The sequence below is a fragment of the Anarhichas minor genome, unplaced genomic scaffold (genome assembly GCF_050575085.1).
Source record: "Anarhichas minor isolate MPS153535 unplaced genomic scaffold, ASM5057508v1 ptg000030l, whole genome shotgun sequence".
Lineage (NCBI taxonomy): Eukaryota > Metazoa > Chordata > Actinopteri > Perciformes > Anarhichadidae > Anarhichas > Anarhichas minor.
The window spans coordinates 9,067,964-9,185,061 of record NW_027466476.1 but is presented as its reverse complement, the minus strand read 5'-3'; the positions used below and the strand labels follow the sequence as shown (position 1 = coordinate 9,185,061).

At 40.7% G+C, this 117,098-nt stretch overlaps 4 protein-coding genes across 6 annotated transcripts; 3 read left to right on the top strand and 1 right to left on the bottom strand.

The window, feature by feature from the left end:
- Positions 1 to 2,793: 2,793 nt before the first annotated feature.
- Positions 2,794 to 12,175, top strand: vsig10 (V-set and immunoglobulin domain containing 10). Its single transcript, XM_076104807.1, has 9 exons — positions 2,794 to 3,035; positions 3,144 to 3,455; positions 4,308 to 4,613; positions 6,630 to 6,923; positions 9,272 to 9,556; positions 9,821 to 9,934; positions 10,143 to 10,155; positions 10,980 to 11,122; positions 11,219 to 12,175. Exons 1-9 carry the CDS (start codon positions 2,984 to 2,986, stop codon positions 11,311 to 11,313), a joined length of 1,614 nt encoding a protein of 537 aa, XP_075960922.1. The 5' UTR covers positions 2,794 to 2,983; the 3' UTR covers positions 11,314 to 12,175.
- A 768-nt stretch (positions 12,176 to 12,943) lies between these two features.
- Positions 12,944 to 19,047, top strand: wsb2 (WD repeat and SOCS box containing 2). Its single transcript, XM_076104574.1, has 9 exons — positions 12,944 to 13,164; positions 13,269 to 13,437; positions 14,713 to 14,915; positions 15,001 to 15,132; positions 16,402 to 16,502; positions 17,443 to 17,639; positions 17,789 to 17,878; positions 17,987 to 18,103; positions 18,429 to 19,047. The coding sequence occupies exons 1-9, from the start codon at positions 13,122 to 13,124 to the stop codon at positions 18,646 to 18,648; spliced, it is 1,272 nt and encodes a 423-aa protein (XP_075960689.1). The 5' UTR covers positions 12,944 to 13,121; the 3' UTR covers positions 18,649 to 19,047.
- Positions 19,012 to 23,633, bottom strand: rfc5 (replication factor C (activator 1) 5). Its single transcript, XM_076104573.1, has 11 exons — positions 23,496 to 23,633; positions 22,810 to 22,874; positions 22,421 to 22,557; positions 22,248 to 22,327; positions 22,084 to 22,157; positions 21,495 to 21,654; positions 20,921 to 21,002; positions 20,603 to 20,732; positions 20,207 to 20,284; positions 19,716 to 19,770; positions 19,012 to 19,608 (listed from the first exon to the last, which is right to left on the bottom strand). Exons 1-11 carry the CDS (start codon positions 23,540 to 23,542, stop codon positions 19,509 to 19,511), a joined length of 1,008 nt encoding a protein of 335 aa, XP_075960688.1. The 5' UTR covers positions 23,543 to 23,633; the 3' UTR covers positions 19,012 to 19,508.
- A 1,006-nt stretch (positions 23,634 to 24,639) lies between these two features.
- ksr2 (kinase suppressor of ras 2) lies at positions 24,640 to 107,612 on the top strand. 3 transcript variants are annotated; one of them, XM_076104545.1, is made up of 21 exons: positions 24,640 to 25,649; positions 38,763 to 38,903; positions 39,310 to 39,460; positions 47,861 to 47,896; positions 48,790 to 49,291; positions 68,888 to 69,060; positions 79,389 to 79,458; positions 80,678 to 80,761; positions 81,123 to 81,208; positions 82,320 to 82,340; positions 82,626 to 82,732; positions 84,764 to 84,932; positions 85,567 to 85,608; positions 86,926 to 86,995; positions 93,473 to 93,521; positions 94,478 to 94,839; positions 98,649 to 98,745; positions 98,834 to 98,967; positions 99,912 to 100,046; positions 102,574 to 102,703; positions 103,864 to 107,612. In XM_076104545.1, exons 1-21 carry the CDS (start codon positions 25,476 to 25,478, stop codon positions 104,008 to 104,010), a joined length of 2,880 nt encoding a protein of 959 aa, XP_075960660.1. In that variant the 5' UTR covers positions 24,640 to 25,475; the 3' UTR covers positions 104,011 to 107,612. The 3 variants fall into 3 exon arrangements, with proteins under 3 accessions (XP_075960660.1, XP_075960659.1, XP_075960661.1); XM_076104544.1 differs by having other exon boundaries at positions 82,623 to 82,732; XM_076104546.1 differs by lacking the exon at positions 47,861 to 47,896 and having other exon boundaries at positions 82,623 to 82,732.
- Positions 107,613 to 117,098: the final 9,486 nt, after the last annotated feature.

The window sequence follows — 117,098 nt, the reverse complement described above, 5'->3', positions numbered from 1 at the left end:
CACCCACGTGTATTGTGGTTTGGTGAAATTCCCGTCAATCATATTACAGCTCGTCCCTCCTCCAGCTCACATGCTCCACTGACACACTTTCTGTTTCCAGACATCCCATTTATAGGGGCCGAGCAGGGAGGCACACCACGCACACACACACGTACAAAGTTACGCAACGTGAGTGATGAAGGACATGGTACCTTGAGTTTAAGCTGCCGAATTTGGTATCTATTTTATAATTTGTATCTGACATGGACCTACGTGTCTGAAACAACGTTAAATTGTTATGTTTTGCATATAATCCACACTGTAAACGGTGTCATTTTGCTTTTGACAGAAACCATTTGCACTGAATGGTGCACATTATGTTTTCTGCTAGTTTTATTACAGATGTCCACCAGTAAAATAAGCAACTCAGTCATTTTACTGTTAGTTTAAACTCCTTGGTCACTTTGTTAGGTACTATATAATATAATACAATCCACTACAACAGCTCTACCAGGTATGAATGTTTAGTTTTTGTTAAAAACTTTCAGAGAGGTGTTGATTCAACTACGTGTTTATTATTGACGTTGACGTTTGCAGTGCTGTACATGCATGCATCTATGCATGAAGCCATTCATGCACACATCGACACACACTTACGGAGTCAAACACATATTCACTGCCCAAAAATCTGCAGTAACTCCCTGGTTTTAAACCACTGCCTTCCTCAAGGGCAAACACAGCAGGTAGCCTGAGACCTAATTAGCAAGTTAGCCTTTGGTTGACTGAGTAAAGACTCCATCCAAGAGAAATATGTGCTCAGTTCACGACATTGTGCTGTGATGAAGAGGAAAATGTGTGCAGCAGTGAACAGTAGGAGGGGGCACTGTGTTGACAAATGGCTGCTACATACAGCGGCTTCTGATTAAACAGTATCCGAGGAGGTGTTCATAATACAAAGAGGCAGTGGACTGTAATCGAAAGAGATTCCACCAAAAGTACTTGAACTTATTCACCGGGGTCAGTTTGGTTGTTTTCAAATCACTGGCCCAGTAATTTGTCTTGAAGGCAAAACAACTCAGGAGTGAGATGTAAAATCGTTTAGACACAAAGCGTGAGCTGAATAACTACAGGGGAAATAAGTTTTCAAAAAAACTGGAACTATAAATCACTGAATGAGGCTGATAGTCGTTCTTCAGTAACAATGACTTTCAAAACAAATTTTCAATTAGCTATGCTCTAAACCCAACCTGAAGTCGGCTATTTTAAATTTTGTGTGAATTTCTCCTGTTTTTTTTTGCCATTTCCAGGCCCTGTACTTTAACTAACTTCTAGAGAATTAATCAGATCAACTTGAAATTTGGTCAGTACAATCTAAAGACCTTAGTGATTAAAAACGATCAAAAGCTTGAGGTTTCATGGAACGGCGTGGACGTGGCGGCCATTTTTACATGCTCGCCAACATATATTAAGCTGTTGTAACTCAACTGTAATTTGACAAAGATGACCCAAACTTGACTTGCTTGATAAGAGTCAAGACTTTAGAACTTCTGCATGCCAATATTAACTCATAGTCAAAGCGCCACCTACTGGTAACCGTGGCCGTACATATGCAGGATTCTATAAGTATTGCTTTGCAAACACTGAACTTATTAGAAGGGTTCGTGGGCACACCACCAGAAAAAAATACTGCTCTGATCTAAATATGTGCAAAGTGAGATGTTTGGAGAGCAAAAATTGGATAACAATAGTTTTTAAATCGCTCTTGTACCTGGAGTTTTCATTAATAGCATGAATTGTTTTTGTTCGTTTTGGAGCCACGTCGTAATGTAAAGTACCGTCAAGTTTGTGAAATAAAATCAAACTGAACCCAGCCTGATTCAGACGATAGATTATACAACATGGGCTCACCTCTTAGCTTAAACTTATTCCTCTTTAAAAAGATGTTTTTTTCCCCACATAGAACGACACATTCTGCCATTTCTCCTCAACTCTTCCCGCTTTGAGTCACTCAGCAGTGATTGTCAGAGCTGCACAAACAAACAAACTTTGACAATTTGTTATGTTACAAACACTGAAGCACATTCTCACACATTTGTTTTTTTGTCGCTCTTTACAGGCTGACAGTTATGATTGTATTCAGAGCTACACTCAAAACATTCAAGGCTTAAGACCTGGCCTCTACAATCCTTTTGGCCAATACTGCAGCTCATTTATTGGTGGCAGACAAATATCTATTAAACACATTATTAGCAGCCGGCAAGAAAGCTGTAACACAAAAATAGTTACAGACCGAACCTCCGGCAAAGACTGAATATTAGTCAAAGTGTGGACAGAATGACTTTTTTCACTAAATCTACGTGTTGATAAATTCCTGCAATGCTGGAGAAAATGGACTGTTTGTGTGCACCTCATGAGATGATCAGCTACTGAGTGAACTGGCATGTATTTCTATCAGCATAACATTTGTATGAATGCATAGACTGTTGTTTCTGATATGTTTTGTTTTATTTCTATGCTTCTTTAAAAAAGTATATAAAAAAAAAACCTAATATAGATGTTTTTCATCAACTGTTGCCAAGCTCAAGAATGGAGCCAAGGCACCTTAATATATCTGTCAAATAAAGGTTGTATACATGTGAGGAAAATAATAACAACACCACCGCTTTGGGAATTATAAATATCCTTGCAGTGTACTTTAACCTGTCCCAATGCAGCGTCATATAGCGTTACTGTCTCTTTAACAAGGTGAGGTCAGGGTGTGGTTTATTCCTGCCAAAGTTTCCGGATTAGCATGCTCTTGTAAACAAAACGGAGAGACTGAAGTCACGTCATGTCAGACTGGTCACCTCGGTAGTGTGTGCGCTGTGGTTTATAATGGGCGGACTGGTGTGGATGCGTGTTACAGACGGGCTCACACAGGTGGAGCAGGTGGACTAGTCGGACAGGTTTGGACTGGAAGCCCTTTTTTTTTTTTGAAGGCGATGTCGCCTTTAGGACAGTTATCATGAAGATATTGACAACTGCAGCGTTTCTACACCTTTGTTTGTGCGCCACAGGTGAGTTTTGATCGTGGGGCGCGCGCGCAGCCAGGTAACACAGGTGAGTCTGTAAATCCTGCTCACGTTCTATGTCACCCCCCCCCCCCCTCTTCTTGTCTGTCAAAGCGGCAGTTTCGGATAGTGGCTCCACCGAAACGGCCCTGGTGGCAGCACCGGGGGACATCGCTACACTTCCGTGTTACACCGTCGGTAACGTAACACCGACTCTCACGTCGTGGGTGAAAAATGGACGAGAGGTCATGAGAAGTGACGCCTCTTCCCCGAGCCCTTCGCCCGCAGGACAGCGGCTCGTGGTGACGAATGACGGCAGTCTGCAAATCAGGAGTGTGATGCCCGAGGACGAGGGCACCTACCTGTGCAGCTCCACGCTGCCGGGAAACAACACCTTTCACGCACGTGTCTCGCTGCAAGTAACCAGTAAGTGGTTAATATGTCCAGTCATGAGACCAGTATGATGATCCGAGTTCATCCAAGCAGCTTTATTTTAGTGAACACAAACTTATTCTTCAACATAGCGCACATGGACCCAGGTGGCCACTGGGATGAATGATAGTGTGACACATACATTCTCATTATCAACAAACACATCATTTCTAGAGCTGAAATCATTTAACGATTAACGAGTCAAATATTTGTATAATAAAATATTAGTTTATCATGTTTATCAAAAAAAAAAGACAAACATTACCCAGTAGTGGGATACACAGTACATTTACTCAAGTGTTGTAGAGTTTTGAGGTTTACGCACATTTGAGTATTTCCATGTTACTTTATACTACTCTACTGCATTTACTTTACCATATTTACGTTGCAGATTTAGATTATTAATACAAAATATAGATTATATGTATGCATGTATGTATGTATGTATATATATGTGTGTAATACATGCGCTGCCCTTTTCATTGCAGCACTTCTTCAATTGAATTAATTCACTACCTTTTTATAAAACATTTGCAAAACCGCTCATGTTTTACAACTGTGTTACTTTGCTCTGCCGTCATGAAAAGTGTGCATCACATCACAGGTTTGTCATCAGATCACTCATCAACTCAGGCCAAAAACTCCCCACAACACATTTTTAAACTCATGTCCAGGTATGGATATTGGTAGTAAAGATTTTCAAAAAAATGTTGTCACAAACATGACAATGTACTTATCACATAATGATACAGTTTTTCAAGCAATAACAAAGTTAATCTATTTTTTTACCCTAAAAAGTATCATTACTTAAACACTGTCGTAAAGCACTGCTTGTTCTCCTTTCAGGTGGTCCAGGAAATCTATCCGTGTCCATCGGTCCAGCGACTGCTCTGTCCAACGGGACGCTCATCGTCTCCCGGGGTTCGAGCGTCTCCTTTAACTGCTCCGGCTCCTCCCACCCGTCCCAGCAGCTCACCTGGGCCTTCAGAGGAGATTCGTCCAGCAACGAGTCGCTGGCTTCCACCTCCGGATCCTGGCTGGACTTCAGGATAGAAGACGTTCAGCCCAGCGCTCAGGGGGTGTACAGCTGCAGGGCCCACAACCCCGACTCTGATCAGGCAGTCAATAAGAGCACACAGCTGCTAGTATACTGTAAGTACCATCAGCAGAATACCCACAGTGCCCTTCTCCGACAAAAAGGTCTGATGTTGAAAAGTGTTATTTTTATGGTTATTTGGGCTGCACTTTAGAGAGAGAACTGGAGATTGCAAGAGTCGGCAACATTTAGTTTTAAATGTTTCAATACTGGTGACCATTCAAAAGCGGGAGAAGAAATATTATTGGTGAAAATGAACATTCTGGCGATTGTGTTATTTCATTAATTATGTGACCTACACTAATTGTTTGAATTATGCACTTTAAATGATCTTGCGGCAGCTATCTCTAAAGACAAAAGTCAAGATTGAGTAAAGCCAACGCGAAAACAGAGCAAGACCTCAAAAACAAAGAAGCAATTGATTACAGTCTTGCAGGTTTACAGTAATTTAAATAACTTTGTCGAGACGTTTCCACTTTGACATCAAAGGGTCTGTTTCCTTCTGGTCATTGTCAGAAAAGTCTCATTTAATCCCCTTTGATTCAACAAAACAACTTCCTGTTTTATAGGCACTGTAATGTATTCATATTCATGTCTCCAAGTTCTCAAAGAGTTCACGGAGTGTAAATGCATAATCTGTTCATAGAAGCTTGTGGTCTAACTTTCAACTTATAACAAACTAGTGCACAACGTACGAGTGTACATTAAATACACATAACGGGTAAGCAACAGAAATGTCTAGACAGGCAGCTGAGTCATTATCAAAAACCAACCAAAGTCCAAAACACGTTTGAGATACAGTCAAATGTTGGTAGACTGACACAGTAATTCACCCCGATGTTGCAATAATTTATGAAATTTAATAGACTTCCTGAATTCTCAACAATCACAACATTTCCTGTTTTTTTTTTGCTGACTTCCTAGAATCCCTCACAGACAAATTTTTCTACAGGCAAGGCGAGCTCCAACCATTTCTTCCTGCATTTACTCGTTCATGTATCAGCCTGTTTATAAAAGAATTTATGGTTTCCTTGTAATTTAGCTGAACATGCAAGAGTGTGTCTATAGGCAAGAACACATTACAACATCCTCTATTTGGAGAATAAAGTTTCCAATAATAAAGGCTTAGTGAATCAATATTTACTTAGCTCTAAATTGAGAAGACGGTCAAGGAAATTCCTCTAGAAATCAATAACTTGTTAAGAACTCAAGACTACTAATTAAGCTCAAATAACTCAGAATGTTCCTCTAATTATTACAAAGTTCTTTCCAGGAAATGTATGAGGACACTATGAACCTTCATAACTTTTTTGTGTAGAATTGTTCTAATGCAGAAGTGAAGTGTTTTACAGTAAGAACAGCCTCTGAGTGAGGCGATCGTTGTTACCACGGTTTTGCACTCGGCGGCTCGCAGTCTTGGAAAGGCCGGAGTGAGTGAAGGGGGTATTCAGTGGGTTGTGACCTGCAACCACACCGCTAGATGCCACCGAATCCGACACACTGTCCCTTTTAAGAAAGGTATAGAGCAAAGGTATCGCCTCAATGAATACAAACCTAACTAATTATTTAAGGAAACGTTGGGAAAAAGAGATAAAAAGTTAAACGATTCAATGAGAACGAGTTTCCCCCCCCTCCTAAGCAGAAATGTAATATAACTGGACCCAGTATGCTTGCTGGAGAGAGTGTGGATCAGCACTGGTGGACAATTCCCACATGTTTTGGTCTTGTCCATATATTCAGCCTTTCTGGGAGAAGGTGGGACGTTTAGTGTCAGGGAATATGGGGTGTCTACCCCTTGAAGATCTTCTGCAAGTAAAATATACACTGTTAATTGCTGTACCTGCATCACAGAAAAGACAATGGTACCCGGGCTTATTACATTCAGAAAACAGACACTGCTTATACCATTTTTCCTTCTGTATCCTTTGTTTAAATACTAAAGCGTGAGTGCATCTAAATCCCAGAGTAATAAATGCAAATGCAACTCTGGTGGACCTAGTTGAGCTGGATATTTAAGCTGCTTTCTGTAGTTGTTGTCAGTCTCCTCACGGATTTGTTTCTGTCCTGACTAGATGTCCCAGACAGACACCCTGAGTGTCTGTGGGCACCGGCACAGGACCCCTCCCACTTCCAGTTCAACTGCACCTGGTTTGGAGCGTATCCCGCCCCGACGCTACGCTGGGGGGACGACGACCGGGGTGACCAAGGAGCCCGCCCGATCGGAAGCATTTATGCATTGGACACGACGGAGAGCCTCTCGGTGACGCTGAACCGCTCAATGGTGACGGACGGGCAGCCGCTAAGGTGCACGGCCCAGCACCGAGAGCTCGCTCCGGGAATAGAGAAGTCGTGTTCGTTTACCCTCAGTAAGCAATCCTGAGATGTGCAACCGCTGAATCTTTTATGTGCTTTCCGCTTAGGAGTCACACAGACGCTCTTCAGTGGGATTGTTGACGATGTTTACTTGTACTCAGTATTCATAGCATTGACCTTAATTTGATTTAAAGGGCCGCTTCATTCAAATACCAAAAAAAAAACCATATTTTGCAATTATCACCAGTCAAATATAGTTTGGGATTTATTTGTCCGGGTTCTGAGTGATCTGTCTCTGAGGTTTGTGCCTCCACACCAGCACAATTTAGGAGAACATCATTTAGTTTTTGGTGCACACATTATTGTCTGTATTTCTGAATGTGGGTATGTCATTCGCATATCTCGGAAACAGACGATCTGATTTAGGCTTTTAAAAAAAACGATCTCAAAGCTTCAAAGCAGATGCCGGTGTTATAATCTGTCTGCACAGATATCGTACAAGATTTACACCAAAAGTAAGAAACATTATGAGTCATTCATACAACGTAGCAGTCCATCATTCTTTGATACTTGCTGTCATTTGCTGTCGTTTTTAGCTAAATGTCTCCCAACAAGTTGATTGGTTACTCAGATCACCTGTTGTGCAGGGTGTGAGGACCAACTCCTAATTAAAGATTGAGAGCAGCTTGGTGCGTTTATCCTCTTGACCAATCGGAGTGTGACGCCGCCTTTTCTTTAGGGCTTAAGAGAAGTGGCGCGCTGCACACTCGGGCCGTTCTGATGCTTCCTTGATGTAACAAAGACTTCAACCAGGAACTCTGGTCTTTAGGCCCTTTTGAGACGACTTTGCTGCCTTTACTTTTCTGATTGAGGGTGATTTTGGGCTTTCGCAAACCTAGCTGGTGTGAATATTGGATAAGACCTGCATCAGGGCAGACCTTTGTGCTATCCGTGCAAGAGTTCAGGCTTGCCTAACGCCTGCAGGCTTTATTTTGTAGGAATGTTTATTGGCAAGAATGTGGCGATACGATGCGTGTCATGATACAGGGGTTGCGATTCAATATATTGGATTACTGAATGCAAGAGGGTGGTTTGTCATTTTTAATTTAGGAAAACTCATAGTATAAAGAACACGCCACCATATGCATGAACTCTGTCGGAGAAAATGTTAGCAGAGTGCTTTTACACGGCTTCCTGTCTGTTTCCATTGTTACGTTGGAGTGGAAGAATCCAGTATCAAGCTTTCTGGGGTTTAAACTCAACATGAAAGTCCTGAACAAATCTTTGCATGTAAACTATTGATTAAAGATCAATAGTGTTTTTTGAGAATCGATACAGTATCACAAAGCATAATATTGTGATATTCAAGTGTATTTGTACATATTTTCTCATTATCAAAGAGGCATTTGTTTATTATTGAAGAGGCATTGAAACAGAATCAGCTTCATTGGCCATGTATGCATGCACATATAAGGAATATGATTTGATATTTTTGCATCTCCCTTAATATACTCCCACAGAAATAACAAGGACAACAAAGCTGGACAGATAAAAGAATAGACAGGATTGTTACATAATTGGTGAACAAATGGGTGTAAATAGAAATATATATATATATATATATATAGCCCCAATGACCAACATTAGAAACATATTATTCACTTATTATATTTGAAGAAGCATTTTTTCATTATAAGAAGGCTTTTGTTATTGTAAAGGCCCCTTTGGGATTTGTTTCTCCCAGTAAATATTTCTGTACTGTGTGGTTGGAAGGCTGATTTTCCCAATCAGCTGAAATCTGGGGACTCAGTGCCGCCACAATGGATACATACTCCACCTTCCCCCGTAGGTGACAAGCCCTTCCTGTCATAAACTCCACTCACCATATTTACCCTCTGCTCAGTTTCTCCTATGAAGCAAAACACTGAGTATAAACACTCTCCAATACTCTTCCACTCTGCTTACTGAATAAACGTCAGTGTAACATCGTTGAGATTAAAGCGTTTATCAGCTCCTTGTTTAGTTATTATAGTTCATTATTTTAATTTTGTCATAATTAGTTCATGTACTGCTGCGGATACAAACACAGTTGGTAGCACGCCCATGAGGACACAGTGATGCACACAGGACATGTGGTCGGTCAGTGAGTCACTCAGTGGGGTAAGGGTTATCATCACAGGACGGGATTGCACAAACAATGAGATGATGCAAAAGTATGTGCAGGTTATAAATTATGCAATAGCTTATCTTGAGTTTTGTGATGTTTTGAAAGCTTTGAAGACGAGGTGTGTCCTCGTCAACTAGAATTATTGAAGGGTTTGAGTCCTGCTAAACCCGTATAGGACTCAGAGACTCTTATTCCGGACAAATCATCAGTTCAATGTTTGTCCCTCTCTCCCAGGATCTCCGTACCCTGAAGGGGAGCCGCTGGTCACTGCGCTGGAGGCGACCAGCGTCACTCTAACGTGCACAGAGGACGTGTCCCTCCCGCCTGCGAACACCACTTGGAGAAAAGGGCTCCAGCAGGAGGACATTGTTCCCGGATCGAAGTACGTGCTGTCTGAGGATGGCCCCGCCCTCAAGCTGAAAATACTCAACATCAGCAAGGACGACGAGGGTGTCTACTTCTGCCGCAGCGAGAACCTACTCGCCGTCCGCGAGCTGGAAGTCTACCTCACTGTGAAGAGTGAGTGTGGGCAGCATCATGATCAATAATGTGCTTTTTAGTTTGTAAATTTGTAACTAACGACAGCTTTTAGGTCAAAGGGGATGGCGAGTGACACACAATGAGTTGGCCAAGTTCTCAGCACATATGAATGGAGCAGATAGTTAAACAATAAGCCAGTCGCTGCAGGTGTCGACTCCACCTCTGGAATGCTGCTAAACCTGCTGCTCCTCCTTCTTTCTGCTTCACGATCCTCTCTCCCGTCGTCTCGTTTTGTCCCGACAGCCTCGTCTGCGTACACGGGAGCGATCCTCGGAGTCTTTATCGCTGCACTGATCGTGGGATGTGCCGCAATCGTAGCTAAAACCTTTTACTTCAACCAGCACCGAATTTGCCTGGGTAACTTTTTGTCTTATTTTTGCAACATAAGCACGGAAGTCTCAAATGCATGCAAACAAATGTCTCTGCTCCACTGAATTTATGTTGTATTGAATCTTTGCACAGATTAAAATCTCATCCACTACATCTGTAATGTTGTACATGAGAACACAAGTATGAATCATAACAATCCACTTATACTAATTTCTGTTCATATTTTTGTTTTTAGGTGATGGCTTTGGGTGAGTATCTCACATTGACTTATCTAATACAGCACTGCATGCTTATTTCACTCACCCAAACATGAAAGGGATTAAAAACAGCTGTAATGTAATCTGGGTTTCATGTTGATTGTCTTGTTTGTTATATACAGTATATGTACATTTTGTATTGATAGTTGGCATCAATCAGTTATTTACAGATGTCTTTCATGTACACGTTATATATATATATATATATATATATATATATATATATTTTTTTAGATGATGCCTATTTTAGGTATACTCGTATAGAACAAGGAGAGAAAATTAGAAAAGCTATATATAACTAGGTAGTGATCTACTCTCTACGGTACACATGTTACATATGTAACCCGTTTTTTCCCAGGTTGTTATATTTTTAATTCTTTCATTTCTAATATTTGCAGAGCAGATTTGGGGAGGAATTTGAAACCATAGCTGTTCATAGCTAGCTTTATTCTTCTCCACAGCTGCCGACAACTGTAGCATAGTGTGACTGTATCACGTGCATGGGCGCCCTTGTGCACGAGGTACCAACAAAACAGGGACAACGCTCTAAAAACGTTGCTACATGGTGCTACTAGTGATCAAAAAGTCCAGAGGGTACTTTAAGATTTGCTCACTTTTCCCGTGTGAATGCACAACATTCTCAAAACATTCCTAAACCTCCTCGGAGTTCAGATACAAAAACCACTCCTGGTATGCGTTCACCAGCATAGATCTGATGATGTGAAGCCGTGTAAAAGAGTCTCAGGTATTCACTGTCTTTTAGTTCCCGACCTGCAGATGCACTCAAACGTCGTAGTAATATTTCTGCTCTTTAGGCACAGGGAGGAGGACAGAGGAGACGTGATGAGTCTGGTGGAGTCAGACGACGAGCAGATCTTTCAGGATGCCGTTCCCCGGCTGCCCCCGTTGACCAACGGACACCAGACGACGCTCGTCCAGATACATCGGATCCCATTGAGTATGACCTCATCGTGCCAGTTGACGTTGATGTCGTGGTTCGTTAAGGAAGAGTTTTGTAATGTAAAAATGTCCTTGTGTGTTTTTTTTGTTTTAGCTGATCATGAGGACGCAGAGACAGCTGGCACACGCCCACAACAGCAGGACGATACTGTACAGACAGAGGAGCCGGTGGATCTTGTAACATTTTAGCTTTCGGGTGTTTTTATTTCGTTGAGTTGCATTTACTCCCAATGAACAATGTGAACTGAATTGGTGGAAGACGCATGTAGAGAAAAGGAAATCATCTCTTCTTATTCCTTATTTTTTAAAACAGGGTTTTGAGTTTTTGTAAGCTTATTTCTATGATTTGTTTGTACAGCATTGTGAATGTGTTGCTCTGATGTTGAGATTTGTGCAGTAAATGAAGCTGTTTGAAACAGAACGTGATGTGACACTACCTAGTACTTACTCCCATACATCCCCACCCTGTGTTGTACTTATACACATATCATTTTAGAGATGAACTATGACGATCCGCGTCTAGAATGCAACTCTAGACTGGAAACATTTTTAAAATGTGGTGGAGTGAGGTTGTCGGTCTTTGCGTAGGATGTAGTTGAGGTTGAAATCAGCCGAAACTAAGTTTTCTCACCTTCCCGAAAATCCAGCCAAGTCGACATGAGATCTGGAGCAATAGTGAGCGTGAAATGTTGTTGTTTTTACTCAGTATATGAGTATCGGTACTGTAACAATATTTTGAGATGATTTTGTTCTTTGTAAATATTTTAACTACGATCTTAAAGGGGAATCACGGATAATCTGCATATGAAAATGTAGTCAGTCGTACACTCAGCTAGCACAGAATAAGTTTGCAGTCTGTAACCTCTTGAGTTGCAAATGTTCCTTTAAACTTCCCCTTTTTTAAATAAATGGAGCTGAAATAATTGAACAAATAATAAATGACTTGATCTACAGAAAAATATTCAGCAATGGTTAATCGCAGCCTGAACATGTTTTGAAGTGACAACACTTAATTCAAAGTAGATAATTATTCTTTAAGTCAAACATTCAAAGCCTGTACGTTACATTAGTACATATCTTCTAAAGTGAAATATGGCTGATTATTATTATATGTATTCATATTTCCATGTATTCATATAAATATAAGGCAATGCTCGTTTCTTTGAATAGTATATTTAATACACAGACATGTATTTTCATAATGCATTAAAACATTGAGCGGGTATTACACATTGCAATGCAAATTAAAAGGACAAGCATTTTTAAATGAATAAAAACAACAAATACACAAAAGATCAAGATGTAAGTTAAAAGTGTGACATAACAATGGCTTATGGTATAATATAAACCTTTTTAAATGTGGATTTAAAGGACATACTTTGACATGAACCCTTTAAATAAATATATTTTACATTTTGAATTGTTAAAATGGTAGTATGCCGCCTTTGTTATTAGTTCGACATGCATGATTACACCCCTTTGACTTGGTTTTGGTTTTCAAAGAGTTGGGACATGAAGTTAAAATTATATTGTGATAAATATATAAAGTATATTTTGGGGAATTATTTCACGCATTTTTCCTTGTGGTTGAGTCCAACATTTTGATACAAGAATATTGGGATCTTGGCTACTACTGAGCTGACGCATCGTGTTTTAATAATGACATCACCACATGACAGTTGAAATCATGGGATTGTTATCACTCACTATAATTGAATAAGGGGGCGTGGCTTTGAGTTTACGTAATACAAGAACGACGTGACTACGTAGGGCAACATTCCAGCCAATGGGCAGCCTGCGGAGTGACTCAGACACAAACCGGAAATCAGCTGAAGCGTCTTGTTTTTCCACTTGCACATTTTTCACATCGCTAAAGCGCGACCCAGACGAGGACGCAACAGACACCGTCCTGCCTTCATTTAAATGGCCGGCTGGAGTCACACAACAGAGACGACGCATTCAGAAAGTTAAAGCGGAGGATGTGAAGAGAAGAAACGATGTGCTCCACGGGAACCAACGCGGAGCTGCAACAAGAGACACGTAAGTCACGTATTTGTTGTAACCAGTAACCAGGCAGCGGCGGTTGGAGGACGAGTCTGGTCAGCCGTCGCATTTATTTATGTTGCCCCTCCGTCCTCTTCCAGCCTCCGACCCGGCTCTGGTGCTCGAGCTGAAGACCAGGCGTCCTCCGTCCTTGGAGGGCCGGGCGGGATGTGAGACCTGGAGCGTGGACTTCTCCCCGGACGGAGCCTGGTTCGCCTGGTCCATGGGACACGGGATCGTGTGGGTGGTCGCCTGGCCTCTCGACTCCGAGTAAGGTTTATTTAACCTGTGCGTTTAATCCACGCCTGATGCATTCAGGTGTCGCTCGTACATTCGAGTTTGCGTTAAAAATTATACTTATGGTGGCTGTTTATCCGTGTGAAAAATCAAGCCACATAATGCATCTGTTAATACCTGTTATTAGACCCAATCACAACTGAAATAAAAGAGTGAAAATACAACCATGTAATTAGACATTTTGCTTTGCCACAATGACTCACAAATAAACAAAACATTGTGCAACATATAGTCAAAGCCCATGAGTCAATTTAGTAATAAGGTGTCTATTCACCCAGACCGAAACAACATGAATAACCGCCATGTTTGTCTTCAATGTCAGAAACTTGGTGATGAAAAGTGGCATTATGAAATGAAATGGTATGTAAGGGAAAAATGACATTTTAAAATAAAAACTGCTGGAATCACATAAAAATAAATATACAACAATAAACTGCTAGTGAAAAGAAGCAGGATTAAAAATAGCATTTCATTACGATGTGCAGAGTTTTTATTGGATTACTTCACAGTTTTATAGCTCAATTAAATATTTAGTGATTTAATTATTCATATATTAATAATTTAAAGTGTCTTATTTATTAATTAATATAGAAGCCTTTGGGACTCAACGTAATATGCTTTGCACTTTGTACACCTTATGTAATACATCTACATTTAGGTACCAAATATTGAAACAATCCCATAAAACTCTTTTTAAATTCAACAAAACATGTGAATCTGCTCCATATTCAATGTATTCAATACTTACTTAAATTAGTAGTTAAAAGTAAGATAAAAAAATGTGATCAAAGAATAAGTGAGCGAGCCTCAGAATCAGTGCCAACTTCAGACACTGAACAATTTCCAATACATAAACAAATAGTATGGAGGTAGCAGAAGCAATATAAAGCAAATCAAATGACTGTAAGCTCCTTTTCTTTTTCCATTGAAATTTAAATGCTGGAACAAAGTCTGTAAGAAAATACCGGTATTAACGATAAGTGGGATATTTAAAAATGAGATATTGATGTATTAATAATGCATATGTTAAGCCAGCGCCTCTTAAATCATTTCATATTCACAATTATGATTACGGATTCTCTCTGCCTCCCGACTCTCGTACTGTGAGTGTAATTAATTTGACAAAAATTAGATTAAACGCACAATACACAAAGTAAAAGATGAATTTGACTTGATTTTTATGGTTTATTACATTTTCTATAGATATCTTTATGGTACGTGCTTACTTGATGCACCTCTCACCCACAGAGACAGTCAGAATGGAGAGACCGACCGAGAAGACAAGAGCTTCAGTTGTGGTCATCCAGTGTGGGGCCTCGCCTTCGGGCCCAGACCCCCAAAACCAGCTGCAGCGGCCCGGCCACCCAAACCATCATCAAAAGGAAACAACAGCCTGCTCCTGGCCACAGGCTTGGAGAACGGGGTGATCAAAATCTGGAACGTGTTAACCGGTGAGAGCCTGATTTCTGCTGATGGAGACGTCCCCGTTGCTGTTGCCAGCTGATCTTTAAAACGCTTCTTGTTGTGTGTTTTCAGGTGATGCTGTATTTGACCTCCACGGCCACGAAGGCGTCGTGAGGGACCTGGTCTTCCCTCAGAACGGGACGCTCACACTCATATCGACTTCTCGGGACAAGACTTTGAGGATTTGGGACCTGGCTCAGAAAGGTGTGTGTGTGTGTGTGTGTGTGTGTGTGTGTGTGTGTGTGTGTGTGTGTGTGTGTGTGTGTGTGTGTGTGTGTGTGTGTGTGTGTGTGTGTGTGTGTGTGTGTGTGTGTGTGTGTGTGTGTGTGTGTGTGTGTGTGTGTGTGTGTGTGTGTGTGTGTGTGTGTGTGTGTGTGTGTGTGTGTGTGTGTGTGTGTACTCCAGACTCCTCAACCACTAAATCCTACAACTGTTTCAGTAATGTTTCTTGTGCTAACTCAATTCTGTGTGGTGTTCACAAACAGTCCTTATTGATACGACTCTTGAGTGTTTACTTATCAAAATGCAACCATACTGTTTAATTTGTGAGGAAGTGGTTGTTTACATTCAGGGTGGATGTTATTGAATTGCATAATGAAACTGTCCTGTTTACTTTATTTTTTGTTCGTTAAACTTGTTTGCACGTTCAGCCCATTAACTACCAGCTGTACAGTACGTTACTGTAGAGCATCTAAAGCATATCCGATGTTTTAATATTGACACCGAGCCTTTCAGGCAGCCAATGGTTTCATTTAATATCAACGAGGTACGAGAATCAGCCCACTGAGGTTGCTAATCCACCTCAAAACACATTTATTATTATTCATTTTTTTTGTCAAAGTAACATCATCTCTCCTTGTTGGTGTGTTCAAACACATAAAGGGAAACCCAACGTTGACATTTGAGACTTGACATTTAGCTTCTGTAACGATCTTTCCAGCTCAAATCTTATGTATCGAATGTCACATTGTGCATCAAGGCTTCACTGACGGCAACTGATGAAACTGTCAAATGTCGGAGCATCCTTGAACGCACCCCGGTCAAACATTAATGCCATTAAAGGCTCACTGTGGGGGGGTTACCCAACAGCTTTCAAGGCTCTGCAAATAGTATGATACTGTGATGATATTGACTGAAACCAGTGGCTGCCATTAATGTTGGAAAGCAGTCTGAAGGCTCATGTTATGCATTCATAAACCGTGGGTAATGAGCATTAGGGGTGTGCAATCATCATGTTCCTGCCCTGTGTATTTGTCACTTCGCCCCTGAGGTTCGTCACCGTGCCGTCTGAATAAACCTCCTGTTTGAATGTACGAGGTCAAAGCCAACAAATGTTTGTGTTCACACGTACAAGTCGCATTCTCCGCCGCTCCAGGAGCTGATTATGTGAACGTTTTTATTTTGTATCCAGCGATGATTTTTTGCATTGTGTCTCGTTCGGTTCAGTTAGGCTTTGGTTTCTGTCTGTTGCAGGTAAAAAGGTGCAGGTGCTCTCGGGCCATAAAGACTGGATCAGCTGCTGCTGCGTGTCCTCAGACTGCAGCATGATTGCGTCTGTCGGCAGATTTGACCGAGTGAGTTTTGTCATTGTAAAAGTATGTTGTTTCATATTCAAGGCAAAGCCAGACATTACAACACACAACCACACAAATGTGCGTGACTGTAGATCCCGAAGGCTGTCTGCCATCTTCCTGACAACACAAAGCTCCTTTTTATCAAACCGTTTCCACCTCCATTCTACTACAGGAACCAGAACTGTGCAAAGGGGGCCGATATTTTTCTGTTGCACAACTTTGTGTTTTCGTCAGACGAGAGGTGACATTCTTTGAATATAATCCTGCAATGATTAACTGAAGGGACGGTGTTTTTCTCTTCAACTCTTCCTCCTCGGGGGTTTCCTTGCTGATCTTTCACCTTTACAAATAGTTGTGAAGAATTTCAACTTTCACACGCCTGTTTTCACTGATCATTGTGGCAGCATTTCCTTTTTTAATGGCTTCTCATTTTACTTGCATTAACTTCTTTTAAATAGTGTTTTTGACAGCCACGTCACTGACGTCCGGATGGGTTTAACTAAGTCGCATCTATCATTTAAGACATTTCTGTCCAGTGCAGAGCTTTGGCTCAGTCTGTGGCTCCCCACTATGTAGTAAGTTCAGCTTAGCTTTGCTTCTTTGTTCTCTTTGTGTGGAGACATTTGGAGCACCGGGGAGCACTTCCCACTCCTGTCAAACTGCTAATTTGACACCTTCTCATTTGCAAAGACAAAGCAGCCCGCTTAACATTGTGTATTAGCGGACTTTAAGATCACATTTACACTGTAAACTGTGTTGCTGCGTGCTCCAGCCTGTCCTGTTGACATTCAGTCAGTACATTGTTGAGATCCAAATCACTAGATTTTCTGGCGTTGCAATAACTGCCAGAATTAGCCCTCGTTAAGCCCTCGTTGTTCCACATTAAAAGCAGTCCTTGCAGCAAGGCATGAAGACTCCTTGTGTGATTTCACTTCATCAGATGGTGTGTCTGTGGAGTCTGCGGTCTTATACGTTCATCAGGAACCTGGCTGGAGGGATCCGCAAGACCTTGTACCTCCTGTCTTCCTGTGACTTCTCTCCCGACGGGGCGCTGCTCGCCACCGCGGCCTTCAGTGGCTCCAGCTGGTGGATCGACCTCTGGGACCCGTACACCGCACAGAAACTGGCCACTCTGGTGTAAGTTTACACTCAGTTTTTATGCTCTAAATGTACTTTAAACTAATATATCCTGAACCGTGGTGAAAAATGCATCTCGGATCGCGTGAAAACAGTAAATAGCATCTCTAGTCTTGTCAGTAAAACTCCAACCTAACTTTTCTCCACAGCGACTATTTTGAAGATTACGGGCAAAACCAAATCTCAGCAGTACAGTTCTCTCCCAACGGGTTGCACTTGGCGATGGTGACCGACGACAGGTGAGTCTGTTATCAGCTCCCGTCTCATACATCTTTAACATAATGTCGTCATCTAAACGTTTCCCGCACTGGACAAAATGATTTCAGACAGATGTGTTGCGTTCACAGAGCTCTCCGGATCTGGGAGCTGGGGCAGAAAGGGATGGAGATGCAGACGAAGGTGGACCGAGACTCTAATGGACTCTGCTGCAAATACCATCCACAGGGGGGAGTGGTCGCCACAGGGTAACAAAAAAAATACTCATACTAATAAAATTTGAATATGAAACTCTCACTGCTTGTGGACCTAGAAGGTGGCTTTAGAAATATTGCAGCTTGTGGACGCTGAATTCGGGATTCAGAAAAGCCAGCCATTCGTATGCTCCAAACTCAAATGATTTAGCCTAAACATAATCTCAAAAGTTAACATTTTACACCTACAATCTTCAGCGTAAGCGAGTCGTCCTCTTCTACTTTGCATGTTTTCCTAAGTTGCGGTGCATTAAGCCGTCTTTGACCCTACATGACTGACGCTAACCACCCCCCCCCCCCCCCTCCCCTCCTGTCACAGAACCAGAGACGGCCACGTGAGGTTCTGGAAGGCGCCCAGGACGGTGCCCAGCCTGTGCCACCTGTGCCGATCCATCCTGCGCCACTCGGTCTCCACGCACCAGATGGAGCCGCTGCCCCTCCCCAAGAGGATCCTCCAGTACCTCACCTACAGAGACATCCCCCTCAAGACCTGCCTCAAGACCTGCTGCTCCTCAGACGAAGAGGACTGGGAGGGTTAAATAGGAACATTAACACAATGCAACAACTGACATTTACAGCGAGTGATTGTCACGCGTAATCATTTTTTTAAAATTGAATCCTTTTGTTTGCTGATTGAGATGTTTTCACAGCTCAGGATGCAGCTCTTAACATAATCTATAGATGCAGCATTCCTACATTAAGGATTCCATTTATTGCACTAAGATTGTAAGATGATGCACATCATGTTCACATGCTTATTTGACTTGAATATCACAATTTTATACTATTAATTTATTGTGTAAATATAATATAAATAATTTCTAATTCCTGTGTTTATCATAAAACGGCACATACTACTGTAACTACTGCACATGTTAATATACGATAACAAAAGCTTGACATATAGGAAATACTTTTATTAAACAGATTCAAACACACGTTTTTTGTTTTTGTAACATTATGGCATGTTTGACACATTTCTTTGATATCTTTTACGTCATCGTGGATTGGTGACAGTAAGTTGATCCTCCACTGGTGACTATTAACAGTTTTCCAAGTCCACATTTTAAGTGACCAAATTATCTTTTTCTAATACTAGTTACAAACGACTGCCTCCCGCTGCCCTCAGTTAGTATGCAGATGTGAGTGACTCGGACAGCCGCGAGCGTCCGGTTCTCTTCGCTGTGCATCAGCACTGGTGGGCAATCGTGCAGCGGACACTTCTGGGCATCGGGTTTCTTTCTAAATAAGCTCAACTCAACTGATTTCAACAATTTCTCATCATTCAAAATTGTAATGATGATAGTCGCAAAGGAATTTGAGGGAGAAGTTTCTCTTCCTCGTTGGTTCGCATTCAAGAGAGACAGAACTTTGTTGTGGCGTGCAGCGGTTAGTGTATCTAGGAGGCCTCGCTGACCACCATGTCTCTGACCGCCTGGAACGCTGCAACCATGGAGCTCAGCTGGATCTTCTCATTGGTTCCTGAGGCGAGCCGGTGTCTGAGGAGACGACACACGATAAGTCCAAAAGCAGCACTTCACTACGATATTACAGTGTGACCGTTTCATATTAGTTTACGAGAGGAAGCACAAGTGATCTCACGTACTCTATGTCAGACAACTTGATGAGCAGACCAATCCGAATAGCCGGAGGAAAGTCCACTGGAAAAGAAGAAAATAATCCAGATACTTGTCAAACACTTAACTTCTGAAAGACTTCCAAGTCCAACAGACCGTGTGCCAATAACAAAGCAAACAGGTTCATCATTCAATCAAAATGGAAGAACTGGAGGTTCTTCTACTAGACATTGTAAAGTCATGAGACAGTCAACATGTAACCACACACACACACCTTTAAATTCGTCATCATGCACGGGCCCTTGCATACAAAAAAAAAAAAACAAAAAAAAAAACTTGCAACCACTGAAGCTAAAAGAGCTTAAAAACATCTAAATGGAGAGATTTTAAACACTTGAATCGTCCTCAGGGTGCGGTGGGATTTAACCCCCAGTAATTGCTCTTATATGCAAAACTCATTCAAACACAGCTTCCTGGTTTTAAACTAAATATGACCTTTTTCTCTTGGGTGAAAACTCACCTCTGTGTATGAGCAGATGAACCTCAGTGAGGATGTCGTTCAGGGCCAAACCTTTCAACGTCTTCAGCTGAAGGATTTCTGTGCATGAGGTGTTAAAGAGTTGCAGCAACACAAATGATTTAGCCAATGAAAACATGTGGCACGGGTAATATTTGTCGATGTGTTGCTGCAATTATCAGCCTAAGTTATCAACTGGTAGATGTAATTATTTAGCTACAGCTAGCTTCTATCAAGTGTTATCCGTGGCAAGAAAGAAACATTGAATTTGCAGAAACTTCGAGATGTTTAGCTTGTGCTGAATTGTACAGAATGATACTGAACGCACTGGTAGACATTTCACCAGTTAGGGAACATAAATATAGATGATTGAACAGAGTGACGTGTCCTGAAGGATACGCTTGTACGCTGTGGTGAAGTCTTTGTTGAGGGACCAGTCGAGGATGTTGGCGATATCTGAGCGGAGGGGGTGACCTGTGCAGGTGTACACCGTGTCCTCCGTCACCTTCCCGTACGCCATGTTGGTGCTCTGAGATCACACGGTTGGAATACAGACGGCACATTTTACTCTTCTACAATGATTAAATATTAAAAAGCAAGTGTAAAAAGTTGTTTTTAAACTGTTTTAAAACAATATCAATGAAAACACTGAACCTTTACGTAAAAAGCGACACAACACGGTGAAGCACAATGATCAGGATGAGCTTCTGGTCGTACCTGCAGAATGTTGAGCGATCTTCTCATGTCGCCTGATGATAAGGTCACAATGGCCTTCATTCCTCCTGGGTTTATGTCAATACTGCCACAAAAACATTCAGTCAACACTGAGATCAACAAAGCTTCATCCATCTATTCTAAATAAATGTAGCATTTTGAAACAAACAAACATTATTGCCAGTGTCATTGATTGTTTTTCTTCAATTTCTTGCTGATGGTACAAATTCAACATTTTAATTTTCATCATCAGTCACAGCAAGAAAACTATGTTTGGGGAAATCTGTGCTTCTTTTGGTTTTGTCCTCTCTGTGCTGTAAAATAACGACACGTTTCCTGTGAAACCCAAACCAGCAGCATGAGAACAACACATGGTGACAATAGTTTTGGATAAAGTTTTACCCGTTTTCTGTGAATAACACATATCAGAATGAGTGCCAATAGGATCAAGTAAACAAAAAAACCAAAATACACAGCACAGCACCTTCTAATCTCTTCTACCTCAGATTGTTTTAACAGTAGATGGAGAAGAAACATTCTCTCTCACACACACACACACACACACACACACACTCACCTCTCCTGCTGGACAACATACTCCAGCCGAGGGATCATCTGGTCCGGGGACAGCGGGCCGAAGCGAAATCTGGTGCATCGAGACTGCAGAGCGGGGATGATCTTGGACAGGTAGTTGCCGATCAGACAGAACCGAGTGTTTTCTGTGTACTTCTCAATCACTGAGAGAGAGAGAGAGAGAGAGAGAGAGACAGAGACAGAGAGAGACAGAGAGCAGCAGAAACACAAGTTAGAAATCAATGTAACTACGAAAAGGGGAAAAATACAAAGTTGTATCTAAGAACTCAAAATGAAAAATATATAACTTGATTCTCTGAACTCTTGCTGAGAACAGCCACACCTTCCTATATGTTCCTGTTATTTTACTTCACCAACAAACTACATATGTCTGTAAATGATTATGTAAAAATGGTAAAAAGTGTTCCAGGTTAACAGTTAAAAACCAAATCTTTCGATAGGTTTTGCTCTTCAGGGTGAATGTCAGCGTGTACAAGCAGATATGCTGTAATTCACCAGTGGGCAAATTGTGTGGCTGCTCAGTGAGCCGTGCGGCTCACAGCGGGCACCGCCCGGCCGAACAGATGGCTCACCTCGCCGCAATGCATTCTGGGCATCCTGGGTCATGGCATCGGCCTCGTCCAGTATCACCAACTTGAAGCCCTTCCTGGAGGACAAGAGCGACGGGCGAAAAGGCGGCCGTTCAAATAATTGCCCGTAAAGTTATGGAGTAAACATAGATTTTCTTTTGTCTTACTTGAAGATGGTCCGGGTGCTGGCAAAACTCAGAACGGGACCTCGCACCACATCGATACCTCTGTCGTCTGATGCGTTTAGCTGCAAATCAAAACAAGTCATCAAATCAAAGAGCCACGTGGTGTTGTCGCTAAACTACCGGAGACCAAACAGACCAGAAAACGTTCAGTATACCTCCAACACCATGGAGTTGAACTCCTTCTCCTTGTACAGCTGCTTGGCACAGGCGAGGATGGTGGAGGTTTTGCCGGTTCCAGGGGGGCCATAGAACAAGAGATGGGGAAGCTTGTCCTCACTGATAAACTTCTGGACTGAAGAGATGCACAACAGTTTTAAAAACAAGGAAACAGTCTGAAAATGACCTTTTGAATAGAATTATTCATTTAAAACACAAGGAGACAACGAAGACAAGAGCCAGCAACACTGACCGTTATCCCCGCACGGAGAATAGTACAGTAATTATCCTACAACTGTGTATTCAATATGTATGTACTACTAAGGGTTACTGAAGATCTATAATAATGAGGAATATATATATATATTCTTTCAGTCCTCATACTTACGAGTGCTCAGAATATCTTTGTGTGAGATCAGATCATCAAGTTTCTGTGGTCGGTACTTTTCAACCCTGGAATACGGAGAAGAAAGACATCTTCCATCAATAATGTTATCAATAATAAATACGTCCAATTACTAAATGTTACTGTAAGAATAGCACAAGTTTAAGTAACTTGTTAACGCACTTGTTAACCCCAAAATGTCTCGTTGTACTGGTATAAATTACAAAACGAACCTCATGAAGGATTAGTCCTTTTAAACCAGATTACTTATATGTTTGGGTATATATATATGCTATACGTTTTGACTAGAGCTATCAAATGCTTGGGTACCATTCTTTAATTCGGCATCTATATATATCTGCAATATGCATGCAGAGAAATATTAAATACGTGTTGTTTATAACAGTTTCTCAGCAGACACTGCGACACTTGCTAGTTGGTTGAAGTGACAACGCTGGATGCACTGACTAGCTATTATTTATGCAGAGTTAAAAAGAAGCTCACGTGTCTTAAGATGCAGCTAATAGTTGTTTTACACGTATGAGTAATGTAACGTTATTATCTAGAAGTAAAGCGTTAGTACGGCGAGCTGCTCTCTGGAATCCATAACGTTGGTAGGTAAAGTTAGGTTAGCTAGCTAGCAGTTGCTAATTCAACCTGTTGTTGATAAACAACAACGTTCCACTCACCACGGTAGGTTCATGGCCTGTAACGGCACTCTGCTCGTAGAAGCCATGTCCCGCAGACTTGTGTGGATTTAGCTCAAAGCTGGGTTAAATACTTTCAGAGTTTTTGGCACTTCCACTTTGGCGCGCTCCACGACAAAAACGTGCGTCATACGTCACGGCGTACAACCAATCGGATCGCTTTGCCAGCTCCTATGGGCGGGGTCTCGGTGACAACACGAATGCCCACTGTCCAACAGAAAGATACTAACATGTCACACATCTCTAGTTTTAAAGAAGCGTATACAATATTTCTGGTCCACTATGTAAATACATTTGGGGAACATATTGGAAAAAAATTGATATGATTGTTAAAATTAAAATGATTGAACCGAGACTCAGCTTGATGTGCTGTTTGTTTTGTATTTATTTTTCTCTCTAGCAGATAGTTGCGCATTGCTGTGTAGAGTTCAAACATCCCAGAGAGCAAATTGGCAGAACCATAAGGATTATTTAAAGTCCTGTTATAAGATGATACTGTTGTGATCCGTTAGTTATCATGACAAATGATCCAACAATAAAAACACTTTGTCGTACGAAACAACATTTTCAACCTTTCTTTTAAACAGGTAAACTCATTGAGATCAAGATTTGTTTTGCAAGAGAGACCTGAGAATACAATAAGAACAGAGATACACAACAAAACACAACCAGTCACACACAACAACAGAAACAGTCACACAAATATCTAAAAAGGTAGACAATGAATGGTTAAAATGCATCCAAATATGATAAGACTTTCAAATTTAGCATATGTTATCAATAAATTAAAGATGAAAAGTTACATAAAATCACTGTAAAAGTCACGAGGACAAAAAAGCGGATAAACTCATGCTTGTTATAGAAATAGTATCCCAATACCCGTACTACCATACTATTTAGTATGCCAGAATGGATTAACGTACCAACATAATGTCACATGCAGTATACCAAAAATACCAGGATGTTAGTTGCAGTATGCAAGCCAGCATACTTTGTCTGGCTGTTCTGACCCACCATCCTTCCTTCAATCTGCTGTGGATAAGTGAGCAAACAGGTAAAAGTTCAAATGTGAAATTATGATAAAGTATGTCTAAATTGAGTGCATATACTGCAAGCTACAGTACACACTTTGTAAGGGCAGCTGCAGGATGTACTAAAAGTAAAAAGTATGCGATTTGGAAGGCAGTGTTTGTGTAGACTATACATGTAACATCTAAGTGCGATTATCCTAAAAAAGTGTTTTAATTTCTGCTCCTCCAACAGGCCCTGAGACCGGCTGAAGCAGCGCGAGCCCACCGCACTTGCACCGCTGATCTCGCGAGAGCGGCCCCTCACGGCGGTGCCTGGGCAATGCGATGCCGTTGCTGTTGCTGTGGGTTTGATTGACAGGAAACATGTCGGTGTGGTGGAAGCGAACCGGGATGCAGCTGCTGCCAAGGGAGACAGGGAGTACCTGCATCCAATCCTCACATCAGCACCTTTAAAACCACCAGGCTTCCCCCCCACCCCCCACCACCACCACCACCACCACCCCCGATACGTCTGCTTATGATGCGCTGAACTGCTTCTCTTTTTTTTTTTTTTTTGTTCTTCTTCTAAACAGCCATTTGAAACGAAGGGGGCACCCAATGGATGCTGTGGCAAACCGTGTAGTCCCGCTCGGTATTTCCGTACTGTGTTTGATTTAGCCTCCAACCACAGAGACACCTTGATGAAACAGCAGGAACTACGAGGATTTGTTGTTGCAATGGAGTCGACTCTCTCACGGCTCAAACCCCGTCTGTAAACCTGCAACATCTTTTTTTTTTTCATGGCGTTTCGCAGGTTGCTCTGTTCAGTGGGCTTCTCCACGTTTCTTTTCTGAAATTTTTTTTGTTGTTGTTTTTTTTTGTTATTTTAAATTTTAATTCATTTTTTTTTTTAAGTGCAAAGGGGGAAATAACGACCACTGCTCGCAAAACTATGAACGAGGAGATGACAAAAAGCGAGGAGCAGCATCTTAGTTTGCAGAAAGCCTTGCAGCAGTGCGAGTTGGTGCAAAATATGATAGACATAAGCATTTCTAGTTTGGAGGGTTTACGGACCAAATGTGCCACATCCAACGACTTGACACAAAAAGAGATACGAACGCTGGAGGTAAGCACCATTTGAGCGGAATGACTGAATTTCTGCTGTGCATCTTCATCTAAAATCAATACGGGGGGGCTGTCACCGTCTGCTATGTATTTCTAGGCCACTGTGCATTTTCTCTCTCTCTCTCCAGTACCTTTTCAACACTGCTTTTTTTCTGCTTTTGTCGGTGTTGCCAATTGCATAAATGTGCAAAAAAAGATTTCCGCTAAAGCCTATGCTGCTATCTGTCTTGTGCAGTGCAATAAATCAGGAGGCTACGGGGCTGCAGTGGGCTGTTAGAGACTTGCGCATTCTGCAGGTGGCGGGGAGAGAAGGTGGCTCTTCTCCATCAGAATAATATCTGAGGCAGCCGAGGCCTATAGGCAGCCCGTGTTTACAATCCATTACCAATGCCAGCCTGCGCATCTGTCCTCGCGGGCGCATCCAGGCCCTGCTGTTACGCAAAGGCGGAGCGGATTGCTGAAATTGTTACAAAATATCGTTATCCGCTTTAATTGGCCCGTGGGGTCTTCCATTGCGTTACGTAATGGCCATATAATATGCCGGTGTTGTGCTCGAGAGACCAGACCGTCCGTTTTTTTTTTAGACCACTTAAACCAGTCGAATCCCCCCCCCCCCCCCCCCCACTCACACACACACACACACACACACACACACACCTCACCAGTGAGAGGCTGCTACGGGACATAACAAAAAAAATGCAATAAAGTGCGATAAGGTCACAGAAAACTCACCACTGAGCACTGCAGACAGAGCACAGCGTTAAGGGCCTGTACCAATGTTATGGTGATGCCTCGGGAGATTTAAACAAATACCATTAAGTGCGATAAGGTCGCCATAAACTCAGCACCGAGTTGTCTGTGTACCGTCAACACACTGTAGGCTCCAAGAGGGAATATAATTGAGATATAGCATGACAAAAAAAGTCACTTGTGAGAGCCACACACACTAAGCCCAACCCCACAGGAGTATGAGGCTATGTTATACAATATATAAGCATATATATTGGCCTATTCAATGCTGTGCTGGAGCCATTACGTGAAGTTTGTAAGTGTTGCTCAGGCGGAGGACAGGAATCCAACAGGAGAGGGGACTAACATTAAGTACAGATATGTGGCCAGCAATGAGCAGGCTACAGTGTGAAGATAAATGCTCACTATATGTTCCCTGAATGGCTTGCAAAGCATTGTGGGTACTGGATTATTTCTCGTGAGCGTGACAGAAATATTATTTTATGTTGCAACATATTGTTATTAGCTTCTTCGTGGATGGATTTTTCTTGAACTAAGGTTGGTTATGATTTGAACTTTTTGTGGCTATGGTTGTTACTTTACCATCTTTTTTTTGGATGAATCCTGAGCCATCTATATATTAAAAGTAAAGATATACCGGGATAATATATAAGTACACATTTGCAATCTTAAATCGTCAATTGTTTAATTTATTTTGCAATATTGTGAAAAGTTATATAAACATCAAAAATACATGTTTTTTGTTAATGTGCACACTGATGGTGCACATCAGAAGTTCTATTAACATACTGGCCTTTAAAAAAAGTGATGTCAATATCTCAAGTACTTGTTCATTTGCAGTGACAGTTAAAGGGTCCTTGCAGAGCCTTTGACCACCGTTGGTGCTGTAGAGTGCATTGTTTGTAGGCAGTATTGTTTGTATCACTTGTTGTACTGACATGCGCCCCGAGTCTGAGTGATTGATGTGAAACACAGAGAAGAAGAAGAATCAACTGTTTATATTTAATTGGATGCAGGAAACATAATGCACAGAGGGTATTGTAGTATTTGTTATAAACCATAATACTGGAACATCTGGCTTCACTTTGTACACACATACTGTTCTTCAGAGTGGACAACGAACTTTTCTTGAACACGTTCATTCCAAATGAATTCCCATTTCATGAACTTGTTGGAACAAAGTTTTGTCACTGCAAAACATTTCCCACGCCATCAATAGTTAACAACGTGGTGGTTGTTTTTGGACGCGGTTAATATGCTAATCGTGTTTCCATTGAGTTACACTAGCAATTTGCTAAGTGAACTCAAGTTATGTATATTACCGAAAGCTGGAAATCGGAGCCGACATGTATGACAGGTTTAATGGATCATGCGGCAAAGCATATCGACAGCATATCCAGATTAATGCAATTATTGTTTTACAGCTGTATTTACAGTTTTTTTTAGTCACTTGAGGGCAGAATTATTCCACCACACAAAATGTTGACTCTTTACTCAACTAACAGACTCGGAGGCACATTAGCATTCATCTGTTTTGTTTGAAGTCATGTTTTTGGCCTTTCGATGAATATAAAGTCCAATACTCACTTTCCCGTCGCTCCGTTTTTTGCTCTCCATCAGCTAAATATCAGATATCTGTCTCTTTAGCGCCGTTACATTCACCAGCTGGTTTGCTGTGTCGTCTCTCTGTTGTTTGGTGCTGGGTACAGTGGGTTTATAAGTGCTGTTCTACTCAAAACAGATGCGTTCTGCAGCTGGAAACAGCGTTGATGAGAACAGAACATGTGAACTGCGGTTTTTAATTAATTTTGCCAAATTTCACATCTCCAGTATACCTCCTACAATTCAAGGATCATTTATTGTCATTATGCAACATAGGGATGCACAACAAAATGCAGTTGCAGCCCATTTTCAACACTAGAAAAACTTCAGGAGGAAAATATATACATCAGTAACACAAACAATTCTCTGGGCAGATTACATGGCCGGCATTTTAACATTACAAATTTGACATCAGGACCCTATGGTCCAGTATCACCACTCTACCTCTAAGTATAGTGAGTCCCAGGACTATTAATGTCTCAACTTATGTCCCATTCATGATCGATCTCTCCCTCCATTTCTAACTGCATAGGAACCCAGGATCCTGTGATGGTTTAGACATTTGTTGCTGATGTCCGAAAGCTTTAAATGAAGCAGTAACAGCGATTTATGTAACAGAAACTTCCCTTGTTCACCTGCAACCACAAGTTGTAGCTCCGTGTTGAAGTTTTGGATTAATACTGATCTGACCATGCTGTACTGTAGCACTCTTTACAATTAACTTAAGAAAGAAATAATGCGCAAATTGCTTTATATGCCACTAGGACATCAGGTCATATGTACAAAGTGTGTGCCCACCGGTCAAAATAATAGAAACAGCAACATGAATTCAGGTCAGAGTGAGATATTTTGGTATAGGCACGTACTGGTGTGGGCTGTGATTCTTCTGTTGGAACATTCCCCTTGTAAAAATAACATTTTATCAATACCTGGGCACAAGTGCAGCATACGTAATATGGCTTGGGCTACTCGCTCTGGATGGAACTGCATATCAGCTTCATGTATTCTTTTATTTAGTGGGATTTTCCCCACTAAACTGAATTATGAACAACAGAAAAGCAACTCTGATTAGAAATGAATGAGAACAAAGGAAGACACGCTCAACAGTTAATTAACGAGTGCAACAAAGGAGTGACTCCTGAGAGCCGTCTAACCTTCCTCAAATCCTCTGAGTTTGAGAGCGTTCAGGTCGTCAGTCCTCTTATTGCCCTTAACGAGAAATGAGTTGTCCACCCGGGGTTTATGATGAGGACCACGATGACGTCAGACACACGCAAAGCCTTCCCCGTTAACCGGCCCCTGATCACCATCGAGTGCCGTGTGTAAGGGGAGATTATTCTACGACATCGCTGTTTTCCATCTCTATTGTTGACCTAAGGACCCAGATTGTGATCTGATGAAGTGTTGATACTGGTTCCCATTAAGACGATTATGCATTTGCCGGCAGTATCCTTTGGATACACTGGAAAGATCCACGTGCATGATGCCTTTTTTTTTTTTTTTGTTAGGCTTTTAAAGAGACGCAGACATGATGGAACATGTCATGTGATCCAATTATGTAATTCGTGTAACAGAAAAGAGGGCAGGTCAAAACAAGTGTTGTTATTCATTTATATTCAAGTATACGTGACAGGGTTTATAATGTTTATTTAAGTAGCATAGGCTGTTGTTTTTTGCTTCAAAGGTGGAAAACATGGTATTTTTGTTTACTGCAGCTCAGAGGGTTAAAGGGTTGATTGTGCTTGAAGCAAACTAGGTCGTACAAAGTGTTGTCCGACCACGTCTGAAGGCACAAGTGTGTACACCTGTGGCCACGCTCGAAGGGTTGATGAAAAGTCCACCTTTGAAGTCTTCTCTTGTCTGTATTAAACTGCACGATGTCCTGACGTCGTGCAAAAGGGGAATGATGTGCGTGAACTCTCAGAAAGTCTCTCCTTTAAGGCACACAAAAGGAAACGCTACCTTTCTTTCACACCTGTGGCCAATTGAGAGCATGATTGTCACATTTCTTGCCTCTTCTTCTTTTAAGTTGACATGGCAAAAATGCTAGCAGACAGTTGCTAATTTACACGTCCAGGAGTTACGGGAGCAACATTATCATTCATTTGGAGAGTCGTCTTTCTGGCCACTTTGCATGTGTAAGTCCAATATTCACATCTACGTTTAGTTCTGTTTTTCGACTGTTAAATTCTGCACTGTGTTCACCAGCTCTGCAGTTTGGAGCTGAGCAAGTATTGTACACATGGGTCATAGAGCTTTTTTCACTGAAAACAGCTGCCTGCTGTGGCTGAATTTCACCAAATATGTATTACAAAACAATTGTAGTACAATATGTTTCTGCTTTGATTTGGTTTATTTGTCTGACAATCACCTGTGCAGAACAAGTGTGTTCTCTTGCCATTGCACTTTGCCTGAGTATGCCAGAACTTCACAGTAGCAATTAGATCATGAAAAACATTTATTTAATGTGTTTTTGGCCACTTCAAGATTATGAATATGCTTTTAATTCGTGCATTGACTTAACACGTTTCTTTTCATTGCTCCTTTTTAACATACAAACCAGTTTGGTGGCTAAATTATGAATTTCTACAGTATGCTGCAGCTTGATACATATACATGTGTACATTTTAAGCTACATGGCGTTTAGTTGTGCCTTTATTGGGGATGAAGTTGAAGTCACAAATTGCACCAGCCTTTGCTGAAATACCTTTTGTTATGCTCTTGAATCAGCTTGAATGATTTGTGCTTGACTGTAGTTTATCAGAACAGATAAAGCTGGTGTGCAAGTTAAAGTCTGCTGTACATTCTTTAAGTGTTTCAGCTTCTCTGGATTAACTGGGAGTGTAGCATTTGAGAAGAGGTCAATTTAGCTTGTGTGAAATTGGAATAACACTACACTTTAAACTTAAAGAAGCGCTCCATCATTTTAGGAAATATGCTGGTTTTCAGCATCTATGTTAGCCAGAGTTACAGTGCCCGTATACTCCCACCTCCTTCTTTTATTTGTTTTTATTTTATTGTTTTAAATTTAATGAAATTTTTAATCAATTTTGTCCACTTAACTTTCCTTACCTTGGTAAATTTGCGGCCGTTTACTTTTTAACATATTTTTCTATCTGCACTATAATGATACTGTTACTTTATTTCGTTTGAGGTGCGACATAGATAGCTAGATCCAACCTTGTCCGACCGATGTCCATGCAGTTTAAGAATAGCTTTGTCTTTTAGTTCAGAAAGCATTGATTGTTTTTCTAACTTGATGGTGTAAAAAATACAAGCAGCATTATCACAGGGATTCTGCTTCAGTGCGTGCAAGGTTCAGAGACAGAAGGTAAAAATAGTAAAGTGTTAAAAACAGGGAGACTTTTCAGCTTGTGGCTTGCTATTGTTAGCCTGCTAGCCCTTGCAGCTTACGCTTGTGCACCTGCCCACAGTACAGTATGTTTAGTCCCTTCTGGTTTTCAGCAAGGGAGTAAAGTTTGCCTTGCCAAATCTGCTCTGACTGGAGTTTTGGGATGGCGATGCCGCTTGGTGGATGGTGTTACACCTTCGATCAGGGGCATTAAGATCACATTACCCGAAGGCTTCTGGCCACATTGTCCTCACTGAGCCGGGCTTCTTTAGTGCTCAGTGTAAACAGAACTTTTTCTTCAACAACACATTTTAAGTATATACACTATAAAGATTAGAAAATCCCCTTTTCTCTTTCCTCTCCCTTAACTACTATAGTACAATTCTACATGTTTAGTCAAGTAACGCCCTAATAGCACTTGAGATTGTATTTCTTGAGAACGGAGGAGACAGATAATTCACATTCAACTTGAAGAATATAATCAGTTGTCCACCTCCTGTGGAGCTGGCTGCAGTGCTCCAGGTCAACCTCTATTTTAGGTTTAGAAAGAGTCATTTTGGTGTCAGGTGAACTGTGTTACATCAGAGTTGCTTGCTTGCTGAATGTAAAATAGAAAGACAACTGGGCTAGAAGTGTTTTTTTAGAATGGTTAAAAAAATTAATTCTATGAACATGTGGCGGGCCTAATTAAATAGGTTTTGTGGGCCAGATCTAGTCCCTGGGCCAGTGGGTCGAGACCCCTTAACAACACTACGAGTCTCGAGTTACACTAGACTTAGATTGTGAAATAGGGAGACACATTTAGATGATAATAGATGTATTGATTGAAAAGTCTCTTCAAAAGTTTCTTTCTGTTCTGCTCTCTCCCTCTTTCTCTCTATCACGCTCATCCTCCTTCTTTCCTTTGCGTTAAATCAGCACCAGTTACTTTATGCTTTGTAATGCTATGCTGTTGCATTTATGCCATAATCCTGTAAACATTAAAGTAAAGTAAAAATGCCAAGACACATTTACTTATGTGTGAATTATGAGACAATGGGCAAAGACATGCAGAAGGCCCCACTGCCAAGACACACAGATTTATAGTTGTTTAGTTGGTTGCCTCCTTTGGTGGTTGTTTTGTGTCTCTTTGTAGTTGTTTTGTGTCTCTTTGTGGTTGTTTTGTGTGTCATTGTGGTTGTTTTGAGTCTCTTTGTAGTTGTTTTGAGTGTCTTTGTAGTGATGTTGTATCCCCCTATAGTCATTTTGTGTGTCTTTGAAGTTGATTTGAGTCTCCTTGTAGTGACGTTGTATCCTCCTATAGTCATTTTGTGTCTCTGTGTGGTTGTTTTGAGTCTCTTTGTAGTGACGTTGTATCCTCCTATAGTCATTTTGTGTGTATTTGTGGTTGTTTTGCCCTTTTTCATAGTAGTTGTTTTGTGTGGTCATGCTCTGTGTGTTCATGTTGTGTCTTTGGTTGTTTTGCTGCTTTTTGTAGTCAGTGAGTCTATGTAGTCAGTTTGAATGTCTTTGTAGTTTTTCTGTGTCTCTTTGTAGTCACGTTGTCTGTTTGTATTTGTTTTGTATCTTCTTGTAATTGTTTTGCTCTTTTTTGTGTGTGGTTGTTTTGTCCCTTTTTTCTGGTCTTGTTGCATCTATTTGTAGTCGTCTTGTGTCTCTTTGTAGTCATTTTGAGTGTCTTTGTAGTTTCTTTGTTTGTCTTTGTCATAATGTGTAATTTTGTGGTTGTTTTGCCTCTCTTCATAGAGGCCGTGAGGCTCTGTAGTAGGTCTCTTTGCGTGTCTTTGCACTTGTTTTATGTCTCTGTGTGGTCATTGTGAGCCTCTTCTTGGTTGCTATATGTATCGTTGAATTACATTTTGTTTGTGAAGGTCAGAGGGCCCCTGACAGTTTAGTAAGAATATGATGTACAATAAGAAGTCGACACATTTAGCCAGGGTAATGTGTGTTTCTCTGTAGGTGTTGACTGGGCAGTCACCTTATTGGGCAGAGCGTTAGTGGGCAGCAGCTGTAGGGTTTTCTGCATTCAGAGGTGACTTGCGAGTCCCTCCTCCACTAGTTTCTACTTTGGTATGCACTGATGTAGGCCAGCACCGTCTAATTTCTAGCAGTCAGTTTGTAGGCGTATGTTTGGAATGGGGCCATCCAAATGTATCATCCTTAAGTCTTCAAGCGTCACGTCACCCACTGTGGGCCTGGACGTTTTTCTACCATCATTTTCAATTCTTTCTGCGTTTCACTATAAACATACCTGCAGTGAATTCTGCCTGACATGTCAACACAAGTAAAATATCTCCTCTTCGACATATTCATTCTTCATGTTGCAATGTCACTGAAAAGATGTCAATGAAATTTGTATAAATATATCTGATGTATTTTGCAGCTATCTCATTTTTTTCATAATTTAATCGATGGCATAAGCTCCCAGGTCACAAAGGAAAAAATGTTTACAAGGTGACAGTGTTGGATGTTTTGAAAAAGGCTATTTAAGAGTTGTGAGTAAGCGAGATATATTCAGATCCTTTTTTCAAGTAAAAGTGCTACAGTGTAGAAATAGTCGAGTAAAAGTATTAAAGTATTATCTGCAAAATGAACCACATTGTTAAAAGTAGAAGTACTCATAATTAAGAAAAAAGGCAGTAGTGGGCGTCATATTATTACATATTATATTATTACTGATACATTAATGTGCAAGTAGCATTTTACTATTGCAGATGGCCACGATGGAGCTAAATGCTACTTACTGCTTACAGTTTGGTAGTTTAATCTACAACAAACAAAAGATTTGTGTGAAATCTGTAATGTAACTGTCAAAACAATAGAGAGAAAAAGTGTTTCCCCTGAAATGAAGTGGAGTAGAAGTATAAAGTTGTATAAATCATAAATACGGGAAATACTGCAAAGTACAAGTACCTCAAAATTGCTAAAACAGCTAACGTTAGCCTGACTCTCTCCAATTTTCAAAAATACACTCACAAACGTCTCTATAGCTGAGTCATTAACTCTTTGCATCTCATTTATTAAATATGTAGACAAACAGAAAAAATGGCAATGGCAATTTTCTTTTTTTTTTTAAGGGGAGCTTTGTGCTTTATGTCTTGGGGAGAAAACAGTTAAGGTGAAGCACCTAAACACTGCTAGTGCTGGAGATGCCTCACAGAAGTGCTGGGCAAATGCATGAACTGTTTGTACAGCGTGTAACCCCCCCCCATAAAACCACCACACGTTCTTGTATTTTCGTTTGTGTGCAAGTTAAACAAGCGAGATACAACATGTTAACTAGACAAGTGCTTTTATTCTACCAAACATTACATCAGTGTTAGTTGCATACTCGCTTGACTGAGATCTGAGTTCTCTTTTTCTAGTTGTTAATGTATTTATTTAAGATCTATTGAGAATATTACGTCACATTTAGTCTTTAATAACTTGTATATTATGTAGAAAGAACTTCAAACTTGCTAACTTTATAATAACACTAAATTAATCTTGATTATATATCAAGTGAGCTGTTATTGTCTCTGCGCCACAACATCAGGACAAGTTCTTCTGCATTTATTATTACGTGTGTTAAAAGATGTGACCTCATGAACCCAGGCACGTCCCTCCAAGCACACTGTCATTACCTCTTTATTTATTACGAGCAAGCACAGATTCACTGCCAGGTCACTGCACTGTCCTCCTCTCTAAAATGTAATTACCAAGAAATAACACTTCAATTAGCAATGCATTTAAAAATATATATGTTATTTGGGGGTGTTATTGCCTTCATTGGACAGATGAAGAGTAGATGAAGCGTAGTGGCCGACTGGAAATTGGGAGAGAGAGAGGTATGTCATGCAAAGGTCCCACGGTTAGAATTGAACTGAGGACGTGTGGTTTCGGTCCCATTTGGTTCGTTCAACACAAGTCTCTGTGTTTTGTAGGGCTGTCCTGAACACCATTTTTGGGGCTTCGAAGCTTCAGAGAGAAATATTCAACAATATTCGAAGCTTTGGCAGGGAGGGTTCGCTTGGCTATATGTTACAGAATTTGCGTTTCTAAAAAGTATATCTCTCTCACACATATCTTATCGTGTGCAAGCTTACACACACACACACACACACACACACACACACACACACACACACACACACACACACACACACAGAGAACCTTCTCTTTAAAGCATCTGTCGCCTCTCACCCTTCACTCTGTCAGTCAGTGAGAGAAAGATTGTCTGTAGATTGTGTTGGAGTAATAAACCTCGGTAAGCCTGTGCATTAAAACGACGGGTGGGAGGGGGGACGACAGCGACAACACAAGCTGTCAAACTGTCTTCAATCTTGCGGCCATTATGTACTTTTTGTACTAGACTTTGTTATTATTGTCTAACAAGAGATGAGGATAAAACTCAGAGGACTTAAAGGATTTTCCTTTTTATTGAAACAAAAACGGCTTCAAAATGTGCAATAATCACTTCAAATAAATTACATTGAGAGCACGTAAAACCGAATTTGCTCACCTTAAGGCCTTTAAACACTTAAACAATAAATGGAATGTAGCCTATGTCAGCATAAGACATAAAAGAGCTGGCTTTCAGTCTATTGATCTCCTCCACTGCATTTCAGTACCCGGGACAGTGCTGAAGCAACACACACACACACACACACACAATACACACACACACTCTACACACACTCTCTACACACACAACACACACACTCTCTACACCAACACACACACTCTCTACACACTCTACACACACACTCTCTACACACAACACGCACACTCTCTACACACAACACACACTCTCTACACACAACACACACACACACTCTCTACACACACAACACACACTCTCTGCACACAACACACACACTCTCTACACACAACACACACACTCTCTACACACACAACACACACACTCTCTACACACACAACACACACTCTCTGCACACAACACACACACTCTCTACACACAACACACACACTCTCTACACACACAACACACACACTCTCTACACACACAACACACACTCTCTGCACACAACACACACACTCTCTACACACAACACACACACTCTCTACACACAACACACACACTCTCTACACCAACACACACACTCTCTACACACTCTACACACACACTCTCTACACACAACACGCACACTCTCTACACACAACACACACTCTCTACACACAACACACACACACACTCTCTACACACACAACACACACTCTCTGCACACAACACACACACTCTCTACACACAACACACACACTCTCTACACACACAACACACACACTCTCTACACACACAACACACACTCTCTGCACACAACACACACACTCTCTACACACAACACACACACTCTCTACACACAACACACACACTCTCTACACACAACACACACACTCTCTACACACAGCACACACACTCTCTGCACACAACACACACACTCTCTACACACAACACACACACTCTCTACACACAACACACACACTCTCTACACACAACACACACTCTCTACACACACAACACACACTCTCTGCACACAACACACACACTCTCTACACACAACACACACACTCTCTACACACAACACACACACTCTCTACACACAACACACGGCGCTAATTGTGATTATTTGGGTAAAGCATATACTGAAAAAAAACAACAGAAAAAAACGGTGGAAGCGTTGAAGCGTTTGGGTCCGTCTTGGTGTTTTGTAATCTCTCCTTCACCACAGCTGCTCACCATCTTGTTATCTGAGTAGAGACACACTCTCTCTGACCTTTTTAGCAAATGACATGTGACTAAAATGTTTACATGACGGCATAATTTAACGGTTGAGTAACTCAAATGCGTCACCAGGGATTTGGTTTCACTGATAATCTCCTCCACAGGATGCAATGTTATGATAATCAGGTTAATCATTTGTGTGCATTGAAGTGGGCTCATGAAACCTAAAGGGGATGCAATTTTGGAATCACAAAATGTATCAAAGTGTGAATCATTTCCTGAAATCCATAATAGTTTAGTTTGTCGGGGACACAGTGTTTACGCTCTGACAACTTGGGTTCAGAAGCATATAAGATATTTATTATGGTTGCATAAATCATGAAACGGTCAGAGGTCAGGTCAGTACAAGTGAGCCACAGAATATTGCTGCCAAAGACGATGGGATTCAGTGTATTTGTGTATACTTATGGCTGCAGGGGATGAAAAGGTCTGTCTATGGTTTCTCAACTTACATACTGCTAGAATGTTTACTTTTATTTAACCATTTAAGTCCCATCTCAAGCTGAAACTTCTTTTGCAAGAGCAACCACGCCATTATGTCAGTATGAAAGGTTGTATGTATGTAAAAATGATGTTTTAACACCTCAACGTCTCTTACTGATCTCACCAGGAACAGATTTCTGTGTGAACCATTTTCTTCCAAAATTTTAATCGACATCAAATCTGTTGCCACAGTTTAACTCTATCCTACATTTTTAACAGAATCAAGCTTTAAAATGCAACAAAAATAGTCAAAACATCAGTGTTTTTTTGTTTTAATTGTATTTTGTATCAATGTAGTTGAACCCCAAAATGTCCAGTTGCTGGTTTGAAATCTATCGAGATGAGGCTCCACCAAAACACCTGATTCTGTTACAGAAAATGTGTTTTCCCTGTAGAACAGCAGTTGGTTGCATCCATACACTTTAATATAAGTCTATATGAGCTCACCAGGTACAACCACAGCTTTCAACCACTAGCCACTGAGCAGCTCTACTGGAGTGGACACGTGTTGAGTAATCTTAGTGGTGGTTGAGGGAACAGAGAGTGTTGCTCTGGTTATTCAGCCTGTTCATGGATTTCAGTGACTTGGCAGTAAACACTGTGCATTTCTGACTGAAATGAAGTGAAAAAAATGAATTATTGAGATTATTAATAGTGAACACATGTGATATCAGTATTTAAATAATTTTCTTCTCCAGAACAGTCAGCTATTCTTGCCTTGATGTAACAGGATGCAATAGCATTTAATACCTTACAGCGACTTTGTTCTTATTGGCTTTCTATTCTTTGTCGGTCTTGTTTGTGATTAAAACAGGTCAGCTCTTCAGGACAGGCCCAGTCTCTGATTGAGAACATATTTCATGTTTTAGTGCTAAAAAATGAATCAAGTCAGTTTACTTTTCAAATGATATTCAACTTTGCTAATTAAAGGTGTTTTCATGTTTGCATTTCCCTGGTTTGCACCAGATTTTTCTCTGTTTCTTTATGTTCTACAGTACATGCAGTTGTATTTTAGACAAACTATCAGAAATCATTAATTATTTTACGTGGAAAGATGAAAATGGGACAAAAGGGTTCATCGGCATTACAGAAAGTGTAATGTACTTGCAGCCCTCCCTCACTGTGTCTGTCCCTCTTGTTCTCAGGGGAAGTTGGTGAAGTACTTCAGCCGCCAGCTGTCCTGCAAGTGCAAAGTGGCCTTAGAGGAGCGCAGCGTCGAGCTGGAGGACTTCCCTCGCCTCGGCCACTGGTTCCGCATCGTCAACCTGAGGAAGGAGGTCACACAGGTAATATGTCCTGTTTTAAAGAGACGCTCATCTTCTCTCCCAAAATTACAATGTGAGAATGTAAGAGGATGTCGCTCAAATCAAAACCCGGGTATCTTATGTACAGATCAGCGCTGTCGGAAAAAACACCCCCTAAAGATCTGATGCCTTTGAATCATTTTCATAATCATCAAACCATCCGGTGACTGCTTCTGTCTTTTATGGAATTATCTGCATTTGTTATGTAATTGTTCCATTAATGATCTATTAATGCTTCAATTTCCAGGCATTTTTGCTCAATTGACAGATGTCCTTGGCCATTACAGTCAGCCATGATGTTTGAAGCTTGTTTGGTTAATATGAGAGCGTAACAATGTGTGTTGTATCTTATGTCACGTGTTTGCTTATGTGTGTGTGTGTTTTGCAGGAGATGAGCCCAGGCGAGGTGACCCTGGAGGGCCTGCTGGAGAAGAGCGAGGAGCAGGTGTGTGAGCTGCTGCAGAAGTTTGGTGCCAACGAAGAGGAGTGCGCCCGACTCAACGCCTCCCTCTCCTGCCTCGGAAAGGCCCACCAGCTCGGTAAGGGTCCACCCGACATACACAGAGATGAGCTCACACATCCATAGAAACACCAGCCTTTAAATGTCCTGAAAGGAAAGTACGAGCGTCCTTTAGAGTTATCACTATTTACCACTACTACGTGTAAAAGTACATTCCTTATTCATTTAAAATGGTGTTTAGCACAGTAAAGGCTAAACCAGGTAAAACAACAAATGAAACCTAAAGGTGCATAAAATAATATTTCAATTTTGTAAACGTATGTACGATAGGAGCATTAGGAGACATCTGTTCATATAACACTAATGTCACATCACAAACATAGTATATACTACCACATTATACACATGTAATATAGAGTTCAGATTGTGTTTGTGTCAATGATGCAGGTATTGAAAAAGAAAGCTTTGTTAAGACTATTATCCACACATCTACATAATGAACTACATGTAATGGTTGCAGTTTATTATGTCATGACACAAAGAAACAAGGTTTATTAGTGATCTGTGATGTTACTTTTGAATTCTTCAAAACATATATATTTATTTATGATGTTTTTGTTTATGGACTGTGAAATCAATACTAAAATTGACAGCAGTCATCAACTGTAGTTTGATGCATGTTGTGCATTTGTTAACATAAAGGTAAGAATTCATAGGATTTAACAAAAAAGCTCATTTCTGATTTCAGTCAGAAAGCTTTGCTTTATTTAACCCGGCATTCATACAGTTTAAAACCATTACCAACTGTTTGATTGTCATATGTTAGTCAGTCCTAGAGGTGAATGCTCAGTACTGTTCATGTATCTGTAGGTGGCACTGTTGTCTTCATATGTTCAGTCACAGTAGTTCAGCCCTGCTCTTTATTCTCAACAATCTGTAAATTAAACTGAATCACTTGTGTGCCAGACGGTTCATGTTTTTATCAGAAATCAGACGCCACCTGTTTAGAGCAACAGCTTTCATGGTGTCGATAAATACCTGCTACGTTATTATGAATCATCATTACAGCAATCATTGGTGGCAATTCAAAAGATTAGTGGGGTTTGTACATCAAATTCCTGCGTCACAGTCATGTGACCGTGTGAAATAATCAGTAATGGACTTATGTCAAGGAGGAACCCATGCGCCTGCATGGAAAAGTCAGCAAACAGTTTAAGCTTCTGTCTTTAATGAGTCAAACTGTTGAAGATGAAGCAAAAAGTCGTATGTCTGATGTTTTTTTTTTGCTCTTTTGTACGGTGGCCCTGAGAGTTCAACATTCTGCAAATTAGAAAAAAATGCAAATAGACGTGTGTTTTGCAGGAGATGAGCCCAGGCTCCAGCGTATGAAGAAACATGAAGACACACAGCAATTAGAAAAAATACAAATACAAATACAGAAGCTCACAACACAATGGAAGAGGACACTACAAAGTGCTGCACACGGCTGGGACACACTTGTTGTTGCCATAATTTGTGGTTTATGAGATTATTGATGTGGACTGTCGGTCAATGTGTTCGCATTATTCAGATATTATAGCTTGATAATTAACAAAAAGGCGGATGCTACGTTAACAGCAGATCAATTATCTGCAATAATATCTGAATCGTGCAATCACAATGCAATCACAATAAGCAAACATATTTTTTATTTAAGATCTATTCCAACATCTCGGATGGATAGCCGTCTTCAATAACTTCATGATCCACAAACCTCAACAACAAGCGTTGAATGTCGCAGCAGTGTGCACCACATGAATCCACTTACATTCAACCTGAGCAGAGCTCTAATCAGCCAGGCTCAGTGGAAACACCTGTATATGTTGTGGCTTTTACAAGACAGTGTGGGCTTGCTCAGGCATTTGCTGTGATGCCACAAGTGCATTTCTTTTGTTTCGTGGTTGCACACCAGGTGGCGTTACAGGCCGCACTTTGTTTTCAGTCTGGGCTTTTGCAATGATACAAATGAGCCAGAAGGGGGCAGTAGAACATCACCACAACTGGGCTGTTAGCTTTAAAAACAACCTTTTGTAAACCCGTTTGATAACATATCTGTTTCTCCTCCACACACACACACACGCACACACACACACACACACACACACACTGTTCTCTCACAATGAATAATTAACCAAATTAATGATGAGTAGTTTTTCTTCAATGTGCCCTTAACAAAACTGTATTTATTAAAAGAGTGTTTTATTAGAGGAGGTTTAACTTGGCTGTTCTTCAAAGCATTTTTTTTGTTGAAAAAGGATTCAGGCATTCAGACGAACAGTCTTTTAAAGCTCAGCCCTAAAAAACAGGCTCTTTGTGATTCAGCAGGTACCCACCCAGCTGGCCTCTCCAAATATTCACACCTCTCTGCTGCTCATTTTCTGGAGTTGCTCGCCACCTGTGTGCTTCTCTTACTTCCTCCCTTTCTGTCTCATCGGCATGAGTGGGGATGGAGGCGGTTGTTGTTGTGCAGAAAGGCGGACAGCCAGGCAGGCGTCCTCTGGCAGAGTCCGTCAGGGGGTCCCAGCCGCCCATGCCTCAGCCCAGCTGGGTTCAGACCAGTCAGGCCTCATGGCGTCTCTGGAGACCAGCTCTCTTTTTGCCTTCACTGTCTAGGACTTTGGCTATATTCACACTTTGTTTCTCCCCAGTTTCCTCTTGCACCTGATTCCGAATCAGAATGAGGGGGAAATAATCCAGTTTGGAAATAGCAATAACTAAATCTTATGTCATTTATCTGATCTGGACCTTCATAACCTGATGCTCCACAGCCTCCCTCACATTTAGTGGCATAAAGTGGCTATGACCAGCCTGCCTACTACAACTATAGCACAACCAGCTTACAGAAGATATTTGTCCAGCTGCTAACTGTCTTCTTCTTAAGGCACCAACCCGATGCCCTCTCGTCTCACTACAATCCTGAAATAGAGAAACACTGTATGAACGAGTTATCGGCAGCTCTTTCCTGTAGAATTTGTAGGAACATTGTTTCCTACTTTTTTAACAGGTCTGTCATCTTATTCTTTAGCCCTGCCCTTTAACAGACTGACATTTTAAAATGTTTCTTAGCATCTACGCGTCATTTCTAGCAGTTACAGCTAGTATAGCTGAGCATGAAGGTTCATTCTTGATCTGGGAAACAGTAGCGCGGCAGAAACAAAAGATCTTAACTCATTGGTGGTCAAAAATGATCTGTTGGGAATGGCCTTCTTGATCCATCTCTGGCCTTTCTGACTGGTTTTCAATTTGAATGTAGTGTTCTCAGACAGCTTGTCTGTTCCCTGTGATTATCCAGGCGCTGTCCGTGGTCCTTACCGTTGACCTGTAAAGTGTTTCTTACAGCATGACATATCCTACTCCAGTTTTCCTCACAGGGGAGTTGCTGTCTTTAAGTTGCAACAACAACGATCCTAAGGTGTTAAAGCGCTGACTCCTTGTGACTTGAAGACTCTGGTCTCACCAGGATGTGTCTGGGGCTCCCTGTTGGTTTAGCAGTGTCCGTTCTGGTCTTAAGAAGAACCAAAACTGGTCACAGCATCGACTAGGACTGTCGCTTGTTGAATGATTCCTCGCCAAAATGCTCACATTACTTTTTAGATTTGTTGTCATGACTATCGATACAGCACAGCTATAGTTTTATATCCTGTATGGACAAAACCGTGAAGGTCTGGGCTGTTTTTGTATTTCTCTGCGTTTGTTTAATTTCGTCACCGTCTACTTCTCTTTCCTCTCCTTCTCCTGTCTTTATTTTATTTTATTGTTCGTCCTTTTATTCGCTCATTGCCTCAACTGTACCCCCCTCCCTCACTCCGCTCTCCCAATCTCTGGCTCTCCAAAGTCAGGGGTCTGGCCACAAAGAGCCACTAATGGGCTCTCTAAAAAGGGGGCTGGCTAGAGATGTGTGAATGCACCACGGCGCCACCGCCACCACACGGAGCGGTGCGAGGCACTTTCAGCCGAGAGAAATACATGCTGTGTGGCAGCGTTCTTCATATTCTGACCCAGATGGAGCTCCGAGAGGGAGATATGTCATCGGCGTGTGTGTGCACGTGTATATTTATGTATATGCGAGACTAAAAGGCATGCATGTATTTTTAAAGGTTACACCGCCACATGAGAGCGTTTAGTACCTATACACTGCTTAGCAAAAAGCAGAGGATGTTCTTACATCTTGAGTCTTTTTAAAGAGTTATATTTTTCTATTAAAAATCTGGAGGTTGTTGCAAAAGATATATTCCACCATCATGAATAAGAAGAGCACAGAAGAGGATTTACAGATTTATGCCACATGTTTTTTAGTTTTTATTCCAAAGAAAATATGTTGATCCAGTTTATGAGTCATCAGGAATTATGTTAAAATTGGCAGACATGGACATTCATATACGTTACAGTCTTGGCAGTTATATACATCACATAAGCGGAGCAAAAGAGAACACAACGAGTGAATGTATGTTGCTCGGTGGTGTAATGGTGGAGGAAGGAAACTAATGCGAGTTAATAGAATTTTTCACTACAGGCTCTTGGGATTGCAGTCCACGAGTCGCGATGAGGATGAGTCATACGATTCAGAGGCAGCCGGTCGGTCCTTTGTGCTGCAATATACACACATTATCCAGCCCGCCCCTGTAGACAAGTCCACACACACACACACACATACACACACACACACACACACACACACACACACTTTCATATGGACAATTTCTTGAATATGAGTTCAGGCTTGATCAGGCTAATAGTGTTGATCTTTGCTTAGCACGACAGGTCTCCTCGGTGCCTTAGCTTTAGTAATCTTTGATAGCAAAAAGGAATGTCCCCGTGCCCTTCTGACAGCTTTACATGCGTACAAACACCTAATTGGCTTCAAATGCCATCATCAGGAATAGGAGACGAAGAAAGGCAGAGGAGAGGGAGGCACAGAATATGAGAGAGAGAGCAGATCGGGGGAGAGGGAAGGGAAGTGAAGGAGGCATGTGGGGGAGAAAGGACGCGGAATAACATGAGAGAAAATTAGGTTGAGAAAAAGAGGCAGTGACGACAGGAGGTGAAGAAGAAACGTTGTCATGTCGAGAAGAAAAGAGCAGATGCACCAGGGAAGGAAAACAACCAGGAGAAGCATTGACCGAACCCCCAACACCCATCTTCCTGAACACCCCTGGGTGGTCCTTCTTGGCCGTTTACTAATTAGCAGATTCTAACGTAGAGTCCCACTGATTACACTGCAAGAACGTCCTTAACCCTCAACTTAAAAGAGTCGAGATTAAAAAGGGACGCTGCAACTATTGAACGCAAAAGAATCCTGTTTACTCTGGCAGTAAGATAAAACCAGCTAGTGTCCTGGTGGCATTTCACTGCCATTTAGCCCAAAGAAGCAACACCTCTAGAGGTAATTAGTCCAATTATGAGGCTGATATCTGCCTTTCTCAGAGCCTCACCGCGCATTTAAAGATTGTGTCATTAATGATGTCGCTTTTGTGCCATTTGCATTAATCACCGCAGAGGAGAAGCTTAACGCGTCAGGTGCATTGTTTGGTTTCGACAGTTGATGCGGAGATGCAGGCTTTTCAGGCGAAAGGAGAGAACGGAGGATTGATTATGATGTGACTCCAAAATTACCTCTGAAGTTATGCAAAAATGCAAACAGCATTTGCTAATACCAGTGTTGTGGTACTCTGGGTCTCGAGAAGAGAGATCCACCGATGCCAATACTTAAAGAGAGATTGACGATCGAAACTGTTGGGTCGGCCATCGGTCACATTTACACACCTGTGCCGCTGCAGCTCGACAGTATTACGTCGGCACACGGCGGCACAGACGGTAGCGTCAGGTGGTGACATTTGGTTGCTCGCTCAAAGCGTCAGCATTTGTTGTAAAGTACGAATTGGAATTAGTTATAATATTAGTTCAATATTAGAGAAAAGTAGCAATAAAGTAAAAGAAAAGTAATGATGTAATGTGAATTCAGCAGCAATAGATAAACCTAAATGTATTAAAGAGTTCTATCGAAGCCCTGCATGGAAAATAACTTCTAAAACTTGCTTTTTAACAAGCACGAGCCCCACAAATTAACTTAAAGAGAACTTGAGATCACGTGAAACAAGAAGATTCACAAGTCAAGTCTTGTTACTATTTCACTGGAGCGGTTGCTAAGATACTAGTGCAGTTGATGAATTGATTCATTACTTGAAGCAACAGTTTCACGAGTGTGATTAAAGTTCATTGCTTCCCTCGCAGAGAAATTTAACTTGGGTTTCAGCTTGATACGAGCCATCAAAAGGCATTTTGAAAGCGTGGCATGCAGGAAGATAATTACCAAAGGGAAGCTTCATCATTTAAATCAAAGGTTATTGGTCGACGTTTTTCATGAACTATCTTGCTAATTCTGAAATTGGACAGTACAAATTGGCAACTCGTGTGTCGGGTGTTAAGACGCTCTAGACTGGACTAAAAGCAACCAGCTTTTCTCTTGCCTCTCATCTGTATTTTGGAATCTTGGTGGTTTGAACCCTTCAATGGCCGTCGTTCACGCGGGGTCAAGCCGAACTTTTACATTTCTGAGTAGCTTGTTGTGGTTTTACTCCTGCTAATAAAGGAGGCTTGATTGAGCATCCCTCTCGTTCTTTCTTTACATACGTGGACGATCTTGTGGGCCCTCTCGTCCCTTCTGCATCTCGATGTCTCCCTGAAGGGGTTTTCAGGGTTGAGATGGCGGCCTCTTAATGCGGGTTCAGGCTCAAGTGTGAGCTCGGTCCTCAGGCAGCCACACCGAGAGCAGAGCGGCAGCGACGGCTTCACTCGAGAGACCCTGCTGACTAATATCCATAGGCTTGAATTACAGTTGTCAACAAGGAGCATACATTCCAGAGACTAATCCTTGTAAATGTGATATGTGTTTCTGGAGCATCAGTCAATGTAAAATATAGTAATGTGGCTACTTTTCTTCAAACGTAACCTCTCAAGTTTTGTATTTCACATTATAGAGGATCGATGTCTATGTCTTGAAAACCTGCAGGTTTCCATGACATCCGGAGAGACAACACAATGTTCACTGATTAGAAAAATATACTTCAGCCAGAGAGCAGAAATATCATAGTCTTATTTTTAAACATTGGTTTTATAGTGTTCTGTTTGGGTTACTTTTTTCCACATCCCTTCACAGGTGTTTGCTCCTGTTTGGTGGAGGTGTCGTATGTAAAACTACAGAGCCACAAATTAGGAGTTGCTGCTGATTTTTGGCCTAAACTGACTGTTACAAATATTTGTTCTAAAGAAACCCACATTGGTTTGTTGGACGCCCTGTGTCTATTTCTGTAGCTCGCTTTGAAAGCTCGCAATGGACGAGTAACGGCTGATTTGTGAAGCTGAAATGAGGAGTTATCTCCACGATACCTCCTCATTTCACCCCGAAGACCTAAATACGGTGCCAGCTGACTGGAGTTCTCTGCCATCATTGCGGTTGTTGTTAAATTATTCCTTGTTCAGTTTGACCCAACTTTACATTTAATTTACAGTGAATGAAAGTGACTCCTGTCAGTGTGTGCCAGGCACTTTTACCTCAGAACAACGGATGTCCAAAGTCCTCCCACTTTGCTATTCTATTCAAGAAGACAACACGGGACATAACCTTTTCTTTTAAGGTCCTCTGAGAATCAGTCAAAGAACTACATTCATCTGCTGCAGTATTAACAATTATTACACCCTGCCAGCCGCAGGACATTGACTACACCACTGTTAATACAAAATATTTCAGTAGCGCTAAACATAACGCTAAACATAACCTTTGGTGAATGAAAACTTGCATAATCTTTTTTTGGGGAGGTTTAAATAAGAATTTTTAAAGTGTATTTATAATAAAAAAAAAAAACGAGATCCTTGAAAGTCCCTGCATTTTATGTCCCTTGTGTCTTTGCAGTCGTCTCTTCCTCACAGCTCGTCGTTCCTCGCGGCCTCTTCTTCATAACATTACAGAATAGGAAAGGCCGCTGGCTTTTTCCCCCAGTTGATCAACTCCACCGGGACCTTTTATGGGAGATATTTCCCGTGCTTCATTTGATGTTGCTGGTGTTGATATTGTGTTTGAAGTTCGTGTTTTTGATGCTCATAGTTCCTCAGAGACATTAAGATAATGACGCAAAAAAAAAAAGAAAAAAAAAAAAGTGAAGTGTTGTTGACAGAAATTTGCATTGAAAATGTGACTTGGCAATAGCAGTTTTTGAAGATGGTGAGGTAAATGTTGCCCAGAGTCATGTATGAGATGCTGCGTCTGCCGAGATGTACCCAAGGATCAATTCTACCAACATTATGTTTTGTTTTGCTGAACAGCCTCGTGGCTATACATACATAACTGCAGATGGAAAGACAAGTAGGATGCTGCAGACTTTTTCAGCTGTGTGTCTGCCATATCAATAAACACATTCTTATTTTTTTTTGTCTCTTTCTGAAGAACAACTTGAGGAGGATAAATTGCACAGTAATGGAGGTAAAGTATTGTCATCGGAGTTCAAAAACACTCATTTTGGCTGCTCACCTTCAATTATTTTGCATCTGCTGCTCTCTTCTGTCTCATTCAACAGAAAGTTTAGTTTGGGTAGAAGTCGGCTTGTGTTATGACTCATGCAGCTTTGACCTGTTCTGTTTTGGTGCAGTCCTCCATTTTTCTCGTTCTCTTTGCTCCATCCATTCATGCTTAATCTGCTCCACATCAACATATTTGAACACCACTGCGCTACGTGTTCCCATCAGATAACAGCGGCGTTAATCTTCATTACCTAAATTGAGCATATTTGCTGGTTGTGACTACCCGCCGCTGCTCTTACTGCTGCAATCAAGAAGTAGAGCTAATGGATGTTTTAGTATCAAGTGCATGACAAGAACCACTTTAGTTTAACACGAGACACCATATTACACAAAGGTGTTCCCCCAAATTATGAAATAATAACATATTTTCTCACTCACCAAAGTGGTATTCAGACTTTGAGACGTTATCCAATGAGATATCTACACTGGTGATACTAATTCAACAGCAACATTTTTACTTCATAAGAACAAGGTTTCAATAGTTTTCATAGGGACTAATTCTTCAGTATAAAGTAGTTCCAATGAAAGTTATGAGGTTAATGGAAAAGCTGTGATCAGCATGAACAAAAATCCATTTACCTCCATTTCATAGGTTTAAAGGTAGAAGGCTTACAGAGATGTATCTCAAAGCCCGGGCAGTTTCAACCAAAACTATATGCAAACTAAATTACAGATAAGCAAGGACTATGTTTATATTTATTTGTAATTGGTGTGAACATGTATTTTAAACAGTTTATCACAACCAGGTGTTCTGTTGCTGTTCAATCATTCTCTATCTCTGTGCTCTTCCAACAGGGAGCCAGGCGAAGCAGGACTGGTCCATCCAGTGGCCCACCTCTGAATCAGGCAAAGAAAACACTCCGGTGTGCCAGCCAGAGGTCAGTCAGTGGATCCAGTACCAGCTCTCCCAGAGCCCCAAAGTCCAGTCCAAGTACAACCAGCACATGTGCCACAGCCCCCAGGCCCTGGCTCCCCCTTTATATGCCGATCGACTGACCGTCGACAGCCCAGCCACAGGGCTCTTCCCTCCCTTGGACTTTGGTCATCGCTCCCTGCCCCCGTCGCCCCGCCAGAGACATTTTGGCCACACACCTCCTCGGACTCCCTTGGTGGTCAACACCATGACCCCACCTGGCACTCCCCCAATGAGGCGAAGGAACAAAGTGAAGGCCCCGGGCACGCCTCCTCCGCCGAGCCGCAAGCTCATCCATCTGCTGCCGGGCTTCACCGCACTGCACCGCAGCAAATCCCACGAGTTCCAGCTGGGGAACCGCTTGGATGACGCACAGACACCAAAGTAAGTGATAACCTCTGGATTTTTAATGACAAACAGGTTTATTAATGCAGGAAGGAGAAGTAGACAAAAACATATGTTGTATTCCGATGTTATTATATGCTTATAAGATGAAAAACACAAAATAATGTACATATATATATATGGTGAAAAAAAACAGTCAAGCCTGTACGTCCGTCGCTACTGAAACTCCACACTTCTATGGTCTCCTAAAGAACCACATCATGGTTTCATTGACATCATTTATCAGCTTTGTGTTATAGATCAGTCTGATCTTATAAAGTCTTGTGGAGAGCGAGGGCATTGATCGCACGTTAAGCGAGCGCTCTACCATTTCAAGTCCCCAGTGAACAGTCCTACATTGCACCGCAGCAAAAGTTGAGTAGTTGTTTGGTTTTTACGATAACACGCTGGGTGGTCACCTTAAAAACCAGACGCCAAAGAGGAGGTGGCTGACTGGTTAAGGTGGTGATGGACTCTCACATGTACTGAGACAAAACCTGATGAGTCCAATGACTCACAGTAACACAAAAATGCTGCCTTTTTCCTTTCAATCTCACTTTTCCAGCAGTTTTTCTTTGCATAATCCCCAAATAGAAATGTGCGTTGTTTACACATTTGTAAAGATATTAAATCATATTTCACGTCTTGCTATTTGAAAATGAATTGATTTTAAACAGCATACCTAGCGTTAGAGACAATAATAATCAAGGGAGGAAGTATGCGGATCCTTTACTTGAGTAAAAACTACTCAAATACGAGTAAAAGTCCTGCATTGAAGATGCCACTAAAGTATGTAAATATTATTAGCCAGTGTGTCAAAAGTAAAAGTACTAAAAGTTTAGAAAATGTGTTTGTGATTGGAAGGAAAATGATGCGGAAGCATCAACAAAATGATGCCAAATATTCTTGTAATTTAGGACTGAGGCAGCTTGGTTTTTATTGCACGCATTTGTTTGTTGAAATTATCTTGTTTATAAAGTTTCATGGAGACAATATTTAGAGTTGCTGTCGGTCAGTCAATTTCGGCAGATGGCCTGCCTGAAGCGAACATTGAGAGATTCAGTCCTCTCTCTCTCGCTCATCTGTACAAGTTCTCACGACGTAATTCCATCTGATCCATGTAGCACAGAAAGGAGGTTAGGGCCCCACCTTCCCTTTCAGTAGTTCTCGAGCATAATCTTCCACCAGAGCCCAATCAGATTAATTCCTGCATGGGAGGACATCATTGCCCATAAAGAACCAACGGCCTGTCGGTGGAGATAAGGGGCCCCGGGCTGAGTTCCTGATCGGCCATGCCTGTGTCTGGTGCTATGCTGATCAGATTTGGCCACAAACAGGGTCCACCACTGCGAGGTAATCAGGAACCAGAGTCCGCCTCAGGAGAGCTGCACTCATTTTGATAATGCCATTAGATGACAGTGCCCTATCACTGCTACACTTGGTAAGTTAATATTTGGGAGTCGTCCCCTGCTTTCACGATGGCCATCTGGGTTATAGTTGGTGTGTGCTTGGTTACATCCACACATGTCCATGCACGCCGGTGTGTGCATCTGTATCTGCACAGTGAGGGGTGGATCATAGCTGCGGTGAATAGGCTCAAACGGCATTAGAGAATTGATTACCGGTCCCTGAGCGCTGATAGACTGCAGGCTGTAAGTTGAGCCCCTGTAATCAATGGCCTGTGTGTGCCTGGAAATGTTGCAACTCATTGAGACGGGGCAGATCTGCTGGCTTCTCTGATAGCCAAGTACCTCTCGTAATACATCATAATTGGTTGGAGGATGGTGCTGGCAAGCATCAAGTTGGTGGTTCAGTTCTGGCGTGAGGCTCTCATCCTTGTTTGCTTCTTATCTGCATGCGCGAGGGAATTGGCTTCGTTGCAAAGTTGGTGTCTGCTTTTTCCTTGATGCAAGAGTACATACCTGGAGTTAGAAGACTGAAAGTTCGTAACATACTATATTTTCTTAAATCATGCATTGAGATTGAGATAATAGGTAAAAACGATTTATCGCCCAGCTCTACTTCCACAGATTAAAAACAAAATGCAAAAATTTCACAACAGCAAACCAAACCCTGAATAAAATATCTAAAATATTATAGAAAAGGCTAGTTTAATGCTGCTTTTCTGTGATTCCTGATCCCTTCCATACTACCTGTATTTCCCCCGATTACCAAGCTCACGGTTTTAATCAGCTCTCAGTGCTCCTTAGGTCTTTATTTCCTCTTGCTTAATTAACCAGGGATTACCCTCTGACCCCAAGAGACATTTCTCTCCCTTTGTCTTAATGAGCTGCATAATACAGCACAAAGACTATGTCGCTGAATGTGCAAGAATGCCCAGTAACTATGTTGAAGAGAAACTGAGGTTTGGTTTTGGCACTGACAGATGAGTGACATTTTATTTTATGAAATGTAATAATTGCCCATTGTCCTTTTGCTTTGGAAACATTCAACTAATTACATTACATTTAAAAAAAAATAAATATCAACTTATAAAAGATGACTTAATTGCTGTTCCACACGTTATACATGGACATATGAACGTTAGTTAATTGTACTCGCTTTGCTGGAGCATTTTCTCCTTTTGGTATGCTATAGTCACAACAATCTGAAAACTGGAGAAATTACACTAGTAACTCTAGAAAACATATTTTGTAAGGTTGGCTACGTTCTGCTTTGTCACTAAAGTTGCCTTCAAGTGCTTTCAGGGCATCCGGCCTTTCCAATGAGTAATAACCTTCATATTAATGTTTATTCGTCTTCAGCCGCACAAGATGTTTTTCAGATACTGTACCTGATTGTCTCAGCAATCATGATTTGAAAATTGTTTCCAGACGCTTCTATTGTAAAAACTCAGCAAACACTCCGATATACCTGTGCAGACCTTCATCTTCTCCCTCATGGCTTTGTTCTTCTTGGTTTAATGGGCTTTTCTGTGAGATAATGTGTTTCCCTTTCAGCCTGCAGAAAACCGCAGGCTGGTTTCTATCGCCCGTAGGAATAATGAGCAAATTGCCTCCTTACCAAATGTGCTCAGTAATATCTATAATTCCAAGAAAACCTCACCCTGAGATGAAACCACCGCCAATTCTGCAAGTTGTAATGCATAAGAAAGCAAACTTTCACCTGTGTGCGGGAATTGTTAATCTTCTTTCTCATCACCTGTCAAGTGCAAGTCCAAATATATTCAGTTGTGTTTCAGCCCTGGTTTGGTCCTCCGTCTACTGACGAAGATATTTGGGTCTGTTTGGCTCACTACAGTAGACTCGATATGGTAATTCTCGGTTGACCCTCGTTTTCTAAGGCAGCACAGAGCTGTAGAGTGAGACGTTGATTCTCGGGAGGATTAGCAGCACTTGCTCCACATTTTCCTTCAAAGATGTTGCTTTATGGAGCTTTAAACTTTACCCAGGAAGAAGAATTTAAGAAGAGGGATACATGTTTGATTATATACTGTATGCCCATCACAGTTTCTCCTCTCTTTGTCTATAGCCAAGTTTCCATTCAATTGTCAAGCAAACTTTTGAAATTTTGCAAAAAAAAGACTCGACTGGTTTGGAATGAATGAACTCGGTGTTAGTTTTGTCAGGAGTTAGCGCTATAGGCTGCTCATGGCTGTAAACCGCCAGTAAACAGAGTAGAAGAAGTAGAGGTTGCAAACTGAAAACAAAACAAGTCGACTTGGCCATCGAACCATCTACATGAGAAAAATGGAGGGAGGCCGTCAGGAATTTGTTTGCATTGGGTTTTAATTGTTCTGTCACGTTAGCTAGTATCGGCCATATTTCATGGTGTCCGGAGGCAAAGACCAGCATTTTTCATGCTTCTATCAGAGGAAGGCAGCAATAGCGGGAACAGCGGATCAGTGGAAGTTAAATGTTCGTGGCAAAGGCGTTTCCATAATCCACATCGCGCATCAACTATTATCTGATAAATGCAAAAACCATCTCAAGCCAAATTTGTTATCAAATGTTTCCATTTCCCTTCAACTTTGTAAAAAATATCCTGATTTGCTTAATAGTCCTTTAATTGACAGCAACTGAACTAGATAGATACTGAGCAGATTCTTCTTGTTCCTGTGGTAATGACTCAGGCTCTTGATAGGCCAAATTTAAAAAATCACATTTAAATACTGATTTACTTTGTGTTTTGTACAATGAAGCCATTAAGTGCCTTCTCTTTTTGTCGTGGGAGTAGAAGTTTCTCTATTAGGAATCCCAGGCTGCAAACGGTGCAAACAGTGCAGACCTCAAACACTCAATAAGCAAATTAAACCAAAATGAAAACCATAGATTCTTAACGTTTTAGAGTCTCATGCCAGAAGCCCTTTATGTGAACCTAACTATTTGTTTGGTTCATTTGCGTCTGTGTCTAAAATGTGAGCTAACCTCATAGATACAAGATTGAAGATGTTGACATTTGATAGCCAGATGTTCCTCATGCTTGAAAAGGCCAACACAATGAAATGAACATCGATCACAGCAAAAACGTGTTAACAATGTCAATGATTTCTCAAATTCTGATGAAGTCACAATAAGAGGGAAGTTGTAGCTCAGTGGGTAGAGGTTTGACCAGTAGATTGGTGTCTAAACACAAAGGGTCATACACCCATGAATTTGACACATCCTAAGCATGTAGCAGAAGTCAAATTTCATGAAGTTCTATTTTTTACATAAAGAAATAAAGTATTTTTTTTTCAATAATAGATTCTTACCCAAAAAGTACGCAATAGAAATGGACATTTTTTATTTAAATTTCCTCCAAAGGATACAAAAAGAAGATTTGCTTTTGGATCTACATGATTTCAAATACAACCCATGATCTTTAAACTAACTAATCTTAACAAAAAGGATCATTTATTTGGAGTTAGTCGCCAAGCTAGAGATGCTAATTCATTTTTTTGGGACCGATAGTCAATACCCTCATTAATCGATCATTAACTGTTAACTGACAAGATAGGTGCCCTTCATGCAGGGGTGCTGTGGTGCCTAACAAGCAGCAGAGCTGCAACGATTACCTGATGCACAAACGGCTTAAATACATCAGATTTGTGATGTTGGGCTAAACAAATTGAATTGAAAATTAAATGTATCACCAGCTGCATTGTATATCCAAAACAGAGTCCCCAGTTTACCCGTCTGGGAGAGTTAGAAGCCACGACTTTGCATTCATCGTTTTGGACACATGCAGCCACTTTCCCAGTAAGTGTCCACCGCATCATTTAGTTTAGCTGTGAGGCCGCCAGAGTCTTGTAAGCCGGGCATATTAATCGTTCAAAATTCTTATTGTCTGTCGACGGTTTCTTATTTACATCCCAAAACACAAAATCACAATGTCCTGGTCATCGGTCCAAAGAAAACAGGTACTTTCTCTCAACACATCCATCTTGGAAACGTGTTTTCCCAGATGGTATTTGCCACAGATGGTATTAAAGAGCACACATGTATGGGATCAATACAGTGCCAATATTGCTGTTAGTTTTGGTGTGATGACTGTCTGCCGGCGCACCGTGAAAATGTCATCAAATCAATGTCAACCCAACGTGACATGATTGATTACCTCCAGTATGAAATCTATTTTGAAATCCTAGGAAATACACTAAAGTTTAGCTCACTGGATGTTTCTGATTTAGTTTCTTCAAAACCTCCTTGTTCTGTTCATGTTTCTTAAAGAGACAGAACATTTTCTCTGTTAATACATTTTGATTAACGTCTTCTCAGTTGGGTGAGAATGGCTTAATGACGCCATCGTTTCCCCACGTTTGCTAATTGGACTTTGAAATGGGAGAATCAATTTCTGCAATCAATGCATTTCTACCCATCCCACTTAGCACCTGCAAACACTTAATCGCATACACAATGTACAGACTCACACAATCAGCAAATCAATCAAGCCAATAGTGCCGTTTTATGATCCTACAAATCATACTTTAATCTCTGTAGGTACCTTTTGTGCATTCCTGTTTGCGTTTCCACGACATATAGAAAGTAGTAAAGATTAGACAAAGAAATGTAGCCCAAAATGATTTGCACATAAAAACAGTGGGAAAAAATGAAAATAAACACACTTTAGATAAAACGAAATCATTTAGAATGAAATAAAAATAATAATAGGTTAAAAAATAAGAAAATTCTGGGTTTTGGGACTGTGTAGAAAAATGTTGATTATAATCGGAATCGGCAGGTCAGACTTGTAAAAAATCTGAAACGGACAAGAAAATTGCAATCAATGCGTCTCTAAAACATAGCGAACTAGCCGCTCGCCGATCTCCCAGCTGGAGTTGTGTGCGAGTGTCGCCTGCAGGCGTACGTTACTTCAGCGTTCCTATTGGCCGGTGTAAATGCAGATCAAAAACAAAAACCTTGAAGGTATCTATTCTCGTAGGAGCTCCCCAGTGGGCAATTCCCCTCAGGGAGTCCCTAGAACGGTTTGGTCCAAAAAAACACGCCTATTATTACCTTCTGAAACGCGTTAAACAATATCTAACGACGTAGAAGTGTGTGCGGGTGGAATGTTTCTTTGAGACCTGTGATAGCTATTGTAACATGTTGATAGTTTAACTTAGGAAACACAAGTGCGCTGGATACCCAGCACCACTTAAACTTTAATTTTAAGCCAGGAGTGCAACAATAATTTTATTTAGCTTATTATGCAGCCTTTCCATCGCATCCTTCCGTCTCTCTCTGTGCCCTTTTCAAAGCGGAGAGGCTCTTTGGGATGGAGTGTCAATTAATGAACCTCGTTGTCTATGTTAATGAGTAACATGCGTGCGTGGAAAAGGCCAAGTGAGTTTTCATTCTGTCACAGTCCCACTCGGCACGTCACACCAAGATCATTTTTGGAAGGTGGGCGTGTTTGTTTTTCGACGCCCTCATGCCTTGCCTCCCCTTCCCTTCCCCCCCGCCCCGTCAGTGGAAGCGGTAATATCATATAGTTAATGCCACCTTATGAGACTTTCACAGCTTTTTGAATGTTAAGCACTTTCCTATTGAATTGGATGTTTGCTAATAAATCACATGGCGCCGGGGGTTGGCATGATTCACCCTCTGCTTCTCTCAGGGTAATTCTACCATGCAAACCTCAGGGGATGCAAATTTGCATCCATTCCATGACTAATTTAGCTGTTTGCTTTCACTGAGCTGGTGTACAAAATCATATATTTCTCTCCCCTTTTCCTTTCCCCTTTCTCTCTCTGTTTCCTTTTCTTTCTGTCCTCTCCCCTCTCATTATGCGTCTCTTTTGAGAACCTGTCAATGTGTTATTTCACCGTCATCCATAACATCTACCAATTCCCACAGAAAATACTTTTTCTTTTGAGGGGGTCTAGTTTTCTCAGTGGTGCGAAGAAAGGGTTGTGACAGTGTTGACTGAGATCAAGGGTTGAATATCACTGAGAGAGAATGGAAGCTATGAGGTGTTAGATACTTAAAGAGAAAATCTGTGATCTAAATGTAAAAAGAAATCGGTGAACCCTTGCACAGGACCTTACTTTCAAATAGATTTTCAGGCGTTTTAATACAAGGACAAATAACAGTAGACCCGCAACTAAATATCGACATTAACGTTTTCTTATCTGATGCTGTTAAAGGTTAGTTTACATCAGCAACAGTAAAATATATCTATATTTTCAATTATGACGTAACCAGAACTACACAAAAGCTGTTCTTTTTCATTTAGAAGTCAAACTCAAATTCATGCATTTAAAATAAAAAAAAATTGGTTTGGTAAGAGATGAAAATGAAGCACGTAAGCACTACGTATTAATGAGATATAACATTTAGAAGAAGGCAAACAACACCACAAGGTGAAGCAAGCCCATTGTTTTCTAGATCAGGATATCTCAGAGTGACTTATTGTGGTTATTTATTGGTCACGACAAAAAAATGAACTCTCGACCTTATTAAAATGGTTTGGAGAACAAATGACAATGGCCCTCAGCAGGAATAAAAACATGAATTACCACTCTATCCACTGACGAAGCCCTGTGATATGGTATAGCTATAGAACAAGATATTAAGTGGAGCTTTAGTTGGGATTCCAAGGTCAAGAATGAACTTTGATGCTAAACTTTTAAGCCAACATGGACAAGAAGTCCTAAAAGTGCTTTAGAGTTGCGACGTGAGAGGAAGTACAGTATCTCAGGTGCCTTTGGTTCAGGATGTTAAAGTTCCATTCACTTCCTCCAGGTGACTCCTGGTTGGAGCTCTTCTTTGGCTTGGACGTGCATGAAAACTCTTCCAGGCGAATTATCACAACAAAAGATTAAAAAAAATAGTTTTTAAAGTCCTCAGGTACAAGTCTGTGTGCACCAAAACTCATCGTAGTTAGTGACATCGTTAACTTCTCTGACCTGACTCTTCTCCATAGCAATGGCAGCCACGGCTCATGGGTGTTGTCGTACTTAGAGCCGTTCACCACACCGAAACAGGATTCCTTAAACAAAGTTAAATTAATCAGAACTGGTGGTCATCAGATAAATCTATAGGCTTGTTACATTATCCAGTTAAGTCTCTTTGTCAATTGGTTGTTAATTGTTGTTAATTGATATTAAGTTACAGTGGCTGTATTGTTATTCACCCTTGAGGCCATTTTGTGCAGCTTTTTTTTGTGTGCAGCTAGCTGTTTAGGAAGATGACATCTAAACTCTGATTGGTCAACTGTTTCTCCAACCGGCTGAAACTACTGCCGTCAATGGGCACCACCACACAAGGCAGATTTCAGTTGCTCAACAAATCTGGGATGTGGGCGATGGTTCAGAGGTCTGGAAACAGGCTAATCTGGTATCATCGACTGCAGCTTGATACACCTGTGCACGAGAACGGGGATTCAACTGTTGGCTGTAGCTGCGCTTGAGCTGTCCAATATGGGATTGGACAGACATCTGACAACCTATCAGACACAAGCATTTACTGCATCTGTAGGATAATTATATTTAAAAGTCTGTGTTTTGGTTTGTTTTTCTTATGGTTGTCCTCACAAAACCCCAAAAGGGTCCACGGCTCCATTACTACAAAGGCTCCAGAGCACAAAAAATAAGAAAAATGTCACAGTTAAATGCAGGAACTCCATGACTCAACCCAGTCGACTAAAATGACTCCTTATTGTCGCAGAGCTTTGTTTCGATCTGTATTCTGACGACACGTTTATTGCGTTTCATTCAGAAAAAAACAAAAACTCATGAGCGTTCTCTGGAAATTCAGCCGGCGTCAAATTTATGCCGCTGCTCCCCAGACGATCCGCCGAGATACAGATCTGCCTCCGCCCGGGACACACACGTCGTCACATTAGCCGGGCGATCTCTGACCCCGGAGGATTATTGGTCCCACATGCTCTGCTGCGTGGGACATTCACTGCGTAGATAGGCTACGAAGCCGTGTACGTCACAGCAGTAAGATAATATATGTGTGTGAGAGAGGAAGCTTGCGGCTTCAGTGGTGCCTAATGGGGGAATGTGAGTGTGTATCTTCTTTTCTCTGCGGACAAAGGCTCATCCATGTTAATCAGGGTTTTGGCCCCTTTGCCATTAATGACAAGTCAGGTGAAAGGGGATGTCAATACCAGGCCCTTAACAGCCAGGCGCTACCCAACCCACCCTCCCCTCCATCCATCCACCCATCTATCGGACTTAATGAGTGCTCTTCCCGAGCTCCATCGGCGGCCCAGAAATTGGAGTCATGATTATGAATTTATATGAGTGTTTAGGAGTGGCGGTTAGCCCAACTGCCACTGTTGCTGGTGGAGGAGGGATTTATTAGGTTGATGGTTTTTCTGTGGAAATTTGTGAACAAGTGGGAGCTGGGTGGATTTGAGTGGGTGATTAGAAATGATGCTTAAAAGTTGCGTTATTCTTATCTAAGAAAAAGAAAGAAAGAAAGGATCTGTGAGAAATAACCCAGCTTTACGCGGGGAGATTTATAGTATTTACACTGTGCTCAAAGTATTTAGTTCATTTTATGGAAAATTTTGTTTTGCTTTCTGATTAAATTATATGGATCGTAAGTTTCCCAGCACGATCATTAAAGTTTCATCTCAATCCGTCTCATGGGAAGATCAAACACTAAATCTGAAGTGTGAGATGATGTCAAACGTCGCTCTGACAGAGACCAAGCAAACTAAAAACCGGCTACATCTACTGCTGGCATAGAGTACGGCTGTTTCATTGTCCAACAACCATAAACAGAGTTATTACCGTCGTTCATCATTCAGGCCATCAAGTGGAGGCTTTCATCTCAGTGTTTCTCTCTGATGTTAAAGTCAAGACGGATAATATCTGCTCCCGGTTCCATATTGTCCCTGACCCCCCTCCTTCCTTTTAGGCACTCTGTCATTTACTGCTCTGCCTGTGCTTCAAAACTACCACTTAACCCGCACGACTGTGGGCCAGATAGCTGTTGTCGCTTCCAATGCTGTAGCTTTAATATTTGGATTAGAGAGTTTAAGGTTTGAGCTATGGTTTAATTTAGACCGAATCAAAGAATTAAACTCTTATTGAATTGGATGCTGGGGAAAATACACAGAGACTTGCTGGTGTGCAGGTGACCGATAAGAGAAGGACGCTGGAACATTATAAAACCCTCAAGACCGATGATTGCGTCCATAAAAAAATGAAATGTATAATATTTTTGTACAAAAAGATGTGTAACTATTACAACATTGGGTTTGAAGGATATATCCAGGATGTCAAACTTATTCAGGAGTGAAAACAGGTTAAAAAGATGAAGACAGACGCCAAATCCTACTTAGTCTATCTATTCTTAATTTTTCATATCCCATTGTTAAGCATGCAATGCAGACCTGTGTATACTGCTTCTGACAGTGAGAGGAATTACAAAAACACTGTCGACATGTGCTTTTTGTATGCTAACCGGCTAGTCTCACACAGCCAGCACCTCTTCACAGCTCATCAAATGTATTCTTAAATTTCCAAATTGGTGTTATTTGGATAAACTGATCAATTATTGGGAATCTAAACTGAAAAAATATGAAATCTATTTTTAAGGCTTAAAAAAAGTGTTATTTTTTGGCATATAAAGGATGATAAAAGGATGATTTAGCTTGCCCTGAAGACGAAACTGATCATGTGGTTAAACAAACTGTCAGAGATGCTTATTTGATCGCCCGACATGAACTGTTTCATGCAGATGGCTGTACTGCCTCGGGCTCTGCTGTTACAAAAACTCTCAAAAGAACAAACAGTTGCCATTATAATTACACATAATTTAACTTTAATTCACATGCTGGACATAACTCGCCAGACAATTCACTATGTGACTTTAAAGTAAGAAGGAAATCTGCCAACAATATCAATTTTGGTTCTGCGCGTAATAACAAAGGATCTTGGAACACCTGTCATCCCAGACAATGCAGCGGCAAATGAGGCACACTTAGTCAGAGCCGTGCCATTTAATGTTCAAAAGGCAATTTTTGAATCCAGTCCATCGGTGGAAAACAACCAAAAGTTGGATGCCAAGAATATTTCATCACTAATCTGCAGAGATTTTTCTTGATTGGCAGATTTCATCTCTGAAGAATTGTTGTGTCGTAACGCTGAGCCAAGCTATCAGTTAAATACAGTGTGATTTATGGAGCCACAGAATGTCTCTCGACACGAGTAATTATCACCAGGTGGTGGAGACGGCTGATGTAGAGCACAGGTGATGGCAGGAAACAATGGTGCCCTGAGGAAATTATCCTAGACTGAAGAGTTTCAAGAATCAGTATTCTCGAGCTGTTTTGGATCACACTCTCTGCTGCTCAAACCTGAAAACAAAATTAGTTTCAGAGAAAGTTTTGCGGACATCCGTGTTGTAGTCCTCGAGATCGGTCTTGGGTCTCGAGACTGGTCTCAAGACCACTTTTCTATTGGTCTCGTCTTGGAATCAACTGCATTTTTACTCAGTCTCGTCTCCGTCTCAGACAAAGAGGACTCTGGATTGTATGTCCGGTCATGACGGGAACTACGGGGATTTATTTGTCAGATTTATTTGTTAACATCATTACTGTCATCGCTCATAAAAAACAAAGGAATATTCTTGCATATAGAATTCACCTCTGCAATACCTTTTGATTATTGCCTCTATACATTTCTCATGGTACACTTATACAAACACACTTACAGTATAGTATGTATGGCTTAATAAAAGAGGTGAAGGAAGAGGAATCTTAATTTGTTTTCTCTGGATCTTTCAGATTGATTTAAAGAGTGCCTATGGTTTGCGATTAGTTACTTTGATTGATCGATGATTATTTTGCCCTAGTGTTTCATTAAAAAAACACAACTCCTTGGTCATGTACAATGTTCTTTTGCTACACATTGGGGATGCATCTATGCATCAAATGAAAATGTGTTTGTCGTTTTGCCGTCTCTGGCAGATTTGTGTCCGTTTTAAAATGACAATTGCACGATTGCAGGTTTAAAAACAAATGTAACGGACAGAAATATCTCCCGTCTGTTTTCTATAAGTCTTGTGATGGTTCAGTGTAGCTTTGAGATAGCTTTTTTCAGAGCTGCCGGCTACATTGATCCGTTACAAAATGGAGAGAAGACAGAGGGAAGGTATTTCTGTCCGTTACGTTTAAAAATAAATAAATTAGAACCTGAAGGTTGCCTCTGGACTTTTCTCTGGACGTTTCCACAGCGCATGTCATGCATCATAACATAGACCCCTCGTGGATGACCATATTCCTAACCAACTATTTTTATAATCAATTTGAATTGATTAGTTGTTGCAGCTGTGCCATGCAGTGGGACTTCGCTCTGGTCCTGGTCTTGACTCGGTCTTGCCCTGCCTGGCCCTCAGTCATGTCTTGGTTTTGGTTTAGTCTGTCTTGAATACAATACAAAAAAAAAGTAATCTTATCTCATAGATTCACAATAAAAAAAACAGCAATCGATTACTGACCAAATCCCATCTGACTGACGAGCAGAGATTCTTTCTTCTATCTCCATGACAACACCTCTCTCCCTTGTCTCCACTTCTGCTCCCTGTACTTTCTCACCCGGGGATTTGGTTCCATTTCATAGTTGAAACAGTGGAGCTAAGTACTGTACATCCCTCAAAAGGGCAGCATGGGTGTTGTAGCGTCATATAGAAGAAAATGTGCCTGTATTTTAGATTAAATTACACTTTGTTGTCCTCTGAAATGCATCTTGCAGCAACGTCATTGACGTACAAGAGTAAAAACATCAAAGTACTGCATATAATTCTACTATCAGCCGTTGTTATGCGATGCCGAATATGCTGTGTCTGATGTTGCCAGTTTTAGAACAGTTTCCAGGCAAACTGCACAGTATACGGGTTACTGAAAACACATCTTCTCACTTAACTGTTTGGCAGAATAAATGAGTTCTGCGACCTGTTTAGATGTCTAACTTGTGAAACTCTAATCTTCTATAAGATCACAAAAACCTGATGATCCTTAAACAGAACATGAGAGAAATCTGAGTGTATGCTACAAGCTGGCCGACTTTCTTTTGGTGTACGCATTTTGAAACTTGAGTCGAGTGTCTGAGACCAGTAGTCTTTCGGGCATACTGTCAACAAAGGTTGTGGGTCAAATGCTTGACTCAAGTTTAAAAAAATAAATACACCAAAAGAATGCTGCCTCTAGCTAGGTTGCAAATTAAGTTTAAATTTGTAGCACCCAAATGAATGCAGAGATGGAGGGCGATGGTGTTTTTTTTTTTTAGCATCTCATGCTTATTCACAGAGCAGCATGTTAAGTACCGACTGTCTACAGAGTCCTTACTTTGACCCCGATGAATACACATTTGCATTTTGCTGAAAACCATTGTTGTTATTCTATTATTCTCTGATGCTTCACAGTGGAAGCTATAATGTCTTGGTCGGTGGCAGTGTGAAAGTTTCATGTGGTGTTAACTCTTTTTAATAATTGATTATTCAGACAATTTACTTTTCAATTACTCAATTAATTGTTTAGTTTCCTATAGAATGGAAACACATTTTATGCCCATAAATACATTACCATACCTTTGCTCATGTCTTCATATGGCAACACCATTAAGGAATAAAACTATTTTAATCAGACAGGCTGTGCCGACACACATCCCCGAGAAGCTACTGAGAAGACAACATGTCACAGTCCGCCTTCCTGTCAACTTGTCGCCCGTCTGCCTCTGCTCCCCGGTCCCAAACCACCGGTCTCGCTTCTCATCTGGTCATCTGCTTCCCCCACCCCCTCTTTCTCCGTCTCATTTTCTATCTCCCACACAGGCTTGCCCCCTTTTTCAATCCTTTGTTTCACTCTTTTTTTCCACCTAGGGTGTCTTGCTGTCTCTTAAGCATCATTCTCAGCTTTACAACACACACACACACACACACACACACACACACACACACACACACACACACACACACACACACACACACACACACACACACACACGATTCCCATCCCTTCTGAGAGTGCTGTGCCACCCCTGGCCTCTGAAAGCGCACTGACACCCGCTCATATCCCAGTGGGAGACGCTGACAGTTAAAGAGGAGATAACAAGAGATGTAAGGAGGGAAAGCAAGTTTTTTTTTTTTTTTTTTTTAGAAACGCCCCCTCTATGTGTCCATGAAACATGTGTGATGGTGTTGATTTAGGATGACCTGGATGATCTGTTGGTTCGGTGGTTGTGACTTTTCAACACCTGTGTGTCGCTCCTCTGACAAACAAAGATAAGCTTTGGAGTAGGCCAGTGCTTGAAGTGGAAAAAAATAATTGCCATTACTCCCATTATACACATGTCAGCGTGTGTATGGGCCGGTATCAGCAATCTCTTGCTACTTATTCTTATTTATTTATTATATTTTTCAGCATGTTATACTTTGTTAGTTGTGATTTTATTGTTATATTATAATTGGGCCATGCATCTTCTATAGTAGACCTATAATACTCCCAATAGTAGTCCAATTTTACCCATAGTGTTAATACTTAAAGTGCTTCCTGTGTTATTTGTGTACAGTATTGCTCGAATATATCATAGATTGCCGATAGCCTGGAATCAACAGCAGCCAACCAGACAGGCAGGTATACATGCAGAGCTGAGGGCTCTCCGTTCATGTTTTAGGTTCAATTATTACAATAGATATCGCCACAAAAGCTGAAAGACACACCTTGCTATAGTTAAATAATTATTTTAATTTACAAATATCACAGCCTTCTTCTGAACATTTAATTCTTCTTTCAATGTTTACACTTGTGAAATCATACTCTTTTAATCAAAATAATGCATTAATAGCAAAGAGTATTGTTTTGATTGCTGCACTCGACTGTGCAATTACAATAAATTCCCTTTAGATTAAGTTTAGCTTTGATTTAACTACACTGCCTCAGGAAATACAAATAAAAAGTCCACCCAGGGTAGCAGACTGCCAGCTTTTATTCAACTCAGACTCGACACCGCAGACTTCTGAAAGCAAGACAACCGACATGCGTTGGATGAAACTGCTCAAAGGGCTCACATTCATTCTCTGGTGTAATGATTATTCTAGTCACCTTTATTCCATTTTCCGCCAATTTTATTAAAAGCAGAAAAGAGCAGTGGCTGCCAGAGATATTGCTCCGCTGATCAATTTGCATAGAACGCAACGGGGTGCTTTTCTCCCCATATGGATCTCGGCAGAGCTCTCTGCATATTTCTGAGGTAAAAAGTAGAGGTATGCGGATTGAATCGCACAAGTTATTACTCTCCCAGAAGTGTTGATTAGACAGCTTGAATGCTTTGCAGCATCGCAGCGTCACTGTTGAGGTTTGCCATACGGATGAGCAACTGATAGCTGGTTAGCCAGGCAGAAAGCTGTGCAATAATGCACGAGCCTGCCTTCTTCAAATCCTCTTGATATGTCAGAACGTAAAGGAAATTATGTCTTTTGAAGTATTGCTGCTCTCCTCTGTCCTTGATCAGATGGAACTTACTTGAAGGTGCCACTGTAATCAGCGTCTCTGCAAAGTGTGGGGGAAGTTGATGTGGAGGGAGTGGGTGGATGAATGTCAGACTTTTTATCCTTGCTTGCATATTGTGAAGTGAAAATCTCATATTTCAAAAATATAAACCATCTAAGAAAGTTAAAACAAAGCTTTGATCCCACCTTACCACACATTGAGCAGTCTAACCTTCTCAGACCTTCTCAGAAGTTCTCAGACCTTAAAGAGTGGATCGAATTGTGACCTTAAATTCGAATGTCAAATCGAAAGTGGTTTGGAGATTGAGACGCCTCTAATTTACAAACATCATCACCCTTGATTAACGCAAATGCATGTGCATATTTTAGATTGCACTTCAGAATAGACACAATAGAACTTTAATGAGTCCAAAACTGGGACATGGCAACATGTTCAACAGGAAGAAAGAATATGACGAAGAAATCCCCAAAGCAGCAGGTAATAAGCGTGACACAATGGGTCATTTAATCACTGCAATATGTCAAGAGGAAATGTCTGAATCATACTATGAAAAACAACTTTGGTGTTCCTGTTTACTCAGTAAGGGAGACCCGGGGGGTTTAAAGACTCAGATGCTACCTGGAAGTGTCGCAGAAATATGCAGTGATTTCCATCTGTGGGGAATGTGTCGTGATTTACTATCCTAGAGATCAAAAGACAACTCTACTATTCACACCTTCTCTTAACACTTGACAAGTCCCCCATCTTCCTCTTCTTCTGTCTCTCTGTAGTGTGTGTATTCTTTAAGTTTCTCTTTCCTTTAACTTTTCATATGCAGGGTAGAGAAGGGTATCTGAAAAGATGCTCTAACTACTGCGAAGTTGACAGACCCCTCCTCCGCCCGCCCGCCCGCCTTCACCGACAGCCGTTTTCAAAACAAAAATTGGGAATCCTCTCTCTTCTCTCTACATTCATTTTCACTTTTCCCCCCTCACTAAACATCTACAAATCATTCGGGGGAAGGATAAAGGCACGCATACAGGGAGATGAATGGTTTAATTTAGATTCAAATTGCATAAAGTGGGCTAATCGGAATAGCTGACAAAAGCTCTATGACGGAGAAGTGATAACCTGCAGGCTGCTTCCTTACTGCAGGAGATGGGAGTGAAGTGCCGAGCTGGTTTACAGGTCTAATTGCATGACTCAGTTTAGGGAGTGAGAAACTGACATGGGAGGAAACAAATCCTGTGGGATTTAACACTTAATGAGTGTTACTTTGCCTGAAAAGTCAGACCACGCATGCTTTAAGTCTCTTTTTCTTTCCTTTTCTCACTTTTTTTCCTCACCTGTCTCCGTCTGGATTTGAAGCGGTCTTTTCTTCTCTTTGCACATCAGCCTGCTTTCTGGTTCTTCTCTACAGCTTTTACTTTCATAGTCTCTGCTTCCCGTCTTTCTGGCTCACTCTCTTTGCATCTCTTTGACCTTGTGTGTGCACCACTCAGACATTAGTTTGTAAGCAAATTTATATACTTTTTCTATTTCAAAAGTTTATTTCCAGGGGGCATGACTGAGGACTTCTCAGTTAATGAGTTTTTGTAGTGCTTCTGTAATATCTTATAGTTTAGAAATGGTCTCTCTTATGAAAACCTTTATGATGTATTTCTTACGCCTTATTTCTTTTGTATGTATCTTGTTCCTTGAACTCTTCCAATATACAGCACTGTCATTTAAAGTTTTTTAATGAAAGTGTAACATCAAATAGGTACGTTGTAGGTTAAAGGCCTCTTCTGTAGAAATTTAGCACCACCCCTTAATTACACTTAATAATAATATGGTGATCCATGTCCCTCATTGAACACTCCCCTTTTCTAGCTACCAGCCTGGTACAACGGTTGGCACGAAGCCATATGACCAAATACCAACCCACCTCTGTGGGTAGGCCGCTGTGTGTGGAGGTATATGATTGGTTGTATTTAATATATATATATATATTTCTTTCCTCTTAGAATTTTTTATTCTTCATACCTACCTTATTTAACTGTTGTCTGTAATGTGTTTCATGTTGACCCTGATGAAGGCCACTAGCCGAAATGCACTCAGAAGACTCAGAAGTCAGAGTTGCAGTCACTTTTCTAAATGTCATCAGACTTCAGCCCGAGGACACAATGATGTTAACTAACTTTGTGTGTCTGTATGAACTCCCATATGCATGCAGACCTGAGGTTAGTTATGTATATTTCCATGTTTGTTTACCTCCCGGGGTCTTTATCATGAAGCAACTTCAAACCGAGGATCCACTCAGGCGGGGTTTAACGAGGGGAGCGTGAGGTGAATTTGAGTCCAAAAAGCGTAACAAAGACATGAAACACATATCAATGATATCTCATATGTCTCTGATGGCAAATAAACATCCATAAATCTGCTCAGCAATCCTAGGAAAAGGACCTTTCAGTTTATGAAGTTCAGAACTTTTCAGAGAATCATTGGTTTTCGTGAAAGAGGCAGAGGTCACAAATACAAGTAACAATCATCAAGTTTTGATCCGCTGAAGTTAACCAGCGAGTTAGTTATGGGTTACCATGACCATCTGCCTACAAGTTACAAGTAAGCCAGTGTTCTAAGAAGGAAATCTTTTGAAATGAACGGCCTTTTCTTTGAGTTTTCGTGTGTCATCTTCTCTCTCTATCCTGCAGACTTCTTACTTCCTGTCAACAGTCAGTTTGATTTATTTCTGGCCTGGTGCCTGAAGCATTGTATTCAGTTTAAGAACAGGATACCCAGCCTGACACACTTCATCATGATTACTTAATCTCATAAGTATGTTGACATTATACACTAAGAGTGCTTTCACGCCCACAGTTTCTTTTCTAATCGTGCCAATAAAAGATTATTGTAATTGGTTGGTTTTGTGGTTATTCTAGGCAAGGCAAGGCAAGGTTATTTGCATAGCACATTTCAACATTCTAGTTAGTGTAGTTGTGGTCACAAGTTAAACAGAGCTCGTGCATGATTGACACGTATGTGTATTGGACTGTTGAGCTGGTTAAGTCAGATATGTTTTGCAGTAGTCAAAACAAACATTTATCTCCAAGATTTTCATACAAAATGAAGAAAAACTTCCACCAGGGGATAATCTTCAAATATGTGTTCATTGCAGGAGTCATTTTGCAATTGTGTGACTGTAATTGACGTTTCTTGGTGCACCTTTCTCTCTTTCTCTCGCCCTGCTTTGTCAACCAGAGTGACTTTCATACCTTTCCAAGACCTGGTGTGAACTTGTTGCATCATGTATTTGTGACAATTGTGTGTGGAGAAATTGTTATCTGGCATTAGTAGTTTTAATGATGTTTGGAGCTTATTAAGAAGTTCACAGGTCATATATTCTCTCTCTAATATCTATTTCATATTGCTGTGAAAACATCTTCAAACAACTGTATTTATTCAAGTTCATGCTGGTGTACTTTCTAAACCTTCCACTCGTAATTGAAAGAAGAGCTGGACATCACTTGAAGGGCAAACAATTTCCCATAAAGTGTCGTATCTTGTATTTAGTTCAGCGTATATTTTCACACTTAACGAGAGAAACACTTATTAACAGCGCAGGCATTTATCACTGAAACTCTGGCCTTTGATTAAACCAGTTCTGAGTGTGTACACACCATATCTGTCAGTCTAACAGTTTTTTCCTTTTATTGTTTCCCTCAGAGCCAAGAAGAAGACCAAGCCCTTGAACCTTAAGATCCACAGCAGCGTGGGCAGCTGTGAGAATCTGCCCACGCAGCGTTCGCCCCTCCACTCCGAGCGATCTCTGCGATCCTTCTTCTTCCCTACCTTCATCCCTTCCACACCTCCTGTCCATGCTGAAACACCTTCTGCAAGTGAGAGAACTCTTCTTTCTTTAATCAACTCATGCTCTCAAGCTTTTATGAAATGAGAGTTTTATGAGAATTTGAATGCCTTTAATAGGGACGTCATTCTGCTGTCATTCTAGATTAAGTCAAAAAGTCCATCAAACTGTAATACGGGTTGATTCTTAACCCAAAATCAGTCTTTAGTCTCTGCAACAGTTGTCTGACCTTGTGTTCCACTTTCTGGTATCAGTCTTCTGCCTTAACACTTTTCCAAAGTCGACCTCGCCACAAAAATAAAGAAAAGAAAAGAAAGATTACCTTCGCCCATAATCATTCTTACCACCATAATTATTTTGTTAACAATATACTTAAGCACAAATGAACAATCAGGATGTGCCATAATGACCGGAGGTGGTGTGTTGCTGCACATTGGCAGCCTTATTGGCTGATGTATTATGGGAATATTGCGAAAGCGATAAGACCAAGGAGGAGCTGGGGAGTGATGGAGATTGAGTCAAGGAAAGGAGTGATTAATGTCCACCGCTTAGTGTCATGAATAGCTGTAGACTTGACCAACAGGTATGTGGGGCGCGGCACTGCATATTTGTCGGTAGAAGCATGGCACGGAATAATCACTCGCCATGCATGAGTGGACAGACTATAGTCTCACTTGCTGATGTGTGCATGCGTGTTAACAATAGCAGTTTGAAGAAGAAGAAGATGTAGTTCACACCCTACTGGTAGGCAAGGTCAGGTCACATCTTCAGCAACCGGCATCGACAGAAATTAACACAACAAACTAGGATAGGCTTTAATGTCACATTGTTTCCCATTTCTTTCATGGGTTTCACCATTTTGTGCCACTTGCTGCACCACTTTCTCTTTGAGGCGAAAAGAACAAATCCATAATTTCCTTCCCAGGTGCATATAAGCAAATGGAAAAGCAAAAAATATATCGAAATATATAGAACTCCTTATTACCTACAGGAAAGGCCAGTGCCAGTATGTTTACCTGCTTATTCAACCTTGTCTTCTAGATATTAGCTTTATATACAACTTTCTATATAATTTGCAAAAGCAAAGTAAACCTATTTTAAATGAATACTTGGTGGTTATGCTTGGTCAACTCAAAGCACTGGTTCTGGTTTGGTCTTGATTATTTTCAGTAAAAGTCTGCAGTGACTTGAAAGAACAACACAAGACCATTTTGCTTTGTTAACATTTAACCGATCCACAATTCTGTGGAGCTCCTCAGATGACCCTACGGGTCTCCAGTTCTTATTTTAGGAAAGGCATGTGTGTGTTTGTGTGTGTGTGTTAACGCTTGTGTGAGCATGCGGACAAGAGTGTGTGCGCCGCTTATACCAGGCTAAACATTGGTCCCGGGTCTATGTTTGGGATTATGGTATAATTCTGCCATCTCATACGTCAGGGCCCTCAAGCCAACAGCAGTATCGCTCATCGCTCCAGTCGTTTGAATCAAAACAGACGGAGGACCCACAAGACTGGCTGAGGTGACCAAACGCTGCCTGCTCAGGATGAGTCAGTGCCCAGTCAAAGCTGAAACGTCAGCGTCTTCGTATGAGTTTGGCTTTCCACCTAGAGACACTGTGATAGTCTGTTCATGACACGATGAGACATTAAAAATTCTCACCAGTGTTTCTTTGCTGGATCGGTCTTTGGCACATTGTGGGGTTATGCTAACCCCAAATGCTAAAACAGCTTTCATACATTTGAATGATTGAATTTGTGCTCATTTAAAGACAGTGTAATGATATTTTCAGACTTTAAAACCGCTCAGTTTTTGTTTTTTTATAATGAAGATGTCTGTGTTTTCCTGGTACTTTATTCACACCTTCTTTTGTTGTTTGTTGTATCTTGTATAACGATATCATACTCAATCTTGTCATGTTGCGTAATGTGTTCGTGTTTTCATGACTGGATAATACCTAGGAATGTTTTTCTTTTAATTCTTTCTTTTCTTTCCACTCCCTGCATTGTCATGGCCTTGCACTTCTTCTTTCTGTCTTGTGACCAGCATCGCCATTACCTTGTTTCATGCTCCATTTACTGTCATGCTAATAAGATGTGATGGGAAACAGGTGGGGTTGCACCCATTGTTAAATTCTGGGCGGATACGATACCAAAGTTGTTCTAACTTTGTTTTTGCTGTTATTTATTCCAGTCAGTAAATGTATCATTATTGCAGAGATTCCGCTCTATAACTATTTTTTCTTTCCAACTGGCAGTAATACCGTCTATTGCAGGGGTATTCAATTAAAATTCCAAAAGGTCCAGATTGAGAAAATCTCCTCGGGCAAAGGTCCGGAACATTACAATAATATCTAACTTGCGCTATTTATATATATATACACACATATATATATATATATATATATGGCATATATATATATATACATATACATATATATAATATATATATATATATATATATATATATATATATACATATACATATATATATATATATATATCCACTATCATGCTCGTTTTGTTGCACTGAGTTTGCCCAAGTTTATGCAAGCACAAAAGTAATTTTAGATAATAATTTAAGTTTTTGCAAGCAAGGTGCAAGCATTGTTTTTTCTTCTTTTACCCTCATGGTCCACTTGAATAATACATACAGATTTCAGTTATTTTGCTCCAGGTGCTGTGATAAGTCATTGTTTTTCCAGTTTGAAAAGTTATGGTGGCCACAGACATGTTCCACGGACAGCTCACCTCCTGCGCCTCAGGCTATTTGAACTCACACAGAGCAGCCACACACACCCCACACTTGTGATGAGGCCTTGTTTCTAGTTGGAGGTCCAGTACCGGCCCTGGGACTCTACCAACACACACACATTAAAACTGCAGTGTGTGTGTGTGTGTGTGTGTGTGCGCACGTATGAGATGCAGAGATAGAGAGTGTGTAGGAGTCTGTGAGTGTGTGCTTGTGGATATAAATGGCCTAAATGTTCTTCATAAGCTTTGCACACAACTCACTGTTTATTTCTACATGTGCTCCAATGACGTCACCCACTCACCCTTACCTCGCATAGACGCTTTGCAGTTGCGTCACAGATCTCCATAGCAACCTAGTGTGGCACCACAATGGAGGTCCCTTTGAGAGTTGGCAAATAAACAATGGCTACAAATAACTGCTGAATTTATAACAGGGTGAGGAAAAAGAGCTACCTGAGCAGTAGGTTGGAGTCGATTAAGTATTTCATTTCTTTGCTTTTCTATCATTCAGCCATGGTTTGGTCGTGGATTGTTAAAAGGAATATGATGACTTTAACTCAATAATCTTTTCTTGCAACATCAGGTCACAGCTACAAAAAACAACAACATTTTCCAAGTAGGAAGTCTCACTCCAACTACTGAAACCGTGCAGAGGAGGTCAATAACTCCAGTCAATAAAGAGGTGGATTGGTCAATAGTTACTATGTTGGTTCCTAGAAAAGAAGAGCAGGTGTTATAAACAGTGTCACGTGTCTGATGAGTCTTTGTGAGCACTCTGCTGCTACTGCATCCACATTGAAATGCTGTTTTTGTGCAAAAAAATCCTCACTCTGAGGTCGACACTCGACACCTCAGCTAATCTAAACAAACGGCTTTAATAGCCAACTAGCTAGCAGGGTAGTGTGACGACAGATGTTAACGACCTTCAACTTGCCGCTAAAGCTTTGGGTTTACAAGCCACGGAGAACAAATCAGATGTGTTCATTCTCATATTTCAACAGGCTGTGTGCTGTAGGAGATGGTACTGTTTGGTCATAATGCATTGAATGCCGCATGTATGTTTGAGCTTCCCATCTGTCGGCACCACCGAAGCATCCCTCTAAGTTCACTTACGGGGATCTTTATCTAGCAGCTTTTTGAATTTGATTGATGGAACAACACATGGAGGGTAGAAGACGAAGTTGAAAAGGAGCACAGATAATGACAGCAAATTTGTATACTTACTCAACCAATAAGCTGTTCGTAATCTGCTTTGTACAAGAGCTACGGACCTCCGATTTGGCCTCCAGAGGGTGCGTTTGCGTTACGCCACCTGAAAGCTCTGCGTGGTGTCAGATTGGCCTCACCACCGAAACCTGCTGTCTGTCTGTCGGCACTCATCTGCGTGCTCCGAGCCCTTTGACTTCTTCGACTGAGGAAGTCACTACCGAGCCATGAGGCCTCCTGGCATCATCTGTTCTCCCATCCCTCCTCCCTCTGTTTCTCTGGCACAATTAAACCGCCGGTCTTAAAAGACACTATCTATAAAGCTGTGCAAAGATTGAAAATTGCTTTTTTTTTTCAACGCTGCAACAATTGCTGTTGTCAGTTTATTGCAGGGATTTTGCGCGCGTGTGTGGATTATATGTAAACGCGTGTGTCCGTGCGCGTGGTCGTCAAAGATGGCAGCACAATATTCTGCAAAAAGGCTATTCGGCGTGTAGCTGTTGCCATAGCAACTGAGCAACCTGTCTTTGTCTCTTGTTCATCTGAGTTTTTTTTCTTTTTTCTCACATTCAGACAAAAAAAAAAACCTAGTCTATTTCCACTCTTCTCTTAGTTCATTTCTTGCTGCCACTCCAAACAAATACTTTTTCAGTTGTGCACTTTCACCTCGTGGAAAAGTCTCGTTGGAACACATGGATGAGAAACGTTGAGGACATGGTGAGCAACAGCCTGTAAAATATCGCTCCTTTGACACTCGTGTGCTATAATGCAGCACATTGTGCAGCAAACGCCCACTCGCTTTTTACAGTCCTGTTCACTTCTTCTGCTGCTCTGCACAATGAACCGTTGATACCGTAATAGCAGAGTCGTATCTAGATAAATAGGCTTCAGCTTGTCATCGTCATGTTGCGTTCGAGTGAACTGAATTTGTTTGGTATTTTCTTCTCAACCCTATGATCATCTCCTAATGATGCCATTCCAGTTATGCATTTTATTTTTTACAGTTACGCTGTTAATTGCATTAAACCATTTGATTGGAGCTTTTATCCAAACCATAGAGGTGCTACACCCTGCCCATTGAGCTGTAGGACCTTGATGATTCTGATAATGACGAGAGTAGGTGTGGTTGAGATGACTCTTTAACTGTGCAGACAATGAGAATAATTACAATGTTCCCCCCAGTTATATGTATCTCATGTTGTTTTTATTGTCACAAGTTTCACTTTTTTCCATTTTACCCGCAGTAAGAAATTCTCCTCCTTGGGGAGGAGCAGTGTTTACGATCAGTCACTTGCAGAGACATTTCAGTCTAATGTCAAATAAACTATATTTGGCTCTAAATAGGCTCCTAGACTCAAGTTGTCTCTTTATCTCTGCACACACACCCCTGCCCCCCTCTGTTTAACCCACACACAGACAGAAACCTATAGTTCTTCATCTTTTAGTGCAGTTACATTTCTCTCGTTAACCCGCACAAAGACACACACACACACACACACACTAACACTAACACACACAGCAAAGTCAACCCCACGGTCTGCTGTGTGTCATGTGACCAGTGGAGGAGGGGGAAGGAAGGCCTCGGCCTAATTAGGCTGAGGCCATTCAGAGAAGATGGAAGAGGACACTGTTGTCTGGCGCCTTGGGGTTTCTCAGCTCCTGCAGGCTCATCTGTCTCAAACACACAAACATGTGTACACACACACACATTTGACACACATTTACTTTGAAACGACACCCTAGTTTGTCCTGGTATGTTGTATGTACATGTCCTTAAGTCTTGCCTTGTTTATGTGACGTGAGATGTTTGTACACCTGTGCGTAACCTAATTTACACTTACTTTTTGTTTCTCTTTCATGGACTATCAAACTGGCCCCTCTGGAGACCATCACACCTGGTCTCATGGTTGGAGGCACGATTGTGATAACGCTGAAATATAAACTGGTAGACCATGCCACTGTTTTACTCGAGGTCATTGGTTTGAACTTAATGTTGGTGAAGATGTTGAGGTGTTTTCACAATCAACACACCACAAGAATGTCTCATAAACATAAAACACAAGGGAGTAGTAATCGTTTTTTATCTTGTTGGAGTTGGAAAACACTAACCTGCCAAACCCTGATGCTGAAAAACATAAATACGGGCAAACTAAATAGCATTCCCTTCCTGGTAGAGAACATTTCTTTAAAGACACCACCACACATTGTAATCTCACATAGGGGACACATTTGAATTGCTTAATTGTTTAGACTCATTCTCAGTACAATGTCGGCATAAATAGCGTGAACTTACGTGAACTTACGTGACTTGACTCACGCTAATCTTCACATTGTTTCACATCGTTGGTATGACGTTTGTCCTGGAACAAACACCTGTGAAGATGTTTTGTGCCTTTGATGTATCCTCAATCATTTCATTGCTTAGTACACTACTTTTACTTTGGGCACTGAAAAGATAAACATGATATGTAAACTAGTAGAATCAAGCTTCATGTTGCTGACGACGTTGAGGTGTTTTCGGATGGTTAGGAAATTAGAATATTTTGATTAGATTTATTTATGGATCTACAAAATACACATCCAACACAATCCCAAAAATGTGAAAGTTGGACTTGACATTTCAGTCGTGGTTGATTCAACAAACATCTGTGGTTACCATGGTAAGTGTGGTATAATACACAGCAAACAGTATTTGAGCAGCATCTTTGTCTGAAATACAACTGGTGTATTTGTTTAACCAAGCAAACTTGCATTGTTTAACTATAGAACGTCAGTCAAAAATAATTGCAACCTCCACCAGATTGCATGCTGTGCATGCCCTCAATAGTTTTCTACACCACAGAAAGACAGTTGAAGGGAAGTTGTTTACCTTGTTGAGCATTTGGAGGAGTCGCCTGCAGCGCTTCATCTAACAGCTCTCCGGGGTTGCCCCTTCTTGACTTATTACTCCCTTGCAAATATTCGAAATGCTGAAATGACAGTTGGCTTGTTTTTGCAAATGAACAATTCCATGTTAACGTTGCATTTCCTGTAAATGCTTCACAATGAAAGCCACCCAAAGTTTTATCATTTGAATGCTTTAATGTGAAGCAACAGCAGCAGGCCGTTATGTTTACGTCAGCAGTAGCTTGATAAAACTGGTGTAAAAAGAACAAACAGTAAATAGTGAGGCTGATATCAATGATATAAAATCGCGCTGGATTACATGCATGCACTGTTTTCCTGAAGCAGCCACCACCAATAAATACTGGAGAGACTTTAATGGATGGTTATAAAACATATCACATTACGTTAAACAGTATAATCTTAAAACTTAAACCAAATCAGTGCAAGCCACCTGACACACCTAAATACACCAAAACTAGATTAACAGCTTAATTCAATTTTATTTATCATTTTATTTGTAAATAAACCCTGAGACGACCTGACTTTACCTGCAAAGACACTACACACCCTAGTTTAAGATGTACCACAACTGTGTCGTTAAGGCTTACCTATTCTATTATTGCCTATGGCTAGCTAGTCTCTGTCTCTCTCTCTCTCTCTCTCTCTGTCTCTCTCTTTTCCCCTCTCTCTCTTTCTTTCTCTCTCTCTTTCCCTCTGTATTTAAATATGCATTCATGTCCTATTTTCCTGCCATACGAATACATTTGACTTGACTTGAATACCACAATAACAGATGAAAAGGGCAATACAAAATGTACTCATCTTACTTGTAAATAAGCTCAGAACCAACCTCTGACTTTCTTTACACAGAAGGCACAAATTCAAGCCTTTATCACAAAAAAACATGCAACACAAATACTTCTCATTTCTGAAGCATATGTTTTTTCAATGACTAGTTAATTCTCATGAGTGATTAATGACATACATCTGCACTCCCCCGTTCTTTGAGGGATGGTAGGATCATCAAAGGCTGTTGCGGTAGACAGACAGCGACGTCAACAGCACACACACGATGATAAACAGCCCTGACCACGCCGCTGACAAGTCCAATCATCTGCCAGTCGCCAACAAGGCCGACAAGAAGCAGATGATGTCAGTTTCCCCTCTGTATCGAGTTATCAGGTTGATTGAGTGTAATTGAGCGATGCATCGGCGTGCGGAGGGAAGACACCGAGCCTCTGGAGAGACTGGAGTAGGAGGAGGAAGGGTGTTTCAGGAACCAGGAAATGCTGCACGGCACCGGGGCCATGAGATTAGCACTGGCAATAACTCGCAGCCTCGTCATCAATTAACAGGACTGATTGAGTCCCTCACCGGATGTAAAATGTGATTCTTTTTTTTCATCTCAAAATTAAAGATTTCGTAGCGCAGATGTGATTAACTGACAAAATGACAAGTATTGTTTAGGTTTTATGTGAGACAAGTAATACATAGAAGTTTACTGCTAAATACAAGTTTGGGTAGTTACTTTTTTAATCTACTCTAGCCACAGTCTGTAGCTCTTTACTGCAGGAAATCTATCTATCAAGCTAAAAATAAATCAATACTGAATGCCGTGATCATAAACTGGTTCGTCGGTTCGATCCCCGTTCGAGCTCCGCCTCCGCGAGCCGCATGTCGATGTGTCCTTGAGCAAGACACTTAACCCCATAATTGCTCCCGTAGCTGTGCATACGGTGTGATTTCTGAATTGTAAGTCGCTTTGGATAAAAGCGTCTGCTAAATGACTGTAATGTAAAGCTCCTTCTTTGGACTTCAGTTAAAGTCGGCTAGAGCAACCCTACCTCCAGAGGACATCTGTCTCTGAAAACGTTTTTTGTCTGGAGACTCCGATCCACAAGTTTTCAAGAGTTTTCGAGTAAGAACATTGGCATCTCAACAATGAATCTCAATGTTTTTCTGGTTTACTTTCAAACAAAAAGACATAACGAAGATCCCATGAATAGGAAAATTGACAAAGACGTCCTGAAAGTCATAGATGATTCATTCTTTTGGGCAGTATACTTTCAGCTGAGACTAACTCAAATCTCTGTCTCCTCTCGGGTCTGATTGAAGTGAAACTCGTCAGTCCTCATATGGAGATGGATCTCACACCTCGGCCCACAATTCCATTTCAAGGCATTAGAACTTTTAGGCCTTTTTAAAAAATGTTTTTCTGTCTTTATCCTCACAATTCCCCGATTCTAATGTATTGTTCATCTCCTCCACCTACCCACACACAAAAAGCTCAAGTCCCCTCTAATCCCCTCTTCCTGGCATTCATTTCCATCTTAAAAGTAACATAAAACTCATGAATAACTCTGCATAAAGGTAGCCAGTCAATTTCAGCCAAGAAGATGCAAACGATGAGAGTCTGGACATTTGTGTTTGTGTGTATACTTATGAATATTGCCGAGTACACAGTTTATATAAAACCTGTTTATTGTTGAAATAAGAGTCATGCACATACAACTTACCTTAAAGGAAAAGTGTGCTGATTTTACACATCAACTTCAGGTGTTGGGGAGTAATTAGTGCATATATGAAAAAGAAAATGTAAAAAACATTTTTGTGGCTCTGCGCAAAATCGGATACATTTCTTCATAAATTGTTAATGTAACAATTCTTATTGTAATTGATAATTTTGATCCTTTTAAACTGTCCTTCTTGAGCGTGACAATATTTTAGGAGTGCAATGTTAACTCAGTGGAGTACTCTTTTTAAGAAACATTTCAAAGGGTGATGGTTGGTGTGCTGAAAATTACACCTTTTCGGTTCCAGGTTTTTTGTCAAAAGTGCAACAGAATACCACCTGAATATACCTTTCATGATATGATATGTGAGCTTTAGCAGAAATGAACTTGCACGATGGCCTTTGCGGTATTATTTTATCAGCATTTTTTTTTTTTCATCATGGCTCTTTTGTTCAATGCATATCCACCACATCCAGCCGCCTTCACAGGCAACGCTGTGTAGGCGGCCATTCTTACCTGGTATTAAGAGGTGGCGCATAAATGTATCGGGCTGCTCAGCCATTGCCAGCACTAATGGACCGAGCGAAAGGCTTTTGTTGTGGAAACATTTTGAAGCGAGAGTTCCTCACGAATGGAATACAGGTGGCAATACGAGACATCTGCATCTTAACATGCAGACAATTCAAACTTTGTTGTTGACTGATGTAAATAGTGTAAGCTGGGTTGTGTGTCTGTCTGTCTGTCTGTCTATCTAGACAATTAGAACAAGAGCTCATTTACAGTGATGAGTTGACAGTGAGTCACGACTAACTGGGTGCATGATATCCACAACAACTGATTAAGCCCGTCACCAAAAATCAGTCCATTTCCCCAAAATGCCAGTGTCCTAAATAAACGTTTGATGCAAGACATTTAGTCAATTCTGACAGACATTCTGTCAGAATTACCATTTGACCAAAATAAAAACATACCAAGCCTCCCTCTCTCCTGTCTCTTCCTCTCCAGACACTCTCTCAGTGCCTCGCTGGTCCCCACAGATTCCCCGAAGAGATCTGGGAAACTCAATAAAACACAGGTAAGGAGAGTGCGTGGGTGAGTGTGTGCAAGTTTGCCTTTGTACATACACTCGTACATCTGTGATAGAATGTCATTCCAATAAAAACAAAAAAAAGGGCCTCCTTCATAACTCATTTCAACTCCTTCGCCTGTCCCCCGTCTTTTTCTCTCACCCTGCTTGACTCCAAACGGCAGTGATCTAAAAAGTAAAGCAATACCGTATTAGTTGTGGGATCCCAGCAACCTCCAGAACGTGGGCGTTGTGCCTGCTGAAAGTCAGAGAGGTGGAAAGAGAAGCTTAAAAAACACACCATACGCAGCTAAACTGAGCGCAAATGTAATTGATAGATTAAGGTTTTGAGAGAATTGCCATCATTCCTTGACGCGCCAATTTGTTTTCTAATATGTGGCCTTGATCGCATTGTTGGGCTGTTAGGATAAGTGCATTTGCGTCGCCGGTACACAACGCACCGCTTTGGCTACGGAGCCTCCACTGTGCTGAAAGAACGTTTCTTTATGCAGACTCTGCCCTTAATGTCACACATTTGACAGCAGAATCCATAAATCCGGTCGGGGTTTGATTGAGTTTTGCCTCTCGATTGAGGCGAAGGAAGGCTTAATACAGACATTTGGATTCTGTCAAACTACATTAGTCACCTGCCATTAGCCAGCCAGCGGCAATGCTGGCAACCAGGCGTTGCATCAGTAAATACAGCCAATAGTCACATACGTGCTCGAACCGCTTGGTCAGTCTGTGCAGGGAATTAGTCGCTATACTGTGCAATTTGTTTGTGTGAGAAGTTACTGTGTTGGAGCCTTTAAGAGTGCGGCAGGCCTCTGAGCTCCCATCACTCGGACTGATTGTTGCATTGATGTAAAACCCCCATGGCCCCGTTCCTGTGCCGCAGATGTTCATTCGCACCGGCTTACTGAAAGATGAAAATAAAATGGGCCCATATTACACCAGCAGGTGAAGGAGATTAGGAAGGTAAACACTTTAACAGAAGTACCTTCTTCTGGCATCTATTATCCTCGCCGAAAGGTTACGCGGGGAATGTGGCGCCTTCTTTGGCGAAAGCCGTCTGTCAGAATGAGAGAATGTTACGAAATGCAAAAGGTCAGAAGCTGTGTTTTTCCTCAGCTCTTATATGTCATATAGATGTGCAAGAAGCTGAAAGTGATGCCCTGACTTTTTTTTTTTTAAATGTCCTTATCTCACTCTCCTCTTTTGCTTGCAGGTTTTCCACAAAGTATTGGATGTCCCAGACATGCACAGTATGTGGAAAGGGAATGTTGTTTGGACTGAAATGTAAAAACTGCAAGTAGGTATCAAGACTAATTGTTGTCTTTAGAGCCATTTATTGCATCAGTGGTAGTGATTTGTGTCTGGTCACATTTAATCATGTCTTTGTCATTTCTTTGTCATTATATTGTGAAATTAGGGTGTAGTGTTGCTTGTTTTTTACTTGAATTTCTTTTTTTTTTACTTGTTTTTCGTGGTGACACATGCTAATTAACCCTTTGTTTTGATCTCACTTGAATAAATTAGCAATTTGCATCTCTTGTCTGTGTTGCTACATGTCAATGCTCCCACTTTGCACGGGTTTCGTCGCTGTTTAAATAAACTAAAATAATAACAACAAAACAAACAAGAATAAAATTGTCTTTTTCGTTTGTACTCAGGCTGAAGTGCCACAACAAATGCACCAAAGAAGCCCCACCTTGCCATCTATTGATCATACAGCGAGGCGGACGAGAATCCCTTAAAGGTATTTTTTATATATTGCATTATTGATGATATTTTTCTTCACTAGTAAACCCAGCCTTTTTCACTGCATGACTAACCAGAAAATCCAAGCCCTCAGGAAGAGCGACAGGCTTTAAAGCAAATTTGACATGGCGTCCAAACCTTGTAATTTCAACTTCCATGTCCGTTACCTGATGCTTTTAGGCTCCAAAAAAATATTTGCCATATAGTTACACTGGAAAAGAGATGTCTGTAAATCAGCTGATATTGTTTTTAGGTAAATCAACTTTCCAGTACAAACACTTAAATAGCCTTTATTTAAATCATTAGGTAAAATGCACTAATAGCCAAATCCAATGTTGATTTCCTTCCTCCGTTCAAAGGAAGCGCTAATGTGCTTACTTCATGGGCCCATGGATGCGGAAGATCGTTCCAAGATCAGGGGCATTTTATCTGAATTTTATTTTCGGAAGTCAACCTTCTTTTCCCCCTTCATAAACCACTGAGGAACTTTTCTTGGGAATGAACAGATCCCCACCTCCAACGCTGTACCCAGTTCTCTTTATACAGAGATGGCATTTCCATCTAGTTTCTCTCCATTTTTCCTCACCTCTGTAAGTTTATGAGGAAGATTCATAAAGCCAACAGAAAAGCACACACATCTTAAAATTGCTGGGATGAGTAACAAAGTGTTCAGGCTCAGAGTCAAGTGACTTGCCCAACCCTTGTTATTTCTTAGACTATCCCAAGCTGTATGCCAGGCGGTACCAAATAGGCGATAGCTCAAATGTGTCGTGTTTATGTGGATAATAAATCGATAGGTTAGGACCGGAACTAGATTGTAAACCCTGTTATATTCTGTCCTCATGCTTGTTCAAATATTTGAACGCGTCCTTGAAGCTACTGAAGACATTTTTTTTTTCAGTTGAGTCTGAAAAAAGTCTTTGCCGGTTTAGGCAGATAGAAGGTTATCAGCTGATTAATTAAGGCACTTAAGCTTGACAAATGTGACTGCGTCATGCACTGTTTCTAATGACACAGACAGCACTGAATGAGTTCCCACTCTCTGCTATCAGAATTGAGATTCATTTGTTCTTTCTCTGCCTTCTCTCTCCCTTTCTCCCCCAAATAAGATCCCCAAGGAACAACTCAAGGTAAAGAACACTAATTAGTCCTCTTCTTCCCTGCTTAGTAAGACGAAGTGACAGTTTCTCAATGACATAGTTTGCTTATTAAGGAAACTTTTTTTTCTCAATAAAGTGTCTGTATGCGATAACAAATGGATGGTGTTCAAGAAAAGGCAGTTGGTTAATTTTTCCACATTAGAAGCAGGGCCTGATAAAGAGTTTGTCCCAATTGTCCCAAACCTATTAGGCGAGTATTGTTTCATACATACACAGTGCGTCTTTGCTCCTCTGTGGTTTGTTTGCCTCTAGTAGCTCGTCTGGTGCGGACCGAATCAGTGCCATGTGACATCAACAACCCGCTCAGGTACACAGACCTGCACATCAGTCAGACGCTCCCCAAAACCAACAAAATCAACAAGGTAAGTGCAAAAAATAAACCATTTTCATTACAATCTGTGCGTAACCTGTCCTACATATCACATTTCTTCTATTTTTGGGGGCTGGAAAATGGTTGTGAGTCATCGCTTCTTTCTCAGGGGATCATGAAACCGTACGAAAATATCTTCAGCGGTACTGATGTTTACACAGATGGATTTGTTTTCATACAATGAACATTTTGCAGCAAGCATACCTAACAATTCTTAGTTCCAGAGGAAAAAAGTTGAATAAAGCATTCCCATGCTTGCACCACGATGATGGAAACCAAATATGTGTGTGTGTGTGTGTGTGTGTGTGTGTGTGTGTGTGTGTGTGTGAAAAACGGAGCATAACTTTTTTTTGTTGTTGTTTTTTATTTTTGCAAAGGAAAGCCAGATCATGTAAAAATGTCTGTGTACAGAAAACAGAGATCTTTTTATATACTTCAATCCTGTTGCATTTCTCTGCACTGTTTCATTATTATGTTGTGTTTGAAACTATTTGACTTTTTTTGATACTTTTACACTATTTTGCCGTCATGACTAAAATACATCAAACTAATGTTTTCTGTGGTCATGTTTAGCGGTGACATTAGATAATGCCCACTGGACGATAAATTAACTGTAACATTGAAAACATACTCTTAAACAGTACGCACATTTCCCCGCTGTGGGACTTAAAAAGGATTATCTTATCTTATCTTATAATAGTTTTATTCTCAAGGTTGTGGGTTTGAAATTCAGACCTTTGAGGAGTTACAGGGTGGTTTAGGAGATGAGGAGGCCATTACGTTGAATGTACCAAAAACACGTTTCATAATTAAGTTACACACTACCTGGTTAATGTTCTGAAAAGATTGGTTAGGTTAAGGCAACAAAATGTGTGTGTTTCTGCGGCATGGTTGAACTTATGCCATGCAGTTTCTATTCCCCTTCGGAAGCTTTTATATTGACATTTCTTGAAAAAATAAATACCGTGATAAGTACCGATACCGTCCGTGCTTCAAAACTATACTGATGTATTTATTTTCGGCCATACCGCTCGGCCCTAGCTGCTCTTACATCTGAGATTTAAGGCCTGGCTGCTGAACAGAAGAAGATAAAAATCCTTACAAAATCCTTACTGTTTGTCTTCCGGATTAGATGTTCAGATTTCTTAATTCAATTAAGTGTTTGTACAATAGTGTGTACAATCAGTAAAGAATTAATGAATAAAAAGTGATTATTTATGTCTAATTACTGAAAAAATGTGGTGCACAAACAGCCTCTGGCTTTTTAGACTCCATTATAAAATGATTATATTCAGCCATTATTTGAATTGAAATTCCAGAAGTCCAGACAGTGGTCATATTGGAGATCTGAAATGTGAGTTTCGTAACACAGAGATGTTTCACCTGAACTGAACAGATTAGGACCAGGGGCTGATTACTGAGGCGCTCATTGGACTATAACTCTGGAGTTCATTCTTGGAGCTGTCAGTGATGAGCATAGATGGCAAATGTAGCTTGAAGAGAGAATAACTTTTTTTACATTCTCACAGCTTAAAAGAAAATTAATTAACGAAGGTCACGGTGAGATCAGATTGGTTGAAGTGAACAGCTGTGACATGCAAAGTCAGCTGATTGAGTCTAATACTCACAGTAGGATGAGAGAGAGCATGAAAAGTAGTTTTCCTGATTCACTTTTACCCAACCTTATTTTCGGATGTAAGAGCATCCTTGAATGCACCACTGAGAGGAGTTTCGCCCGACACAGTGAACATAACTCTGTCAAAAAAGTAAAGGCAGCATATTGCTCATTGTGATGGATTACCTCCGCCGGGCCAGTTTCACGTCTCTGCAAGTTGATTTTCATATTGTACTGAAAATAATGAAGTGCTGCCCGGAAGGTAGAAAATCAATCTCGAAACTTGTGATATGATTCAGAACGAGGACCAACAATAAAGTGGAGCGCAAGCGTTTTGTGATTAACAGACTAAAACTAGCAAAATCACCAATATTAAAGTAACAGCTTCTCCTTTCTGCCTCTTCTCAGGATCACGTCGCAGCCCCGTACCAACCAGACTCCAGCAGTAATCCCTCATCCACCACCTCCTCCACCCCGTCCTCCCCGGCTCCTCCTCTGCCCAGCAGTGCCACGCCCCCCTCGCCCCTACATCCCTCCCCGCAGTCAGCGCGGCAACAGAAACAGTTCAACTTGACAGGTATCAGAATGGGTACCTGAATACTCTCAGGTTCAAATATTTTACAGAGTTATCAAGGAGGAAGCAATTAATCCTCAACCCTTCACTTACACTTTACGAGGATATCAATGTATCCAATGTCCATCTTGCGAGTAAAAAATAAAAGACACTCTTTGTGCCTAAAGATTTTCACTCATTACGTTTGGAGGTCTTCGTCAGAAGGTAACTCACTGATATATTTGATATCTAATCTATTTTCTATTTATAACTAATCATACATTATTAGTTATTGTTTTATTCTAATCACCTGTAGTGTCTACCCTTAATGGTATTTCTCAGTAGCCCAACTTATTCTGAAAATATCACGGCAGTACTTGCATGGGGCATGCCAGGCTGATTCATATTGTGACTACGCTAAAAGCCAATAAATAGAGGGAAAGAAAAGAGAGTGCAAAAGACTAGAGTTCAAATGGTTAATCAATATAATTTAATACTTGAGAAATACCTTTGTGTGAACTTTAAATTTGTTTAAAAAAAAAAAGTGTCTCGAAGTCTGTGTTTGGACTAATTTGAGTGTAAATACTGAATTAACAAACAACCGTGTGCGATTGTCAACTCAACCTGACTTCAGATCAAACTCTCTTTCTCTCCGCAGCCTCCAGTTATTTCAAATACAAACAGCAGTTCATCTTTCCTGGTAAGTACTTTATAATTGATCATTACCACTACCCATAATGCACTACAACCAGCCCAAGAAAAAAAGTGTGGAGGAGAAGGGCTCTTTTGATGTTGTTGATGATTGCCACCTCCTCACCTTGGCCTGCTTTAAGACTCTCTGCCCCTACACCCACTCGTTGCTTGTCTCATTTGGGTCTCCTAATGATTTGTCAATGCCCAGACTCTTTGCTTTTGCCCACACTGGTACCACACAGTCTTTGCTCATTTGGCAGGTTATTATGGCCGAGACAACCTGTAAGGACAAGTATGAGGTGCAGATGAGATCTGGCGAGACAGGTTTTTGTGCATGAATATACAACGCACAGCGGTACCCGGCTTCTGATTGTAGCCACACATACTGCTGTCTGTTTTACCTGCGAAATGACATCAGCTACCTTTATGAGCAGCATAACAACATGGTCAAACACTACCACTTACTGTTAGTCCCATCAATCTAAAACCATTTTGCTATAAGTGGAGCTAATGCCGCATTCACGTCATAAATTTACTGTAAATGTTGGCTCTTGTCTGGAAAAGAAAAGAAAAATACATTTACATAAGCCTCCCAGGAGGCAATTACAGTATGATTTAAAATGTATTCATTTATTGTCTTCGCACATGTGCTCATTTTCGGTGTCGCAGGGGGCTCAAGCGTGTCCCAGCATACATGTTTTGGTAGAAAGTAGGAACACCCTGCGCAGGAGTCACAGACAGACCGGCCTGCACAGATTCACACCATTGGTAAATTTCGAGCCTCCAATGCTCCTGGCTTGCTGGTCTTTGGAGTAAATCCATGCAAACATCCGTGCAGGCACCACACGGAAAACAAAACCACGTCCTTGTCCTTCCCGCTGCGGGGCGACTGTGCCAGCTACTAATGCACCGTGCCACAAAGGGAATGCTTTTTTTTTTATTTTTGTGGCTTCCACTTTGTGTCACAAATTGTTCGTGTGCCAACACAGGCAGCAAGCGTGGCAACGAATCCTCTGATGTCTTTCAGAGGTAGATACCAAACAACAGCTAACCTCACTCATCTTACATGTTAAACAGGAGTGCTTCCAAAACATAGCATACATAGCAAACAAGAGCATACAGCAGCTTTCTCTCTTTCTCTTTTTGTCAACTTATAACCCCTTGATGCAGAACTATAAATCCAGTTCAAGACGGAGATACATCTATAGCCCAAATCATCTACTTCCATTCTAAAACAAGGGAACGCAATATTAACAATGTTAGAAATGATTTAATATTGAATGCAACTTTGTTCTGACTTGTTGGTTTGATGTTTTGTGACCAGATGTTGCTCCAGAGGCTCCTCCAAGCCGAGCACCGCAGGTCATCCTGCACCCTGTCCTGTCTGAACCGGGGTGAGTAGATTCTACTACAGAAGTAATTCAATCAAACCATGTGTCTCCCTTCAAAGACATTAAGAAAGTACTTCTGATCATCATCAGGCCCGCTCAGTTATCTTCCTCTCATCTACATGCTCCCTCGTGTCCTCTCTCCTTCTCTCTGTGGCCGCTGGTCAGAGGCCAAGTCAAACTTATTGGAGCGCAGATATTTGGGTGACAATTTCAATGCGAGAGCCGACATGACGAATACTCAGAGACTAATGTCAGCATGGCCTTCAGTTCACGCTACACTTGGGATGCCAACTGGATTTTCACTGGCTCTTTGAGGAAGCCAGTGGTCATGGGAAAACAACCGGAAGAGGAGAAGGAGTGATGAGATGCCTTTCGACCCAGATGTTAACGAGATCAGGATCACAATCTATCATAAGAAACAGGGCAAGAGAACCTCCTTCTATAGGCGGACGGTCAATTGTGATGAAATATGGACCATACCCATGGATTTTTATTGTTTAATCAATAGCAAATAATGTTATTAATTGTACTTTGTAAATATCAACATGGTCCTGAAAAGGTCCTAGACAGAGGAAGGCTAATGGTATGAGTTTTTAAATTATGGGAAAGGGCACGGGGCTTCATAACACATTCCCGAAGCAACTGCCAGCTTTGAGAGAGAAAAAATCAATAGCAACATCTGGAAATAATGAGAATCAGAAGAAGATATTGGACACTAAATAATGTTATGCATACATCACAGTGGGCCCCATGTGTATTCGAATAGACGGGAATCGTTTAAGGTTTGGAGCAACATTCATTAACACGATCAATATGATGTGACAACATTTTCTATATGTTCAGATTATATACAGTACAAATGATAAGACACAGGCGCTGCATTTGTTGTATAGGCCACACCCCAATCACACATGTGATGATGATTAGACAATCATGGTCCACCATTGGAGTGAGAAAAACAAATTAAAATGAAATATATATACACACACATATATATACACACATCCTAATTACTTCCTCTTGGGGGGAGTGATACCTTCTCAATCGTTATGTATCTCAGAAAGGAAAGACGATGATTAAATTCAACAAAATGCGCTGCTACAGGATAATTCATGCTTTTCTATCTAATAGTGCGTCTATGTTCAGCAATACGAGTTTTCAGTCTTTCTAACTATGACTTTTAGACCAAGGCCAAGTGATAAGATAAATAACGGAGTGTGTTCTTGGTTCAATGAAAGTTAATTGTAACGGTTAAACGGTTTAAAAATGTCTTGTGCAGTGTTCGGTTGTACTTGATTAAATCCTCTCATGTCACTTCTGGTTGGAAAAAGCCAAGATGGCGACAGCAGGATGGCCAAACTTGAGGCTTCCACAAACATGTCAAGTCACAGTGACTACGTTCACTTCTTATATTCAGTTTATGCATGAAGTTGACTACTTGATTCTAGTATATGCCAACGTTGTATTAATATTCTCTCTGTCTATTCTGCACCCTTAGAATACTCATCTGATTTCACTGTAGGTTTAGCTTCAAAGCTAGGTCTTTTATTTAGTGGTAGCATCATATTGGACAGATTTCTTGTATCTTTGTGGTAAATTGTTTTTTCATTTCCTCCATGTTCTTGTCAAAATCGTTTTTATCTCCAAAACTGACAAAAAGGAGACTTATTTTTAACAGTGAGGGGATCAATTAGAAATCTAGATATTTGTAGATCTTTATATTTTCATATATATATATAACAATGCTAGGAGACATAGTGTCTCTACTCATATTGTTTGAAGTAGTTTGATTGAAGTAAATGGTTTGGCTGTAGCTCACTGAAGGCCTCTTGATTGTTTTTCTCACCCCCATGTTGGACCATGATTGTCTAATCATCCTCAGATGTGTGAATGGGGTGTGGCCTATCTGTGTCTTCTCATTGTTGATGTTGAAGAAGGCCTGAGGGCCAGAATGTCATCACCATAAAAGAAATGGAGCTAGAGTGTGTGACACTTTTTTCCTACTTTCAAGTTTACTTCCAGTGATCTGCACCTCATCACGACCCTTGGTGTGTGTGTTACTTTTCAAGTATTTTACAGATTATATTCAAATGAACAAGCTGCAACAAATGGATGTAGGAATTCTACATTTTTAGAGAGATGAGGGAGGCCAAAACAGGCTGGTCTCACACAATGGGGCTGAATGAGTTGCTGCTGTGTCGGCAGTTAATCTCCAGGGAAGACAAGATGGTCATTTTTTATTGGGATATAATCAAGAGTTATATGAGTAATTTATAAAGTTAGGCAGGAGACATCTTCTATTCCATTGGGTGGGTGGACACAGGATGTTATTTGCCAACCCCTGGAAGCCAAATTAGTATAGAGGCAAGCGAAAACTGTGTAGCTCATCATGAAGCAATTATTTGTTTCAAGCCTTTAACAATTGCAACTCCCATGTGGCTTATACAGCTAAAACCTTGGATATAATTTTCGCTAACATAATTGTAGTTCAGCCTTTATCAAAATGATGAAATCAAATTTTACAGTCAGTACAACAGTAGACTAAATACCCTTTAAAGGGGACATTGTGGGACACAAATTTTCAGGTTCATACGTGTATTTTGGGGTTTGTACTAGAACAGGGTTTACATGCTGAAATGTAAAATGACTGTATCTGAATATTCCTGTATTTACCCTCCGTCTGAAACGCTCTGTTTTAGCACCTGTCTCTTTAAGCCCTCCTCCCAAAAACTCCCAGTCTGCTCTGATTGGCTTTGCAAGAAAAATATGCTGCACTTTTGCAAAGTTAGTTTTCAAGTGGTGCGTGGAGATACTCCAGCCTGCATGAGACATATAAGAAGGACAAACAAATCTGACATAAGCAGCCCACAAAATACTGACTGGGTTGTCTTATTTTACAGTTTGTGGGTTGGTAGCTATTCCAGACATGAAATGCGTGTGCTCAAGCATTGAAAAAGTTAGTTTTTCATGAAATGTCCCCTTTAAGCTAGACATTGATTTACATACCCCTTTAGGCCAATGTTTTCGCCTCTCAAAAACATCAATGAAAGAAACAGTCTATAAGTTAACACATTGTCAGGCCCAGGCTTGCAAAGCAAGTCGATGGCGAGTGTTAAATCAAGTATCTATAACACGAGGTGATAAGTCAATATGCAATGCTGTGTTTCTTAGTTTTTTTGTAGCGCTACATCAAGGACCAAAATGCCCCAAACATTTTCATTAAAGGGGCAAAGAATCCCTTATGGACAAGAATGTTTGTCTTAAAGTCTCCCACAAATATTGGATGAATCATGTGACTCTGACCGCCAGGTTATTGATCAAGCACACTCATTTCCTGATGATGAAAAGGTAAAGAGTGGAGAAGTGAAAATGACATTTGATGGAAAGAGAATGCTTGTGGTTCATTTATTGTAAAGCAGCATCACTGTTCTCTTTCTGGTCATTGATTTTCTGTATGCCAGGCAGAAATCTAGGTACTTAAATTCTCTTGTGTATCATGTTTTTTAGTGGACAAATATTCACTTTTCAGGAATGAACTGGGATAGCTTGCTTTTTTTCCTCACGTCACGTCCTCAAGTCATACAGTTTTTCAACAGAGGAACTGTACCAGTAAATAAAGAGACATTTTGTAGCAAGATATTGAAAAGCTTCTGGTTCAAGAACTGCTGTCCCTTCCAGTAGCTCATTCTGAAAGCACGGAGGTGAATGGAATATAAATGTCCCCATTAGGATCAGTTAATAAAATAGTCAAAAGTATTTACCTTGGCTTCTCAAGAGACAATTAAATATATCCCAGTGCACCCCAAAGGTGTAAACATACATGAAACTTTAACACTCATCTTGAACCCAAGTGTCTTTGAGTTTCTGCTCATTACTATCTCAAGATAGACAATTTCACCATTTCTGAATCTCGTAGTCTCTCGTTCTCTAGCTGCCTTTTGGCGAATGTGAATACATTAGCGTGGTTATGAAACCCATATTCCTCTGATTTAATTAAAGCTATTGTCCCTCCTTTCCCACATCTTTGTATGCTCTTGCAGTTGCAGCTGGCAGCTTTCTTTGGCCTTAATGGCCTCATCCCAGGGTTAATGAGGGCCTGTCTCAGACACCCGGCAGGTACCCCTCATTAGAGCAGCGATCGAACCGCTGGTAGTGGCCCTTGGCGCCACAGGAATCACATCATTTTATGCTCTGCCTCACCTGTAGTCTTTGCCCAGGGTCCAGGATTTGCTTCGTGATCCGTTAATATACCAGAGAAAGGTTGTGAGAGGTTACATACTGATGTTACACCGCCAGTTATGTGGACGGAGGAGAAGGAGGGTAAAGTGGGTTCATTTGTGTCATGTCCTTGGCACCCATGGTGTGGGTGGCCGTGTACACGCCGGGGTCAGAAATTAATAGGGGCTAAGGGCACAAATGCACTTTAAAGTTCACACCGTAAAATAACTGTGAAATTAAGATTTAGGGTCAGAAAATACAGTCAGTAATTAGGACTGCCTTTTTATCCTGTTCACTTTTTGTTCATATATCTGTCAAATAGTTTTGATGTGAATGGGCTTTTGCCACCTCTGGACCAGTGCAGATGATCTACAAGAATAAAAGTCTCCGATCCAGTAACTCTTTCCAGTTTAATCTGGATACAAATACATTGAGTATTGTTTTCAAAGAACAAAACACACAGCCCTGTTCGGAATGATTTTAGAATATAACCAAAAGTGTGTGCTTGTCGCAGTGAAAATGTCTCATCTGATAGTCAAGAAAATGGCCTCAATAAAGGACCTTACTGAGAACAAAGACATTCCACATCTGCATAATATTCACAGATTCCGGGTTTCAGGTGTCTTACAATCAGTTGATTTAAATTGAAGGAGAAGGTACTGCAACGTCACAGATAGTATTTACATATATTGAACATATACTTAAATGGTTGCTGTCAATGTAACATCCACTAAGACTTGATGAAATCCTTTTTAAATCATAAGACAATAATGCTACAACATGGTGTGAGGTCATCACAATATTATATCAAGTACATTGACAAGAAAGTGTAAACAGCATGTTCGCTGCAGTGACGCACCCCAAACTGTTAATTTAATACAGCTTTGATAATACATCTTCCATCAGGTCACTCAGCATGCAGCCATGAAGGTGCACATCTCGACTTGATTCACTCTGATTGAACACTCTGATTGTAGTTCTACTACCAATCACATCAGCGTGTACGCACAATTCATCCAAGTGTTATTTACAAGATGCAGTGAAGTCATTGATCACGAGAATGCCACAAATGCCAATGTGTATTGGTATATTGCTCAAAAATAAATATTATTAAAAAGATTTGGATGAATCATTTTTTTTTTTTTAGATAAGGAATTCTGAGCATATACTTCAACTCGGCTCAACATGGAGAAAGGCTGAGCTAGCAGCTAATGGCGCTAACAGTGCAACCAACGACAACAATGCTGACAGAGTTAACAGTGTTTACCAGGGGAGTAACCAGAGGGACGGCGTTATCAGCGGTAACCGAATAGAAAAAGATAAAACCTCTGGTTCTGCTGCATCGATTTCACTTATTTTATTAAGGGGCAATTGTGGCTCAGTGGTAGAGCAGGGTCGTCCTTCAATCAGTAGATCGGCGGTTTCCATCCCAGGCTCCGCTAGTCCATGTCAATGTGTCCTTGGGCAAGACACTTCACCCCAAATTATAGTAGTAGTAATAACCGGTGTATGAAGGTTAGATAGTCCTGATGGGCAGGGGGCATGGTACCGTAGCCCCTGCCATCAGTGTATGAATGGGTGTGAATGGGTGAATGATGCGCGATACAAGTACAGTCCATATCCATTTTACCATTTATTTTTGAACAGTCTCTTGTGAATCCGACCGTCTTTCAGGAGAGCAATGCCATATCGTTGGAGTGGTCTTCATAGTATACCCTGTGGCAAAAATGCCAACACAAATTAAATATATTATAAACCCTCCACCACTATGGTTAGACAGCTATGTTCAAGAATTTAACAACAATCAAATCTCCAAATAACCATCACGAAATGTCATTAAAAAAGCAATATTTACCCATACGCTCTAAACTCACACATACGCATGCTCATATGAATGCTCTTTAAACTTTAGTGAGTCCATGCAGGGGTAAAGTGTCACGTCATGTTTTATATCCAGTTCATCTCTCTTTGAATGACTTTCCTCTTAGAATATCTGCTCTAAGTGGGAGTAGCATGAATATCTAACATCATAGATGTGATAAATAAATAGTTTTGTGGGCATCAATCAAAAACTGCCACATTGTCAGGACACTAGATATCAAGAATTGATCAGTAATACTTTATTTGAGCATTAAAAAAAACACTTTAAAAACCTGAACAATGGAGTAAAATAATACGTAGAAATAAGGTTGAAAAGGGACCTACTTTATTTACGGTGTTTTCTCATGGATTTATTTCTACATCTGTTCTTCTTGCTTTTAGGAATGAGGTCAACCCGTTACTTCAAATCGAAGTTGATCCCACATCAGATGTGAGTCCTGCTTTTGACCTTTGTGATGCTTTTGAATGTACAGTATGTGAATGTTACTTTTGTCATTCGTTGTTTTATTTCTCGTATTATCGGTTGTGAAATTACTTGTGAAAGCAAAATGAAGATAAATTACATTTGTCGCCATCATAACATAATTTAGCTCAGCTATCTGAGGAGCCTCCAGGTACGTTTTGTGTCAAAAAAGATGCAACTTGATGTCAACGCTGTAAAAATGATATATCTTCAGAAAATAGGATGCAGATTGCCTTGAATAATATTCCAGGAGGCATCTTTGAATAGGTCATTTTCACTCCTGCAGTACATTATATTTCAAATCAAATCAGAATAAATAAGTCCGTTTTTCCCCCTGGCTGTTTTCCCATTTCTCTATTTCTTTTTATTAGTAATGGCCTAAACAGCCATCAGTATTTCAAAGGCACATAACTTGATAAAAATGATTTGATATAGAGGCCACATAAATGTATGTGTAGAGTGTTTTTTTATATACATGTCGGAGCCTATTTAGGCTTCAATCAGCACTGAGAACATAAATATACATTGGAAAGAAAACGAAGGCATTTCTTTTCAAATGACTAAACTGCCATGCAATGTTGGGGTTAGAAATGAACTAAAATGCATAGATAAAGAAAGAATCATTGCATATGTAGCAATGTACAAAAATAGCATGGCACCTTAAGGCATTGCATGCAGCGGATAAACAACTATATATGTTTGTTTTCACTTAAACTCCTACTTACTTTGGGGGAGGTTTCAGCAGATTGTAATCCTCCAGCTGCTGAATGATATTTGTCAGAATAAAAGCATTTGACATCTTGGTAGAATATTTTAAACCACCTCTCCGTGTTGGATAAGGGCATCTAAATCGACATACATGTAAATCTGTGAAATGCAGCCCCACAGCTACCAACGCACAGTTCAATTTTGCTTTTCCACAGAACGAGGAGGGCAACGACGAGGACTCCGGTGACGAGTTCGAGGAGATGAACCTGTCGCTCCTGTCGGCTCGAAACTTTCCTCGCAAGGCCAGCCAGACCAGCATCTTCCTGCAGGAGTGGGACATCCCGTTTGAGCAGCTGGAGATCGGGGAGATGATCGGCAAGGGGCGCTTTGGCAAAGTTTTCCACGGCCGCTGGCACGGTGAGGTGGCCATCCGCTTGATCGACATCGAGCGCGACAACGAGGACCAGCTCAAGGCCTTCAAGCGTGAGGTGATGGGCTACCGCAACACTCGCCACGAGAATGTGGTGCTGTTCATGGGGGCCTGCATGAGCCCTCCACACCTGGCGATCATCACCAGGTGAGGATAAAGATGAGACGGGGAGATATGTCAGAAATGTCTCATCACTGTTTGTAACCGGTGCCGACAACTATATATTCACTCCGCCTGTCTCTCCTCTGTGAAACACAAGCATTTAAACGACCAACAACAAACTGTTAAATGGTGGCAATGTCTGGGGCTCTTCGATCTAAAATCCTCGCTTGTTCCTGATTCGGGCAACCTAAAGTAGCGATAGCAAGGTTATTGCTTTTGTTGGGATTTATTTATTTACAGTGGCGCAAATCACAAGACAGCGTTGCACTGCTGTATGCAGGGGAAACACTGGAGTCATAGAACTGCAACTGATAGACTGTGCACTGTAGCACGATACTAAAGATCTGTCTGTAAAAGCAGATTGCCGGGACATTTTAATCGTTCACGGTCTAATATCGTCATATTGCACACCTCTATGACACGTTGTCGTGTAAATTAAACTTTCTGTGTTGTCGTATTTCTGAGCTACAGGTCTAATGTGTCAGCTCCATTCGCAAAGTATGTTATATATTCTACGCAACTCCATTTCCCTTGTTATTGCAGTGGCAATGGTGTCCAGGAACAACACACTTATAGCACATTATAGTATGCATACAGATTTATTTTGAGTGTACTCTTCCACTGTGTGTGGACACATGACATTCTCAAAGACTACTCACGGTATGTAGTATGGAATTAGGATGCAGCTTTAGTTTTCATACGAGTATCATATAAAGAAGGCAATAAAATCAAACGCCAGCATGAAAACATTAGTTGAGTACAATTAGGAAAAGCATTTTGAGCTTAAGTGAATGTATTGAATTTCAACACGTTCTCCTGGTATAGAGAAAATGCAGGAATATTGATGAATGTCTCCAGAGGAAAAACATTATGTGGAATCTGTCCAGTGAAACGGCAAAAATACAGCATGGGTTTTTTATTGTAATATAAATGATACAGTTTCGGATAATTGGATTTACTTTGATAATTTGACATTACATTTATATGAATTGAAGTGTATACTAACAATATCATAATCACAAAGAATATGAGCATGACTCCAGTCTCAAATACTGCAACCAGATAAAAAATGACCATATTTGAAACGTATACAACTGTGTATAGCCGGAGACAAAGGAATCAACAGCTGTATGATATGATGTGCACTTCACATTATTCGTGTGGAAAAAGCCAAACACTGCAAATTTCTTTTGTGTGAACAAAACAAACAAAAAAAGTAACCATTTATCTAAATAATTAAAATGCATAAAACATGTTGAGTTAATACGTCAAAACTGAGCAAACATCACCACATAGGTAATGTGGTATTCTCAAATTGAGAGAATTCATTTGTTTGTCACTTCTATCTTGCGGACAACTGAAAGTTGTCATCTCACCTCAAAAATGAGTGTTTGCTTTGCTTCTGCATTCTGAACTTCGGTAGCTGTTTGGCCTCCAGAGCCGGTCCTTGTCCCCTGGGACTCATTTTAGATCAGCCACAGATCGGCCCCCCTTCTGGGGCACAATGAGCTTTGAGTGGCTGACAATGAAGCGTTCAGAGGTTTATGATTAGAACGGGCTGCTGGAACCACCCACACCCACATCGCCTGCTGTATTTGTCTTGTGAATTCTCTCACATTGAACAACTTTAATTGTTGCACATTCACATTTCTTGCAGCAAGTATTTTCTCATTTGTAATTTGGCTGTGTTTTTGTTAAGGAACATCACAAGGAAAGCTCTCTAATTTAGTTAATTAGCTAATAATGTTCAAAAGGAAATTTGTTTGGATATTTGCCACTCTCACGCTGCCATCAACACAGGCTGTGAACAAAGAAGGATGTCTCACTAAGAAAAATGATTTACCCCTTTTGTCTCTCTTTTATATGCTTTTTGTTTGACAGAAAGATTTTTCTCTATTAAGAGAAGAAAAACAATTTCCATGCTGGACTCGCAGCTCACAAATGATTTGGGAAACAAAGATAAATGTAAAAAATTGTCTCCACTGCCATCACATTCACTGTGGTTGTAAATATTTAAATAACGAATTGACTGACTGATTGATTGAGATGCGTGATTGCAGTTGATGCCAGCTGAAATTGTCACGAGTGCAGGGGAGCTGACAGATGAGCTGGCGGCTTCTCAAAAATCCTCACTGCTGATTGCTGAAAATAATAGCAAATGTCATTGCAACAGGTGGCTTTGTTATCCACCAGTACTCTGCTTCTCCTATTACATTATTTAAAAAAAAAAGGGAACTTCAGTTCCTCACACTCTTGCAGCCCAAAGTGCAAAATGAATTGTGTAAATTGGAGTGTGTTTTTTTGGTTTATTGAGGAAGAGAGTTATCAGGTTGCATTAGTGAAAGCATAACTATTGATCCTTTCATTTGTCACGAGTGGATCGATGTTGCCGGGTAAACAGAACACAGGGTCATCTGTGATGTCACTGCTGGGTTTTTATCTATGGATACGGCATAATTACTCACATAGGTGAGCTTTCAGCGAGGTGGCCTCATTAGCGTTTCCTCAGCTGAGAACCATGAAACGCTGCCTCTGTGTCTTTAGTATTGCTCATTCACATCACGTTTGTCGTAGGTATAGCAGTAATTGTTGCCATAATACTTAACGTGTACGTAAGTTGTCGACCGAAGCGACACTGAAGGCATGAGCAACATGTTTGTGCTGAAAAGAGCCTTCAGGAGAGAGAGCCACTCAAAATGCAGCTGCTGTCAGGTCAACGTGGGGAATGAATATGTATGAACTGTTGGCTTCAGGTGCTTTGTTGGTGACCTGTGTGGCACAGTCGGGGTTGAGGGCTTCAGGTGTGATGCATGGTGGGTGGGTGGGTGGGTGGGGGGGGGGGGGGGGTGTTGGCTTTAGAGCTGTCTATTAATACGTCGTTGTGATGGCACCCCTCCAGAAATATGACACCACCTCCACGCATCGCCGTGTAACATCCTCACCTTGGCACCGAGTGGGGCCCACGTTTCAGTTCAGAATGATGGAATTATTATTCTCAAACAACGTCTCAAACTGCTGAAACTCACTGACACACACACACGTAATATCTACTTACTTTTTGTAACTTTATCTTGCACGGTTGTGAGATAAAAATGAAAAAAAGTATACAAAACAGCTTTTGTGATTGTTCCTGTCACAGTACGTGTCTCTTTTTATTTGTTTGATATGTAAAAAAAAGAGCTGATTTCCATACTAAGCATATGGTAATCATCTTTGAACAATGCGTACTAACAATGGGACATTTTCCTTCCTTCTCTTCTGCTGACAAGCCTTGAGTGCAGCATTGGCAAGATAAACAGCAGCGATAAAGTACCTCACTGAAGTTAATTTGTACAGCGCTTTCAACAACAAGGGGATCAAAGTGCTTCACATAAGACATAAAACACAAATAGTATTTAAAAAGAATTTAAAAAGAGTCAAATGGAATAAATAAACAAGATAAAATCGAATTATACAGAATAACAAAATAATGTGCAAGATGTGAATGAATAGTCCCGAATATAATATATTAAAAGGCAGTGGCAAATAGAAAAGCTTTAAGGGTGACCCAGGCCTAACATTATGCTGCACTATTTGTGGAACAGTAGTGGGAGAAGGATGCTCATCACTGGCCCATAACAGATGGTCAGCTGTTAGAAAACAGAGGCACTTTGATGGCACAAATGTACCTGGGATTGGTCTCAGGAATGTGATCCCAGGGTCGATCTGAAATCTTTGTCAAATGTGAAGTTAATAAAACGTCTTTCCTAAGTCAAATCAGTGACTTGAAATCTTGTCTTCGTCCTCTCTCTCAGCTTGTGCAAAGGCAGGACTCTTTATTCTGTGGTGCGGGATGCCAAGGTCGTCCTGGATGTTAACAAGACCAGACAGATCGCACAAGAGATGGTCAAGGTAAAACAACTCAACGCCGATTCCCCAGAACACTTCTGCGGTGCACTTCATATTACAGAAAAGTCACATCTCTCTGTTATGTCCTCAGGGGATGGGCTACCTCCACGCTAAGGGGATTTTACACAAAGAGATGAAGTCCAAGAACGTGTTTTATGACAACGGAAAAATCGTCATCACCGACTTTGGACTCTTCACCATATCTGGGGTTCTGCAGGCTGGCAGGTAAATTATATTCAATACACATCTGAGACGGGAGCACTTCTTTCAACATGTGCAATATAGGAATTTCCCTTGGACACAGATTGACTTTATTATAACAGTATTGGCACACATGGCACTGAGACAAAAAAACATTGAGTGGAAGTAAATAGTCTACATATTCACAAAAAGTGAAAAAAGTAATGATGTTCTTTTTTTCACATATTTTAAGACTAGTAAGCGATCCCTAAACGTTCAGTGTTTTATGTAATACACCTGCAATTTTAACAAGCTATTGTTTATATATGTGGGGTATGGGTAATGAGATAGAGATGGTGCTATATATAGATTCAACTAAAAGTTTATTATTATGTGTGAATTATTAAGTCTGGTCTGTAATGAGCCTAACGTGTTGATATATGGACCCAGAGTGTGATTATTTACCTAAGATTGTTTGTCCTGGGTCCATCTTTACTGTTGACATGGAAGAAAGTCTCTCCTAACTGCTGAAGGACACAAACTACGTCAAAGAGAGGTTTTCTGAGCAATAGAGAAAAGGAGTAGCCAGGTCAAGTATGAGCAGAGATTCCACAGTTTCATACAAAGGAAACGGTGAATCACTGGTAACGATCAAAACGCTATAAATTGGTTCTCGCTCCACCAACAAATAGTCTATCTTCTCCCATTTACCGTGTCACGGCTGGGCAAACCAGTATTCACATATCGAATCTGCTCAGATTGAACTCATGAGGCCAAGACTTTCTTCAGAACCCTTCAGAAACAGTTTGTACTGTAGTGAAAGACAGACGACTAAAAGCATTTCCTACAAAAATCACCTGTGTTTTGCAATCAAAAAAAGTTAAGCTATTCAATTCTACAATTTTTGAAGTAAAGAAGATACTCTAGCTGTGTGGGTAATCAATAAAAACCCTGACGAGTCTCCATCTCCACGTTTTCTCATTCTGCAGCCGGAGAGAAGACAAACTGAGGATCCCCAACGGCTGGCTGTGTCACCTGGCCCCAGAAATAATCCAGCAGCTCTCTCCAGACACCGAGGAGGACAAGCTGCCCTTCTCCAAACAGTCAGATGTCTTTGCTTTTGGGTAAGTGTCTTCTTACCTGATTCCCTCCTGTTTGTTTGTCCAGACGATGCCGGAGCCTGATGTTGGACAATCACAGCCCACTGTTGACAGAGAGGGTTTACAAACCCCAAATATTTGTGTGAATTCAATACAACGTTTCTTCCTTTTACAAGGCAGCGTCCTAAAACTCCACATCACGTGGTAAAGAGGCAACTCTCATTAACAGGTTTTCAGATCTCATTATAGATGTTCACCGCTTGCTGTACAAAGACGTAGATAATGTAATAAGTTCGTGATTTTCTAAATGACAATTTTACTTCTGTTATTGTCAGACTTTAGATATCCAACTTCTGACCATTTAATGAGAGAAGGATTTGAAATTTGAAAACTTAATTGCTTAAATGATATCTGATTTTGACATGGACCCCACTTGGTTCCATATGTCTGATTATGGGCAACATCCAATATTCTCAGACACAGTGAAGACCCCTGACATGGCACATATCCACATGTCCTGGAAAACCAAGAGAGAGTTACCTTCTTGAATTTTAAACTGATTGCATAATTGCAGGAAGAGTAAAAAAAAGAAATGTGTGAATGTTGAGGAGCCAAGAGACGTCAACTAATCGATTAGGCAGGAGGAGTGAATCAAAGAGTATAGGAGAAGCTTCTCATGGAAACTTTTACATTCGGGCTTCCAAACATCTGCTGCGCGGTAGAGTGTTAGTCAGGTGAAAGTCTCAGCTGCACAGGAGGTGATGGGGTTTAATGTGTGGCAGGCAACAGTAAACGTTTTTGTGTATTGAATAGAATCATTTAACCTTCAAACAGAGCATCTAAAGAGAAGAACACTACAGTGGCCACAAATGTAAACATTCCAACATATGTAAATATAGCGAATATAGTAAAAATCTGTCGCAACTGGAAAGAAAGACTACAGGTTTTTACAGACTGCCGAAAGCTACATGTTCGAAAATGAAAAGGTGGCGGGGGGGGGGGGATGTTTTATAATTTTCTTTTTGATGTAGGAAGGGGTAGTCTAAATCTTTTGGGTCAGGGGATATGGCCTTGATGATTCAACAATGTATTATCATGCGTCATCTACTAGTAAATAATATATCACATAAAAAGTGACAGTGACAGCTTGTGGTTTGAAAGTAGAGAATGGTTGGAATATTTGGTAAACAAGACGCAAGATTTTTTGTCCTACTCTATAGTGAAGGCATGACATGCCCCTTCTCTGCCTCTGATTGGCTTACCAAGTTAGCCAATCAGAGGCAGAGTAGGGTGGGTCATGCCTTCAAACAGGATGCATCATTTTGTAACACAATTTAGGAAAGTGCTGATTCCACTTGTCTTGTGCACTCTGGTGGTGATGTGGAAATTATTATTCCATTAACTGTGTTTACCTGACATCAGCAACTTCCTCAAATCCTGTCAACAAACACACACACAATAATGTTTAAATTAGTGAGTTTCAGAGAAACCAGGAGGCGAATAATGTTACATTTAGAAAAGGGCATGATGGGTGTTTCCCCTTCATTCCAGCCTTTACGCTAAGCTGCTGGCTTTGGTTTCACAGTCGACATACAAACATGAGAGGGTTAGCAATCTTCTCATGTCAAACTATTATTTTAATACACAACACAAAATCAGAGGGGGGGGGGGGGTATTGAAATGCAGTGTCGGGCTTGGCACAACAAAACCTCTCTTTATTGCATTTCGGCAGCTGTAGTATTCGTATCTTTTTGCCAAAAAACCCAAAATGTAACACGTTTGAACCATTTGGACCCGAATCATCTCATTTTGTTATTACGTACACATTACTTTTTGAGTGTCACTCATGGTGTCCTCAACCAAAATGTTGATTTAAAAATCCCCACGGCTCCTGTTCTTCCTCCGCTGCCATTACTGATTCACTTGTGGGGGTGGACCCTGCTTTGTTGACTCCTAGCACAATTGCATTTTCAGATGGTCCCCCATATGGAGGTTCTGACGCGATATCATTCTAAAAGTAAAAAGAGTGCAGCGCTGGCCCACAATGTCCAGCTGCTCTGATAGCTCTTGTGTTACCTAGAGGTGACCCCCATGGCTTTTTTACATATTCATCAACAACACGCCGTCATTTTCTTTCCCCTACTCCTGGCGAAGAGCTATTTTTATACTACTCAAACTTGACGTGCAGGAGCAGAATGAAAACCACTTTGCGCAGGGAGGGTGGTGTGTTAATTTTGCATGAGCAGTAATTAAAAATGTGATGTTTCCTTGACTTCTGGATTTAAACTGTTCTTCAGAACTTGAAGTTGAAGACAAGATTTATCCACAAAATCCAAGTTTTTTGTACAGACCACGATCCAACTGCACAGGGGATTCTTCTACAGCTCTACAGTGTGATGGTTTAGAGTTGTGCGACTGAAATCTTGCCCGGTAGTGTTAGCACTGGGCGGGATGTGAACCCCTCCACAAGTGTGTTTTGAAGCTGTGGTGTTATTCTCTCGACAAGACGACCCAAAGCACTGACCACCACTCTGCTCCTCTTTCCTCACAGCACCATCTGGTACGAGTTACACGCACGTGAGTGGCCTTACAAGAGTCAGCCAGCAGAGGTGATCATATGGCAGATTGGCAGCGGGATGAAGCCCAACCTCGCCCAAACTGGCATGGGGAAGGAGATATCAGTAAGGGCTTTTTTTCCTTGTTCATTTGTCACTCTTTTCTTCAAACTTAAGTGCACAGTTTTCACGTATAAACTTTTATTTAATCCTAGACTAAAGTCCTAGTGCTGCAAACACATTTTATGAACGTTGATTATTACTTTTGAAATGAATTTGTGTGATTAAGACAATAAGCAATCTGGGGCTAGGTTCACAGAAGAGTTTTTAAGATGATACTCAGAAACAAAGAAAGTTTTTAGAAGAATGCTCACTAGAGGTATTTCAACTGAAAAACTTACTAGGATGATAAGAAACATTTTAGCCACCCTTATGGAATTTTGCATGAATGCACTTCAATGACCCTGATGGTTATAAGTCATTTGGAAAATATTGTTACTGTCTTTAATGAAAGATTGATATGACCAAGGCAGAAGTTTTGAACAAAGCTGTGTGGTTTATTAAATGTGGGTACAACATATATTAGTTCATGAATGGATAGCTTATTTAAAAACTGACATGAAATAGTTTGCTTACATTAACAAAGCGTGTTAGGTCAGAGTTGGTTCAGACCAGGGGCTTTTCAGTCACTCTGTGGGCCCCCATTGGGGAAAGTCTTGACAACTGCACCTGTCCCCCCGGGGGGGGGGGGGGGGGGGGTGTATTGGCCTTTCCTGTCTTTGCGACGGCAGTGCAGTATGGTATCAGTCCTTGGTATACACCTCTGCTCCTCTCCCCTCTCCTTGAAAAACTTCCAGCTTCCATTTGAACAGATCTGGTTTACGTACAAAACCAGCATGCTGAGTCTCTAAGTGACTGCAAAGTGTTGCTGACATTAGCTGGCACGTCTTTACAAATCACACACGGCTGAGGCTGTGATGAGTCAAAAACTTTGGTTTAGTTCCTATAATTTTAGGGACTAAAGATATTTTGTTGGTGAACAATGACTCACTTCCAGGTGTTTTCAGAACACCAGCATGAACCTGGCTCGTCATCTAATGCAGTATCTTTGTGTCATATCTCTCCTTGCACAACTTCACAGTTTAAGAAACTCTGTTTTAGACTAAATAAATATTTTAGGAGAGTAGATTTTGGCTAAGTAAATACAGGGACTCTTGTTTGCACATTTGGTCTTTCAGTATTTACTCAAAGGCTAAAAGCCCTCTTTCCCCATGTATCTTTTCCAGGACATTCTGCTTCTGTGCTGGGCGTACAAGCAGGAAGAGCGGCCCAGCTTCTCCAAGCTGGTCGATTTACTGGAAAAGTTGCCAAAACGGAATCGTCGCCTTTCCCACCCAGGGCACTTCTGGAAGTCAGCTGAGTATGTCAAATGAGTTAGGGACACAACAACAGCAAACAATCAGCAACTTTAGAAAGAAAAAAAATTAAAAAATAAACAGCCGCCATAAGTCTACATAAATAACCCACCTCCTTAAAGAATGCACTGAATCCAAAAGCCAGCCCAGTGATGAAAACTGCCCGCGCTGTGTGTATTTTCATGGAATGTTGGCATGTGTGTGTACAGATAAGTTGACTGTCCAGCTTCTCGAAGCAGTCGGGACTCATATTTTCTTTGGTTTGATTTAAACCATACTGGATATTTTTCCTTTTATCTTTGTTTTTTGTCTTTTACTATTGACTCGATCCCTTCATAATATTTGATTTATTTCCTGGATGTATCTTGCTTGTAACTTTCGACTGATCACATCATTCTGGACTTTAAAAAAAACAACAACAACATATGTTTGAGAACAAGTGTAGATTTGTTTTCCCCCCTCATGTCTTATTCTTTTTTGTTTTGAATGAATGTCACTGTTGTACATCGCACATTGTATATTTTCATAGCATTGTCTTGCCATTCCTTATGTCTGTCAACTGTGTAGACCATTTTGTCAGTGTTACCTCATGGTCTCTCATGTGTGGATGTCTGTACAAAAGCTTTATTTAACTTTAAGAAAATGTCCTCTTATTTACACCGTACCATTTGAATGTGAAGAAGCCAGCGTCCCTGTTTGTGTGGGGATGTGTTGGCACCGTTCTTTGATGGGAGAATGTTCTCTGATCAGCCTGTGCTTTGAATATTGCCTGTGAACATAAGTGGGACGTTTGAACAATAACCTTTGGTGGGGGGGTTGCCGCTGGTCAGACCAGGACTCCCTCACACTTGATGCTGTTCTGTGAAATCGCTGACACTTGAAATGTATATCGTCAACTGTTGGAGAACTAATTACCCTTCAGAGATGCTGTCACTGACACCCCATTTACCAGAATTAAATGTAGAATATTTTATTTAAATAGCTAACAATATATACAGAATATAACGGAGACAGATACAAATCTAAAGCTTGCAACTGTATAGTCAGTAATTTCAGTTGTTTTATTCAATCCACATATGAACTGCCATGTTAGCTTTTTTGAGAAGTGTGTGATGCTGTTTTATAAAATAGTTTGGAAACCTAAATGGATCAATGTCCTGTTGCTAATGGGCCTGGGTCTGAGGACAGGAGTGATTTGGATGCACACAGGAAAATGATGCGACTGTTAGACGCGTAAAGGGAAAGCACACAACCTTTAAAGAGGCAACACAAAAACTCTGAGAAGTCAAAGTATAGAGTTTATAACTCGTTAAAATGTGTTCGGAGTTGCTAAAAAGCAGTGTTGTAGTCACTTTGATTTTAAATTCCTCTTGTCTCAACTTGACATTTTTTTCAAAAAAATCATTTATTTTCATTTTTGGGAATTGGTAAACTCATAAACAACACATTACGAGTTAGACTTGGACCTTTTTAAATACAGCATGCCAGAAATGTATAAACTCTTCCAAATCAATCTCTTCCAACCATTGGTAAATTACTTCAATTGATAATTTCAATATATTTGTTAGTTAATATGTTAATTTCCCAGCTGTTTAAAGGTGTCGTCTGACTGAATGCAAAGTGAATTTTAGAGGCAGCTTGACTGCATTCAGAGCCAATTGGAAGGACGGAATAGGATGCAAACAGATGCTGGATTCACTCAAGATGGAGCTAATTCAATCAAGACTATGTCACTAACAAGTGACAGTTCTGACATAATGCTGAAGGCAGAACTACTCCAACTACCACTCTGTTTATTAACATTTCGCTAAAATGCTAAGCTATTGTTAGAGATGGGGAAGAAGTCAGTGAATTGGCTCAGGGATGTCAGTTACACAGCAATATTTATCTAAAGTTTGCTACTATTAGCCACCGAAAGTAAGTAAGAATACAAATTTGTATTCGTGGAAGATTCTGTTAATTAGACACACACACACACACACACACACACACACACACACACACACACACACACACACACACACACACACACACACACACACACACAATCTACGCATGTTGTTAGCTAGCTAAAGCTGTATATGAAAGAAGTGCGGCGAAAAAACGCGTTTTGTTGAGTCTGAACACAGACAAAAACAGACCATGTCATGCAGGGGATGACAATAAGTTATTTCCTGTCACATGGGTAATCAAAGGGAAATTGAATCCACTGTTTATGGAGGTTGTACAGGCCCCCTGTGAAACGTTGTAACATTTTTACGTGTTATTTGAACAAAAACAGACTATCTAGTTTCTGCATTAACTAGGCCAGTCCTTTTTTGCATTTCCCCCTTTATTTGACAGAGGAACGTGTATAAATGTGGGAGAGATGGGTATTGTGCGCTGTAACCATCCGCTAGCATTTAGGCTACTTTTGACTACAACACTGCTGAAAAATAGTGACTGTGGAGGACGAAATTTAAAAACTTTTCTTTCTTTTTTTTAAGTAACAAGTAAGTAACTAAAATCTGGCTGAACTTTCCCTTTAACATATCAGAAAAGACATATCAGGATGCTGAAGACTACCCCGGGCCATTTTTCTACTTCATACTGTATATCACAATATATTTTAATCGTGTGTTTTAGAGATATAGCAAATCAGAGTCGTATCATCATGAATTGGAAGCTGTGGTGTCATTCGAGCTGTATACTGCTTTTGATTCTCTCTAGCCACGTGGACTAGATAGAGACAATCCAATCACGTTAAATAGCCATTTTCCACCTCATTATATACACATCTGCCAGTGTTGGAAAATGCATACAAACAATCTGCTGCTGTTTTTTGGAGTCTGTCTGTCTATTTTGGAATTGCTGGGATTCAAATATTGTAAGTGGGTCATTTATATTTGTACTGTTTACAACTTTCAAGTGCATGAGATGGACTATCGAAGATTGATTCTTGTTATGAAAAAAACAATCCTTCTACACTATATATATAAATATATATATATATATATATATAAAAAAAAAGTTATGTGAGCATTTTTCTGATGAACTGTTGTCTATTGAGCAGTTTGATCTCAATACCTAATGAAGTTTTACGTCAGGCTTTGCAGAACTTTTCAACAGCTTTGTTTGAGAGAATGATTGTTTCGGGATATTTATAGATCATATAAGTGATTAATTAGACTAGCATCTAAATAAAAAAATAAAAAGAGTTGCGACCTGTGCACATGCTAGAGTTGACAACAACCTGACTGGACAACAATCAAAGATCTAACATTAGTGCCAAGTGTACATACAACAGATTGTAGACTGCCATAATATCAATATTCCTTGTGAATTTTTTGACTTCCTTGTTTTTGAATGTACAAATTGTGTTGTGTTTTTTTTGTTGTTTCTGTTTTCTGTTCATTTGAATTTATTTTCCTCCATTTCCTTCTAATTGCATAAGCATTGATGCCGTGTTGTTTCTTTTCCTTGATTCCGTCCTTGTATTGTAGATGATAGCTCCAAAAAGCTTGTATTTAATGATGCCTTATGGTCCATGGCTTAGTGATGAGTAGGTTTTGATCACAAGCTCTTTTATTTGCACTCATCCTTTACAAAGTGTATAACAATAAAAAGATGTTTTCATTTTGGACGTTTTCTGTTTCTTTTATGTCATCTTTTATCTTAGTCAACCCTTATCCATGTTTTACTTTGGTTTTTTACTACGTCTTTGAGGAGCAAATGTAGTGTTGAGTCAGTGCCGACTAACTAATTCATTGTTCCAAGTATTATGTGATCTCTGTTCCCATTTTATAAAATTCCAACGTTTTATTCTTGTACTCAAGTCACTGCGCAAAGAAATCGTCCAGCACACAACCACTGTAAAACCACAAATCTTTACAGATAAAGAGATATAAAGTGTCTATTGTTTTACTTCAGAGGTGCTGGAGGGCAGATTTTGTTGCCTTTAGACAGAGCCAGGAGAAGCTCCCTGTCTTTATGCTAAGCTAAGCTAACTGGCTGCTGGTTGTAGCCTCATATTTCCGGAGGGATATCAATGTTCTCACTTAACTCTCAGCAAGAAAGCAAATACGCATATTTCCCAAAACGTTGAAGCATTCTTTTAAACTAATTTTGCACCCGAATCCACTTCTCTCCTGTCAGTCCGTAGACTCTTAAGCACGGCATGGCTAAAAGTACTGCTTCCACTTGCTGCTTGTGCAGCAAGCAGGCACTCTGCAGTTCTCTTTGAGTGAAGAAAAGTGACCTGAAAAGACTAATTTACTTTATATTAGCTGAGATATATTACGAGCTGTCCTCACCATGAGAAAGACTAACAATTTCTGTGGTAGATAAATAGTGTGTTCTCGTAGCAGGAAACAGAAAATCAGAGAGAAAATTGGTTTGAACTGGTTTCCCTCGATGGGCGCCTCTGATCAAGCTGTTGTGTTAAGGTCGACGCCTTTATTTGAAGTTAACTGGTTCATTTATTTCTCCTCTTATTTCCTGAGTTTCTGCTTCCTTGACATCCATGAACTGAGCTTAGCTGGGTTCATCATTCAGACGGACTTCAACCTGCAGGCAGAACATTGCAAAGACAACCATGAGTTTATCTTACTGAAAGCAGGATATAAGTACAATTCCCCTGAAACCAAACGATCCCTTCAGATAATGCACAGTATAAACATATTTGTGAGAGATAAACAGTCTGGTAGAGCTTGTTGCCTTTGACTCAATCCTCCACACCTTGGCTTCTACCGGGGCTCCAAACTGATTCCTCTTTAAATACATAACAGCAATATGAAATTTTAAAGTACAAATTACACAGTATACATGTTTAATCAGAACAGAACCAACAGAAATATCTGGTATTATATCATACATACAACATTTTATAATAATACTTCTTTGCCATTTGCCTCTTTGGTTAAGAGGATAGCTTTTTGGGGCTGAGGGGTGATCCAAAAAAAAAGCAAAACTTAGAATAGTGATCTCCGAGACCCCATTTACACCCGACATTGACATACCTGGATATTATCTGGAGAATAAAAATTGTTTGTTAAAGGGTAACTTGGGTATCTTTGAGCCTTGAGCCTATTACCTAATGTTTTTTGTGTGGGAACAACAATTTTTGAAATCCGTCCAGTCCTGAGGGAGAACGCTGCAAATGGCAGTCACTAAATGGGCAGGGACAATTGGGCACCGTCTATGTGCCAGCGAAAGGTAAAGAAAAGTGTTTTTTCCATAATGTTGTCAGACACTTAGAACAACAATCTGAGCCTGTCGGCGGCTAAAACAAGCACTTTTCTTCGACGTACATTGAGTACGGAATTCCCCCGTACAATTACATTACAGCCCGTTTAGCGGCTGCTGTCTGCAGCGTTCTAACTCAATACCAGACCAATTTTAAAAAATGTTGTCACCACACAAAAAACGTGTGGAAATGGGGTCCAGGTTGAAAGATACCGAAGTTACCCATAAATGCAAGGTGTAAATTAACACAGAATGCATTGCAATCAGCAGAATCATTTTTGTGCACCTTGCAATTCTGCAACCAATCATTGTGTTTTTACACTCACACAGAAACAGTTTAGCCTGTCTTTGAGATTAAGCAGATCAAAACTGTATTTTTCTCTAAATTATGTTCTTGGTTATTCCCAAAATACTAGTCTTTCCAACTTCCCCTAATGAAAGATTTAGAAATTTTCTGAAATTATAGTATAACCTTATTAGTAACAGTAAATTTCAAAGCAGTAAATGTTTTGAATGGTTTTTTCCCCCCATATTTGGGGCACCTCTATGGATGGATTGGGCCCCCAGCATTCGCCTGTACCGCCTATGCCCTGGTGACCAGAGAGCGAGATCTGGTTTGTGATAGGATCTCAGCCAGGTGTAAAACCCTGCACTTAGAAAAGAAATAAAAGAGGCTATGTTCATGTTCAGTTGTAAACAATAGTCAGGTGCCGACGTTGTGACAAGGTTTTCTTGCTGTAATCATTAAGTTCTCAATGCAGGGTGGACATCAGCAAAGCTCAAACAGGACAAATCTCTAGATCTGGTGTATTCCTGTCTTTCATTTGTCTCAACTCCTCTGTGAACGAGCCGGTATAGGGACGACAGCGTGTGCATGCTTGTGTGTGTGTTTGTGCGACGTACAATCTCAGATCTGCACTGAAAAAAGTGAGTTAGTGAGGGCATGAAGCGGGAAAATGGAAAGATAAATAAATAGATGGATGGATAAGAGTTCTACCCATCCGCACAGTCTCCTCTACCCCACCTCTGAAGTCCAGCCTCGGCCAGCGAAGCGTAGAAAATCCACATCACCCAATCTCAGGGAGTCTGAAACCTATCGGAGCGTGAATGTTTGGTTTCTGTCGGGTTTCTTAAAAGTGTGAAAACCTGATAAGGCTCAGTGCATTTCTTGTTAAAGCACATGCCGGCGCAAAGAACGAAAATAAAAACAATTGGGATTCAAGAGACAAAACAGAAATTACATTTACAGGCTGAGTTTATAATGGTTAATGAAATTAATTTGAGTCATAAAATAATCACAAAAAGAATATAATAAAATGTAAATGTTGACGTATGAATATGAAATCAGCGTAACTCCCGAAGATATCCAAAGATTTGTTGTCTCAACAGCGTCACAAACTGAGACTCGGGCTCATGAACAAACTGAGAGATGATTAAGCTCTATTTACAGTTACAGCTGTAATTGGAAGTGAAATGAAATGAAAATAAATTGAACTAGAAAGTTAGAAAGAGTGCGAGTTGAAATATATTCATCTATAAGGATCATTCAGACTATATTTCTTTGTTTGTCACCTTTTAGTTTTTTTTGTTCTCTTTGTGATATTTTATTCATCTTCACCATTTTTCATTTAATTCATTTTTTTAATCGTTGTTCCATCTGACCTGAAAGGAAATATGAAAGCGACGAGGCTGCCGGTAAGGAAACTTCATTTCTGAATGCTGTTTATTTCATATGAGACAGACCAACTGTAGGAAATGGTCCTCATGGCAGCACAACACAAAAACAGAAAAGAAAAAACATTTAGAGAACACATTCAGCTGTTAGGACATACATTTGTATTATTCTACGTATTTGTAGCAGAAGGTAAACTGCTGAAATGTTTCAGCTCACTAAAACATCAGTTGTAAATGTTCGTATTTCGGATCAACCATTCAAAAAGTCGTTAGAGGCATAGATGGGAAATCTGCTGCCAGCAGTGGCCTCAGTTGACCAGAATGCATTGGTCCCACTAGCTATGTTGTTATTTTAAAGGAGAGACACAGGATGCTTTTTACGAGAACTGGACACCATGTTCCACGATGGCACCTTTTCATTCAAATGAAAGTTGCTTAATTGGTGTGTGAACAGGTTGCCTTTCTCCCTTTTCACTGCCCTGTTCCCCAACATTGAGTGTTTTAGTGTCCGCTTGATGATTCATTTCAGTCAAATGTTTCAGTTTATGTGAAACATTATCAACTAAGGGGTATAAAAGACTCAAGTCTGCTTTGTTTGTTTGTCCCATAGTATATATAAATTATATATATATATATATATTTTTTTTTAGCTGCTCAAAAGCTCAATCAAGTAAAGAATTAACAGGTGTGTCTAATATCTCCTCTTAGCAGGTGTGGGCTGATTAGTGTAGGAGCATAGGCAAGTCAGTTCAGCAGTAAATTATATGTGCTGTGTTCATTGTATATGTAATGGTTGCCCGTAGATTAATTATGATGTCAGTAATAACATAGAAACCTTGTATTAGTGCTAATTTCATTATGTTGTATGATTTAGAAGCCTGCTCTGTTCTGCTCACCCTGTGCTTACCTGGGCGGGTGGTAGGTTCCAGTAATGAGGCTGAGACATGAAAAGCCATTAATGGGAGTGAGAGTTGGTAGCTCGCTGGGAGACTGCAGCTTTCTTTAGTTCAGTGTTCATTTTCTTCAGTTTAATTTTGTATGATGTCCTGGGTTTCATTTTTGTCCTTGTTTCAGTAAACTTTCTGTAATAAGTTTTCACTTTTGTTTGCACTACTCCTGCTTATCAACCTGATCCTTCAACATCCCTTTTTAAAGTTTTTCCGCATGCCAAAACACTTCATCTGCATTTAGGCGGCACACCGTGCATTAGCTAGAAAGATCTTTTTTTACTTGTTTGCTCATCATATAGACTCTACATTGAGAAGATCTCACCAAAACAATCCAAACAGAAACACCTTTCGTAATACAGAAAGTCATAGTCTGCATACTTTCTTCGTCGTTTCAATAAGAACATCCTGACAACAGTCACAGATACAAGTTATTTATATTTTGCACCATTTTGACACTTATGACACACATGACATATTTTGCTGTGTAACTGACATCTCACCAGGGAACTAACTCAAAATGTGTTCAGTGTTCAGACAGAAAGCAAAGTAACTATTTTACCGCATGCTGTTGAATTATTACCTCATTAAACCTTGTGAACATGAGTTAACTGTCTCAATCGCTAGTTTCAAGTCTTCAATACAGCATGATGTTCATTTTGTAAAGTTTGGTTTCTTTTAGAGTAAAATAGACATTAAAGCAGGGTATGCTTTAGGGCGGGGCTACCTGGGGATTGACAGGTCGCTACCAAGGAGAAGTCCTCTCTGGGAGTTGTCGGTGTTTTCAGCTTAGAATTTTACCCCGTTTACAATGTGATTTCTATTCATTAAGGTTAATTGTAACATTTTGGTCTTTTCAAAATGAACGTCCGTCTTCACAGGAAGTTAAGCCAACAAAATGCATTGGGAGTTAGAAGGGGTTGAAATCACAGAGTACTGCATACTGTATATAATAATGTATGCTCAAGCAAGATGTATCACATGACTGATGGCCGGGCCGGTCTCAAGGCGCCCCGCTAGCTAGCAGCTCCGTCACATCTCCGAAAACGCTGCAAGACATTTCCAAACAGCCGCTATTTGGATACGTTTCTCTTCAAAAAACATATTAAAACTTAATAAAGGAAGATAACAGCTTTTAGCCGGGCCCATGGCACTCAGATGCATTTCGGGGCAGTTGAGTACTTGCAGCTAGCTCACCTTTCATACTCAGAAATTCTTGCTAATGTAGTCTACATCTGGGCCTTTCTCGCAAGCACAAAATCCAAATGCTATGCAATTTCAACACACTCAATGTTAACCCATATTTAATACAAATAGTATGCTAGCCTAGCCATAGCCTTTGTTTTAGTAATATTAGATAGTGGTGAACTTTTAGTTGCAGTACTGTGTTTGGCCACTGGGACAGAATGTTAGCGAGGCCAACCAGGGGTCCTGCTACACCCATTGATGTGACTCACATTTGATCTGTCATGCTCTTGCTGTGCTATGTTCGTTGTTCTCTCCACCTACATGTCCTGTAACGGTGTGTAACCAGTTCTTCACAAGGTTTTTAATTAGGTATTTTGGGAAATGTAGGAAATCACTAAGTGATGTAGAAGTACGCAACACAGCTAAAAAACAAATCGAATCATATCAGTGAATAACTCCTAGTGTACGTCAAACATCACACATTGCAGACGTAAGAATCTCAGGGGAGTTTCTCCTTCCTCTAGGACCTCGATTAGATCAATGAGGCAAATTAGATCAAGCCAGTGTTCGCCTTCACAAACATGATGCAGGTCTGCAAAAGCGCACGCTGTATATGTCTTTGAAAATAGCCAATTTAGAGCAGCAGATTAGCTCTGCCACATAGCCTCTGAGGACTGTGGGGTTCTTTTTATTCATTTAAAAACACCCACGTGGCTTATTATGCTGGAGATGTATTGCATTAAACCAGGGGTTTGGAAGACAGACAGAGAGAGAGAGAGAAAGAGAGATCATAAGCACCCCAAAGTGTGCCATATAAGGGGGATGTCCTACAGGTTAAGCTTTACTGAGCCCAAAGCCGTGCCAGTAAGGAAAGGCCCATTAAGCCGGGAGACTAAGAAACATGCTGGCAACACCTGTATGTACATCGCAATAAATCCCACGCAGCTGTTGGCCTGATTCGGTGAGCAAATAAATGTAACACTAATGCCAGAAATACTCTCGCTATGAAATCATGTGGAAATGTCTTACTGAGTGAATAATTACAACCAGCGAGGCAGCCTGTCTGACATATTAAGGGGAAGAAGTTTTTGGCGGTCAAACTGTGCTGATTTCACTTCATGCTCAAGAGCCTGAGAGTGGTTGACTGTCTGACAACCACTTAGCAAACCCACACTGGTTTGAACTGTACCTCCCAAAAATAAATCTTACATAATGCAAGAGGATGGAGGATGTGACCCTGTCTTCCCCTCCAGCAGGCCCTATGCTGGCCCATCTGGCAGATAATGTGCAGCAACAGTGCCATTCAGACTCGCCGAGATCCATTGTGGTGTTCCTGGATGCAAAGAACGTGGTCTGCACCATGTGACAATAGATACTGTAGGCCTTTTCAAAGCCATTCTAGATCTTGAATGTGTCATAGTCGTATATGCAATTGAGTTTTCCTGTGGTGTGTGACTTAGTGCTGCAGGGGTCTATGTTCCGATATGGCTACGTTCAGTCAACGGGCAAATACAATTTATTTTTAGAGTAAAAGTTCCCATCGGAAAAGAAATTCTTGTTTTTAGTTTATTAAGAGTATTAAGAACTTGTCAGGGCTTCACGTCAGCAAACATTACAAACATACACAAAAGTCATATAATCAACAAAAGTTTAAAAAACAACAAAAAGCAAAAAGCAAACAAAGTATGGGCAACATAAATCAGGCAGAAACATAAAATAGATAAAATAATGTAAAGCATGTGTGTGCATGTTTGCATGTGTGTGTGTGTGTGTGTGTGCGCACTGTACAAAAGCACACTTGTGTTCATTCCTTACGAGAGAGTAGGGTCAATTATAGTCGGATATGATCAGGACGGATAGCTTGGTTCCCCATTTATTGAAATGAGAAGATGAGCAGATGGAAACAAATCCATCTACCAGCACCTGTAAAACTCACTAATCAACAAGTCACACCTGGTGTGTCTCTTCAGCACCACAAAGTTGCCAGGCAACCAGCGGTGTCGCCAGGAGGTTGCTGTGCCTGGCAGCTTTGACTGACAGTGACGACAACAAAGGCAAACATCAGTTTCGCACTAATTGTTTGCCAAACAATTGTGTTTTTTCTAAACCAAACCAAGTAGGTGTGTTGCCTAAATCGAACAAAGTAGTTTTGTAGCATTTTTTTTTTTGACAACAGTAACCACGTGTCTCAAACTGTCTAAAACAGCAACGGTAATAATGCAGAAAATACCAATAAATCCCTCAAAACGCAACTGAGAGTGCAGTTTAGTTGTATGGGAACTTCATTTAGTAGGAGACGGTTGGATTTGGATCCGCTCCAATATTTAATGGGTTCTTCCTTGTCCCATGCTACACCCTTACACCAAGTGTCATGAAGATCGAGCCAGTAGTCTTCGTGTAATCCTGCTGACATCAGACAAACATAACCTCCTTGGCGGCGGAAACTATGACAGAAAATGTTGACGGATCGAATTGCTTATTTTTTTTGTAATCCATCACGACAGTTTCACAACATCTTCCACTCACAGTGCAGAGCATATTAATGCATTCATTTCCAGACTGTCCTTTCTCATCACTGCTGCTCGTTTCATTCTTGGATTGGCAAAATTAAAAGAACACCTGAAATACCATTTCCGGTATGTGTGTTTAGTCTGTGCTCCGCATTGTCAGCCGTCGGAACATAGCCTGTTAACAGTGTGGTTTCCTGCAGGGCCGTGTGTCAAGACGGCTTCCAATTTAATGTTGTTTCTGTTTTCCTTCCCTCCCCCTTCCTGCTCCAGGCTGTAACGGAGGCATCGATGGGACTACTGTGTCTTTGCGTGAAGCTCGTCCTCAGCTCAGCTCACATCTGCTCCACCGCCCGCCCGCCCGCCCGCCCGCCCACCCTCTCTTGCCCCACCCTGCTTCCACAACCCCCACCTTTCCTGCTCTTCCTTCTCGTTCCAGCTCTGACACATACATGTTTCCCCTAAAGCCCGGTTGGACCCTTTAGCGGTCGGTATTGGCCCACTTTGCCAGAGTGGGTGACAAACACACCGCAGACTTTGAAACAGAGAGGCCTTTCTCCGCTCTATGCCTGAAGCCCTTCCCCAAAAACGACACCCTAGTCTTTCTGTTGAATAATTTCAACATGCATTCAGCACCATTCATGCCATGCTGCAAGTCATCTTAAGCTGCAAGTGTGTTTTTTAATACCATGATTGTGCAACATATCATTCTCCGCTTTTTAAGGGAGCCCCTGAGAGACATTTTCACAACAGCTTAGAAACTGTTAATACAACATCGGGAGTGTGCAAATTATGCAAAGGAGTCATTTAGCACATTTTGAGGTCATGAAGTTAATTTGGTCGCCTCATTTCTCCACAAGGTTGACTTATGATGATTTGAGGAAAAAAATCGTATTAGGTTCTGTCACAATGCATTTAGAATATTGACGTTATCCACATTTTATTTTTACGGGTTTTATCGGCCTGAGAAGTAGGGAACTTTCTTTCAACCCTGAGAGCAACATTTTATTTTTTAGTTCATTCAAAATAGTAAAAGTCGCCAAATATGGAGATTCATTGTTTTTGCATTGGACAGCAAAGCATGGCCACTGTGCTTCAACTTTTGTATTTCTGTGATAGCTGTACCACTGCTCTGCTTTTTGTTCTGTCTTTCTTTCCTTTTTTTTGTGTGTGTGCCTGGAACCAAAAAAAATAGTCCCACACATGTAACCCTGCCTCCTAGAAATTCCGATAATGTACAGCTCATTTTCAACAGTAGTTTGGACACATAGTTAGGCAAACTGCACCTAGTGATTTTAATGAATGTTTTGGCACCTTTGCAATTCAGTATCTGCTCGTATCAACAAGCATAACATTTATGGTTATGTTAAGCAGAACTCTATCAAGGTTAGGCAAAGACTGTGGTCTTAGTATTGGTCTGAGTATTGAATACTCCAAAGTGACTCGAAACACGAAGAACGAAAAGTAAATCCTTCCTTAACCTTTAACCAAAGTGCTTTTGTTGCCTAAACCTCACCACAAGCGGGACTCAAGACGCAAACTCCGGCATCACAGTTCTGCACTCTGT

Coding starts and splice junctions, on each gene's coding strand:
- vsig10 (XM_076104807.1), top strand. CDS start 2,984: ATGAAGATATTGACAACTGCAGCGTTTCTACACCTTTGTTTGTGCGCC. Junction 3,456..4,307: donor TGTCTCGCTGCAAGTAACCA/GTAAGTGGTTAA, acceptor TTCTCCTTTCAG/GTGGTCCAGGAAATCTATCC. Junction 6,924..9,271: donor GTCGTGTTCGTTTACCCTCA/GTAAGCAATCCT, acceptor CCTCTCTCCCAG/GATCTCCGTACCCTGAAGGG.
- ksr2 (XM_076104544.1), top strand. CDS start 25,476: ATGAACGAGGAGATGACAAAAAGCGAGGAGCAGCATCTTAGTTTGCAG. Junction 80,762..81,122: donor CTGAAATGTAAAAACTGCAA/GTAGGTATCAAG, acceptor GTTTGTACTCAG/GCTGAAGTGCCACAACAAAT. Junction 98,746..98,833: donor TCGCACAAGAGATGGTCAAG/GTAAAACAACTC, acceptor TTATGTCCTCAG/GGGATGGGCTACCTCCACGC.
- wsb2 (XM_076104574.1), top strand. CDS start 13,122: ATGTGCTCCACGGGAACCAACGCGGAGCTGCAACAAGAGACAC. Junction 13,438..14,712: donor GCCTGGCCTCTCGACTCCGA/GTAAGGTTTATT, acceptor TCTCACCCACAG/AGACAGTCAGAATGGAGAGA. Junction 14,916..15,000: donor AATCTGGAACGTGTTAACCG/GTGAGAGCCTGA, acceptor GTGTGTTTTCAG/GTGATGCTGTATTTGACCTC.
- rfc5 (XM_076104573.1), bottom strand. CDS start 23,542: ATGGCTTCTACGAGCAGAGTGCCGTTACAGGCCATGAACCTACCGTG. Junction 22,558..22,809: donor CAAAGATATTCTGAGCACTC/GTAAGTATGAGG, acceptor GCATCTCTTCAG/TCCAGAAGTTTATCAGTGAG. Junction 21,655..22,083: donor CCAGAATGCATTGCGGCGAG/GTGAGCCATCTG, acceptor TCTCTCTCTCAG/TGATTGAGAAGTACACAGAA.